General features: G+C 42.1%; 1 protein-coding gene and 2 long non-coding RNA genes across 9 annotated transcripts; 1 reads left to right on the forward strand and 2 right to left on the reverse strand.

The window, feature by feature from the left end:
• Positions 1–37,208: 37,208 nt before the first annotated feature.
• On the reverse strand, positions 37,209–94,718 carry LHX9 (LIM homeobox 9). 7 transcript variants are annotated; one of them, XR_014454427.1, is made up of 7 exons: positions 94,480–94,659; positions 88,369–88,641; positions 79,341–79,543; positions 69,630–69,991; positions 47,042–47,238; positions 38,479–38,607; positions 37,209–38,268 (listed from the first exon to the last, which is right to left on the reverse strand). XR_014454427.1 is itself a non-coding variant. In XM_083156877.1 (6 exons), the coding sequence occupies exons 2-6, from the start codon at positions 88,543–88,545 to the stop codon at positions 38,212–38,214; spliced, it is 993 nt and encodes a 330-aa protein (XP_083013003.1). In that variant the 5' UTR covers positions 88,546–88,641; positions 94,480–94,639; the 3' UTR covers positions 37,209–38,211. The 7 variants fall into 7 exon arrangements, 6 of the variants coding, with proteins under 6 accessions (XP_083013003.1, XP_083013002.1, XP_083013001.1 ...); XM_083156877.1 differs by lacking the exon at positions 38,479–38,607 and having other exon boundaries at positions 69,630–69,988; positions 94,480–94,639; XM_083156876.1 differs by lacking the exon at positions 38,479–38,607 and having other exon boundaries at positions 94,480–94,639.
• Positions 94,719–125,940: 31,222 nt separating this feature from the next.
• LOC146026314 (uncharacterized) lies at positions 125,941–134,442 on the reverse strand. The gene is made up of 3 exons (XR_014454428.1): positions 134,174–134,442; positions 127,895–127,996; positions 125,941–125,956 (listed from the first exon to the last, which is right to left on the reverse strand). It is a non-coding gene; the product is annotated as an uncharacterized LOC146026314 (long non-coding RNA).
• Positions 134,443–141,100: 6,658 nt separating this feature from the next.
• LOC146027057 (uncharacterized) lies at positions 141,101–143,196 on the forward strand. The gene is made up of 2 exons (XR_014454646.1): positions 141,101–142,047; positions 142,133–143,196. It is a non-coding gene; the product is annotated as an uncharacterized LOC146027057 (long non-coding RNA).
• The last annotated feature ends 983 nt before the right edge of the window (positions 143,197–144,179 follow it).

Genomic DNA, 144,179 nt, shown 5'->3' on the forward strand with positions numbered 1-144,179 from the left:
CAAGATACGGAGATAAAAAGGAAAAATAAATTTTGCTGAACTTTGCTGGCCACGAGGATTCGAACCTGTAGATTGCATAGGTAATGATTTTGCTGATAAGCGGGAATGCTACTGAGTGAGCCATTTAGCTCCATACATGTAATACACCAAATTTGCGTGCATTAGTCTATCTAAGAAATGACTTTAGACACACTTCTTTATATGTTCTTCCTTTGTGTCTCCGTAGTATATCAAGATGCCATTCCTCAACTCTTTTTGTTAATATCGGTAATATATCTGAAAAATAAATTAATTGTTTTTCGTTATTTATTTTTATTTTATTTTTATTTGTATTTGTATTTTTATTTTATATATCCGTCATTGTTATATTTGTATATATTTGTTTATAATGCATATATTTGTTATGGACATTACATTATACTGCACAAAGAAGTGCAAAGGTATTGAGATTAATGTTTTATAACGTTATATAAACATTTTGGAAAATTACACACAGATAAGTAACAAGTGCTTCTGCTAAAACATAACCCGCTAAGGGTTTATCAACAACCTGGACATCTCCTGGAAGCACTAATTAGTACTCAAATACGATTGGATGACAGCCTTTTAAATAGCATGGCTCACAAACCTTGTTCACTTTCCTTCTGCTCATTGATATAGCGGAGAAACGCGTCAAGGAACCAGACAAGCCTGCACTCCTTTTGCCACCATAATACAGCTGATCCAGAGCAACCGCAAAAAACCTGCCTTAAACCTCCAAGCCGGTCTATGCTTTATTGCTCCACAGGAACCGCCCCAGTGCTTTGACATCTACAGCAACAGCCGGCATCCGACTGGTAATTCAAGCTACTGCAGCCTGGGTGAGTTTTGTACTGTGTTTAACACCCGTAAATACCGGCTATCACTTCATCGGTGGCTAACTTTAAAGGAATTGATCTTTGTCGATTGCTCTAAGGCAGCTACTAATATATATTACTCCCACTCTCCATATGAGGAGAAATTATATGAACTATTCAATTAAAGGACAAGCAGCTGTTCAATACAGTTTCTAAAAACCTTCAATAGGAGTGTGTGCAATAATATTGTTTATTTATTGTATACTTATTTATATGAGTTTATACCATTTGTACAATTTTATATTGTGTGCTATCTTTTAGTAATAAATCTATTTTGATTATATCCAATTGTGTGGCGCTCTCTTGATATATGCAAGTAATCGCATATATCTTATCTCTATATACGTTCCTGGTTGGACTGTAATGTCCTGCAGTTTATTTAGGCCATCCATGGTGTCCCTAACATACAATGGTAGTGATAGTAAGTAGGGATGAAGATATTGGTCCACAAATATGCATTCTTTTTCTGTGAGGCAGCCTATTCCAGAGACAATAGGCCTGCCTGGAGGGGTGATCTAATTTTTGTGAACTTTGGGAAGAAGGTATAGTGTAGGTGCTATTGGTTTATCAACTTTCAGAAAGTCCAGGTCTTTTTTTGTGATTACTCCATTTGCAAAGGCTTCATTAATTATATTGGTGTATTGAATTTGGTAATTTGAGGTTGGGTTGAACCTAAGTGATTTATAGCATGTGTGGTCCCTAGGTTTATCCATATAGCTGTTTTTTATATAGCTTTTCTGCATAGACTCTCGGGTGTATGAACCAGCGTTAAATGCAGAAATGCTGGTTAACTGGGGGGATTACAATTTTCCCTAATATATTACTAGCGCATCTAGTAATGCTGCTGCTTCGGTGCCTTCTCTTTCACAATTTAAAATTAATACCTATCACACCAAGTATTTAGGGATAAATATACCTAGCAGATTATCTCAATTATATAAATGTAATTTTGATTCCATTATTGCAGGGATTGTGGAACGGGATGGGGAGAGCAGCGGTCCTGCAGTCCATTATATTCCTGAAGCTTTCATATTGCATGCAGATGATACCTATTAGGATATCTAAACTTGATGCCAAGAGGGTGACGACAGCTTTTTTTTTAATTTTATGGGCAGACAAGAAGCCATGAATTTCTAGAGCCAAATTGTACTTTAGGAAGGCGGAAGGGGGATTGGGAGTGCCGCATTTGGCTGCTTTTACTCAGGCGGTGTTCATGACGTATACAGTTGACTGGATGGAAGGTACGGATAGTTATATCCATAAGGTTTTAGATTCTGAGCTGTTCCCCACTTTGTCCAGAGTGGCACTACTACATGTCCCTAAATCTTCTTTGCCGCCACTGGCCATGCAAAATATACTATTCGCTGACACATATCTGGTGTTGTTGGCAGTTAATAAAAGACTGGGTCGTAGATATAGTGTGTCACGTTATGCCAAATTTTGGGACAATCCAAATTTTTACCTACCTCACATGGAAGACGAAAGGAATTGCAGCCATATGGGATGTGTTTGACCCAGGGGGGAAACTGTTGTTTTTTCCAAATACTCCATTGACAATAGAGATTTTTTTTATGTACCTCCAGATAAGGCACATATGCTATGATAAAAGAGAATTCTCAGGATCAATTGCATACTATTTGTATTCTTAGATCCTCGGGCCCTTATAGACTTAGATACATATATCCCAGTTTGCTTCCTAGTGACCCTGAGAGTATGGGGACAGGGTAACGACGTTATGGCAGATGGATATTCCGACGATAACGTCCCAGGACACCCTAACTAAAAATTTGGAAAGCACTATGAAAATACTTAATTCCGCAATGTTACAACAGGTACATTTAAAGACGCTCCACAGAGCTTACATATTGCAAGCACAGCGTAAACATTTTGTATCGGGGGAAATGGGACTGTGCCTGAAATGCAAAAGCACACACGTTTTTTCATAGCATGTGGGATTGTGGAAAGATAAGGAAATTTTGGGCAAGGTCACGGGATGTGTTAATAGTATATGCGGATTGCATTTGGTAAAGGATCCAATGGCTATGTTGATGGCTAATTTCTCTAACTGGAATCTAGAGGGCAGAAAGAGGGTGCTGACTCCCTTTTTTTTTTTTTTCAAAATAGATTTTTATTAAGTCTTGCAAAGAGAGGAGCAATTTACAGGAGGGTAACAATTGTGCATTGAACAGAAATACTTTGAGCAATGAAGAACAATATGAAGACAGATCATTTAAAATCAATACATAATCTGTAATATGATTCGCCATATCTTATTCCAGTTGACAAGACACATTTAACATGGTGGGGGGGGGGGGTTAGGAATAGAAGGAGGGAAAAGGTGGGGAAAGGGATGGGGGTGGGGGGCCTCAACATATTATACAATACAATAGGAAATATGAGAAGGGGATCGAGATCACTCATCAGTGGTATGCGGTGGAGAGGAGAGAGCTGCCAAGTCTAAGGGCTCACTATATAATACAGTTTGGCCCTGTTTTTCTCTGTATTCGCTCCACTTAAACCATTTCATATGGATTGAAGTAGCAGAGGGTGAGTATTTAACGTTGGCTGTCTCAAGCAAGAAATGTTTGTTTATTTTGTTTGCTATGTGTCTAATTGATGGGATGACAGGTGATTTCCAGTGTTGGCCTATAGCAGCTTTGGTGGCTATCAGGATGTGACCAAGTATATATTGATCTCCCACCACGAGATGTGTGTTATGGTGTAGCAATGCAACGATCGGGCTGGGCAGGATGTGGATTCCCAAAACCTCAGCTATGAGGAGAAACACTTCAGACCAAAGCGTGCGTATTATCGGACATTCCCAAAAAATATGGTGAATGGTGCCGATGCCTCCACAATTCCTCCAACATAAGTTGGATACAGAGGGCCAAATGCCATGTAGCCGCTGAGGTGTGAAGTATGCCCTCTGGCACAGCTTGTAGAACATTTCCGAGTGTTGTAAACATTTGGACATTTTAAACCCGGAGTAGGAGATAGAGTCCCATTCCTCTTCAGTTAAAGTAATAGAGAGGTCTGATTCCCATTTAATATGTGCTGGTAGCTTCCCTTTCTTTGATTTAGTAGTTTGATATTCGTACCATCTGGAGATTCCTCCTTTATGTGACGGGGAAGTCAGTCTAGAGAATAGAATTCTAGGGAAGGCTGGAACCCCAGATGAAGATTGAAATGCATTAGATAACCAGTGGCGTATTTGAAGGAATTTGTAGAAATCTTGCTTAGGGACATTATGCTGCGCCTGAAGAGTGGAGAATTGTAAGAGGATACCTTCGGGGAATAACTGTTTCAGGGAGGGCAGGCCAGCTGTAGCCCAGCTGTCTAACTGTAAATTAGGGATCAAACTGGCTATGGCTTTAAGCGTTAAGTCCGGGCCTGGTAGGGATATCTCCTCATCGTCTTTGATAGCTCTGTGCCATGCAGAAATTGTGGTTCTAATAGCTGCTCCCGGCCCTGACCAAGTTGGGGATGCATGTGAGGGTATCCAGAAGAGATCTGCAAGATGAAATTTAGGTAGAAAGGAGCGTTCCATAATTACCCACGGTTTAGGTGAATGGGGTGCGAACCAATCCCTGGCCTGACTAAGTATAGAAGCCATTTGATAGGCCTCAATATCTGGGTAGGCCACACCCCCAGAGCGTTTGGGTAAGGTAAGGATTTTCCTTGAAATACGGGGTCTAGTTCCCTTCCAGATGTATTTAGAAAATAAGGTGTTAAATTTAGATATAATAACTTTGGGGGGGTTCCTAGGGATAGCTCGGAAAACATACATGAGCTTGGGCAATAAGACCATTTTAGAGGCCGTGATCCGGCCCATCCAGGAGATCTCATGGAGAGACCATTCTGTAATGAGCTTTTCAAAGGCGTTAAGTAGTGGTATAAAGTTACACTCAAATACATCGCTGTCCCTGGTCACATGCACCCCCAGGTATTTAATAGACCTCGTCTGCCATGCGTATCGGTATCTGTCTTTCAGTAGCGCAACAGTCTCCGGAGGAACGTTTAGGGGGAGGGCTTCAGTCTTGGTTGTGTTTAATTTATAGAAGGAGATATTAGAGTATTCTGTTAAAGCCAAATGTAGTGCATCGAGAGATTTTTCTGGGTGTAGTAGGCATAGGAGTATGTCGTCGGCAAATAGGCATATTTTGTGTGATTTCCCTCCAATAGCAGGGCCGAAAATCTCACCAGCTGATCTAATCCTTTCGGCTAAAGGTTCTATGGCCAACGCAAAGATAAGTGGTGACAAGGGGCAGCCCTGTCTAGTGCCGTTAGTAATCTTAAAGCTAGAGGAGAGGCAGCCATTTACAAACACCTTCGCGGATGGGTACGAGTATAAAGCAAAAATAGAATCTAGGAACCTGCCTCTAAAACCAAACTTTAACATTACGGATCTGAGGTATCCCCAGTGTAGCCTGTCAAAAGCCTTTTCGGCGTCTAAAGAGAGCAACAATAGGGGTTCTTGACTCAGATCGCAGCTTTCTAGAACATTAAACACTCTACGCGTATTATCCGGGGCCTGTCTGCCCGGGACAAATCCCACCTGGTCAGCCACCACCAGAAAAGGTAGCAGAGGGGATAACCTGTTAGCAATCATTTTCGCATAAAGTTTTAGATCCGTGTTCAGTAAAGCTATGGGGCGAAAATTCTGTACTGATGTGGGAGGTTTGCCTGGTTTTGGAATCGCCACTATCCTGGCTTCCAGCATTTCTTTCGGGAAACTTTTGGAATCTGAAGCTCCGTTAAAAACTCCTAGCAATATAGGGGCCAATTCTGTCTTGAAGCATTTATAAAAATTAGAAGGGTAGCCATCGGGACCAGGGGCTTTATCGCGTGGCAAAGCATCAATGGCCGCCTCTACTTCGGACAAGGACCAGGGGGAGCACAGGGACAGACAGGTCTCGGAGTCAACTTCTGGGAGATCAATGTTGCTCAAAAAAGCCTCGATGTCAGCTGTAGCAGGCTGAGGGGTATTGGGGTCCAAGTTTAGGTTATAGAGCTGGGAATAGTATTCCGCGAAGGTGTTTGCTATGTGGAAGGGGTCTACAACCCTATTTCCCCGGGAGTTATGTATAAGATTAATTCTCGCCTTAGCTTTGTGTCCTCTCAATTTCCTAGCTAAAAGTCTGCCCGCTTTGTTCCCAAAGGAGTAAAAATGCTGATTAAGTCTAGCTATATTCCGCTGAACTTCCTGAAGGGAGAAGGTATTCACCTTATCTCTCGCCAGTAGGAGACTCTTGTATATAGATTTGTTAAGGGGGTCCGCCTTATGGACAGATTCTAGTCTGGACAGCTCAGTTTCGGCAGATACAAGCTCCCTAGCGCGGGCCTTCTTTAGTCTAGCTGCTGTTTGTATCGCGGAGCCACGGACAACTGCCTTGAGAGAGCACCAATGATTAAACACACTAGTGTCCTCTGGTTTGTTAGTAGAGGTGTACAGGGAGAGGGAATCTTGAATAGCCTGACGAGATTCCAAATGGGACAGTGCATGGTTGCCCAGTCTCCAGGGGCCCGGAGTAACTCTATAAGAGCCCTGGTCCCATGTAATTAATAAGGGGGAGTGGTCGGACCAAGTCATAGGCAGTAAATCGACTTTACGCAGGGAAGCTAGCGTCCATTTGTCAGTTAATGCCAAATCAATCCGTGAGTATGACTGATGTGGGTGGGAAAAAAAAGTATAGTCCCTAACCGCAGGATGCTTGGCTCGCCAAGCATCGTGCAGGTCATATTCGCCCAGGATCTGACGTAACCCGGTAGGATGGTCTACTGGATGGGGGCCTACATGCCCACCAGGGCGGGATCTATCGACAGTAGGGTCGAGGACTGTATTGAAGTCTCCGAGCAGGAAAAGGGCTCCCTTTGCGTGTTTTTGAACTAATGCGCATAATTTTCTACAGAAGGGAATTTGCCTTGTGTTAGGGGCATAGCAGGAGACCAGGGTGACATCTGTGTTTTCGAGCGTGCCCACTAGTATAATGTATCTCCCCTCTGGGTCACAGTGTTGGGAGGTGACTGAGAAGGAGCAGTTAGCAGAAACCAATATAGCCACTCCTGCCTTTTTAAGGGGGCCATTAGCAGTGTAGCACTGGGGATATCTATTATCGAAAAACTTGGGAGGGGCTGATCTTTTGAAGTGTGTTTCTTGGACGGCTACTATTTGGGCTTTCAGTTTGTGGAAGGAGGCCAAAGCCACTTTACGTTTCTGGGGGGAATTCAATCCTTTCACATTCAATGAGAGAATATTAACCATTATTCAGGGACATAAAGTGCTGATTTTTTCCTTGGGTCAGTATATCAATCACATTGGGCATATATATGTTGAGTCGAGGGGTACCAAGAGGGAAGGAAAAACAGGACAATGAAAGGCCTAGGTAGAGGAGGGGGAACAAAAGGACAGCGACTCTAAGAGTCGTAGTAAGGCGCCAAAATAGATACGCCTCACCCATATCTACAGGGGGGTAGTGGCTACCACCCCGCGGTCTCCTAGGTAACAAAAGAATAATTACATTGATCACAGAATAAATGAAACCAATATGGTATCTAAACATAACACCATTTCAAATACTAAAGCAGAACAAATTAGAGATATACTCAGCATTACATCTCATGGGGCTCTCACCCAGATATAAGAAGGGTAAAACTAGATAAGTACCTCTGCTGGTTTCTGTTGACTCTGTCTTAGAAGCTAAGACTCCCGGGTATATCCCAGAGCGCCCCCTAGAGCAGTTGTCACTTGGCGCGTTAATTAGGGGAGCCCATATTTGAGTACCAGTGGTCCTTCTGCAGGGCACATCAGGTCCTACCCATTAGTGACATCGCACCGAGGCACCCATGAGCAGGGAGCCCGCGAGTCAGACACCCAAGCAGTGGAAATCAAAATATAACTTCCTAAATACACAACTCTTATCTAAACATAACTTAACTGTATTTTAGGGCTACTCCTTACTTATCAAGTACCATACCCATACAAAAAAGATAAAACAGATATAACCATGTAGTGTATATGGGAGATAGAACGCATACTGTATAGCATGGATGACAGTCCAGAGAGTTTGGGGGAGGTATGAGTCTCCGTGTTGTTGTGTCGCTACTCCGCCTCCGACCAGTCCCGCTGAAGTCGTCGGTCAGGAGGAGCGTCCGGGTTGGAACCCGATAAGTTCCATTTGTGCAGAAGTTTCATACCTTCATCAACCGAAGAAATGGAGATAGTCGACCCCTCACGCATGATCAGAAGGCGAGTCGGGAAACCCCAGCGGTAGAGTATATTTGCCTTCCTGAGAGCTGTGGTAATAGGTTGCAGAGATCGCCGTTTGGCGAGAGTCGCCTGAGACAGGTCCCCGAACAGCTGGTATGATTCCAGTGCCTCCGCTGTGTCAGAAGTGGGTCTAGCGGCCTTCAGTAGCGCTTCTTTAATGTGGAAGAAGTGTACCCTCATTAGGACATCCCTGGGAGCCCCATCAGGTGCGTTCCTCGACTTCGGGATTCTATGTATCCGGTCCAGGAGCAGATCAGCGGGTGAGGCCGAGGGTAAAAGTTTTTTAAAGATGGTTATCACAAAGTCATGAAGGCTACTGTTAGAGATGTTGTCAGGGATGCCCCTCATTTTAAGGTTATTTCTGCGTGACCGATCCTCCATGTCCGCCAGTTTGTCCCTCATGGCTGCAACCTCACCCTCAAGTGCGGCATGTGACTCAACCAACATATTATGAGAGCCAACCACTTCTCCCATTTTAGATTCTAGGTCATCTGTGCGCTCCCCCAGTTCATCTATGGAGCGCTGACACGACTGGAGCGAAGTACGGATTTCTGCCGTGACTTCATCTTTAACTTGTGTCAGCAACATTTTTAGCGTGCCTACTGTCAGCGCCTCATCGTCCGCTACTTCCATGCGAGTTGAGGGTCCCGCCTGGGAGGGCGTAGCTGGGGTGATCCCGCTTGGCGTTTGGGGAGGGGTCGAATTTGAGGTTGGAGGCTGCGTGCTTATAGTGGCAGAGGGTTTAGGTGATGGTTTGAAGAAAGGCACCTGCGACACAATTTTGGGTACTTTGCTTCTCCGTGAAGGCATAGCGGCAAATGTGAAATGTTGTAAATGACACTGGGATATGGTATGCTATAGGCGTGAGGGGTCTAACTGAAATATTATACAAACACTGTCATTTACTGTGGCGTCGTTTCATCCCGACTCATGTGATCAGTATAAGCTCTCAGACCGCAGGGTGTGGAGGAGCCTGTTAGTGCATAGGATGTTTGGGCATTGTGGTTAGGCAAGTGGGAGTTTCACCACAGCAGGGTTGGTACATACAGGGGCTGGCCTCACACAGCCCCTAGAGTTTCCCCAGAGGGGGGAGAAAGGCACCCACTTCAATATATGGTGCTCCCAAAATGGCTGCTGTCCCTGTGGGGAGCTCACAGCCAGCAGTGTCCCTCACCTGTCACACCCCTTATCCTGGGGGTGGAGAGGTGCTGTTTTGTGTGGGGCAGTCACCCCCTGCCAGACAGGCAGGTCGGGCTGCAGTTCCCCTTCTTATAGCTGCTGCGCTGTACCTTATCTCCGTCGCGGAGCTCGGCCGGCGGGGGGGCTCTCAAATTTAGTCCCCGGCTCCAGTGGGGTGTAGGCCGCAGCGCGTACGGAGGCCCTGCAGGCTCTCCCCGGATAGCGCGGCGGGCGGTGACGTCAGCGGGAGTCCTCCGCTCAGAGGGGGCACTCAGCAGCACTCAGCAGCAGCTTGGTGGGGCAGCTCCAGCCCGCCGGGTGATCGCGGCGGACGAGCGCCCAAATCGAGGCCCCGGCTTTAGTTCGGCGGGTAGGCCGCAACCCGCAGGCGCACTCAAAAGTGCACCCCGGCTCCGCAGCACTTACCCTCCGGCAGCAGGCACGGTGAGCACACTTTAGGGGGCTGATATGGGGTGCAGAGGTGGGGGAATATGCTGCTTTAAGAGACCCTCTGTAGGAGCTCTCTCAAAGCACGTCTTGTCCGCTGACTCCCTTTTTAACGACGATGGTTACAGTGGCCAAGAAGGTACAGTAGTGTTGCATTCTTGGACGTCACAATCAGCGCCTTTATTGTCCTCTGTTAAGGCGGAATTGACAAAACTGCTTTATTTTGATAGATGTGCAACGCTGCCAGATATTGAAAATGGAGTTAAATGTTTTCATAAGAAATGGGGTATATATATATTGATTCATTAGATCAAACCACAAAATCGAATATCTACGAGATGTTCGAAGACACTACATGGTACTTAATTTGGACATTATTGTGACGTATCCTAGAAAGTTTCCTGCAGGGAGGGAGAGAGAGAGGGAATAGCAGAGAAGTATAGGGGAGAGAGGGATTCCATGTATTATGTATGAAGGATAAATGTCGAGTTGGGGTTTTCAACTCTATGCTTTTTCCCTTGTACTTCTATTTCTGTTTTTGTTTTCTTTTGTTTCTTTATTGTTCATTGATATTGTGCTATTTTATATAATATGAAATAAAATGTAAAATTAGCGATCTATGGAATGCGCTTTAATGCTACTTCTGTAAGAAAGTTGTACTGTCTAATGTGTTAAACTACCATGATGGCTTAATAAAATTGTTTAAAAAAAAAAAAAAAGCCGCCAGCTCAGGGCAAGCGTTGTCCTATCCCCCACTGCGGGGACAACGCTAGCCCTGCTTCTGGCTTGGATCTGGAGATCTCACAGTTTTAGCGAGATCTCGCGCATGCCCAGACAGCTGGCCGGGGGAGAAAAGAGCATCTCGCATGCGCGGGATACTGGGAGAGCAGATAAGGAGAGCCGTTCACGCTGGGCATAGCGGCTCTCCTTATCGGCTGGGATGGGGTTAATACATCTGACAAATAACTGGTGCCTGCTTCTCCACGTTATGATGAAGAAGCGGGGCCCGTTATTTACAAAACGTTATTTGGATATTGATACCATCTGCCTCTAAGTGTCCAAAAATATATATATATAGAAAAAAAATTGTCGTAGAAACATACACTTTTTTGACATGCAGTATTTTAAAGTTTTGCTGTGTGTTCGTCTTTAAAATTCCAGCGTAGGGAAAGCCATGACGGGGTGTCACACTCGCGTTACCGGCCGCTGAGACTCTCTGTGAAATACAGTGGGGCAGAAGGCAGGCATATGCATTTGACACGTCACTGTGCGGTGGGGACGTGCCAGCTGGGGACAGGTGCACCTGATTTCATTTGCCACCTCTTGTATTTAACTTGTGTATGTACACCATTTGAGCTGTATGCATTTGTTCTTGAAAAAAGTCTAACCGACTGAAACGACGAACTGTACAAGACCCACAGACTGGTGTGATTTATTTCTAAAGACCTGCGAGTGCCACCATCCCAGAGCACGCATTTACATTAGGTATCTTGTACACCTTGGAAGGCAGCGGGGCAAGTACCAGACTGCAATGTTGTGGAGTGCCGGCCCGGCCTGGTTCAGCTGTATGTGTATATATGTGTATATTTGTGAGATTATTGGGTGATAGTAAATGAGCGTACCCCACTCACTGAAAACTATGGGGTATGTCAAACATATAAAGGTATCTTTCTCATCTGAAATGAAGAAGGCAGACGTACCCTTGCAGTGATGTGGGTGTTGAAAAACCTTGTGCCTTGGTGCAAAGGAACCTCCAGTGCCTTTGGCTTTGGATTTGGGTCCCAGTGATAACAGTGCAGTCTGCACTATCTATTCTTATTCACCATCAATCCTCATCTACAGCAATGGGGGGGTTAGAATTGCAATACATTATCCAGAGATTCCACTTAAAATTGACCTTAATATGTGAAATAACAACAACAAAAACACCTGGTATATTGCTGGAGGGGGGGGGGGGGGGGGCAGGTGAGGTGCGGGACTTACATCTATTAGGTGGTGAAGTCTGCACTATTATCCCAGGGATTCAAAGCCAAAGATACATTTATAGGGCTTTCCACATCCACATCAAAGAGTAATGATACATCGGCCTTCATTCCAGATGACAAAGATATCTTTTATGTTTAACATACCCTACAGTTTTCAGTGAGTGGGGTATACCCATCTAATATAACCAAATAATCTCATAATCTCTTTTTTTAGAGTTGAACCGACCCTGCTTCAGGAGGGATACGCCAGAAAGACAGCATGGTATGGGCGAATCACACAAGTCATCCAGTAAAGTTTCACAATATAGTACTTATAGCTGTTACACAGAGGCTTGTGTCACTTCAGAGCCACAGTTCTCTCCTTGTGCCAGCTCTAATACTAAACTAAACTATTCAAAACAATATAATATCTTTTTTTTTCACAATTTTCATATTTAAACTAACATTCGTGGTTAAAAAAAGGTGATTATTTTATTGTTCTGCAAAATATCATTCTGTATATTGGGCCTAATTCAGATCTGATCGCAGAACTAAATGGGCAAAACCATGTGCACTTCAGGTACGGCAAATGTAACAGAGAGAATTATATTTGGGTGAGCTATTTTGTTTCTGTGCAGGGTAAACTGGCTGCTTTATTTTTACAATGCAATTTAGATTTCACTTTGAACACATTTCACCCAAATCTAAAGTCTAAAGCCTATTGTGCTGAGCTGGTCTGAGTTATTCCCTTTCTGCTTCACAGAGTGGACCAAAATATAAGAAGGATACATAATAGTTTTTAATGAATTTATGCTGACTAAATAAAAAAATAATAAACTGCCCATGTGATGAGATTAACCCCTTCCCGCCGCAGCCTGTTTTTGCCTTCCTGACAGAGCCCTTTTTTTCAAATCTGACAGGTATCACTTAAGTGGGGATAACTTTTTTTTGCTTTTACTTATCCCAGTGATTTTGAGATTGTTTTCTCGTGACACATTGTACTTCAAGTTAGTGGTAAATTTGGGTCGATACAGTCTGTGTTTTTTTGTGAAAAATACCAAAATGTCGTAAAAAAATGGAAAATTTTGCAATTTTCAAAATGTTAAATTTTCTGCTTGTGAGACAAATAATCATACCACTCAAAATAGTTATTAACTAACATAGACCATATGTCTACTTTATGTTGCCATCATTATTTCAACCTCCTTTTAATTTTTTTGGACACTAGGAGGCTTAAAATATGAATAGCAAATTCTCAAATTTTCAAGAAAATTTCAAACACTGATTTTTTTAGGGACCAGTTCAGTTCTGATGTGACTTTGAGGGACTTGTATGTGAGACACCCCCATAAATGATGCCATTTCAAAAACTGCACCCCTCACAGTATTCAAAACAGCATTTTGGAAGTTTGTTAACCCTTTAGGTGTTTCACAGGAATTAAAACAAAGTGTAGGTGAAATTTCATTTTTTTTGCAGATTTTCAATTTTAATACATTTTTCTAAGGAACACAATAGATTTTACTAGAGAAATGTGACTAAAACTTGGTTCCCCCAATTCTTTTGTTTTCATAAATATCCTATATGTGGCCCTTGTGTGCACGTTGACCAAACCACAGGCTTCATAATAGAAGGAGCACCTACTTGATTTTGGAGCCTCCTTTTTATGAGATTATTTTTTAGGCACCATGTAGGTTTCTAGGCACCATAAGATGCTAAAAGTTAGGAACCCCCCCACAAGTGACCCCATTTTGCAAACTACACCCCTCAGGGAATTCATCTAGGGGTATAATGTACATTTCAAACCCCCAGGGGTCTCACAAATTGTGGTACAACTGGGCAGTGAAAATGAAAAATTAAATTTTTTACACAAAAATGCAGTTCTGGCTCAAAATTTTTCATTTTCACAAGGAATGAAGGAGACAAAGCACCCTAAAATCTGTGCCCCAATTTCTCCCGAGTACGGCAATGCCTCACATGTGACCAAAAAATACCATTTGGGTGCATGGCAGGACTCAGAAGGGAAGGAGTGATTTTTGGATTTTGCAGCTCAGATTCTGGTGGAATTTTGGTGGGTGCTATGTCGCATTAGCAAGACCCCCAAAGCACCAATACAGTGGAAGCCCCCCACAAGTGACCCCATTTTGCAAACTACACCCCTCAGGGAATTCATCTAGGGGTATAGTGTACATTTCAAACCCCCAGGGGTTTCACCAATTTTGATACAACTGGGCTGTGCAAATGAAAAATTACATTTTTTTACACAAAAATGCAGTTCTGGCTCAAAATTTTTCATTTTCATAAGGTATGAAGGAGAAAAAGCACCCCAAAATCTGTGCCCCAATTTCTCCCGAGTACGGCAATGCCTCACATGTGACCAAAAAAATACCATTTGGGTGCATGGCAGGACTCAGAAGGGAAGGAGTGATTTTTGGATTTTGCAGCTCAGATTCTGGTGGAATTTTGGTGGGTGCTATGTCGCATTAGCAAGACCCCCGAAGCACCAATACAGTGGAACCCCCCCACAAGTGACCCCATTTTGCAAACTACACCCCTCTGGGAATTCATCTAGGGGTATAGTGTACATTTCAAACCCCCAGGGGTTTCACCAATTTTGATACAACTGGGCTGTGCAAATGAAAAATTACATTTTTTTACACAAAAATGCAGTTCTGGCTCAAAATTTTTCATTTTCACAAGGAATGAAGGAGACAAAGCACCCCAAAATCTGTGCCCCAATTTCTCCCGAGTACGGCAATGCCTCACATGTGACCAAAAAATACCAGTTGGGTGCATGGCAGGACTCAGAAGGGAAGGAGTGATTTTTGGATTTTGCGGCTCAGATTCTGGTGGAATGAATGGTGGGTGCTATGTGGCATTAGCAAGACCCCCGAAGCACGGTTAAATGATGAACCTAATAATCCATAGATGTGTGGTATATTTTAAAACACTCCTTTATACATACAGTAGGCCGGGTTTGTCGGGGCAAGTGTCACACTGGAAAATAGTTTGCTTTCTTATTCCCTTTTTATAGCAAACTTTGCACCTTTTTTGTGTCCTGCCCTTTTTTCCAGTGGAGGGGATTTCATCAGGAAAATGCTGCCCTGGTACAATACGGGGGCCAGTACTAGAAGTACTGGGGCCCTCTGCCTGCTGGTTCCCAAATATTAGGCTCTTTATGACTTCCTCTTGAAAGTGCATAAATGTCCCCCTCTGGCTGGTAGAACGGAATAGCACGTAAGCGTTATACAGTGCCATCTGGATGATATACACGGCCAGCTTCTTGTACCAGATTTTTGTTTTCCGCAGGGCACTGTACGGCTTCAGTACCTGATCTGAAAGATCCACTCCGCCCATGTACTTATTGTAATCCAGGATACAATTAGGTTTTGAGGTGTGGGTACTGGTACCTCGTACAGGGACGGAGGTGGTACTGTCTCCGTGAATTGTTGTCAGTATAAGGACATCCCTCTTGTCCTTATATTTGACCAACAACATATTTTCGGTGGATTGTGCCCTGCTTTCACCCCTTCTCATTACTTGAGCAATGTGCGTTTTTGGGAGGCCTCTTTGGTTCTTGTGCACAGTACCGCAAGCTGCTGTACCTCTTGAACCAAGGGCCTTAAACAGGGGGATGCTAGTGTAAAAGTTATTCACATAGAGGTGATAACCTTTATCCAGGAAGGGGTGCACTAAATCCCAGACAATTTTTCCACTAACACCTACGAGGGAGGGGGGGCATTCTGGCGGTTCAATTCTTGAATCCTTCCCTTCATATACCCTAAACCTGTGAGTGTACCCTGAGGTGCTTTCACACAGCTTATACATTTTTATGCCATACCGTGCCCTCTTATTGGGAAGGTACTGGCGGAATTTAACCCTTCCTTTAAAATGTATAAGGGACTCGTCTATGCAAATGAATTTATCTGGGATGTACATCTCTTCAAATTTGGCACTGAAATGATCAATGACCGGCCTGACTTTGAATAGCCGGTCAAAGGTGGGATCATCTCTGGGTGGGCACTGTGCATTATCGTTGTAATGCAAAAATTTAAGGATTAACTCAAAACGAGTCCCGGTCATGGCCATACGGTAAAGTGGGGTGCTGTACAGAACATCTGTACTCCAATATTGCCTAATTTCTGGCTTTTTTACTATGCCCATATGAAACACCAGACCCCAAAACGTCATCATCTCTACTGCATCTACAGGGGTCCACCTAGCAAATGATGACGTGGGGTTTTGAGCAATAAACTGCTGGGCATATAAATTAGTTTGGTCCACCATTAAATTTATAAAATCATCAGAGAAAAATAATTTGAAAAAGTCAATTTCTCTGAGACCTGTGGAATCAAATTGGATTCCTGGGATGGCCAAAAATTCAGGAACCTGGGGCTCAAAATTGTCTGGTGGTGGGGTCCATACGAGATCAATTATTGGGGGGGGGGTCTCAGCTGCTCTACGGGGGCGTCTTTGAGGGGGTCCCTCATCACTAGAGGAGGAAGAGGAGCTTAAGATGAATCCTTCAAATTCCCCGCTTGCCTCACTGGCTGTGTCAGAGTCAGAGGCAAGCATGGCATATGCCTCCTCCGCTGAATACATTCTTCTGGATGACTGGGATGACATTTGGGATGACATTTGGGATGCCATTTTTATTTTTGTGTTACTGGTAGTGAAATGTTTCAACACGTGTATAGTGTAGGGGGGGTACAAACTTGATTTCAACCCGGGGGGTATGTAGTGTGTAGTGTGTATGTAGTGCAGAAAAAAAAATACTTTATACAAAAAAAAAAAAATTGAAGGGGTTAAAAAAAAAAAAATTGAAGGGGTTAAAAAAAAAAAAATTGAAGGGGTTAAAAAAAAAAAAAAAGGTCCTGCGCCAAAAATTGAGCACAGATGTTGGTCAGTAACGTCCGTCACTGAACAGCGCTCAAAGGCAACAGGAATTTGATCAAAAAAAAAAAATAGATCAACCCTGTGCCGAAAAAGCTGATCAGTTATGTACGTCACTGATCAGCGCACAGTGGCCACAGGACACCCACAAAATCACAGTGTGTGTAAAAAAAAAATTTAAAAAAGACCCCACAGCACCCACAAAAAAAAAAAAGGTGATCAGTGATGCGACACTGATTACCAGTGAGGGGCAGCAGGTGCACAACCTTTGGTGCAACTGACAGTGCAACTGGCAGCAACTGACAGGTATATATAAAAAAAAAAACCTCTGCACCCCCAAAAAGTTGCTGATCACCTCAGATATAGTGATCAGCACAAAAGGCGGGGGCAGCAGACACAAAATATAGCACTCTCTATCACTCTCTGTCACTATCTCTCTCTATCTCTCTATCTCTCACTATCTATCACTCTATGACACTGCAGCAGCAGCACTGACAGTTATATATATGAAAAAACCCTGCACCCCCAAAAAGGGGGGGTAGCAGACACAAAATATAGCACTCTCTATCACTCTCTGTCACTATCTCTCTCTATCTCTCTATCTCTCACTATCTATCACTATCTATCACTCTATGACACTGCAGCAGCAGCACTGACAGTTATATATATATATAAAAAAAAAAACCTGCACCCCCAAAAAGGGGGGGTAGCAGACACAAAATATAGCACTCTCTATCACTCTCTGTCACTATCTCTCTCTATCTCTCTATCTCTCACTATCTATCACTCTATGACACTGCAGCAGCAGCACTGACAGTTATATATATAAAAAAAAAACCTGCACCCCCAAAAAGGGGGGGTAGCAGACACAAAATATAGCACTCTCTGTCACTATCTCTCTCTATCTCTCTCTATCTCTCTCTATCTCTCTATCTATAACTCTATCACACTGCAGCAGCAGCAGGAAGTCACAAGAAGTCAGATCCAGGAAGCATCCAGCACGCTACAAGCAGTGATCAGGTGATCAGGTAAGTATTTGCAAGGATCAGGTCAGTATATCACGGCAGATAGGCACGGTGACCGCACTGCACGCAATTCCAGACCGGAATGGCGTCTGCAGTGCAGTCACCGTTAGTTGGTCCGTCGGTCCGACAAACCAATCACGGCCTTTGGGGGCGGGTGGGGTGAGGTGGGGTGACACCAGTGTCACCCTTACACCCCGTGGTGATTGGTGCTGTACTTTACAGCACCAATCACCACCGATCCCTGTGTCACCGGCGAACGTTATTCGCCGGTACACAGAAAACGCTGTAATTGGCTGTTCACATTTGAACAGCCAATCACAGCGATCGCCGACGGGGGGGAGGCATCGCCACCCCCCCTGGGCATGCAGGGACATGTCTGCTGTCAGGGACAGCAGACTTGTTTAAACTGTCACCGCGTCTATAGACGCGGTGACAGTTTAAAGCCATGACGTACATTTATGCCATGCGTCGGGAAGTACATCCCGGCCATGACGTAAATGTACGTCAAATGTCGGGAAGGGGTTAAAATAGTGTATGAAAAAATGACTGTTCATTTTGGCATTCATTTGAGTATGAGAGGGGGCTTGACTTTTAAGGAGACTTAAATCCCACTGATAAGAGATCAACAGTCCAAGTCTGTGCATAGTTGTTCCTCAGGGTGAATGAAGAAAGAAATTCTAAATAGTGTGATACTGTAATATGAATTGTGACTAAAAGAATATGAAATGTTCTCACCTTGATCACACCTTTTTGAATACTTTATGATGAATCCCCAATGATCTTCAATTCCAAGGGTTTATTATTTCTACAAAATGCTTTAAAAATTGTCAAACAGACATTGCTGAAAGTTATAGAAAGCAATTGCACTCACACTGCCAGCAGGGATTACAGAATTGGTATAACATATATTAGTAAAGCCATTCACTTTCCCAGATAAAACCATATCCTCCAATATCTGAAGGGCAGAAACTAGTACACATTCAGAAAGGAGGCGTGACCAAGGGTAAATGGGCATGGTCAAGGGGGTAAATTTTGTGTGACCACGCCCCTTTCCGAATGTGTACTGGCCACTTTTCCCCCATCCATATATATATGGGGCCTTCCATTCTGAATTGACTATACCACCAGTGTCATCGTTCCAATTGCAACTCATAATGTCTCACCAGAGTTTTATTTTCATTGTTTATGTGTAAACATTACACCCTAAGAGGTGTTTTTTATGACAATTTTTACTGAGGTTGTAATAAATACCATTTTTATCAAAATTGTTGTGATATATTAGCGCCCTCTGAAACCCCACTTTCTTTCTTCATATATATATATATATATATATATATATATATATATATATATATATATATATATATATAAAAAGAGAAAGAAGGAGCGCACAATAGAGCCACAAGTTTGAAGATTTTACTGAAAAAATCTGTGTAAAAGCTCATACAATACAGTATAAATAGCCAGCATGAGAAATATAATCACCGACAGTTAAATGCACGCTGTAGGTACGGGATCTGGGGACTCCAGGTAATCCGTCCAAGATGTATAGCGGCAATGGCGTTCTCTGAATGAAGAGATGCGTGTGGCACGGGATCTGGGGATTCCAGCAACTTCCGACCAAAGTATACACGGTGACAGCATACACGGCACACCAAGCTGAAGGCACGGAACCTGGGGACTCCAGTCTCTCCGACCAAGATGGATCAGCGACGGCGGCAGCGGCAGCGTTCTCAGCACGGCAGCAGCAGACAGGTAAGAATCAGCACAGGAGCTCTGATACGTCAGGAGGACACGCCCCAACGCGTTTCGTCGTGGGACTTCGTCAGGAGGCGTGTCTAGGGTAAGTATGGTCTCACTTATAAAGCCCATTCATTAGGGTTAATCAAAAAACAGCCTATGCTAATTAAATGCTTGAGACGGCTTACTTATACTTTGTGAATACAGAGATTAGAGGATATTTTTAACAGTATCCAACCAGCGGAAAAAACCTCACTGGCTGGAGTTACAGAATAATAATCACTAACATAAATTTATGCTAACTTTAATACACAAAAACATAGTGAATAAATAAATCAGTAATAAAAATATACAAATAACTTTGTATACATTTTTAAATATTCTAAAAATAGACATTTATAAAAACTTCATATGTATTATAAATCCCCTGTGTGATAGGAGACAAGATGAATGAATAAGGGAGAGAAAAGAAACAAATATTAGCATATAAAAAAATGACATGACATCACATCAATAATTAATTACTTTTAAAAAGCATATATTTATGGGGTATATCGAGAGAATTACAGATCTAATAGAAGTGGAGTGGATACTGCTCTACACCATGACACAGAAAGGGCAAAGCCACTATAGGCACAGTGCAGGAGCGAAGCTCAGCAGCAACACTGTACCAGTGGCCATGACCAAACGGCGACACTGAGCTTTTACACAGATTTTTTCAGTAAAATCTTCAAACTTGTGGCTCTATTGTGCGCTCCTTCTTTCTCTTTTTACATTTCTACTGTTTCTGAGGCCTGACTAGCCCCATTTGAAGTGAGCTGCACTACGATATTAACGGTTGGACAGACTTGCAGCTGTTTATTATTTCAGCGTGATTTTGCGCAGATCTTGCATGTTTTTATATATATATATATATATATATATATATATATACATGTAACGCCTAGAATCGGGGTCTCCCCCTTCGTCTGGACAAGTTAATGGTGTAACCAGAGCCAGACAAATGATGATTAATCCCAAACAAAAGTATCGACCTAAGCAAATGACCTTTGTCAGTACTTTTGATCATGCATCTAAGCAGTTGAGATCTACCATCAAGGACAACTGGCATTTGGTAGCCATGGATCTAGTCTTCAAAGGTAATTTAAACATGGCTCCAATGATGGCATACCACCATAGTCCGAACCTAAAGGAGATGCTTATGTGACCTCTTGCCCAGCCGATGTCACCTAAGGAACCCTGGCGTAAATCAAATAAGATGGGTTGCTACAAATGCTCCAACTATGAGACCTGCAGTTACATATTCCTTTCTCTGAGAACATGGCCCTCATGCCGTGTACCTGAAGACACCACTTTTCAGCCTGCTTAAATTACCAGAAAATGGCCACAGTAGCCTGTTTCCCAGTGATCTCTAACAATGCTCTGCTGGACCGAAGGAGAGGTGAGTAGAATGAAATGGGTGCAGGGTATACAGTGTGTGGGGCCCAGTCAAAATTTTACCTAGGGCATAAAATTGGCTAGGGCCATCTCTGGGCATACTGCCACTTCCGCATTGCACTAGTATAAGGATGTTTCTTGCTCTTAGCAGAGCCGGATAAAGGGGCAGGCTCTGGGGGTACTTATCCGACAATCAGTTGAGCCAACTGACAGGGGTTTTCTTGCTTCCGCAGAGGAGTACGCAGGGAAGCTTTGAATTACATGCCACAGAGCTGCAAATAGGTGGCACTGAAACGCACAGCTCCACAGCACTCAGGCAGCTCCTCTCTCTATTCGCCACATTGAGGTTTGAGAAGGAGCTTAGGGGGCAAATTTAGGATTTCGCTGAGGGGGTTTCTGATTACACACACACATTTTTGTACGTTTATATACAGCATGCATAATGTACTGTACATACACAGCATATTTCATAGCATACACCCAAAGCATAAACACACACATGGCATAAAAATTGGTTTTACACACTGCGCTCAGCCTATGTGTTACCCTAAACTAGACACAGGTGCTGCTTGTCCCTTAAGGGTATCCCGATCCCTTTTTGGCTTTAGTAAACATTTGGAGTGGGAAAGCGCTATCCTGTTTGTGTTTGAGAGAAAGCTGATGGTGTTGGCGTGTAAAAGAATTTTGAGAATTGCAGAATGGATAGGTAGAATAAAAATGGTATATATTGAATTAAATAAACCATTTTTATTCTACCTATCCATTCTGCATTTTTTAAAATTCTTTTACATGCCAACACTATCAGCTTTCTCTCAAACACAAACAGGATAGCGCTTTCCCACGCCAAACGTTTACACACATGGAATGTATACTTACAGACACACACATACCCACATCATGTATACACTGACACACACATAGCATACACACCCTCCCTTTTTCTATCAACATCACTAGAGCAAGTGCCTCACCCTGCCAAAATAATAGCAAAAGCCTGAGGCATATAACACCCACCTTCTTGGCTTCTGAAGAATGTCCCTGCATCACCCAGCCACATGGAGCAGCCACAACCTTGAAGGACTCAGCTACACACTGCCTCTGCAGGTAGCTCCCTCTGCTGTCAGCCAGCACAGCATTTTAGAAGGAAGCTGCCGGGAGCCCCACAGCCCGCCGGAGGCTGCATTTAAAAATAAACAAAAATCAGTAATCTGCACTACTGTATCCCATGGTAGGCAGAGGGGTTTCTAGGTACTCAGAAATCCCCACTGCGTGCGCAAGTGGAGCTGCTGCTGGGCTGGCTGGCTGAGTCTGACTATACAGGTGTGTATCCCTTGATGTGGGTGCCAGGGGCATGGGCAGGGGTATGTGTGGGCACCTTTAATATATTACTGTATGCTGTCCCATTGAGCATTTGTCTTGATAGGTAGCTGCTGCTATACGTCCCAACTGTCCCGCTTATCGGGGGAATGTCCCATTTTTTGTGAGGTACCCGTCTCCCGCCCGGGGTCAGCAGTGTCCCGCGGCGGGGGGGAGGGGGGGGGGGGCTGGGGTGGTTACAGATTTCATGGACTGCCGCACAGCAGCCCACAGAGAGGCATCCCGTAAGGAGGGAGTACCTCCTAATGTGACCACCTTGGAAGTCACTGCCAGTCACAGTGAAGCCAGTTCAGTCTCACAGACTGCATCTGGCTTCACTACAGTGGCAAATTTTACCTGGGGCTGCACCTGATTGGTAAAAACCGCCACTGACTATTTGTGCTTTTGTATGGTATGTGTGCGTGTATGCCCTGTGTGTATGTATGGTATGTGTGTATGCCCTGTGTGTATGTATGGTATGTGTGTATGTATGGTATGTGTGTATGCCCTGTGTGTGTGTATGTATGGTATGTGTATGCCCTGTGTGTATGTATGGTATGTGTGTATGCCCTGTGTGTATGTATGGTATGTGTGCGTGCATGTCCTGTGTGTATGTATGGTATGTGTGCATGCATTTCCTGTGTGTGTGTGTGTGTGTGTATGTATGGTATGTGTGCGTACATGTCCTGTGTGTATGTATGATACTTGTGTATGCATAACCTGTGTGTATGTGTGCATGCATGACCTGTGTGTGTGTATGTATGTGTGTGTGCATGCATGACCTGTGTGTATGTGTGCATGCATAACATGTGTGTATGTATGTATGGTATGTGTGCATGCATGACCTGTGTGTATGTATGGTATGTGTGCATGCATGACCTTTGTGTATATTGAATTTGTACGTGCATGCCCTGTGTTTATGTATGGTACAGAATTTTATTTTCTTAGCTTTAATTGAATTCATGCTGGCCACAGGATCTGGAATTACTCCAAAACGGTGCCTAATCCAGAGGCCACAGAAGCATCATAAGAATCACTATGTTACACACTCAGATTTGGATTATTTCTTATACGATCTGGAGAAAACTGTTTATGATCATATTACAATACACTGAAACATTGAAAAAACTACAATGTCATGATTTCTGTGCTGAGCATAGTAGCTACAGCTCAGTTTACGCCCAGTGCCCTCCTGAAATGACCCCTCAGGGTGGTAGGGGCATGTACACTGTGACCAGGATAGCGGCACTGAGAGGTGGTTTGATAGATGACTACACCAAGTCCAAATGTCCAAATATATATATATATATATATATATATATATATATATATATATATATGTATATAAAGTGTTAGGTTTAAAATAACTCAGGGCTACCCTGTCTAAAGGAACCCGGACCTTCCAGACTCTTAATCCAGCTGTGGCTCTGAGCAAGACTCAATTTAGTTCACAGAAAGCTATCTATTTCAGTGCATGAAAAGCACATGATGATGAAACAAAAACACACATATGTTTTGTATGTTCATGGAACATCCAAAATGCTGTTGTAATACCCCCACACATATTTTTTATTTATTTAGGAGAACCCAAGGGGTTTAGTGCATCCCCATCTGCCCCTATTGTAGCTACAACTTATAGAGCTCTATGGAGTTGAACTTTAGCTGACACTGTCAACTTTGGCAGGTGTTATTTTGATGAAAACACCTTGTCTGAGTGAAACTACTTTGTCCAGCAACAGCTGAACTTGGTAAAAAGCCCATCAGTCGATTGGACCCCTTCGTTGCAGGGTAAAAGTCCCTGTGGGTGTGGGGTTGCCCGGGGCCGGGGATTCAGTAAGGATTTTGCTGCCCCTGGGTGATATGAGGGGAGAGAGGGACCCAAAGGGGATGAAAGTGGCTGAAAGGAAGCTGAAGAGAGTCCTGTGGGCAAGAGCAAGAGAACGCTTAGAGGGACTGAAGGCTGCTCACCAGAGAGAAGCCCCTTGGGTCAACTTAGGAGCCGAGGATGCAGGACCAACAGGGACCCAGAAAAGCTGCCCACGTTTGTGCCTGTCCACCATAGCCATTCAAAGTGAAGTAACTGGACTGTGCAGAGGAGAAAGCAAAGCCAGGAATTAATTGAGACTCAGACCAAATGGAGTGGACCCTTCCTTGCGGTGTACCAGGAGAGGCGGACGAGCAATAAGAAGGAGAGTCCCGGAAGGGAAAGGACCCAGTTGACGATCTGGTACTGTGCCCTGGATAACCAAAAGGACATCGTGGACCATAGGGAGGATCCGGAGAGTTGCATCCCCGGTGCAGTGCTTTGCATCCCGGGTGGAGCTGAAGTTGGGAATCAGATGAGGTGGCAGAAGTGCTTCAACTAGTGGTGAGAGATCTACAACCCTTCCGGTGCCAAAATTCGGTACTTGTTTCCTAGCACGGCGCCGACTAAGCAAATAGCTTAGTGGGCTATTCTGCGTAGGACAATCGCATAATACATGTAAAGTAATCCACGGACCCTTGCGGGGCTCGCTGCGCTCGTCCTCAGAGTGATTTCTGACAGGATCTGCCAGAGGGCTGGAAAGACAGGGAGCGGGAACAGGAAAATCGTATCGCATGCTACTACTATACGTGATGCGATGCGATTTCAGTACATTTGCGTACGTAATAAATCTGGGCACCCTGCTAGGAAACAAGTACCCGAAATTCTGCTATTAATCCCCACCAAGTGCCAAATAGGGGGTGGGCTCCCCTAAATGCAGTGCCTTGCTCCATTAACCATTCCATTGCCAGAGCTCTGCTAGTGGGCCCCTTCTTTTATTTTAATAGGGAATAGGTCCCCTTTACGCTGAGGTCCGGACATTAGTTAAAATAGGGGGTGGTCTCCCCTTGATATTGCGCCCCTTAATAGAAGTTAACAGCAGGGATAGGTTCCCTTGTGTTCCCTCTCTTCTCCATTGGTAACATTATTTTCCTCTGTGACCAAGGAATGTATGCTTATGCAATGTTTATGGGATAGTTTCAAAGCGATAGTTCTATGCTGAAGGAAATGTACTATGGAAATGTATGATATTCCAAATGTATAGTGGGTAAACTCAAGCAGCTGTTGGCAGGGGCGGATTGGCCCACCGGGAAACCAGGCCATTTCCCGGGTGGGCCGGCCAAATCAAAAAAGGACCGGCAGCGCTCGCCCCTGGGCTGGCCGGGCAGCGGCCACAGCACTTTGCCCAAATCCAAAATGGCCGTGGGAGGGCTGCTGCACATGCACGCACAGCACCTCCCAGCTCCCGTTCCCCCACCGCCCGGCCAGCAGAAAAAAAAGAAGCAGCAGGAGAGCCAAACCCCCCCTCCCCCCTCGGGTGCGCATCTCTGCCGCCGCCGCACCCCAGGATTCCCTAGAATATCAGCATTTGTTCAAGGCACCACTACTCAAAAAGTTTCTTAGGGATAGATAAAAAATAAAATAAATTGTGCTTAACTGTCACCCTCAGGTACAGTTATGTGGTAGGGAACATAGCTGTGGTTCTAATTGTCCATACCTTTTATGACTGGCAGCCACCAGCACTGGTTTGGCCTATTACTTTGACCATAAATAATTTGTTTTGGTCTTGCCCACTCGAGGCATCCTTGCAAACATCCCGACCCCCCCCCCCCCCCCCCCAGGGTGCCCAGACACACAGTTTGGGAACCACTGCTATAGGGACTGTGAGCAGGGGTGTGGTTAACACTACATCTGATTGTGCACTTATGCCTGCAAACCCAAAAGGGAATTAGGATTATGCTAGAGGGCCAGGGGGGTAGGTTTAGGCAGAGGGGTATGGGGGATAGACTCTGTGATGAAACGAGATGGACCTGGACATAAATACCCCGTTTTCACTGCTAGGCAAATTCCCAGGTCAAGCATGTCGACCCGGTAATTTGCCTTTCAACATGGGTCTTTTTTTCAGTGTGAACGCGTCAACCAAGGTCTAAATTCCTGGGGCTCCAAATCTGCTTTTTACCTGGGTTGGAGACCCAGGTATGTCGACCTGGATTGACCCGTTCAGACTGAAAAAAAACCTGTGTTGATAGGCAAATTACCGAGTAGAGCTGCTTCACCTGGGAATTTGCCTGGCAGTGAGAACAGGTTGTCCAACGCTGCAGTCCCCAGCATATAAATGCTGGATAAAAGCTGTGATGTTCACACTGGCAGTGTGAACACAGTATTACATTCACCTCTGTTTTAATCCTTGTCCTAATCTAGGTTTATACACAAGAGAACCTGTGTATTATGTGTATCTTTATATACTGTTATCATGTATATTTAGCAATATTGATGGGGGTTATAAATCCGCACAGTTTATCAATCAATATAACTATCCCTTCCCTCAATCATTATATTTAATATTTACTTCCAATTCTTAAATTATAATGAGGGAGGTGCACCCAGGAATATGTATTTACCTTGAGAAGGCAAAGAAAAGAATAAAGTATTCCTACAAGGGGCACTCTAGGTTAGCATCTTATATTTTGATTAATTTTATTTATACATGAATAAAGTGTTCCTTGAAAGAGAAAAACTAATCTAAAACATAACTTTTATTGATTTACATTTTAAAAGTGATATGTGGGAACAATAAAGTGCAATACACTTAAAATGTAAATGAGTCTGCTGTGTGTGTCTTATTATTTAGGATATATGTATCTACAGTTCTATTCTATTGATTAGAAAATAAAAAAAACTCTGGCTAGTCAATATTATAAGCTTAATGCTATAGGGCAGGCGTTCCCAATCTTTTTCGAATCACGGCACCCTTGAGTATCAGAATTTTTCCACGGCACCCCTTGGCCCGAAAAAAATATATACAATTAAGTAGATTTTGTTTATATGTGCTTCTTAGGTTCAGTTATGTGTTAAAGGGCAGGATTTGCATATGATTTAACACATATTTTATGATTGGCAGCCACCAGCGCTGGTTTTGTCCATAAATAATTTGAAGTGGTCCTGGTCCACTAACTCGTGGCACGCCTGCAAGTGTCCCGAGGCACACCAGGGAGCCACGGCACACAGAATGGGAACCACTGCTATAGGAACATGTATTCGTGTCAATAAGGGCAGCTAAATTCATTAGTAAATTTTGTACCATTACTTCCATGCTCTTAGGCCCATACACACTGCGTGATTTTGAGTTGAAAGCCACTCAAACTTGGGGCCTTATTCTGATCTGAGCTCAGTACAAATTTGTTCTTAAAATGGGCAAAACCATGTGCACTACAGGTGGGGCAGATGTAACATGTATAGAGAGAGTTAGGTTTGTGTGAGTTATTTTGTTTCTGTGCAGGGTAAATACTGGCTGCATTATTTTTACACTGCAATTTAGATTTCAGTTTCAGCACACCCCACCCAAATTTAATTATCTTTGCACAGGTTACATCTGCTCCACCTGCAGTGCACATGGTTTTGCCCATTTTAAGAACAAATTTGTACTGAGCTCAGATCAGAATAAGGCCCTTGGTGTACGGCCCGCCGATGAGCAGTGAGAGGTGATGCACGCTCCCGCATCTTCGCTGGGAAAGCAGCTCATCTGCTTATTTTACAAGCAGATGAACAGCTTTGTGGATGGCTTTGCATAGTGCTGCGCTATGCAAAGCCGTCCCCCCCATACCCCCCCCCCCCCCCACCACATTGACAGCGCTGGACAGGAGGAAGTGGATCAGCGTGTATGCACTGTGCGGCTTTCCCCCAAGTGATGACAGTGGTCATCGGTGTCCATACATGCTGGGCATAATCGCCCAGTGTGAATGGACTACTTCTGACTCCACACTGTAGGTAACATTGGGGCAGATGTATTAAGCCTGGAGAAGAGATAAACTGGAGTTAAAGTGGAGATAACATGGAAGAGATAATGCACCAGCCAATCAGCTGTGTTTGAAATATGACAGTTGGGATCTGATTGGCTGGTGCGTTATCTCCTTCCACTTTATCTCCAGTTTATCTCTTCTCCAGGCTTAATACATCTGCCCCAATGTATCTTACTGAGTAAGTGGTGCCCTGAATCTGTAACAGTGTATTGGATTTGTCAGTGTATCCACTCAAGTAATCCAACAGTCTGTTTAATACTTTCTATTTAATACAGTCAAAAACATTAAGACGCCATTTAAGGCTAACAGAATCATATCAAGTGGTTAGAAATATTAATCCATAATACCACTGTTAGTTATGGCTGTCAATCAAAATGAAAAACAAGTGGAAAGAAGAGATTGAGGAACCAATATTTATTCAGTATGGATCAATGACTTCATGGTTTATTAATAACACTTCATAGTGCCATCCTGACCATGCAAACACATATCTTCATGTAGTTATCCAGTAGTTAATGTAGTTATTTGGTGATAACTGCCGTATAGTACAGACCATAGGAAGCAGTGCGCCAAATAGTGGTCATACGTATTTTAATAAGTTGCATCAGACATCTGGAAAGGTGTATATGCTAGTCTGAAGTAAAAGTAACTGCGTCGGGAACTGGTGTGGGCATATGTATAATCAGCGCTACTAGTGTCGGCAACTGGTGTAGACATATGTACAGGCAGCGTAACTAGTGTCGGCAACTGGTGTGAGCATATGTATAATCAGCACTACTAGTGTCTGCAACTGGTGTGGGCATGTGTACAAGCAGCGCTACTAGTGTCGGCAACTGGTGTGGGCATATGTGCAAGCAGCGCTACTATTGTCGGCAACTGGTGTGGACATATGTACAGGCAGCGTTACTAGTGTCGGCAACTGGTGTGGGCATATGTACAGGCAGTGCTACTAGCGTCGGCAACTGGTGTGGGCATATGTATAATCAGCGCTACTAGTGTCGGCAACTGGTGTGGACATATGTACAGGCAGCGTTACTAGTGTCGGCAACTGGTGTGGGCATATGTATAATCAGCGCTACTAGTGTTGGCAACTGGTGTGGACATATGTACAGGCAGCGTTACTAGTGTCGGCAACTGGTGGGGGCATATGTATAGGCAGCACTACTGCTGTTGCGACTGGTGTCGGTGTGGGCGTTACGTATAAGCAGCGGTACTACTGTCAGAAACTAGTGTGGGTGGTATGTATAGGCGATGCTACTATTTTCGGCAACTTGTGTGGGTGTTACATATAAGCAGCGCTACTATTGTTGGCAACTGGTTTGGGCATTATGTATAAGTTGTAATACTACTACTGTCGGCAACTGATGTGGACGTTATGTATAGTATAATTTGCGCTGCTACTGTCGGTAACTCTGGACATTATGTAGTCATATGCAGGTGTACTCGGGGCATTGCGTGGAGCATAATGTGTGTCGTAATATCATATGGGCATTATGGTGTGCAGCATATTGTGTAAGGGGCATTACGCTGTGTGGCATAATACATAATGGGCATTACTGTGTGTGGTATAATGTGTTATGAGCATTACAATGTTATTAGTACTTTTACTAACGCCTCTTCCCCATGAAGTATCACTCCTACATTTTGCAGTGCGCCTTCGGCGCACACTCTCCTATTTTTATGTGTGTTGGTGGGTCACGCACCAATTTACTTTCCGGCACAGGGTACCAAAATGGCTAGTTATGCCACTGGTTCTGGCATAACTAGCCAGTGGGAGCATCCTGTGGGGGTCCTGATATTATACAGGGGAGCAGCCTGTAGTGTCCCATTATTGTGTTTTTTTTTATTAATACATATACGAAAAACCTTTTATTAATACATATATGAAAAACGTCCATTTAACTATGCGCTGCTACTTATGGGCCGGTGCTCTGGCCTTGCCCCCCAGGCTAAAAGTTGCCAGCCAGCCCCTGCTTGTGGCTCTTCAGTCTGCTGGTTCAGATTTTTGCAGTTTGTTATTATTATTTTTTTTTCCCTCATAGATGCCTACATGGACTGAAGAGGCCGGAGAGGTGGTGATTATAATTTTTTTCACAGAGGACTGAACCTTTAGTTTCAAGATAGGAGAGTATGTATGTATGTATGTATGTATGTATGTATGTACAGTATGTATGGAGGGTACTTGTGTACTAGCACGGCGCCCATCGCATCGCAGACCATAAGGCATGTGATGGTATGTGATGCGGTTATACAATTTTAAATTGTATACCATCGAATTGTATGGCATTGTATGCCATTCTATCGCATATACAATGGTATGCGATTTAAAATTGTATAACCACCCTAATGGGGGCTTACAATGTTAAATGCATACCACGCCACGCCACCCCCACTATGAACGTGAACCCGAAGCGTGGCGAGCGAGGGGCGGCGGTACGCGTCCTACGACCTTTTCATACCCCCACTATCCACGTCGGCGTGGAGTTGATTTATGTAGTGTGGCGAGCGCAGCGCTGCGCTCGCCACAAAATCAACTCCACGCCAACGTGGATAGTGGGGGTATGAAAAGGTCGTAGGACGCATACTGCCGCCCCTCGCGGGCTTACTGCGCTCGCCCTGCTTCGGGTTCACGTTCATAGTGGGGGTGGCGTAGGGGTGCATTTAACATTGTAAGCCCCCATTAGGGTGCTTATACAATTAAACATCGTATAGGGGGCTTATACAATTTTAAATCGCATCGCAGTGCATCGGTTGTATGCCATGCGATGCAATTATATGTTGTGCGACCAAATATCGTGGGCGCCGTGCTAGTACACAAGTACCGTATGGAGTGTATAATAAAATTATACTTTATTATTTTTGTGGGTCAGTTCTTTGGGTATTGGTTCTGTAGAGGGATTACAAGCCCAGCGAGCCCATTAATACCTCACATGCTGGGACTTCTGGTTCTCAAAGTCCCAGCATGCAGGGAAGGCTTGCTGGGGATTGTAGTTCTACTACAAAACCCAATACCTTATTTTCACATTTTATTTTAAACTTTAACTGTAAACAACCCAACACCCTCTACCCAGGGCCGCCGGAGACAGCCCAGGTACCTGGCCAGGTCTGAACAGCCACAGTGGAATTTGAATAAAAAGTTTACCTCATCTGAGGCAGCACACTGCTGGCTGTTGGAGCCCAGTGCTGGTTTCCAAATATGGGAGACCCCTACTCTTTTTGTCCCCCAAATTTTTAGGAACCAGGACCAGGCCAAGAGCCTGCTGCTTTGTTTTAGAAATACAGGGGACCCCTATGCAATGTTTTCTCTGGTATTCCTGCACCAGGCTCAAACAACCCGGGGCTGGTTATACACATGCCCACGCCGGGTTTTTTAAATTATTTTAAATTACACAGAGAAGCCTGCACATATCTTACTGATCTGTGCAGGCTTCATCAAAATACAGATGGAAAATATGTTGTATTTTCCATTCATATTTTCTGCTGAATTCCCTGCCGAATTCAGTAGTAGAAATGATAGTAAATGAGCCAACCACCATAGAACTCATGGGCGAGTTCTATCGAAGGTGTACTCATTTGTACACCCGAATTTGGCTGAAGTTGGGCCAAATTCGGCTGATAGTGGCCATATTTAAGATCGAATGGGTATGAAAGGGTGCATTCGTATCCATTCGATCTTAGTAAATGTCCCCTATAAAGGTGCCCATACACTAGTAAGATTTATCTTCAGATCTGGCTGGTTGGAACAAAAACATGGTTATGGATGAGTGACAGTTTGTCAGTTTTCCAGCATTTCCAAGCAAATGGTCAACTCATCCATAACCATGTTTTTGTTCCAACCAGACAGATCTGCAGATAAATCTGCGTGTGTATGGCCACCTTTAGTTTACATAATAAATATTTGGTCACTGGATTCCAGTGGCCAGATTAGGCGCTAATGTTTGGGCGCTAATATATCTAGTGTTATAATTAATGTGATTAATTTGTTTTAGATGTCAGTATGAGCTGCAGTTTTTCTATATGCCCAAGTGACTGAGCATATAAAAATGTATTGGATCTGGAGCCAGAAAACCTGGATCCAGAATCCACACAAGAAAGAGCCAACTATCCCAAAAGGGTTGGAAATACTGCGCTAGTATATTGTTAATCCTTTATAAATAGATACACCATGGATGAATACACATGAACAGTAACAAGAAGGAGTCTGTTTCAAAAAAGTATCAAATTATTTATTTTTACATATAAAGAATATAACTTATTTTACTAGGCGGCCACCTATAAAAAAATATTATAATTACACATACTAAATAACAATAAAATTAATTATAATGCGCATATATTTTAAAACAGTTAAATAATAGAATTCTCATGTGGATGGACGTTGATATTAAGACTATGTTTTGTCCAGCTTCCAAATTCAGCCACAGAGTTTTTCAAACAGTTATATGATATGTATGAAAACTTGCCATGTAAAGATATTTTTCATAAATTAAATGAATTAGCCGGGCTATACTACGGGTATAGGTGGCCGCCTAGTAAAATAAGATATATTCTTTATCTATAAAAATAAATTATTTGATACTTTTTTTAAACAGTCTCCATCTTGTTACTGTTCATGTGTATTCATCCATGGTGTATCTATTTATAAAGGATTAACAATATACTAGCGCAGTATTTCCAACCCTTTTGGGAAGTTTACATAATAGCTCTATGAACCACAGAGCAAAAAGGGCATTGGTAATTAAGACCCTTATTCAGATCTGATAGCAGTACAAATTTGTTCTCAAAATAGGCAAAACCATGTGTACTGCAGGTGGGGCAGATGTAACATGTGCAGACAGAGTTACATTTGGGTATGGTGTGTTGAAACTGAAATCTCAATTGCAGTGTAAAAATTATTCAGCCAGTATTTACTCTGCACAGAAACAAAATAACTCACACAAATCTAACTCTCTCTGCACATGTTACTTCTGCCCCACCTGCAGTGCACATGGTTTTGCCCATTTTGTGAACAAATTAGTACTGCAACCAGATCTGAATAAAGGCCTAGGTCTCGGCATGAACATGATGTAGTATACCTAACCCGGTACAACAAAATGTTCCTGACAGGTACTTCTGTAAAAACTGCTCATACTATTGAGGCTTTGGCTAAGTTGTTTGGCAATGCCACTGATTAAGTATAAGATGTACTAAAGAGTATCCATATAACATTGAAATATTATGTTAAAATAATATGACAGCGACAATTAGTTATCGATTACCTTACTGCTGCTCCGGGAGGATCAGTTTACTGTATCTATATAACAGACAATTTTAGTGACCCTATAGAAGTGCACAAATAGAAACTATGTGAGCTGAAGGAGAAGTTTAGCAAAAACATAATGAGCTTGAATGTTACATGCATGGGATTTAAGATGACTCAACTCTGCACGCTGAATTAAAAGTATAGGAGGATGGTTGTTGAGTATGTTAGACATGTTAAGCGGTGGTCATTTTAATTGTAAATGTAAGCTACTGTAGGAATATGGCTTGTTAAGAAATTGATAATAATGAAATGTCTCCAGCTTACCTGACTTCTCGAAATGACGGACTTCATCCATGAATTGTTGATTTGATGCAGTGTTCCCTCCCATTGCATATTTAAGACAGAGATTGATCCCATTCCTTTCAATAAGTAACCTAGAGTGCTTGATGAGTGCATTACATATCCTCTTACCCCTCATGAATAGTTCCTATAACAGATGGTTTCTTTTTAAATTAATTACAGGACATAGTTTGTTGATATGATTGTCAACCAAGATAGTGACGCTAATGGATCCTAAATCCAACTGCTTGGAGCTCATTAGGGCTCCGAAGCCATGACATATGGGTCACTATGGGGGCTAATCAATGTTGGGACATTTAGGTTATTTAGAATGGAGTAATTTAAACAAGAAGAGGGGAATGTTTGTACAAATATTTGCATATTTGCCGAAACAGAAATGAAAACTGAGCTCTCACAACAAAGATTTGTATGAGCCTATTGTTTGAAGATGCAAAAGATCACTTCTGTACTTTGGACGATGAATAAGATATTTGTAATATTTTCCAAGTACTGTATTAACAGGAAAAGTCTACAACTCAGTAGTTATTTGCATATATTATATTGCCTAATAATTTTATTATTTTATAATTTTATTTTATAATTGTATTTATTTTATTATTAGGCAGTATTGCTGTGTGTCTGATCAGTTGGTATTGGGAGCCGATTGCATGTGCTTTTAAGCACATGCAGTCAGTCGTTTGATGGTTCATACAACCAGCGTTTTTTGAATGGCAGTTTTCAGGCAGTTTAGGTGCAAACAATCGATTTTGAGATGACCGGTCGTATGCAGCAGCTGGATTGTGCGATGGATTGTGAGTATATTTTGTGTCCAAAAAACACCAATTCATGAGTCTGGCACTGCCAGGGAGTTGAAAGGAAAGTTGGACACAATCAGGTATTTCTGATGTATGGACACCTTAAGATCTCACCCTTCTCAGCAATGTGCCCAGTCCTTTAAGGGGTGAGCTGATAAAATTTGGGAGCACCCACTCCTAAAGAATACCAGCCCTATGCCTAATAAAATATTGCCCTATTCCTCAATAAATATTTAATGCCCTCATAGAAGATAATAGATGTGTCCCAAATATGCAATGTATATTATTTAATCGGTACTCTTTACCTAGAAGGGCGCCAGCGATTGAAATCGCGGTCGTCGGGGGTAAAAATCGCGGTCATCGCGGTCATCGCGGGCATCGCGGGTAAATCGGGATGGGCGCGATGCCCGCGATGACCGCGATGACCGCGATTTTCCCATAGGGAACAATGTTAAAAAGGCTGATTGACCGCGATTTGACTGTTAAATGCCTCAATGGACCCGATTTGGCCCTAGGAATCAATGTTAAATGGGCCACAGAGGCCAAATAAGCACAATTAACCCTTAAATGTCCCCCCCAATTTTTAACGCCACCCCACGATCCACGCGGACCCGAAGAGTGGCGAGCGCAGCGAGCCCGCGAGGGGCGGCGGTACGCGTCCTCCGACCTTTTCATGCCCTACTATCCACTAGGGCGTGGAGTGAGAATATAATAGTGTGGCGAGCGCAGCGAGCCACCGAGCCCGAAGCGTGGCGAGCGCAGCGAGCCCCGCGAGGGGACGTGGATACCTTCACAGGTAGACGCGTCCCCTCGCGGGCTTCACAGGTGTCGGCGTCGCCACGGACACCTGTGAAGCCCGCGAGGGGACGCGTATAACTGTGAAGGTATCCGCGTCCCCTCGCGGGGCTCACTGCGCTCGCCACGCTTCGGGCTCGGTGGCTCGCTGCGCTCGCCACACTATTATATTCTCACTCCAAGCCCTAGTGGATAGTAGGGCATGAAAAGGTCGGAGGACGCGTACCGCCGCCCCTCGCGGGCTCGCTGCGCTCGCCACGCTTCGGGTTCGCGTGGATCGTGGGGTGGCGTTAAAAATTGGGGGGGGACATTTAAGGGTTAATGGGCTCTGTGGCCCATTTAACATTGATTTCTATGGCCAAATCGGGTCCATTGAGCCATTTAACAGTAAAATCGGGTCCATCGCGCCTTTTAACATTGATTCCTATGGGAAATCGGGAGCATCGCGTCGCGGGCATCGCGGGTACATTTATGGCCGGCCGCGACGCGACCGACACGATTTCCATGTTTAACATGGGTTTCAATGGGAAATCGCGGGCATCGCGTCGGTCGAGTCGCGGCCATACATAAATGTACCCGCGATGCCCGCGACGGGCGCCCTTCTAGGTAAAGAGTACCATTTAATCTATGGAAATATTAAATATGTATTCAGAAATGGCACAAGCCTTTTTACTTTTGTAAAAAAAAAAAGCATGCATTGAAGTGGGAGCTATGTGGTCATTTTGGTTGATTCATTCCCTGCGCGTTCACATGGGGGAGTAATGTTTTTAATCTGCGCATGTGCATAATGAAGTATGCACATGTGCAGGTTCCCTGGGCGAACAGACTCAGTGACTTGCATAGTCGCCAATACGTTAGCAAGGACCGATGCGGGCCGGGGGGTGGGGCGGCGGAATCGGGTGTCACCCATGAAAACACCCAGCATTTCATGGGCGTCCCCATGAAAACGCTGGGTGTTCCCATGGAATGGCGGGTAGGAGAAGGTGTCCCAGAGGCAGGTGGCTGACGTCAGCCGTCCGCCCTGTCTTCGACTGGAAGTCGGCAAATCTAAGTCTCCACTGACTTATATTTGCATGGCCTGAAGAAATCATTTGATGGTCAACATCCATCGAATGATTTATCCACCATTGGGAAATGCGAGGGGATGTGTAATTGTGACACATCCCCTCGCATGGTTGCGGGGGACACTGCAGTGGGGGGGGGGGGGGTGAGGCAGTCCCTCTGGGACTCAGTAAGCAGCGAGCTTCACAGCTTACCAAGTCAACCAGAATCAGGGCCTTTGTGCATGCTGACACTTAGTATTACTACTGCAAGGCCAAAAACAGTCACAAGCAAGGCAGTCCTAACAGCATACTAGGCCATGGCAAAACAAAGCACTGGGGCCCCTCACCACCAAAACCAATTGAAAGAAATCATAATATGCTCCTCCAGCAGTTCATCTCTCTACATGCTATTATTCAGCGAATGGCTGTCAGCACTTTGATTGCACTTTGATTGGGGGATAGCTCCAGTCATTCACCAATAGCATACTGAAAGCCATTCACTGTCTAGCTGCAGGCTGGGGAGCAGGTAGAGAATTCTTCCTGACCGCACTGATTGTGTGAACACTACTGACCCTAGCTCAAAGGCCCTTGGAATTCTGCAGTCCTGGGCACATTCAGTGGGCAGCAGGGGACAGGCATACGTGCAGGCGGGCATCATTAGTTGGCTCACAAAGCATCGACAAACCGCTGCTTTGAAAGTCAACCAGAATGAGAGTCATTGTATGCGGTTTAAATTTATACTCTCAAACTGCGGGATAGTGAAACTGTATCTTAAAATTGGTGCTTTGCAAACCGCAAAAAAGTGAGTGAAAGAAGACAAATCATGGCTAAATATAACAACATTATCTCAAATATCAAGGTGAAGTATAATTACATCTTGTTACTTGCTTAAACGGTACTAAGGTGTTTTCATAAATTGTAATACTTAATGATTAAACACTGTATCTGCATTGAATAATTAATGGAAAAACTTTATTTTTCAGCAAACATCAAAGAAATGTATTCACACAAATAGAGAACAAGTGTATTCAAATTTCATGCAGACTTTGTTTTTCTGTTTTATAGAGCCGTCCCATGTAGTTTGCTTTTATTATTAACTTAAAATCCTATTTAGTCTTTTAATAGCAGAATGATCAAAAATAAAAAATAAAAACTGTTGTTGTCTACTTTATATATGCTAACATATTCATCTGAAAATTTGGAATATTTGTTAAATAATCACATAAACATATACATTCCTTGGAATTACTTAATACATCTTATTTTGTGAAAATAAACTAATTTACAATGATGGTTATTTTTTTTAATAAATGATTTTCAGATTGTAAAGTATCAACTACATCATAGCTATTTTGCATATTCAAATGAATGTGCCTTTATTGATTTATTTATTGTTTCTTACAACAGAATATAACACACTAATGATAAATATTGCTACATGGGACTGGCCCTTAAAAGGAAAATATTAGAAAAAAAATTAACAGATATCGTGGATAAATCACATTTTTTCAGAATACATATTTGCAAGCATGTTATAAAGAATTTTCTTTTACATTTATATCAACAAATTTTTTTGTGCTTTTATTCAGGCAAATCATTAATAAAGTTTGCATTCAAAACTGTATAGGATTCATTAATGCCAGGTTGCTCAATTGTGTATATACATATTTTATGGTGTTCTAAATGAGTCTATGAATCTTGAAAATGAAACTGATAAATTGAAAAGTGTTATGCCTGTCTGAGTAGGGCACAACATTATAATCGTTATCAGCCAACTATACATTTGAGGAAAAAAAAAAGAAAAGAGCAATTCTCAACATTCAAAAAATGACAGAGTTTTCGTTTTTGTTTATATATATATGTATTGTTTTTTTTTATTATTTTTGGCTAATTTTGTCTTTGTCTTCACTGCAGTAGGTTTTCCGATCAAACTTTTCCCCTTCTTTAAATACTTTAGGGAATTTTCAAACGCCGGGTTGTATGGCTGTTAAACCCCGAACATTGTTCTCCCTGAAAAAAATCATAGCAAAAATGTATTAAACTACAGAGCAACCTGGCACTAACGGGGTAAGCAATTTTATTTAATTATTATTTGAATATGTCTTAGACTCCTATTAAAAATGGAACTAAACCCAAAATTTTAAAAATTACCTATTTTTTTTTAATCAAAATATCTGTTAATATATGTAAGTGAAATATGGGTAAAATATACTGACTTACATCAGTATTTGCTGACTGGCAGCTGCCATGAGTATTTCTCTCAAAGTTGTAAGCATCTTACTGTGCTTAATGAAATGAAGAAAATAACAATAGAGCTTTTTACTTGAACATTTCTTGGTGCCATATGTGCTATAAGTAAACATGGAAAAGAAGAATTAAAGGCTACATTAGCATACACAGTGCAGTTTGTTTGAACATACTTTCAGAGAAACATGGCAGCATACAGTAAACAACTTCAGAATTATTTTATAACTAAACATTGCAGTTCTGTAATTTTAATAAGACAATCTCCACTTTGGGTTTAGTTCATCTGAAAGGTATATCAGAATGACTGGGTATAAAAAAGAAAATATATGTATTCTGATTAAGCGTTAAATTATCAAGTCATTGGCTAAAGTAACAATTTTCAAGCATCTTCTGTAGCCTCCAAAAAAGGTCACTAATAAAGTATCTTTCATTCTCAATAATTTCTAATTTTGTGCATAACTACTTTCATTGTGAGATCATTTAAAACACATGTATCCCATAGCTGCAATCCTCTAACATTAACTTCTTAAAATCATCAGCTTTTCTTTTTATCTCTCAAAAAGTTTAGGTTATCACAAAACCTTATGCAACACATTTTTCTTAAATTAATTTGAAGCACATTTTTGTTACATGAGACTTATATTTCCATACCTTTATTGGTGTCCAGTTTTGACTATGTCAAATGGTTATTAGGGTTAGAGTATATTCTGTGTGATAGATCTGAAATGCCTGCCAAAAAGGACACTTTTTTGCCAGTAACATCAGTAATTTTCCCACGAGGTGTGCAAAAAGAATTAGTGATGTTAGTCTATCTTATTTTACCCAGAACATCATGGTGACACATTGCAAAGAATTTAACCTCATTCTTAATGTAAATCTAAAAACACCAGGTTGTGTATTGTGAAAGCAAATATTGTGTAAATATAAATTGATAGGTGTTCTAATTACATTTTAGCTGTTTTAAAAATGTTCTGAATTCAAAGAGCAAAGTGCAATAGGAAATATACATTAAAGTCCACTGAATGCAAATAGTTTATTCACATAATTTTAATCAGATTTCACAAAGGTTTGGTCCATAAATATTCAAAGGGAAAAGTTCTATACAATGCATTTTTTTATAAACAAAAAAATAAAATAAAACATGGACATTTGTTCTCTACCACATACTATACTGAAATACGAAGATGTATATATAAGGTCATTCAATTTCTATCCAACTGACCAGCTGAATGTAAACTCTCTCTCTCAAAACTAATTATTGAAAAGACTGACTTTATATTTTTTTTTAACTCAGAAATAAGAAATAACCATACAAAACTATTGAATTGTCAAAAGGGAATTCAAACAGTTTAACAAACAACACAAATTCATCCTGATTTTCACAAAGTACTTGAAAGTACAGTAAGGCACTTATAAAACTGAGATTCAACCCCAATAAAGAAGTTTAATTCATCTTTATAAAGGCAGGATATATAGACTGGGTTAAAAATGGTGTCTGGAAAAAAAACACAAATATGTATATACAGAATTATGCTAATATATTGATGATATATTATATAGAGATTGCCATCTTTCATTTGTAAATTTTTTTGATGCACAAAGATCAGTAAGCCACTGATGCAGTCAGATGAAGGTAGTCTATGTAAGTTACATTATGTAAAATATTGATTTCATTATGTTTACTATTGTACAGACTAGGTGTAAATGGACAATCATTACATTTTGAATACTGGATGTGGCCAATCATATTTAGTGCTTGAAAGTTACATTTCAATAACAGTGTATAATAACATAACATAATTTATCAAATAATGATTTAAGGGTTACTATAGCTCTTCATAAGTATGGATTTATCAATATATTTTTTCCACTGGAGAAAAGATACTTTCACTTTCAAACACTATTACTGCAAGAACCCTGAGCAATATGAATCAATTTTCAGAGAAGCCTTCTAATGCAAATTAATCTATATTTAGCCATAATAATTGGAGAGTTTAAAGAAAAGAGAAAGACTTTGAGTTTCAAATTTTGAAAAATGCAAGTTGTAAGGAATCACTTATGAAATTCAATATGGGAGTAACAGAAAAGTGTAGTTTCTTCATTAAATTGAAATACAGATGTAAATTAAGGAAAAAGAATAACAGAAAAATGTAGTTAATGTCACTACTAATTAAAAAGAATAAATACCAAAGAATTTTGACTTCTAAGATTTTGGAATTCTATGATTTTGAATATATTTACCATAATTTGATTGTTCCCGAATGTGAGAAAAAAGCACTATGCACAGCAATCATATTACAAATTTAAAATGGCCACCTCACATTATTAAGTATTCACAATATGGTGTTCATCCTCTTGTCCAACATTGACTTCTAGTAATGATTCAAAAAGGTTTGCGTTTCATAATGATAAATTGTTTACAGCATTATTATTATAGTGCAGCACGTTATTTGATAGGATTTTTTTGTTAACCCCTAAACATAAAACACTAATTTAATGTGCAAAAGCGTTATTCTGTCCAGCAAAACATGGATTAAGAGAATGGTACACAATCATTAATTGAATAAAAAAATAACATTCATGGATGTCAAAGGCATGTGCCTTAAATTCAGTATGTTAGATAATGGCAATGGATTATTTAGATCCATGGATTTAATCTCCTTGCTTTATGTGTACAATTATACTATATTTTTTATTGCATCCTGGATGAAATAGAATTTTTAAATAGCACCATTTTTAGAGAAAATGGGGATGTCATGTGGAAGATCATCAGATTATCCTTTATAGAGATGTGATTACTAATCTTGGAGAAAAAAAAAGCAATGAGCTAGTGAATACCAGTTTTTTGCATTACTTCAGTATCTTCAAGACTTTTGCAATAAGGTATTTAAATTTTAATTTAAAACAAATAATAAAATGTTTTTTTTTTTTTTTTATTGAAATGTGATTTGACAATACTTCATAGTTTTTGATTTAAAAAATCCCAAGCTTCAGAAATTCAATCAATTTTCACTTCAAATATTTATTGACATGGTGCTTTCAATGTGTAATTGTAATTAATTCACAAGATACAATAAAAATAACAGGATATTGTTTTTTTTATCTTACCCACATCTAATATGGAAACATTAATAAATGACCATTTGCACATTACATATTTTATACAAAAGTAACAAAAATATTATATATTAGAAATACTTAATGTTTGTCTGGTACAATCTGATTATTAATAAATTCAAAGAAAATCAATGAAAAAAGCTTACTTTTCACAAAACAGCTTTCTCATAAATCATATTTTGCTTATTTCCATCTAACCTGCAAAAATAGATACTAAAACATGATTTAAGTGTAATTTTCTGGATATGTACAATCAAGATTGTTTCTTACAATTAAATATGTCTTTTTTTAATAAAATATCAACTTTTCTAGTTGTTTTTAAATATTTGGAAATGTTTTCTCCAAAATATGATAAATTAATTAATATCCACAGGTAGCACTTATAGAGTAAAAAGTAATAATTACATTACTTTTGATGAGCAGCAATGTAAATAAAGTAAAATAAAGTATGGATTACATCAGAAAATATATATATGATTATAATTCCACTGCCAAGTTAAGTACTTTGACATTTGGAATGACTGAATTAGCCATTTCCAAAACTCAATAAATTAGTTTGCTTGGACACAATTTAATTTGCAGACAACAGAGACTGCAGTGCACCATAAGAGCTTTAATAATAATAAAAAAGTATGAAAACCTATAGTGTTTGGATGTCTTGTCTGGTAATTATTAGTATTTACTTGTAAGGCCACTAGACAAAAAATGCAAGTTGATAAAGTACTTAATATTAAACTGTGAACATTCACAAATATACATAAAAATTATTCCCCACCTGGACAAAGAGTTTTTTTTTCACCAATAACAATAATACATTTTTTTTATTTACCAAATTGTAAAAGAAATGTAGAATCTGGGGGAATATTTTCCATATTTTTTCTTTGCATCATTTTTATAAATTATCTCCAATATGTTTAGTTTGTTTGTCCCTATAGATGTCTGCAATTTTGGAAAATGTGTTGCTTCCTGTCACATCTGTAAACAGAGGTTCTGAAATCCAATTGAGACTGCACAAAAAAAAGATATTCCCTTGCAATCAAGGCTTTATTCAAATATTGTATAGCTCTTGCAAGTTACTGGATCTCCTATAATATATTGTTGAATGTTGCAAGTACATTTTTCATATACCAACATTTTCATTTTAAATTTGGTAGTATTTTTTAACAGGTGAACCTTTTTTTGTTGAAATCAGCAAATTTAGTTACAGTAGAAGTTAACCATGCTTGCAATCTTTCCATCCATCCAACACAGAACTAGATCTACAAAGAAAGATTAAATGGCAAATCCCAAAATGGAATTCTGTATTAAAATGATTGCACAGGTAATTGGGATATTGATGCTTAGCACTATACTATTCTTGATATTTTGGTATAAACTTTAATGCAGGATTGTGTATGAATCTATGTTGTGTTAATTTACCCAATCTGGTTGTAGCATCATATGCAACTTATACTAGTGTAATGTTATGAACTTTACTTTATTTATAGCCACATGTACAGTACTTGTAAACTTCCATCCGTGGACATACTGTAAATGTAAACCACATTTGTTGGTTGGATCTACTGAAATGATAGTCTGACATCTTAGAGAGCTGCTTACCATTACTCTTAGTCCAAGGAGTTGCCATTTAACATTTATCTACTGACCTAGTCTTGTGGAGATTTCCTGTTTTTTTTGTTTTTTGATTTTCATTGCAAGCAAGTTTTCTCTAAATTTGGGGCATCTAGAAGTCCATCCAGTACTTGTTTCCTAGCACAGCCACAATCGCGTCCATCGTGTACCTTAAAGTTAAGGTACACGATGGACGCGATGGACCCGATTTCCTTTGAAATCAGGTCCATTTTGCCGGCAAAGGCAAAATCGGGGGCATCGCGTCGGTCGCGTGCATTAACATGGCCCCCGACACGACCAACGCGATGGACGCGATTTGGCCATAGGCTTCAATGTTAAAATATTTTTAACATTGAAATCGGGAGCATCGCGTCGGTCTTGTGCCATTATAATGGCACAAGATGAGATGGACTTGATTAAGTCCATTTTACATAGGAAACAATGTTAAATTTGCCAATATGACCCATTTCACATTGTATATGGCCCCGTCATGGTTAAAAAGTTAGGCAACCCCATTGTGAGCGGCACCCCATGATTGATGCCAACCCGAAGCGTGGCGAGAGGCGGCGGTGCGCGTCCTCCGACCTTTTCATACCCCTACTATCCACGTCGGCGTGGAGTTGAGAATATAAAGTGTGGCGAGCGCAGCGAGCCACCAAGTCCGAAGCGTGGCGAGCACAGCGAGCCCCGCAAGGGGACGCGTATACCTGTGAAGTTATACGCATCCGCTCGCCACGCTTCGGGCTCGGTGGCTCGCTGCGCTCGCCACACTTTATATTCTCAACTCCACGCCGACGTGGATAGTAGGGGTATGAAAAGGTCGGAGGACGCGCACCGCCGCCCCACGCGGGCTCGCTGCGCTCGCCACGCTTCGGGTTGGCGTCAATCATGGGGTGCCGTTGAGGGGGTAAAATTGGGGGTCTGGGGAATACTTTATATTGAATCCAATGTAAAATAGGGTCCCAGGGGCCCTATTCACATTTGATTCAATGTAAAAATTGGGTCGATCACGCCGGTCGCATCGCATGCGATTTGGTCGCATGCGATGCGACCGACGCGATTTTTCCGAAACTATCACCCCGATACAAATCGGTGTGGCCATGCTAGGAAAGAAGTACCGTCCATCCATTGCTAAATCTAATCTTGTATTTGAAAACTTATTGTTTAAAAAAAACATTTGAACCATCTTTTTATTTTTGTGTAACCAGTAAAGTCTTTGGACCCCATCACTTCAGCTGTGGTCATTTTGTAAACTTAAGAAACAGCACTTTTATAATGGTGTAGACAGAATGTATTTATTCTGCTCTGGCACCATATAACTGCTCCTGGCTCAATTAATGCAGTAATGAACAATTTACATTTTTTAGTGCTTCATTTTATATTGTCCTTATGAAAAATCAAACAAGAAAATTGATATCAGATAACAGATTTTTTTTTACTTGTATAAATTTATTGGTATGAAAATCTAGAAATTTCAAATGCACAAATGTTGACAATTTGCCAACTTTTAGCCAATTAATTTTCTTGGCTAAATTTCAAAATGCTGTATAAACAATCAAAGTTGGCAGTGATAATTCATAAGATTGTTTTTTCTTTTAATCTACTAATACCTACAATCTGGGTGGTTTAGGTATAGAATCTCCCAACACTTCTTCCAAGAAGCCAACATTCACAAAGGGAATTGCAAATTTTTGTTTAGCAACTTTATGACATCTTTGAGTCCCTCAGCATTTTGAACATTCAGAACATTTACTTTTTCAATTCACTGAAAACCTTGTAAATGTCATCTTGAAGATATTGCTGTGTCAAATGGAAATACTGTCATTTAATTCCATGCTTTTTCTGACTTTTTCATTATTATTTTTATTTTTTTGAGGTGATGGAAATAAGTAGAATATAATTTCTTAGAGGCACTTATAAGCATGTGTACATTTAAATCTTACCTCAGATTTATTGATTGTGACTGAAAAATAAAATGATTAACAATTTGTGTTTTCTTAGCTTCTCTGATTCTGTTCTTTGCCTGTTGGTAACCAACAGGCAGAACAGCAGCAAGAGAAAATGGCTACTCTGCATTTAAAAAATGTGGATGGGCACATTGGTACAGGCTGAAAAGAAGAAGAAACAGAGGACAGGCATGTATTTCCATTGAAGACAATATATTAAAATGACATAAGATAGTGTTAGGAACTTTTGAATCAGTGAAACCCCAAGAAATGTTTTAAGTGCTGTAATTTATTTGGAATTAGTCAGACTGTTCCAAAATAACTGTTTTAAATAAAATGACAGTGACAGTGATAATTGGGCAGTCATAGTGATAAAGCCAAAATTAACCTGTCAATGAAGATCACAGTGAAGAAAAAGAAATTGGTGCAGTGGATAAGAGGACGGTCTCAGTTAACCTCTATAGAGGAACACTACATAACTGCACCAGGTTCCAGCACTGAATTAAGACTGATATATTTCATGAATGAATCATTGACAATATAGTGCACAATGAAATATAAAAGATTGCCCACGTCCTGCACATTTCTTTCCTTTGCCCTACAGAACATCCATCCATGTGCCACTGTGATGATTACTGTATACATTGTTCAGGCGACAAAGATAGCACACAACAAATGCTTTTATGTTGTGATAAATTCACTGAGTTGCTGTTGAATGCATCCTTTTTCTTTTAAAACGTTCTGTACGTTCATTTCAAAAAGAGGGTAAAAAAATGCACAGTATTGTAACGGAAAAAAAGAAGAGACAGCAGAAGAAGAGTCTTAGTATGTGTTAAAAAAGATTGGTGAGGGTCGTTTGAGTAGGGCTTCCAGACTCATGGGTGTCCATGTTTGGGGTTACGGAACCCCCGACATTGAGGGAGGGGCTGGTGAGGTCTGATAATGTTGAAGCGGCACCGGTTGGTGTTAATGAAGCACTGTCCGCAGATGCTGGAGCGCTGAGAGAGGGACCTTCAACCTTATCGCCTCCCCCATTCTCCTGACGTAAAAGATTCCTTCTGAATTTCGCCCGTGCATTTTGAAACCAAACCTGCAAACCAATCCCAGGGCATTCCTTTTACCGATTATTTATGTTTTACCCAGATTATTAACTGGGTGTGCTTTTTTATTTAATTAAAAGACTTTTATGTTACACAAAATAATAACTACAAGGTTCAACCCTTCTACAATAAAAATCACATTCAAGAGACTTGACACATGAGCATTTATTTTCTAATGCTTTGAAAAACACTGGTTTGCCTTTTGTGCCCTATTTAAAAGATAAGATAAGTTGCTGTGACTGTAATTATTTTGGTTGCTATCCAATCTAAGGAAAATGGCTACAGAGGAATGAGGTTGATTTCATTGCATTAGTTCCACAACCTCCATTCAGCAAGTGGAGTAATGTTACATTGAGCGATAACTCAGCTCTTCAAATGAGTAACAGGATTCAAATTTAAAGTTGCCTCTAACATAAGGCAAACATCCCATTATAAGGCCATTCAATGGAAAGTAATGAATGAGTATATCTAATGTTTATATAATACAGTGGCTAAGGAAAAGATTCGAAATATACTGCTATTGTATGACACTGTTTTCATTTAGTTACAAGACACATTAATAATGCTCCCTAAGTCTAAATATAATTCTCTTTTTGCTTGCACTTTATTACTATGCATATTCATATATAAGGAGTTTTTCTAACTAAAACGGTCATCAAGCTAGCATCAGTCCTGACACATTCAATAAAAGAAGGGGAAATTATTTATATCAGGGTATTATACTATATGTTTTTTATATTAAAAAGAGAAACAGATGCTCACCTGGAGGACCCTTTTGGTTAATCCTGTTTTTTGAGCCAATTGCTTCAAATCCTTTGCATCTGGATTATGGTTTATGGCAAAATACGACTTCATGGTGCGGAGCTGGTGATGCTTGAAGGAGGTACGCATACGTTTTGTTTTCTGAGACTGAGGATATGACTGGTCTCTGTCCAAATCTGTATCATTCTCATTGCAACCTGCAAAGAAAGTCAGGGAACTGATGAAAATTTTTGTTTTTCTCCCCTCCCTTTCAGGTGCTAAAACAGTCTTTCAACCACAGTCATCAAGGCACACTACCAGATTTTAAGGCTAGCCATACTTCATCATAGTTGATATATAAACCCATTTCACACCACGTTGGTTATTGCCAGTCGATCCAGTTGAAGTGCAGTGTTAAAACAACGGGTGCCGGATTTCGGCCCGACAGTCCAGGACCCCCACGAGGGAGAATAGAACCTGTGGGGAGTGCAGTGAGCCACCAAGCCTGCAGAATGGTGAGCGCAGCTAAACCGCAAGGGGCTTCTTTACGCTCAGCCCCCTGTCGGAGTACAGGTGGTCGGGATTCCGATGTCTGTATACTGACCATCAGAATCCTGACTATCAGGCTGTCAATCCACACCCAAAAGCACCAAATCAACCTAGCACTCATAAAACTGGAATTTCAACTTGAGTTCAAAGAAGTGTCAAACACAGAACGCTGTTTTTATAATGGGTGACCCGGGTTCAGTGTGAAAAGAACCCGGGGTCATAAACCTGGGTCGGACTCAGGTTGCAACCGGAAAGCGGTATTAATTATGACCTCAGTTATTTTGCTTTAACCATGTGAGCTAAAGCGTGGATATCACAAAAACCTGGATTGTTTGTGTGCTTTGAGGACAAAGTTCAGGAAACTCTGGACTAAAATATATAGTATACCCAACTTTAAGATGAATACTGCAGAAGAACATAAGTTTAAATAAATCTAAATGGCAAATGGTAAACTATTTATTGCACTCATACAAAATTATTTTGCTTTTAAAGTAAATGTCTAACCAAATTCAGACTTACTTGTTTGACATAACTATTATTATAGCTCTTTTTACATAGGGTTCATTCTATTTTACATGGATTTATTTATATATTGCTCTTTCTCCAACAGGACTCAATTCAAGTTAGACCATGGCCAATTGGAGATTGCAATAGGTGCCTACCTGCAAGTTGCAATCTGTGCCTACCTGCATCTACTAGGAGGATAACCACCTCCACTAGCCATCTCAGGACAATAAGAGGAAGCAGAATATATCAAAACAAGCTGAAAATTCAGTGGGTACCCAACATTGTAGTAATGAGCACAGAGTTAACAAGCATGAAAGGGTTAACTTTCCCCCTGCCACACTGCCAAGGCTGCACAGCACATGGATCTCCTCACACAGTTTGGCACACAGCCACTGCATCTAACTGACAAGGCATGTGCAGGGACAGGGAGCGCAAGGGGACAAACAGCCTTCTGTCTGAAGCTGCTGCCACTTAAAGGAGATGGTTGCAGAACGCACATCTCCAACACCTCCCTTCACTCAAGACTGTCTCCAGTTAAATATATAATAACATGACATTTGAATATAATCACAGATGTATTTATTTAATTATTAACAGTTTCTTATATAGCGCACACATATTCCGCAGCGCTTTACAGAGAATATTTGAACATTCACATCAGCCCCTGCCCCAGTGGAGCTTACAATCTATATTCCCTACCACATGTACATGCACACACAGACAGTCAAGGGTTAATTTGTTGTGAGACAATTAAACTACCAGTATATTTTTGGATTGTGGGAGGAAACCGGAGTACCAAGAGGAAATCCACGCAAGTACGGGGAGAATATACAAACTCCGTACAGTTAGGGCCATAGTGGGAATCAAACCCATGACATTAGTGCTGAGAGGTAGTAATGCTAACCATTACACCATCTGTACTGCCCCATACCTGTAACTGAAAAACATAGGTTAGGAGAAGCAAACAGTGAAAACAAATCAACATTAAACACATTCAAGTCCACGGTCTTTAAGAAAGTATGTCGACAGTCTGTTTATCAACATTTCGGCAATGTTTTCTTCACTTGTAATCCACTGTTGTCTCCCAGGATCTATCACGAACTGGCTTGCCCGACTCACTTCATGTGCGATGTCGGGACGAGTCTCAATACTTGCGTAGATCAAACTATAAACTAGAAGTCTTGCATTTCCTCTATCTCCCCCTGGATATCTAGTGACATGTCTTCGGCCATTTCTGTACTTTTGTCAATGGGAGGTTTCACTGGTTTTGTATAAACTTCTTCCATCAATTCTCCATTTTGGAATGTAGAGTCCAAGTCGGACTGGTATAGCAGTAGATTATGTGGAGTGGCAATCTCAAATCTCAGGGTGCTGTATCTTTCGACTGGTGAATACATTTCTCCCAAATCGATTTCTGAACTTTGGGTACATCCCTTGGCAACATGGCAAGCTTTGTAATGGGCAATTGTCCCATCTGAATTAAACTTCCTGCAGAAGACCCACTTGTTCTTAATCATTTTACGGTGACTTGGCCTATAGTCCATGTACAAGTTCACTCAGTGCTGACAGCTCTGTATCTATTGCTGACTTCCACTCCAGTCCAATCACTGCTTGACTTTTCTTTTTGGATGTTTTGAGGTTCACACTAAGTTATATTTATTTATTTTATTATTTATTAGCAGTTTCTTATATAGCGCACACAGATTCCGCAGCACTTTACAGAGAATATTTGAACATTCACATCAGTCCCTGCACCAGTGGAGCTTACAATCTATATTCCCTAACACATGTACATGCACACACAGACATACTAGGGTTAATTTTTTGGGAGCCAATTAACCTACCAGTATATTTTTTGGATTGTGGGAGGAAACCGGAGTACCCGGTGGAAACCCACGCAAGTACGGGGAGAATATACAAACTCTGCACAGTTTGGGCCATGGTGGGTATTAAACCCAAGACCTCAGTGCTGTGATGCAGTAATGCTAACCATTACACCATCCGTACTGCCCCATATTTGCATACTCCTCACTATATCTCCTTAGATACAGCTCTGTATTTATTGCTGACTTCCACTCCAGTCCAATCACTGCTTGATTTTTCTTTTTGGATGTTTTGTGGTTCACAGTAAGTTATATTTGCATACTCCTCGCTATATCTCCTTTCCTCATGGAAACCCTGTTTGCCGATTTGCTTTCCACTCTGACATTCTCTGTTTCAGACACGATTTCTGTTGCCTGTGCATCCACCAATACATTATCTTCTTGCTCCACTGCTTTTGTTAGTGGCGCTATTTCTTGGAACACCACATCTCTGGACACAGAAGATGCTTGTTTTCTGTATCCTATAGTCTGTATCCTTTACTTTCTTTGCAATAGCCGAGCACTATGCATTGTATGGATTTTGGATCTAGTTTCCTTCTTTTGTCTTTCTGTATATGGCCAAAAGCTTTACTTCTGAAGACACGAAGATGACTGACAATGGGCTTTTTCCTGGACCAGGCTTTTTACCTTTAACAGCTACTGTAGATGCTCGATTCTTCAGGTAAACTGCAATAGATACTGCTTCTGCCCCAAATCTTTTCTCCAGGCCAGCATCACTTAACAATATTCGTGCTCCTTCAACAGTTGTGCAGTTTGCTCTCTCACTCACGCCATTCTGTTCCGTGTGTAGGTAATTATTAGTTGCTTTGTGCCACATTTTTTAAGGAATTTGGCTAATACTTTGCTGTCGTACTCTCCACCTTTGTCAGATTTTAGGATCTTTAACTTCAGACCCATCTGAGTATACACTAAGGTATTGTATTCTACAATTTTTCTGACTACTTCACTTTTTTCTTTAATGAAGTACACATGTGTCATTCTTGTGGCATCATCGATAAGAGTCATAAAGTATCTGTAGCCACTAATCGTTTCCTCTTCCATTGGACCACACATGTCGGTGTGCACTAGAGCTAATGGTGTCTCTGCTCTAATGACTGTCTTGGGAAATTGGTTGCGAGTTTGCTTGCCTTTTATGCAGCTTTCACACACAGGTCCTTCAGCGTTGCTCACGGTGATGCCTGTCACCTTTCCTTCATCAGATTTTGGATGTTGTCATATCCCAGATGACCTAAATGTTTGTGCCACAGCTCCATTGATTTGTCTTCATCAGAGGCCGTCATAGCTGAACACTTCTCTGTGTCCAGGTCATACAGTTGGTTGCATTGGGTTGCTGGAGCAATTACAGTCCCTCTTTTATTATGCACCATCTTCAAATTGGACTCTATAACCTTTTTCCTTCAATACGCTGACAGTGATGAGGTTACTTCCCAAATCTGTCACAAACAACACCTCTTGGATGTCTGAAACAACTTTTTCTGCTCTAATTCTTAAAAGTATTGTGATTGTCCCAACTTGTGATGCAGTAAAGACATTGAACTCATGGTGTTAATGAATTGAACCATTGTTGATTGCAGCTAAAATGCCTAGTAGTACCACTAGACACTACCCTAAAATTCTTTCTGAGGAAACACAAACCTGCCATAACCCACTAATCCTAGTAAACTACACAAGGATAAATCTGTCACCGTTGTGACTATACAAAATAGCATGGAAACATCTTGAGCATTAAAACTAACTAACAAATTAACTTATGCTACTAATCCATAGGCTATTTATTTTTGTACTGATGGCTGGGTACAAATTGTACTAAATTATCTGCCTTAGTGAATGTTGAAATGACTTTTTATTATTTCTTATCAGGTTGTCTTGCTGTATGTTTTTTATGATTGTGGCCACAAATTAACTTTATAGCTTATTATTAAAATTGTTTTTATTACGCTAATAAATTTTATTGTTATAATAGTATTCCCATCTTGCGCAGTTTTGTTTTTTCTACTGTTTTTTTTACCTAAATTAGGGCTTTTTGAGCTGCCCTACACAAAACAGCAGCATTATTTGGAATACCCAAGTATATGATTAGATAATTATTGTAAATTTTTAAATTAAGGGTCGCCAGAATTATTTAGCGCTGGACTTTTTGCTTTTTTGTTGTGACTTATCATTCCTGTAGCTTGCAGTAAGCAATTGGGGTTTTCTTGAGCGCTAGGGGCACGTGTGCTGTGTGGTACAGAATGCTGCCCTCTGGTATAGGGATGCCGCCCTAACAAAAGAGCTTACAAAGAAAAGTGAAGAAGTCTGCACAGAAGGCAGACTTGTAGCTGGAGTCTGTGAGGCTTAAAGCCTGTGCTGTTTATATGCTGTGAGGCTTATAGCCTGTGCTAGCTAGCGCTGTGGTGCTACATAGCAATTCCAAGGTGATGATTGACAGCTCCCCTGACGGGTATAGCTGCTGGAATCTCAGGAAGCGCTGTGCTTGTAATGGCGCAATCCTCCCTTACTGTCACAGAGTCACGACGTGGGATTCCCTTTACTCACAGGGTGCGCTGTCAGCTCTCCCCCTGTCACACTGCCAAGGCTGCACAGCGCGTGCATCTCCTCACACAGTTGCCACACAGCCAATGTGCGCAGTGTCTAACTGACAAGGTGCACAGGGACGGGGAGTGCAAGAGGACAAACAGCCTTCGTGCTGAAGTTGCTGCCACTTAAAGGAGATGGTTGCAGAGCGCACCTCTCCAATAGTTATTCTATCCTATTGATGACTGTTTTTGTGATTGGGAGTGACTACCCATTCTTTGTAGCTGCTGCTTGACAAACCAACCCTTGACCAAGTGCCCCAACTGATATCTTGATATTATTCTTTTGTGAAATGACAGGCGCTGATTGGCTAGTACTTATTCTTTCTCTAATATAACTCTTTCTCCAAGCTTTAATAAATATTCAAAATTATTATCACTCTCCTCAGGATTGGTTATACAACAAAAATATTTCCAAGAGGCATACAATACAGCAGAAGATTTCACAGAACCACAGGGTAACATCAAAAGATCTGCAGACATCTCTTGTACTGCCTAATGTCAGTGTTCATTATTCCACCATTAGGCAGGCACTGGGCATAAATAGTGAGTATGGGAGGAAAGTAAGGAGGAAGCCAATACTCTCCAAGAAAAACGTTGCTTCATATTTACTGTACGGAAGGACAATGAATCTCAATTAGAACTTGTTTAGATTGTCTAAGGAACATTGGGGCAGATGTATTAAGTCTGGCGAAGAGATAAAGTGGTAGGAGATAATGCACCAGCCAATCAACTCCCAACTGTCCTTTTCAAACACAGTTAATTGGCTGGCGCTTTATCTACTGTCACTTTCTCTCCACTCTATCTCCTCCAGGCTTAATACATCTGCCCCATTATGTTTTATTTCACCAAAGTCATGCCATCCAAGAAACATAGTGGTTACAATGTCATGGTTTAGGTCTGATTTGCTGCCACAGGACCAGGATGCCTTGCAATCATTGATTAACATATGGATTTTGTATTGGACCAGCATTGTACAGGAAAATGTCATGGTATTCATCCAAAGGTGGTTCTTGTTGTAAAACAATGATGCCAAACACACAAGCCAGTCTACAAAAAAATGGTGGAGGCAGAAGAATGTTGGAAATGTAGTAATAGCTAAGTCAAGACCTTTAATCTAGTAAAATTGTCAGGGGCATGACCTGAAGAGGGCTTACATGGAAAAAAACACACCAAGGGCCTGATTCTGGTTCACTCGCAAAAGCAAATTATCTCTCTAATGGACAAAACCATGTGCACTACGGGGGGGGGGGGGGGGGGCAATGTTTGTACTTCAAACTCATATCAATATTGCAGTGTAAAAATAAAGCAAAAGTACAGAAACAAAATAACACCCAAATCTAACTCTCCCTGCACATGTTACATCTGCTCCGCCCCTCCCCTGCAGTGGACATGGTTTTGTCCATTAGAGGAAGTATTTGCTTTATATGTATGTCGAGTGAACCAGAATCAGGCCCCAACATCCATGATGAAGTAGTATCTTAAGGAGGATTGGACACGTTTCTTTCAAGCTGATGTCTGGAACTAATCAACAATTACCATACATGTTTTATTTAAATCATTGCTGTCCAAGGGTTTCAAACCAGTTACTGATAGCATAGGTTTATACACTCTTTCTAACAAAAACTATATATTTATTTATAAATTAGCGGAAAAAAAAGTATAACCTTTTGTTCCTTATTGGATTTATTGGTTTAACTGTATCTACTTTTATCACTTAGCTTCAGTTCCAAACATTTAGGAGAGGCTGTACTAAAATAAAATAGGGCTTAGGCTGCCGCTGATGCCTGATGTTTCATTGTGTGGAGGGTAACACCAGCCATTGCTGGCATTACCCTATATAAGACTATGGGTTCTTTCTGCATTGTACTGTACAGGGATCCAATCAGATCTCTTCCAGCACCCTTCGCATCCAAGGCTACTCTCTGAGCATGAGAGGCTCCTAGGCTAAAACCCAGAAGTGCAGGAATAGCATAGGACAGCTCTTATCGGGAGAGCTGTCCCTTCAATACTAATCGAATATGTTAGTACATATGTGACAGTGGCGTAGCTACGTTTTGGGCGCCCCCCCGTCGCCGCCCCGCCGAGCACCCCTACCCCGTCGCCCCGCCGAGCACCCCTACCCCGCCGCCCCGCCGCCCATGCAAACCCCCCCTCAATCCCCCGCAGAATTACCAATAGCGATGGTCCCGGCGGCTCCGTTCTTCTGCTGAGGACCACCAGAAAATGGCTGCCCCCATACAGCAGACAGTTTCAGAGAACTGTGTGCTATATGGGGGCGGCCATTTTCTGGTGGTCCTCAGCAGAAGAACGGAGCCGCCGGGACCAGCGCTATAGGTAAGTCTGCGGGGGATTGAGGGGGGGTTTTACTATAGCACCGCAGCCCCCGGCGCCCCCACATGCACATCGCCCCCCCCCCCCCCCCCCCGCGGTGGCGGGGGCTGCGGTGCTATAGTTACGCCGCTGATATGTGATTAGTATAAATGCAGTAAGCAGTGTCGGATTAGGAGGGCCTACCTGGGGAATGCAGTACAATCCTGGCGGTAAATGGATGAATGTACTGCAAAGGCTAGGTTGAATTTAGACAATTCTGAAGAACTCACAAACTTACTAGAAATTCTGTACTCCAAACTTGATGCACATGCATTGCCTACACAGTTAGACCGCTTAATATTTAAATATAAGTATACATGTACTTAGCCTTGGAGGGAGATATAGTGGACAGAAATAAAGTACCAGCTAATAAGCTCCTAACTGCTATATTACAGGCTGGTTGAAAAATGACAGGAGCTGGTTGGTTTATACTTTATCTCTTTCCAAAGCTTAGTGCATAGACTCCATAGCCTGTTAACTATTATTTTCTCCTGGAAGCATTCCTCCACCTACCTCATGTTCAGCATGGAAGACAATCCCCCCCGTAGCTCCTACATTCACAAGCAGATATTTTTTTGTCTACAGGGGTGATTCATTACTGATCGGATGGGCCAAATTCGGGTCTGCACATAGGTATGTGCGTATTTGCGCTTGTACAGACCTCTGTGCGAGGACGGGGAGGGAAGGGAGGGGGCGTGCGGGTGCAGACACCGGCCTGCAGCAGGTGAATGACCAGCATTTTATGGGTGTCCCCATGAAAGGCATTGGACACCCCACTGGGAACACAGGCGGGCCAATGCCTGCTCAGGGCAGGCAGCTGATGTCACATGACATCAACGCCCGCCCCGTCTTAGACTGACTTTTATTTCCGAAGGCTGTAGAAAAACCAAGCGATGGTGGGAGAATCCTCTCCCCTTAGGCTGCATACAAGGGGATGGGTTCGCGCACATCCCCACGCATGGTACTGAGGGCGTTCGGTGGTGGTGGGAGGGGTGGTAATTCACTGCTTAGCAAGCCTTGCTGAATCAGGCCCACAGTCCTCATTAAGGGGGAGATGTATCAAAGCATGAAGATATACTGATACTGTGAAGAGAGATAAAGTACTAACAGACCCTGTGTTTTAACAGGCTATGTTTTAAAAATGACAGGAGCTGATACATTATCTCTCTCTGCTTGATCTCTCTCCAAGTATAATAAATCCCCCCTCCCCAAAGTCATGACATGGTATGTAGCCACATCGCAGAGGAGACAATTTTCCATGAAGAAAGGAAGGTACTTGCTTCACTGTATGCTGAAAGTGCTAGGCTGCCCTTATTCCACTCTGATCACACTACTAATGTGCCTTAGAGAACTGTGCCCTCCAGTGGCAGCTACATGTGGAACCCATTCACCTCTTACTATACCATGCACTATACCATAGACAGGACACTCCGACTTTATGATTGGTCAGTTTGGATGTCATTACTTATTTTGCATATTGAATTGTGCCATTTAAATGATAAAAACTAACATACAAGTGAGGTGAGCTTTGTGGTAGGTAATCAGAGCTACTAAAACTATACATAAAATCTAATTATTAAATTGTTAATGGGGTTTCCTGCAGATATAAATGTGTATTAACACCATTTGCAGTTTTATATTTAAAATATATACATGCGAATCTCCTCAGATGGCATACAGTAAGGAATTATTAGAGTATTAGTTTATGGGTATCAAGATCGTTACTACCATAGGTGCAAGGGGTGCAGCTCCTATGGGGCCCAGAGCTGAAGGGGCCCATCTTTACTGTCTAAATAATATGTTTTACATACATGTATCACCATCAGTTGCTAAATAGGGGGCCCTTACAAACTTTTGCTATGTGACCTAATAATATCTAAGTATGCCCCTTAAATCCATGAAAAAATATTTTTTGCAGTGCCAATTTTATTTGCTCAGGGTGGGTTCACTTCTATCACAGTTGGCAAGTGTCCTATTGACCATATAATACCAAGGCAAGAAATCATTTGAAAAATGTATTGTGGTTACACTGTTACCTTAATACACATCTTTATGTAAGCAGGACAAGTTGATGAGACACAGCTGCTCTCTGTATTAGATATTACTGTAAGACGAGAGCAGCTTTGTGCCATATACCAAGATAACAGGAACAAAACAGCTTAGACGATTAAGTGCACGGCTACAAGTAGATAGCAAAAAAGTAATACATTTAGTAAAAGTTGCAAGATATCCTGTCCAGGCCAACAAATGAAAGATGTGTGATAGTTTTCTAGTGTGAATCTGCTATATTTGTATCTGCTATGTATTTGTTTCAATAGCCCCTGAGAAGACTATTGTGTGTAATTGACATTTTCATACAATTCTGACCTTATTCATTTCTGTGTGCACAAAGATCCAGACATATCCCCTCCCTACTTCTGCTGTCTTGAATAGACCATTTAAAATTAAACTGAGAGAACAATATTAGTAGATAACAAAACGCACCCAATACGCCATTAGAGGGCACTGCATCACTGTGGTCTGAAACTTCCTATTTATTATACTAATCAGAGGACTGAAAACATCTAATTACACTATAACTATAATACTGTACACTGTGTTTACAATAAGTTAGTATCCAGACATATATGTATAGATATATATACTTATTGTTAGTTATAATTTGCAAGATAATGTATGACAATGCTGGAAAGAAGGGAGAATGTTATTAAAAGAACTATGTAAGACACACTTTAATTACAACTCAGCCTGCTCCCTATGAAAACCAATTACTGAATTAATACGGTAATTCACATACTGAATACAGTATGCGAATATTATAATGTTGGATACTTTCCAGAAAAAAAATATGGCACTTGTTTTGTAGTGAATATTATCAAATATGGCATTAATACAAATTTATACATATGGCATTAATCCAAATCTGTCACTGTCACATGTATTATATATAGCTGGCTCATATTTCTAGAGAGAAATCCATTTAGAAAGAATTCTTGACCTAGCAGATCTTGAATACAGTACTGCAGTATTAGTAACATAGAACACTTAAGATTCCCATACAGTAGTGCGATATTGGGCGAATTCATCTGATTTCGACATATCTGGTCGATAAATCGGATGTTAAGTGTCAAATTGCATGTGTTGTACCACCAATCCCATGCACGGTACCATATGCATCAATCGGAGCCCCTAGATCACAAGTACTGCACTATGGCTTTATAGGACCCGCAGCCCTTGCTGTGATCACATGCAATGTATCGTATGCAAAACGACCGCATATTTATTTTATTTATTAACAATTTCTTATATAGCGCAGCATATTCCGTTGCGCTTTACAAAAGGAGACAGTGATACAAAAAACAGGGTATTTACAGACAGTCAAAAGGTAGGAGGGCCCTGCTCGCAAGCTTACAATTCTATATATATCGCATGTGATCCAGCAGCCGGGGAGCTGCCAGGTCACTTGCCGGGGTATTGCATGCAATGCTAGCATGCGAGGGGATGTATTCACTAACACATCTCCTGCATGGGGCCGCTGGCAGGAGAACTCATTTGATGGTCGCCGACCAGCACCAAATGGTTTATCCTGCCTTTGGAAATAAACGTTAGTCTGAACTGACTTGTATTTCCTCCACAAATTACCGAAGACAGAGTAGGCGCTGATGTACTGTGACGTCAGCCACCCGCTCCAAGCAGGCATCGGCCCACCTGCGTTCCCATGGTGAATAGGTCGGATGATAGATTTAGATGAAACTTGTAGAATTGAACTTGTTATACAATCACAGAGTGAAGCAGTCATTGCTGCAATAAGACAAAACTCAGGAATTCATCAATATTTCTATAAACATAAGTCAGCGATAATGGTTCTAACTTTTCCTGCTTCTTTTTCTGTTTGTTTTTTTTAGCAATTGGAACTGGATTATCAAAAAGTATAGTATAGTAAAGTCCTAATATGCTGGATTAACATGCGGTGCTGTACTTTTGGCTCTCAAAGCACCTGATGCTCAGCTGAACGTAAATCGTCCATAAGGGCTCCCACATTTGGGGAACAGAAATCATAGTGTATAATCACTTGTGTGTTGAGTACTACGTAAGCTTGGTTTACTATCATCATTATGGGTGCACTAGCAGCAGCCTATACATGGTATACATAATGAGTCTGTAAACAGGCATATTTAGGCTTCTGTCCTAACCCTACATAGCCTGTAATTCCTTATCTAATCCTTCTTCCAAACTTGCAGGTTGAGTCTAGCAACATCACAAGCTTTCCTCTCACCATGCAGAGGTGCGCAGGAAAAGTTATGTTGTTGCAGCTATTTTATACAGGTCGGGTCTCCTTTATCTGTGTATTCCAAAAATCTGGGTCTCTCTTAACCATGTATTTTTTTGAGGGGGGTTGGGGTTCCCACCACCGCTTTTTTTCATACTTACCCCGATGTCCACAGCCGCCTGCAGGATCTTTTTCAGCAGCATCTTCGGTCCCAGGGTTGCATTGAACGAGTGCGCGGGCACACTGATGTGTCATCGGTGTGTCTGCACAATGCTCCCCTGGGACCGGAGATGCCGATGAAGAGGATCCTGAAGGCGGCCATGGACGCCGGGGGACACCGTGAACATCGTGGGACCATTGGGCCCCACCAAAGGGCCAGATAAGTATGGAAAAAAATATTCCAAAATCCGGAAAAATCCCATATCCAAAATGCTTGGGGTCTTGAGCATTTCGGATAAGGGATACTCAACCTGTATGACAAATATGTGCATTGCCCAGTGTCGCAGCCATGATCCAGGACACATCATGTAGGGAATTCTTTGGAGAGTAATGAACTGGACAGAGATAAAGTACAGGTTGAGTATCCCTTATCCGAAATGCTCGGGATCATAAGCATAAGGGATCATTCCGGATTTCAGATTTTTTTTTTTAACATACTCACCTGGTTCCCTGGCAGTGCTCCAACAGTCCTTTGACATCCACATCATGGCATGGCTTACCACTCGCACATTGCCTAGCACACAGTGACAGTAGCTGCCAGCAGATGTTATCTATCAGCAGTGTCAGTACAGTCAGTGCTTATCGTGATACTGCATAAGACATACATCAGCTGGGAGAGGGCACATCTGCTGGTGACTTCTTTATGTGCCTCCTCACCATACCAGCACCAGTGAGGAGACTGAGGGAGGAGCAGCCAGTGGATCATGAGACCTCTCTCAGCAGCTTGACAACACCATTACCAGCTGCGACTGAGAACAGATGGGGACATCAGTTTGTGGCATGTTTATAAGAACTTGGGCACCAGGTAAAATATGGCATAGGACCCCAAATTGGTCAGGGATGGCTGGCAGCCAGCTCTGATCACATTGTGTTGGCAAATATAATGCTTCAGTCTAAAATAATATCTAATGGAAGACTCTAGTATTTAGGCATTAAGAGCCAGATTTATTAAGCTTGGAGAAGAGATAAACTGGAGATAAAGCGAAGAAAAGGTAAAAGGAGATAAAGCACCAGCCAATCAGCTGTGTTTGAAAAAGACAGTTGGGAGTTGATTGGCTGGTGCTTTATCTCCTTTTACCTTTTCTCCGCTTTATCTCCAGTTTATCTCTTCTCCAAGCTTAATAAATCTGCCCCTAAAACTAGTTTGAAAGTAAATGACCAGCATTTAAAAGATCAGTCATGTTACAGTACATTTATAACTATACAATGTCATTCAAAATAGACAGCACAAATATCACAGCTAGATCAACACTACACAAAGTTTAAATATAAAAGAAAATATTTAAGAACTAATTTGATTGGAAATAAAATCCATATACAATTTATACAAATATTGGTTCATACTGGATTTATCATACTGGATAATTTTCAATATTTGAGAAACAAACTTTATAAGTGAAAACAACAAATGTATTAATACATACTGTATGTACTTTTGCAAATAGTATTAAGCAGAAATTATATTTTTTCTATTAGTCAACAGTACTGGAACTCACAGGTTAAATGCCTCAAGTTTAGGAGAAGGAAAGTGTGACTGTCACAAACTGATGTGAACGGCAATGACTGTAACTGTTGTAGGGCACTGACTGTGACAGGGTTGGAAAGAAATTACTATAATGGTTTTAGGGCACTGACTGTGATGGGGCTGGAGGTCACTGACTGTGTCTGGGTTGGACACAATGACAGGGCTTGAGGTCACTAACTGGTAGGAGGACACTGACTTTGACACGGCTCGAAGTCGCTGACTGTGTCCTGGTTAAAGGTCAATGACTGTGACAGTACTGTAAATCAATGGCTAGAACCAGGTGCATAACTAGATATTTGGAGGCCCCATAGCAAAAGTTTGTAAAGGTGCCCTTGTACTACACAATTCTGGGCCCCATAGAATCTGCACACCCTCCACCTATGGTAGTTATGTCCTTGACTATGACTGTTGGGCAATGGCAGCAATGGGGCTGGAGGGCACTGACTAATGGGTCTCAAGGGCACTAACAATAATGAGGTTGGAGTCCAATAACTGTGCTTGTGTTGGAGAGCATTGCTAATGACATGGCTGGACAGCAGGGACTGTGACAAGACTGGAAGGCGCTGACTATGACATGGTTGAAAGACAATGACTATGACGAGGCTGGAAGGCACTGAATGTGGAATTGCTGCTGAACATTGACAACAATGTGGTTTGGGGGTATTGAATGCAATGGGGCAGAAGGACATTTAGCGACAGTGTTGGAGAGCAGTGACTATGACAAAGGTGGGGAGCACAGATGGGAAACAGGGCTAGAGTGCACAGAATGTAATGGGGGTTGAGGGCACTGTCTGTGACAGGGGGAGAGAGCACAGTGGCAGGGCTGGAAAGCACAGGCTGTGAAATGGCTATAGGGCACCAGCTGTAATGGGGAGGGAGGACACTGACTGGGACAGGGATGGATAGCACTGATTGTGGGCTCTAAAACACTATGACATGAATGGGGCACTCACTGCAACAGGGCTCTAAAACTGTGACAGGGCTGGAGGGCATTTATTGTTACAGGGCTGGGGCACTGTGTAAGGAGGACACTTACTGTGACAGGGCTCTAGGACACTGACTGTGACATGTGTGGATGGCAGTGACTTTGACAAGAGTGCAGGGCACTGTCTGTGATTACGACTGGAGAGCAATGACTATAACAAGGCTGGAGAGCACTGTTTGTTAAAGAAATGCAAGAACTAACTGTGACAGAGATAGAAGGGACTAACTGTGACAGAGATAGAAAAGACTGAATGCGACAGAGATAGAAGTCACTGACTGTGACAGAGATAGAAGGGAATGACTGCGACAGAGATAGAAGGCACTAACTGTGACAGAGATAGAAGGGAATGACTGCGACAGAGATAGAAGGCACTAACTGTGACAGAGATAGAAGGGACTGACTGCGACAGAGATAGAAGTCACTGACTGTGACAGAGATAAAAGGGACTGACTGTGACCATGCTGAAAACAGGTTGGAGGTCACTGATTGGGAAAATATTTCAGGATATGGATTATGATTAGGTTGGTTGATCCTAACTTTATTTTGGTTCAATCATATTGACTGAGACTATAGTAGGTTATGGGCAATGGTTGTATGGACGGACACGTATATGTATATAGGAAATAAATAAGTCACTAACCTAAGTACTGTAGAAGCAAACGTATTGTACCATATAATTGTAATACTATGGATAGCAGAGACAATGGACAGTGGACAATGGAGAGTATACAGAATTATTTGTGCCTGCCATTTATAAACTATAATTATGTCTCTTGTGATAATATATCATATATAGAACTTTTGACTAATTGCTAATAGAAGCCGTGCGTCTTCCTTCCTAGTGTGGTTATATATGGCTGTCATAGCCCTGCTGCACCACACATGTCCAGTTTCTCATGGTGCACACACCAGCACATACAGAAAAATACATTTCTTTTCATTAATGTCCAGCTAATGTAAATAACCTAACATCCATTGTACATTGGCATTCAATAGGTTGGATGTGACCAGAGATGTCTATTGAAAGCTACCTTTAACCACACTGCTTCATCTCTTGTAACCAACAATCTTTTTTGTAACAAAGCTTCACAACCTTCTACACAGAGCTTCACTGGAGAGTTTGCCTCATGTTTATCCCTGCCTGAAAATGCTGCAATATTGCACTAAATATGTAGCAATTTCCCAGTATGTCAGCAAACCTGCTAGTAAATCTTGGCCATGAGTGGCTGCGTGTTTGTAGCAGAAGGAATGTTCTACTGTCAAGGGGCTGGTGCAGAGTGATTACTTTGTTAGACACCATAACATATATTAAGCAAAACCACAGTGCGTATGGCCAGAATTCATACACACACATGCAGATTTGCATGATCCTGCCACTTATGGCTGTCTGAAACTGAGCAGAATGGGGCAAGTTGTGGGTATCCTAATGTAGGCCAATTACAGTAAAGACATATCTGTACAACTGCAAATGCATGACCAGGAAACAGTTGCATATACTAAATGCAGGAGGCTAGGTGCAGCCAGCCTTTGGGCTAGCGGCACAACTATACTGGGCCCCAAAGCTCCAGAGGCCACGGAGAGGCCCACAGATAAATATATCTCTAATATCTGCCTGTGCTGCTACAGTAATCAGCCGGACGCAGGCAGGTATGGGGTCCAGTTAGGGGATCCACTGTGGCTTTAAAGACCTGCACCAACAGTTTCCAGCACATTAACGTTTATGTTTAATGCAAAGAACATGATGACATCACATCAGGCAACACCTCACTACTGATTTCTAAAGGCAGAACAGAGGAGCTACAGTGGGAAGAGCAGCAGCTAGAAGACATAAAAACAGATAAGTCAAGTGTCTGAGGGCTGGAGCTGGAGAGACAGAAGGGGTCTGAGGTTTGGAGAAACACTTGTGGAATAAGTGTATACTGTGGAGGCTGGAAACCTAGAAGGGAGCTGTATAGACATTATGGCGGCAGTATCAATATTTTGGGGGCTAGAGAGATACTGTGGAGTTGAAGCTGGATAAACACGGCTGGGTGCCACCCCCAAACACCGGCCGCACCTTGTGTACAGCCAGCACTGGCTCTCATCACAGGGAGTCCTTTCACATGCATAATACAATCCTTGTGCATGCCTGGTGCCTTGATAATAGCTTGGGCTGCAAATTGGCAGCCTAGCGAATGGGTGTGAATCAGGCCCATTATCAGGAATAGTGAACTGGCCAGAAGAGCAACCACACAGCACTTGATTTGTATTCTGGTTTTCTCACAAAAGCCACAAACATGCTTGTAGCCTGACTGGGTTGCAAACTCTACTGGAGCAAATACATTCCACAATAATTATTTATTTATGTGACACCACGGGGCATTTCACATGGGATGTTGCTATGGGCAACATATATATATATATATATATATATAATATATATATATATATATATATATACACTGAAAGAAAGGGCACTCAGGGACTCTCAGTCTGGTGAAAAGTGGACTGGTTTAATCAGTCATAAAGCGCCAACGTTTCGGGGTCTCCCCCTTAGTCAGGACAGGTAAATGGTATAACAGCAAGTGATACAGTGACAGTGAAATATAAGGGCTCAGGTACTTATATTTCACTGTCACTGTATCACTTGCTGTTATATCATTTACCTGTCCTGACGAAGGGGGAGACCCCGAAACGTTGGCGCTTTATGACTGATGACTTTTCACCAGACTGAGAGTCCCTGAGTGCCCTTTCTTTCAGTGCATATCTACAAGGGGCTGCAAGGTCCCCATTGCTGGTTCCGGGGCACATTATCTGTATTGGCTACGTTTAAGTCAAGTTGTGCCGATTCGGACTGTTGGTTTTATATATATATATATATATATATATATATATATATATATATATATATATATATTACACACACAAACATGTATGCATATATTTATATAAGGTGGTGGGGGGCACCAATATTTATCTTGCCTCCGGGCAACTGGGACGAACTTACGCCACTGGGTGACAGTGTAGGGTAATTAGCGATAAATGACAGGTGGTTTTGCAGTCCCAGGCGGCAGGCAAGGTGTTAATAGGATATCAGTGAGCCCAGGGTTTTACTGCATAATTAAGTGCTGGTTGTTGGCCAAGGGATTCCAGTGTCATTTCTAATTAATAGCAAATAATTAGCACAGGAGGTGTCCTATCCATCTACATCACGCATCACAGGATGACAATTCTCCAGAAACAAAGTCGGATAGTGTCAGAGTTGGACAAAGTATCCAATGGTTGCAAAGATGCAGACAAATAATGTACTTTGCTAAATGAGTTCCATATCATTGTTATTTTATTATGCTTATCTTATTTTATTGCATTTCATAGACGAGTCTCAGGGCACTTGCAGGAATGTCCTGAGCTTATGGCCCAGGAGTCCTGGACTAGGACCAACTTAAATTATTTATGGTTAATGTAATAGGCAAAACCAGTGCTTATGGCTTCCCATAAACAAATATGGGTACTTATGTAGTATCTGGGCTGCCGATTTTCTGATTGTATGCCTTACCTTAAGGAATACAATCAGATGCGATTTGACGCGATTTTCGGCAAAATCGCATCGAATCGCATGCGATTCGATGCGATTTTGTATAGGATTCAATGTTAACAAGGTCCTGTTCATTTCCCCACTATCCAAGTGGGCATAGAGTTGATTTTATAAAGCGTGGCGAGTGCAGCGAGCCACCGAGCCACCGAGCCCGAAGCGTGGCGAGCGCAGCGCGCCCCGCGCGGGGACGTGGAAAACATTTTACCTAATCCGCGGCCGCTCGCCACGCTTCGGGCTCGGTGGCTCGCTGCACTCGCCACGCTTTATAAAATCAACTCTATGCCCACTTGGATAGTGGGGAAACGAACAGGACTATGTTAACATTGAATCCTATGGAAAATCGCATCAGATTGCATGCGATATCGGATGCGATTCGATGCGATTTTTCCAACCCGATTTTAAAATCGGGCGCCCACATACTACATAAGTACCCAAATATGTTATGCAAATCCTGTCCCTTACCACATACTGAACCTAAGGATGACATATATAAACATGATTAACTTTACATTATTCTTATTTCCAGAATAAGAAAAAAGTTGGGAACTGCTGTCATAGACATTAAGTGATTTAACAATGGAAACAAATAATAACCTTAACAAATAGAGAGAGCTGTACATGCCTTATCTGGTTGATATGTCAAAAGTCAATAGGTCGACCACTATTGGTCACAGGCAATAGGACGAAATGTGAAAAAGGTCAACATGCAATAGGCCAACATTGATAAAGGGTTGACGCAAAAGGTTGACATGGTAATGGTTGACGCATGAAAAGTTTAACATGAGTTTTCCATGGATTTCTTTTTGTAAGCGACTTGCTCTTACCTCTCCATCCATGTCGGCATAAAGGGAGAATATACTGATGTACGGAGCCATAAGCACAGTGAGCAAAGCAAGCCATGCGAGAGGACGCTTTACACTAATTGGGGTGTCGGCATATGCTGACATAGCCACCAAAACTGTGAAAAATTGTCTCAAACTTTTCCTGTGTCAACCAGTTGCTTGTGTCGGCCCATTGCATGTCAAGTCAACCTTTTTCATGTGTCCACATTTTGTCTGTTGACCAATAGTGGTTGACCTAGTCCTAATAATCCACACTACACAGACTAGGTCAATTGTAATTCTCGTGCCTCTATCAAAGTGTCTATTTCATATCTCTATTTCTGCATTACACATATAGAAAAAAAAACTAGTTTGCAACTAACAAATTAATTTAACATTATATACACAGCACAGGAGCTGGAACATGCTGTAGGATCTACAGTATTAGTGCAGACTCATCTTTATTAAGTCAAACACCTAGTCAGGCTCAACAACCCTGGCGCTAATAGCAAAGCCAATGGTGAGCCACAAATAAGAACATTAACATCGTTCAACATTCAATATAGACCATTTTTGAATTAAATAAAATTTACAATTACAATTACAATACTTTTAATTACAATAATTTAAATATTTAAACCAGACTGTATGCAAAAAGTTAATAAAAAAATGAACATAAACAAAAATCACTGAGATAATTTCTTATTAGTATTATTATTATTATTATTATTATTATTATCCTTAATTTATATGGTGCCAAAAGGGTTCTGCAGCGCCCAGTTACAGAGTACACATAATCAAACTGGAAAACGGTAACTTACAATTGAAGACAATACAGGACAAATGCAGGGTAGATGATAATAGGAACATCAGCCGATTGGTGCAACATAAGTATCAAGGTGGCAGCAAACAGCGTGCTTTGGTGCAGTAGAAGACTGCTGAAGTAAGAAGCACATGAGGTAAGAGGTCCCTGCTCCTTTTTATTTCTAACTCCTAATTATACATGACTAGGAATCCCAGTAAAGCTAGCCAGCAATATTTTGGCGGCAAAGTATAATTCAAGCAAGTTTGATCAACATACACTGCACTTTACACTTAACGTTAGTGCTGCATTAAATTTCAATGTCAACTCTGCTTAGAAACAATGGCTTAAAAAAAAAGAAGCAGTTTTTCAATTAATATAGGCCCTGATTCAGGTTGGACCGAAAACAGCCGAATTCGCAGTAGGGTCCGATATTGTGGGTCTGCGCATGCGTATCAGTGGAAATACACATGTGCAGACCCACAGTGCAAATGCCTTCTTAGAGTAATACACTCGCCGAGACATTCGCAGACAGCGGTGCGGACAGGGAGCGTGCAGGGAGCTGGAGCATGGGGACGCCGAGTGTTTCCTGGGCGTTGCCACAAAACCGGTGGGTGCACCTGGCATCCCCATTTTGAACACAGGCGTGCCAGACTGACTTCTATTTGCAAATGGGTGGCACAATCATTCAATGGTCGCCGACCACAGAAAGATTTTTCACCCATACACTCGCATGCGAATGGGTGGTTGAGTGTACACAACCATTGCATTTTTTACCCTACATAAGAACATCAAAAGGATTTTCGGAGTATGGGCAGGTCCATGTGATGTCATGACACCACACGGTAATGCTCCACTGGCAAGTTTTGGATGACCAAGGTATATTTATGGGGCCCCTTGGGACCTGCTGGGCTCTAGGCCTGCACCTGGTTGCCTTGTGGAAAATCAGCCTCTGCTATCATGGATAGATACTGGCTGGAGCTGAGACAGGACGACCCTGATGAAAAGGCCAATTAGGCCTTGAAACATCACCAGTAAACAACGCTAATTTGCTCCTTGTGAAGTCCATTGGAGTGTCATCTGTCCCATTGGTTATGTGAGCTTAGATCCATTATGTTTTATTTTAAGGCACTACATAATTACTCAACTTGTTCCAAGAGATTCCTTCAATGGGCAGTATTCAATGAGGCCAATTCGCCATGTTTCACTGCGAATTTGTGCTATTTTCGCGTTGGAAGGTGATTTTTTGTGTCAGAAAGTAAATCAGCCTATTCTACGTGCACTTTTCGCCGTCTGCGAACAGTGAATGACGGACAATTCGCCGTCTTATAGTCTCTGCAATTCGCTGTGTTTTTTTTTTAATGTGATTCACCGTGAGTGTATTCAATGAGAAGATGGCAAATTGCTTTCTAAAGGTGCCCATACATGGTACAATTATTGTATGCAATTTGGACTAGATTGTATCGCATCGCATATGTTTTGCAATGCAATGCTATGCAATCTAGTCCAAATTGCATACAATAACTGTACCGTGTATGGGCACCTTAAGTGATTTTCGCCGTGTGTCACCGTGTAGCAATCGCCATCTTTTCATAGTGAAGTGGAATGTGAACTTTTAAAACAAAGTTTAAAAAAAAAATGAAGTAAAAAAATCAGGAATTTTATTATCTGATGGGGCATGCTATTTTTATTCATGTGCTTACAGCACATGAATTTATATTTAATTTAAAAATATATATATATATTTTTGCACATAACAGCCAGCAGGGGGCTGGGAGCCGAGAGCCGCTCATTACATATTCAAATATTCACTGCTCCCGATCATTACATATGCACGATCGGGAGCAGTGCTAGCGGCTCCTACCCGGTCCCCTGCTAGCTCTCCCGAGGGGGCAGCTTGTGCTGCCTGGGTTCCGGGGAGCCCTCCTACCCCCCACATACATTCTGGGGCAGGCAGGGAGACTTCCATCTCCCTGCCTGCCGCCGCAGGGGTTAAGATTCGCCTCAAGGGCAGCGAGCCCCTGCGGCATTGAATACTGTATCAGCGAGGGCTGGCAGTGAAGGTTCCAGCCCTCCGGAACACTGCGACTGTGGAGCGAATCCTAAACAGCATTCGCTGCACATCGCGATTATAGTCATTGAATACTGCCCAATGTGTATATTGCTGCTCCTTTATATAATGCCCACATGAATCACCGAGTTCATATATATGCGTACAAGTGTAAATTTGGCTTTGATGTGAACCAGTGTCTCCCCAGCCACTGACCTCACCACACATCACTGGTCTAATATATTTTTACAGAACTGTACATAATGTTTTAAGAGAAACAGACTTTCACAGATATATTTAAATAGTTTAAAATCAACTTTTAAATTGTTAAAAAAAACAGCGGTGACAATTAAATGCAGGAAGTTTGCTTATATTTGCAGGGTACCTTCCAATATAGAATCACCATAACACTTGATAAAATGCTGATGTTTTTCTTGTTAATACAAAAAGGGCATACATAGAATTAAAGTCTTCTCACCTGAAGTATAGTTGATGATATCGACACCCAGGGCTGGACTCTTCCTCTTCCGCGGCCTTCCCTTCTGCACTGTACCTGTCCCATTGGTGAAGTAGGGAAGTGTAGACAGCCCTCCACCTTTGGCTGAAAGCTCAGTGTAGTTAAGCTGAGGGTGAAAATCTCCCTGGACCAAGATCTCAAAGTGAGCACGGCAGTACACTAGGTTCTCCTTCATTCCAAAATGGTCTCCTGTACTCAGGGTCTTGTTACATGTGGTGCACGTGAAGCAGCTTAGGTGGTAAACCGACTCTCTTGCTCTCATGACCATTTCTGAAGCTGATATGCCAAGGTGGCAACGAGCACACCTCTGCACCGAAAACCTTCTGGAGACAAGCAGAACATTCATTTACTGAGGGGAGTTTACATTAAATTCATCAATTTGGCCCACAATACAGTTGAGATTAACAACAGGACATTCGGTGTGGTCACCCAGGAGCCCCACACACTGCTGACCAGTGGTGGTTCCAGAGGTGGGGCAGCACAGTTTGAAAATTCAAATAGGAAAGAAACTCCAACTGCTATTGAGTCAGTTTGGAACGGCAGTTGGTGTGTCTCCTCTACTTTTTTGAACTGCTGCAGCCACCCGTCTGGAGCATCCCCTGCTGCTGACCTTACACCAGCACAGGGGCACAGAGGTATATGTGCAGTGGGGTTTTATTGTGGCATAATGATAACTGGAGGCACTACAGGGTGTATTTATATTTAATACATTTGTGGTGCTTGAAGTAGTTACACATTCTACTTTTTTAATAACATTGCCACAAGATAGTTTTATTGGGGCCTCCACAGACTTTAATATGGCCCTTCCACAATATAAACCATGCAGAAATACAACACATTCTAACTACTTATTCCTACCTCATTATTATAGCATAATAATATCTAGATATGATAACACAGGAAAAAGGGGCTCTACAGTTTATATAATATAAGATCAGTATCAAGTGTCTTTAGCATGTTTTGTACATATTTATATCACATTATACTTGACAGTTACTCTACTATTGTTTAGTTGGGGGTATCGATGTATATTATATACCAAAATATACTCTTTTACAAATTCTATTTGAACACAGGTGAAAACTGTCAATGATTTCAAAGAACAACTTATACATTGAAAGATATGTATCTAAAAACAATGTATTCCCATTTTTGTATTAAATGTCCAATAATCCAGTGTTAAAATACACATATAACCTATAGCAAAACATATGATATATAGGTAACAACTGCTTAATAACAGTATTGTACGCTAAATAGACATGTGTTACCGTGTTTCCCCAATAGTAAGAAGCCCTACCCTTATTTCTGGACAACGGTCCAAAATAAGCCCTACCCCAAAAATAAGTCCTAGGCAAGTGACTGAGCAGCGGTGGCGGGAAGGCTGAGTGGCTGAAAAACGCTAAAGGAAAGGAAAGTGGCAGTTGTCCTTAAAGCATAGGTTCCCAAACGCGGTCCTCAAGGCACCCCAACGGTCCAGGTATTAAGTATATCCATGCTTGGCCACAGGTGACTTGATTAGTAACTCAGTCAGTCTGATTTAACCATCTGTGCTGAGCCATGGATATACCTAAAACCTGGACGGTTGGGGTGCCTTGAGGACCTCTGCCTTAAAGTATAAGGTGATTGAGGGGCATGATGGGGATAAAAGCATGACTGATGGGCATGATGTGGATAAGCAGGACTGAGTGGCTAAAATAAGCCCTATTCCGAAAATAAGCCCTATGGTGTTTTTTGTACTTAAAAAATAAATAAGACAGTGTCTTATTATTGGGGAAACACGGTATGTAATTAGTTTTCATGTCTTTATGTATAGTACAGTGGTTCCCAAACATTTATGAATCATAGGGGGGTATTAAATGCTGCAGCGAGCGGCCGGCGAGGGGGTTAAACAGCGAGGATTGCAGAAAACCAGCGATCCTCGCTGTTTAACCCCCGTGCCGGCCGCTCGCTCTATTCAACGTTCTGGGGAAATCCTCGCGTCACAGGACGGCGAGAATTCCCCAAAACAGCAAGACCCGCGGCTACTGCAGAAAACTAACTGTTTTTAGCCGCGAGTCTCACTGCTTCTGGAGCTGCATACGCCAATTCCCCCTCGCTCAAAAAACGGAGCGAGGGGGAATTGGCGTATGTGGAGGGTGTGTTGAATACTGTCAGGGTGAGTGGTGACAGCGAGCAGGAAGCCCTGCCCGCTGTCACCACTCGCAAACAGCATTGAATACCTGCCATAGAGTATCAGATTTTTTTGATGGCACCCCTTTGCCATCACAAATCTTTTAGAAAAAAAATTATATTAACTAGAGATTAAGTAAATTTATCTGTCATCCTTAGGTTCAGTTACGTGGTGGGTGACAGGATTTGCTACTGTTTGTACACACATTTTATGATTGGCAGCCACCAGCACTGGTTGTTTCTATTACATTGACCATAAATATTTCGAATTGGTCCTAAACCACTCAACCAAAGCACGCCTGCAAGTGTCCCAAAGCACCCCAGGGTGCCACTGCACACAGTTTAGGAACCACTGGTATAGTATGTAATAATTAAATTAAAGCAACAAACATTGCCCAGGTCATGTTTTGTGTTTAATATCTGTATTCAGTATAATTTAGTATAATAATTATTTTGCGCTATTATTTTTAATAAGGCCCTATAGAAAACCATACACAGGTGGAGACCTGGAAAATGTGGAATGTTGGGAATACTTGAGGACTGAGTTCGGGAACCACTGGTCTAGAAAGGGAGTGTGACCAGCCACCGCAGAGTGCATGGTCGGGGCCACTTGATACATCTACAGTATAGAAAATACTGATAGCACATGCAATGTACTGTACCAGAATAATAACACCAATTCACTGCGGAAAATATACTATAGTACTGTGCAGTTTAAGGTAACATATTTATAATGTATAATTCGATGACACAATCTGGAACCAGATCCTTAAAGGAGGGAGCCCACCAGAAAGTTTACCTTGTTCCGCTAGGGTTCCAGTCCAGCCCTGGTCAAGAGTCGGATTCAGTACTGAATCCCGGCGGTCGGGATCCCGGCGTTTAGAATCCCGACGCCGGAATCCCGACACCCACGGAGGGAGAATGTGTCGGGATTTCGGCGGTCGGGATTCTGAATGCCGGGATCCCGACCGCCGGGATTTTAACTGCATCCCCAAGAGTCATATTCCATGATCAGCAGATAGTACCCCAAACTAGCTACTGCTATGGTAAGCACTAGCGAGATTGTGGTGCAATGCCTGGGGGGGGGGGGGGTTTCACATTAAAGAAGGGGTGCCACTAGAGTTTTCGCCAGCTATGTGTGTGTATATATATATATACAGTGGTCGAAGTGGGGCGGTATACGGGGGTATGGCATACCCCCACTTTAATCTGAAGATAAAAAAAAAAAGTTTTTTTTCCCCCTCAGGATGCTCTCTGATCACTCAGCAGCACATATTGTGCTTTTGTAATACCCCTGTACAACGGGGCAGTCTGGCAGGGGACGTTGATGGACAGGGGGGTGTCCGAAGGTGCACACTATATTCACTCTTTACTTTTCCATACCCCCACTTCAAAATTTCCATACCCCCACTTCAAAATTTCCACTTCAACCACTGTATATATATATATATATATATATATATATATATATATATATAGCTGGGTATAGCAAGCGGCACTCGCAGGACTTGTCAAGTGTAACAGATGACACAGACACAGGGTCTGGTAGCAACGTTTCGATCTTTACTGATCGTTGTCAAGCGGAGCGGAGCTTGACAACGATCAGTAAAGATCGAAACGTTGCTACCAGACCCTGTGTCTGTGTCATCTGTTACACTTGACAAGTCCTGCGAGTGCCGCTTGCTATACCCAGCTATATTCAGCATCAACCTCGGTTGTGACTTAAGAAGGCACCCAGGCCATTCACCCTCATCCTCCCCTTGAGTGACGATCATCACCTGGACTATATATATATATATATCTTTATAATGGGTTGTGTCAGATTCAATAGATCCTTATGGCCGCTTACGTGTGTGCGCTTATATTTCATGCATTATATTCATTATATGATATTGCCATATGTGTGTGCTAATATCTCTTGTATTATACTTGTTATGCGCTATTTTTTACACATATGCTATTATTGTCACTGTATCATTTAGTCAGCTCCATTTCCCCCGGAGATGGCTGAGGGAGCGTCCTGATGACGTCATCTGCCTGCACGACCGGGGTCTGGGCATGGAGAGCACGGGAGCCAGCACGGGTGTTCCCATCTATAAGTAACTGGCTTTTACATGTATTTTCTGTCTTTGATAAAGGTTAATAAAATAACCGAAGCATTAGGTAGACATTACTGCAGTTGTCAGTCTGCATTTCTTTATATCACAAATCCGTTGGAGTGCCACCACAGTGTATTCTTGGATACCTCCCAGCATATGATTTTTCTGGAAGGCACCACGGTTGCTGATTTCTTTGTGGAGTGCATGACCACACATTGTTGCTATATATATATATATATATATATATATATATATATATATATATATATATAGAAGGACGTGAGGAGGCACTCCAAAAGTTTCCAATAATGGATGTAGGGATGAAGGTAAGCAGTCCGGTGCCCTCCTGGCTATACCTTGGCTGGATGCCAAATACGTAGAGGGGGGATGGTGGCACTCGGAAATGAAGAACAGACCACACGGGTGTACCAACGTTTCTGTGCCAAACAGGCACTTTTATCAAGGTGCAGGAACGTTCCTGCACCTTGATAAAAGTGCCTGTTTGGCACAGAAACGTTGGTACACCCGTATGGTCTGTTCTTCATTTCCGAGTGCCACCATCCCCCCTCTATATATATATATATATATATATATATATATATATATATATATATATATATATATGCTATCAAATGCTATCCCATATGCATTAGGGTGTGCTTCAAAATCATATAGGGCAATTTAGCAAGGCCATGACAAAGCACAAATGTGCTCTGTGCCTGAAAGTGTAATCCTTATTGAACATCCTTTGTATGGGCATTACAACAGCAGCAATCCTGGCTGTGGGGTGCTGTTCTGGGTGTCACTACAGCAGCAATCCTGGCTGCGGGTGTGTCAGTCTTTGTGTCACTACAGCAGCAATCCTGGCTGCATGGTGCTGTTCTTAGTGCATGTGTCATTACAGCAGCAATCGTGGCTGCATGATGCTGTCCTTAGTCCAGGTATCCCTACAGCAGCAATCCTGGCTGCCTGGTGCTGTCCTTAGTCCAGGTGTTCCTACAGCAGCAATCCTGGATGCCTGGTGCTGTCCTTAGTCCAGGTGTTCCTACAGCAGCAATCCTGGATGCCTGGTGCTGTCCTTAGTCTAGTTGTTCCTACAGCAGCAATCCTGGCTGCCTGGTGCTGTCCTTAGTCCATGTGTTCCTACAGCAAAAATCCTGGCTGCATGGTGCTGTCCTTAGTCCAGGTGTACCTACAGCAGCAATCTTGGCTGCATGGTGCTGTCCTTAGTCCCGGTGTTCCTACAGCAGCAATCCTGGCTGCATGGTACTGTCCTTAGTCCCGGTGTTCCTACAGCAGCAATCCTGGCTGCATGGTGCTGTCCTTAGTCTAGTTGTTCCTACAGCAGCAATCCTGGCTGCATGGTGCTGTCCTTAGTCCAGGTGTTCCTACAGCCAGAATCCTGGCTGCATGGTGCTGTCCTTAGGCCAGGTTAAGGTGATAAATGGCTACAAATCTAGGAACACTGTTATTCCGAATTTAATGTAAATAACAAGGCTGCTGCTTGACATCAGTATATATCATCCAAGCACAGTTTGGATGACTGCTTCACAGAATGGCTGTGCAGACATAGAGGTTACATACATTGTGGCAGTAACTGACTTTATTCTTAGGGGGTTTTGTACCTTTATGAGATTCCATCAGGACCCTTTGAGTGCCAACATCTCTCCAGTTTATCTCTCTTCAAGGATTAGTACATCCCCCCCTAAAATCATATATTTTGTAATTTAGTGGTTTCCCTTACCCCACTTCCCAGCTCCTCCAGGCAGTTCATGTACTGCATTTGAGGAATGGTGATCTAGTGGAAGATCATGTAAATATAATGTAAATATAGCTGAAATCTGACAGCCCCTCGAAGTAAAACTTGGTCAGCATTGCTTTAGGCTATAAAATCTGACGAGGCATAAAGAAACTATTAATAAGCTCCTTACTCCGCAGATAGATAGAATATTTATATACTTTTATTACATCACTTCTTCATAAGAAAAAACACCAAAAAATATCTCCAAGGCAGTTGGTAGATGTTCACTTACCAAGAAAATGTGTGTTAAGACACATACAAAGTAGACCATAGGATCCTAGGCCTATATAATTAACAATATCAGCCGTGGGTCCCAATATTGTGCAAACGCACTGAACGATATCGGTATACATACCTCCCAACATGACCCTCCCCAGGAGGGATGATTACCATCATCTGTGTTCAAAAAACTTTTTTGTCAATTAACCTGTTCAACACAGGTGATAGCAATCATGCATTAAGAGGGAAGTCCAGGAATAGAGCATTCTGTCTCTCCTGGAATGGGTCATGTTGGGAGGTATGGGCATACGATATACTGTAGTTAAATGATGTCACTGGAACCCAGGGCTGGATTTTAATGGGGGCAAAAGGGGTCAGTGCCCCTGGGCCCCCCTCTAGCTAGGGGCCCCCTGTGGTTTGCATGTATTTAAAAAAAATATATTGTTATTATTTTTTTTTTAAGCTAAAGGTTTTGTGCATGGGAGGGGGGTAGTGCTGCAGCTTCCCCTATCTGCCAATGTGACAATGATTAATGGTGCTGAGCATTGGGAGCCAAGTGTGCAGTGCATTACTAGGAGGTGACTAAGTCCCATGACACTTTGCACCAGAGGGCAGAGGCTGAGACGTTTGTGCTGAGCTCTGATTCGTGGAGCTCATTACATGCTTCTCAGGCCCATGGAGGACAGCAGCAGCAGCCTAGTCATGGGAGGGTTTTTAATCAGAGGCAGCACTGGGACTGTGAGGTCTCCTACAGAGTAAGATGCAGAGGGATAAACACAGGCTTTTCATGTGGTATGTATGTATTTATGTTTGTATGTATGTGTATATATATATATATATATATATATCCCCTGAAGTTACCCATTGACCAAGGTTATACTGCCTTTACTCTGTGTTTTGACAGTGTAATATTCCCCCATGCAGTTTGCGGCCAGTAATGACAAGTGCAAGGGGGCCCCCTTGTCTAAAGTGCCCTGGGCCCCCCGAAGGCTTAATCTGGCACTGCTGGAACCCATGAAACCATATAGCCAAATTGACCTGCATGTCCAGCAGATATCAATCATCATTAATGATGTGTGGGAGCGTGCATCGTTAACAATGTTTAGTGTTCAAACTAGACCATATTGTCAAAGATACTGCTCAGAAGCCCCTTTCTGAGTAATGTCTTTCACAATATACTCTAGTGCTGGGGTGGCTAAATCCAGTCCTAGAGAACTACCAACAGTTCATTTTTTCCAGACTACCTGTGGATCTGTAGAATGTGTCAATAAAGAATGAATGCAGCACATGTTATAGTTAGTAATGGCTTACACTTGTGCATAAGTTTGGCTCTCTGGAAAAAGTAGACTGTTGGTGGATCCTGAGGACCGGTTTGGCCACCCCTGCTCTAGTGTGCATAAGGCCTTAGTCTGTGCAGATGTGTGCCTGCATAACCAAATACTTGGTTACTAGGCATCTTGCAAAATGATGAAGCCATCACTGGAAAGAGCCAGCCAAACTTATTGTCAGCAATACCAATTTTACCACTGACAGCAATCCTTAAATGTACTGTATGGGGCAAGGTAAAAAAAAAGCTTTGTTGCCAATAAAAAACTTATCTAATTGATCAATCAAACAATATATTGGTGCTTCTATCAAGCAATATGGCTAATTAGGTAGATGATCTCCTCTTATATTGGGTGAGTTATAGGCCCTGCTCTGGGAAAGGGTACAAATAATTTTTTCCAAACAGAGACGCGTCAGTGTAAGTGCCTCTGTGGTTGTCAGCTTGCCAGTACTGCAGTTTCATCAATTTGCATCCCAGGGCTTGGTAGATCTGACAGCATTGCATCCCCACAGAAACCTATGGCGATAGGCCACGAAGAATTATGAGCATCTAGGACCGGAGCTCACCCGCCGCCCACCTGTGCCTCTGAGTCTGCCTTTGACCTGCCAGCAGCATGTGGCTCTGGGTCCCTTGATTTGTCCTAGTGTTCCCTGGGATTGCATTTATACATTCCCCTGTACCCCTTGTGGGCCAATCTGATCCTAAGCAAATATTAACCCAATTGAAGGGTCACACTCCCTCCCCAAAGAACACACCTCTTTTCACAAGGCCACACCTCCTTTCAACAGGCTTGAGCACCCACCAGCAAAAACATAAATCGGCACCTATGCCTATGGGGGCTGCTGCACGGTTAGAAATGGAGGGACTGAGACAGGTGCAAGCAGTATAACTATATATTTGTGGGCCCCATAGCAAAAGTTTTCAGAGGGGAGAAGAGACAGCCAATCCCCCTTGAACCGATCGGGAGCTTCCCGGCGGCAGGATCACATATGATATATCGTATACCGACCCTTTGCATAAATATATCATTTGCACTCCCATTCCCCATTGCCCGGAGGCTGTCTGAGACAGAGGTCGGACCTGCAGCATGTCCAATCTCTGACTCTGATCTCATGCACACGGGACTGATATATTATTGCGGATCAGATGTCAAACACATGCGATTTGGCCACTTTTCACCCAATTTCTTGACCGATCTGTCGGAATCGGGTGAAAAGTGGCCAAATTTTAATTAGTTTATGCTTCTCCGAGCTCTGATAAATCACAGACAAATAAATAAGGTTAGTATGGGAATGGTAGGGTGGAACAGACCTTTCCAGAAAACCGACTAGAATAATGTAATGTCTAGACCAGCGGTTCCCATACTTTTTTGAATCACTGCGCCACTAAATATCAGCATTTATATGTACAGCACCCCTATGGCAAACGTTTCTCATTGATAAAATCAGAAAAAATATTACAGCGTCATCGTGTTTATATCTCATCAGAGTCATGTTTGTAATAATGGGTGGGATTCACTTCTATTTGTCCACAATGTGCCCATTATATTGACCATATAATTTGAATTGGTCATGGACCAACAATCCAGGGCACCCCTGTAAGTCCCCTAAGGCACACAGGGCCAGATTTATTAAGCTTGGAGAAGAGATAAACTGGAGATAAAGAGGAGAAAAGGTAAAAGGAGATAAAGCACCAGCCAATCAACTCCCAACTGTCTTTTTCAAACACAGCTGATCGGCTGGTGCTTTATCTCCTTTTACCTTTTCTCCGCGTTATCTCTAGTTTATCTCTTCTCCAAGCTTAATAAATCTGCCCCACAGTATGGTAACTTCTGGTCTAGACTATATGGGCAAAACAGTTATATTAGTGGATTCTTATTTACTGTTTATATTGCTTGCATTGAGTACATTCTGGAAATCTGGCATTGGCATATTGTACAAGACATACCTGCAATAGGGTGACAGAATGGACTATATTACAGCCCTGGTTACCATACCTATATTATGTTAGTTATTATCTGATTTGGGATTCAGATGGCTTACACAGTGCTGTACCTGTAATAATCCTCTTTACAGTATATGCTTCCATCTTTTGCAAAACAAGTCAGTTCTGATTCCAAGGCCAGTTTACATTCACAGCATTTCAGACAGCGGAGATGCCACTGCTTGTCCACAGCCAAGAGGTAATATCTGTCAGAGATCTTCCCTCCACATCCGGCACACAGAGCTGGCTTCTCCGGGCTGAGTGGTGGCATTCTCTGTGGTCAAAATGACAGCAATAGAAGCAGTTACTATGCAGACATTGTGTCATGGAAGAGAGCAGCTCTCACATTCATGTCAGTCTCACAAGGTAGTAGTTATGTACAAATTACAGATTACAAATCCACAGTTATGCTACATTTTTATACACAGGATGGGTTATTTACAATACTGACAATATTCACAGAAACATCCTTATTTACAAAGCACTCAGGGTTATATTTAGTAAGATGAGAGTAGTAAAGGTGGGATGTTGCCCATATAGCAACCAATCAAATTCTATCTATTATATGCTAGAAGGTGCTTAATAATTAAGTAGATTCTAATTGGTTGCTATGGGCAACATGGTATCTTCAAAAGAACTCCTATCTTAGTAAATTTACCCAAAAGTGTCTGAAGTTCATCACAAATTCCTCTTTGGTTCTGCAATATGCACACTGTGCAGGTGTGCCTAGTTCACAGAACAGATTGCAGTGTTTGTAGAGAACCATATGCTGGGATCAGCCAATAGGGGGCTTTTGCTTGAACGAGGCAATATCCAATATCGTAGAACCCTCACAGGCTCCCAGGAATACACCAGCCTCCCGGGTCCCAATAATTTCCCCAGTAATATTGGCAGTAGAGGGTCATTACTATGCAATCTGGTGCTATTCATATAATTGTAGTCCTGCCCTCAGAGATTTAATGGATCGCCACCCCCCTCTCACAATGATTTCTCTTCACACACGCAAATGGATGTTTAGCATAAACCTTGCATGGGATGTGGGTGCAAAATCATTGGATGATTGCCGAGCATTGAATGAATTCTACAGCACTCTCAGATCTAAGACACCTCTCTATCGGTGCATAAACTGGGCACCACAAGCTTTGCACATTTATACGCATGAATGTACACCAGGGAACGGCTTTGTAGTGGCATAATGTGTCAAGTTGCAGACTAGCGCCCACCAAAAAATGTATCTGTGGCTAGCTCATAAAGATTACGCACTATAAAATGAATATATTCACCCATATGCAGAGCTATAAGCATCTTGAGAAGCAATAAACTCTTTATTTGTACTGTTTGCATCATGGTTACCACAAGTCATCATTATTATTGTGCACATATTGCTTTCCTATACTAGTTACAAAAGATGTACCTACAAAGAGATGTATTTGTTGCTTACATCCAGTTTTGCATAGCTAACACTAGTGTGATGACATCATTACTGAACTTCTGATTATGGGCGGGATGTATTAATATACATCGCTGACCCTCGCCGCCCAGATTCTACCGCATATGTACTAACATATGCGGCATATGTACTAACATATGCCGCATATGTACTAACATATGCGGCATTTGTACTAACATATGCCACATATGTACTAACATATGCGGCTAGCATCGGGGTGCAGTGACGGAGACCCCCGCGATACCTGTAATGTGGTGTGCGGGGGTCTCTGTCACATCCCAGCGGCTGTCAGTGTCCCCGGCGTCTCCTCCTCCCCCTGCAGCCAGATGTCCTCCTGGCTGTGACACCTGCTGGGGGAGGAGGAGATCGATGGAGGACGGGAAGGGGGGCCGCCCTGGCGGTGATAGAAGCCCGTAGGCTTCTATAGGGTATCGATACCCAGAGGTGGCGATACCCTGCCCGGCGGAGAGGGGGTGAACGGGTATTGGTACATAGGAAAATGCGGTAAAACCCCCGTTTTACCGCATTTTCCCTTTAGTACATCCCACCCTATGTGAGAACACCCTGTCACATCATGGTTCCACCTCTTAAGTCGTAAGTTTATATGCAACTGTGAGCGCATGGCACTGCATTTCACTGCATTGCCCACAATAGACATGCATGCAACTCTTCATCAGTCTCTTTAGGGGATTAGCTGTCACACCAATGTTCCACCATAAAGGAGACTAATAACTACTGTATGTTGACTTTACACCCAATAAGATGATAGTTATAATACCTGCATTATGCATATTATCATTGTGGCATTACTCAGAATGATAATTATCAGTTAGATGTGCTCACATTACACACATAATATTAGCTCTCACAGACAGGTACTAATTGCCGTACTCCAGTTGCACACAGAATAGTGGTAACGTGGGGGTGCATGGTCTCTGCAGATTACAATGGGTCTAGCCATCCATATGGAATCTACTCAAAATTCCCCTCCAAAAATGGCATTGTAGGAGACAGATGCTAGAGGTCCTACTGGACAGATGGACAGATGCTGGAGGCCCTACTGGCTAGCATATATCGCTACCCAGGAGTTATATATATTTATGGAGTTATATATTTATATATTAATATATTAATAACGTGTCAGTGGCCCCCCTACAGCAGACTACCCATTGGATACAATCGCCCGCACTTTTTCAATGAATCCTAAACCTACCAGCAACAGTGGCCCCAACTAAGCAGACCAGGCCTTGGGAAAATCAAGGTGACTCGGTTCCTGCCTTTCTCCACTCGACGGACATCCATTCCACATTCAGTGAGTTATCAGCAATTGGACCCCAATGAGTGCTGAGACTGTGTCATTTTGGAAATTTAAATTCCTAACACCAATCCGAAATATCAGGGCCGCAAATAGAAACGGGACTTCACCACTGGTTTCTAAGTGCATCCCTATATAGAAAGTCTGCATCCCCACCCATTCCTTAGAACTCTATTGCCATCAATTATTCCCAATTGTAAAGCGCAATGGAATATGCTGTGCTATATAAGACATTGTAAATAAATAAATAATGATATTACTGAAATGAAATTGTATTATATATGTTCTAATAAATGTGTGATATTTAAATTGTCATCCCTTGAGTGTATTATTGACTCTTCCTTAAAACAAGCGCTGTTCAGTCCCTTAAAGGGGCTAAGGTTTTTCCTACACTTACTGTGCTTAGTGAAAAAGAGTCCTAGAAAATGGCTTCATATTTCATGGGACAATTCAGATTTGGAGGGACTACCCTGCTGTCCGAATTATCAGAAATTTGTCCTGAGTGATCAGAACCCAGTCCCAATACACTTGGTAGGTATGTCCTATGTTAGAATGTTCTTTCAATGCCATATACACTTAAACTAATGTTTTATAGGGGAGAGAAGAGAGGGATGGGGCAGCCAAGCATTTTGGAAATGTGGTCATGCCCATTGTGATGTAATCCCCCCACCCCGCAAATGAAATGCATTCACACTTAATTTTGGAAGTGTCTTATTTTAAAATGTTATGATGTTGTGAGGTATAGTATAACACCAAATAAGGGTACTTAACATGCTAATAAAACACCCAGAATGCATGAGGATACTTCATCTATTTACAAATACCCTGTCTGGCGGCATCAGATTATAGTATTCCAATCATGTGACCTATTGTTAATGGATCACATTAGGCCCCTAATCTCGGAGTTCGGCAGAGCTTCCTGAAATCTGCCATCCAGAGCATTCCAGGAGACTAGGCCGGTATGTGATGCAAATATGTCATGTAAAACTTTTATACTTGGGGAGAAATCTATGTGCACAGAAGAACTAAGAGCAAAAATAAAACTCAGAAAATGAGTTTGTTGCTACAGTACTAACAAATCACTCTAAGGGCCAGATGTATCAAGCTTCTAAAAGTGATAAAATGGAGAGTGATAAACAACTAACCAATCAGCTCCTACCTGTCATATTTCAAACCCAGGCTGTAACATGGCAGTTAGGGGCCAATTGGCTGTTTATCACTAACTGTGCAGAGTTTGTATATTCTCTCTATGCTTGCGTGGGTTTCCTCCGGGTATTCCAGTTTCCTCCCACAATCAAAAATTTACTTGTAGGTTATTTGGCTCCCAACAAATTAACCCTAGAATGTCTGTGTGTGCGTGTACATGTGGTAGGGAATATAGGGGCAGATGTATTAAGCCTTAACAAGAGATAAATGCAAGGGTGATAAGGAGAGATAAACGTCCAGCCAATCACCTGCTAACTGCCATAGTACAGGCTGTGTTTAAAAAAAAGTCAGTAAGGTGCTGATTGGCTGGACGTTTATCTCTCCTTATCACCCTTGGATTTATCTCTTGTTAAGTTTCCAAACACAGGCTGTGTTTGGAAACTGTCAGTTTCCAAACACAGCCTGTGTCATGGTAGTTAGTAGCTGATTGGCTGACCATTTAACACTCTCCATTTTATCCCTTTTCAAGCTTAGTACATCTGGCCCAAAAAGTGAGAGTGGTTAGCATGCATACATAAGCCACAGGATGAAGGTAGTTCCTATACTAATGGTACCATAATGGTACCATATAACAATAAATGAAAGGGTATATTATGATGAAAACTAGTACAGAGGAAAGAGGTGATCATTGTCATTGTAGGTAAAATCATTTGTATTCCTAGCATCAGTGTCTGCTATAGTATGATTGTAGTTACCATTCTTACACAAAGAACAGCATAAAGGTAGTTATACTGTACCACAGTAGCATAGTAATAAATATGCTGATGGGCAAAATTATCTTCAGATCAAAGGTGTAAAACAAGCTCACTAAAAGCCACAATTGTGTATATATGCAAAGCTGTAACTACCTCCAGATATGTGCAGGTGGGCACCAGTAGCATATACTGTATGCCCTGTTTAGGCCAAACACTTATACCAATATTTATAATAACCATCATTTGGTTTGTGACATGCACATTCCATATTAGGCATCAATACATTACAAAATCTGTCTTATTACAGTGACTGCACCTTGTTTACAACTAAAATAAACAGTAGGTACTACTAGTGGTGCAGAATAGCATTTTGGGAAATATATATATATATATATATATATATATATATATATATATATATGCATGTATTCAGATTGCCATGATTCTGGAATTTCATGCCAGCCTTGGAAAGATGGGAGTTAGGAAGCAGAGTTCTGATATAGGCCGGATACAGTGAGGGTGTTCCTGACAGCACAGACACACCAGGACATTCAGTAGGTGCATGTACTCCCGAGAAAGTAATATTATTTACGAATGGTCAAGGAGGTGGAAATGATGGTGGCTGATGATGGTCTACAACAGTAGCAAACTGATTGTGATTGGCTGTTGGTAGATGCACTGCGGACACTGTTTATTTGTTTTATTTGTTAGATGAATCTTATGTTTCTGTGCCTGTGTTTAAGCAACTGTTTTATTTTTTTTGCATATCAAGTAAGGACTGGTTTCAGATTGTACTATAGTTTGCAAATACCGGTTGAGTATCCCTTACCCAAAAAGCTCAGGACCAGAAGAATTATAGATAACTGATTATTCCGTATTTCGTATTTTTTTTATATTTCAATGCGGTATCTTGAAGTATCTTGCATTTATATTATTTAAACACATCAAACACATGAAATACACACAAATATATTTTTATTTGTACATGAAATAAGGTTTCAAAACATGAAACAAAGTTTGTGTCCTATCTAAGGCACTGAATTTGAATGCCAAGCAATCATTTTCTTGCACATATTTAGTGCCAGTTACATACCATGTCCTCAGTAGTGCCAGTTACAGATGTCCGAGTAGTGCTTTTAGCAAAAAAAAGACATCCTGGAAACTACGGCTAAGGGATATTTTGGATAAGGGATATTTTGCATAAGGGATATTTGGATAAGGGATACTCAACCAGTATTGCTGTTTAATAATAGATGAGTATTTTGCAAACAAAACAAATTATTCTGAACAGGTGGTGCAAATATATGTGACGTGAGTCTGGAGTAAAGCGTGAGCAAATGTTACTGATACCATATATCTTGCAATATTTGCAGCTTTGCATATACATGCCTTTTTTTTGGTAAATGTATACTGTGCTGTGTTTGAGGCGCCATTGGGACAAAATTGAGATCGACCGCAAAGTGTTGAGTTTATATAAAGTACTTTACAGTACAAGAGTAGAGTTACAGTACATTACTCTAGGTATTTGTGGTTTTTAATTGTATCTATGTTGTAGGCTATGGGCAGTGAGTCTTGGATGATTGATTGATTGATTGATTGGTTGATTGAGTTACCTATTTATTTTAACTTAAACAATTTCACCTTAGGTTATTCACTTTTCCTTGTTTGGCAACTCCTGTTTGTATCCTAATATCTCCCGGTTCAATTAAACAGGTAGCAGACAGTTTAAAATAAACATATCAATTACTGCACAGATATAAATGAAAGGACATGTGCATTTAGAGTAGTGATACCACTAATAGCTAGGTTTCAGACAATGTAGGACAATGACATCATACAAATTTAACTGACACTGTATTATAAGAAAATATGAGAGTATAAAAATTCAGGGTCGCATCATTTAGGGGCCGCAGAAAGACGGTTACTTACTTATATGAGTAAGTATTCCCTAAGCTCAGTAAGTATTCCCTTATCCAAGCAAGTCTATGTTTGCATCCAACAACCAATAAGGTAAGGGAAAAAGACAAATGCAAACACTACTATTTCCCTCATTTGAATGGTTGTTGGATTGGAATATATGCTAATCTGGATGAATATTTACTCTATTTTAATAAATACTATTAAATGTAAGGTTAGTCCTTTCCCAGCTTAATTGTAAACTACATCTATATCTTTAATAAATGCATATTTAATATAGATTTACTCATTCATGCAAGAGCCCTATATCCAACACCATTCATAAATGCTATAGGAGAGCACCCATAAACATCTAACATAAGTAATATCTAAAGCAGATCGAGGCCAATAGCAGAAAGGGCAAAGGACCACAAACAAAGTAAGACAGGGCAAATCCACCCCCAAAAAATAAGATGTAAGCAAAAAACAACAAACATAACTGGTGAAACGGTAAATGTATCTACTATGCAAAATAGTTATATTACTTTGTATTTTTTTGCTTATATGACACCATTTTTTTCTGATCATATATGTATTAATTTGTGTGAAGCCATTTAAGTACTTGTTATAGGAAATAAAAAAAGAAGGTAATACATTTAGACATTATATAGTCTACAAACATATAGTTCTTACAAAAAATAATACTTTAATAAAAATAACACTTTCATATATATGTGAATATATTTATTTAGTAATCAGTGCTATATTGTAAGTAAAATACATTTTTAAGCATCACATATTTTTCTTTATTAAAGTATGCTGTCATAGTAAAATATATAGTTATCATTTATAAAACAACAATGACAGTAGGTAGTGTGTGTTTTTATTTAATAGCATGAGTCTCATCTGCCTCCTTTTCCAAAGAAAGGCATCAACACATACATAATGATGTTACTAATTCATGTACCTTTTTGTTTGTGCATTATTATCCACTTCCAAAATATGAAAAGTGATATGGATGTTATTTGCCTACGATTATCATTTTTCGACAATCTGAATTGCTCATATTTTCCTCAAAAATCTTCATTGTTCAAAAATTGCAAATGATTTATTTTGATTTGATTCAGACATTTCTTTAAAACCGCAGAGATTCTCAACATTCGGGGGTATTAATACATGAGTGTCTGTCTGTATATCTCCCCTGAGAGCTTATTAAAGAAGGGAAATATCCCTTATCCACTAATGAGGCTTGATCTCTGTCTAATCTCTTTTCATACTGACCCCAATTAACATTGTCTTGCTTTCTCTAGACACTTTTATATTATCTGCACATTTCTAAAGCAAATATTATGTTTTTTACTTAGCATGGATGTTATTTTTTATATTACCATGAATAATAATAATAATAATAATAATAATAATAATAATAATAATTATTATTATTATTATTATTATTATTATTATTATTATTATTATTATTATTATTCATAATAATATACAATGTATATTATTAATATTATTCATAATAATAATGTAACTAAATTGTCATCAGGCTTATGACAAGGCAATAGTTTTTACAATTAACATTTCCTTGATTTGTTCTTTACATATTATCTGACGCTAAACTATATATAATAGAGTATAAATAGTGCTCTCTTAATCTTAATTCATGAGTTATATAAGTACTTAATGCTGTCACTGACAAACATATCATTTAGCAGAAGATACATTTCTAAATGATTGCTCTGGATGTGTTTTGCAACACAATGACCATGTTCTAACTTTATAATAGTCAATACTCTTGCAGATCGTATTTCTTGTTCATTTATAACAATGCATAACAGTGTCTTTGAAGTAATACAAAATAAATATAAAAGTTATAATAAAATAGTATTATTATTATTATTAATAATAATAAAATAAAATAATATTCATAATAAAATAAAAATAATGTTAAACACGACATGTTAAATAACATAGTTTTCTCCTTTTCTATTACAAAGCTAAACAATCTGCACTCACTTTGTTCGCCTGGAAAGCATGGCATCTATACATTGCACGGATACATATGAAATAGTTAAGATACTTATTAAATATATACAGTATAATTATATTTTCTTTAGAACTATTCATTCGCTGTAATTAATATATTAGACTCAGTATGACAAGTTTATTTGTAATGGAAAATTAATTTATTAAAAACCCTGATGCGGGTATTGAATTCAACTTTTTTTAATTACCTTTAAAGCAGAAAACCCTATGTTACATACATACGTATATATAATTCTCAGTACATATGACTGCAGACATGATGTATGTTGGGAATACTAACGGTTAATGCATTTATACTGCTACAGCATCAATACATTATAACTGAGTAGTGTTTCAACACCAGCACCTATACCTGCTATAACAATGCAGCTGGCTACTCTATATTCGTATAGAAGAGAGAGAGAGAGAGAGAGAGAGAGAGAGAGAGAGAGAGAGAGAGAGAGAGAGAGAGAGAGAGAGAGAGAGAGAACAGTATTCCAACTTACAGTTTCTCTGCCATTGACCTGGATACTTTTGGCTAAGCGGTTATCTGCTGACTTAGACCTTCTCTCCATCTCTTCCATGATGCCTTGGATGTGGCCCCCAGTTATCCCGTGGAAGAGCATGGCTGCTGGTCGGAAAGAATAGGCACTTTCTTCTGCTCTGCACCCCACAATTTCCATATACAGAGCCCCAGCGCTTCTTCCAGCATCCAAACCCAGGGTGAAGTAAGCAGAAGTAGGCAGTGAGAGGCCTCCCGGCTGCTAGTCGTGTTCCTCCTGGAGATAAGACAACACAGCGCTATGAGCCATAGAGCATGGGATGTGGTGGGAGAAGCTGGGGCAGCGAGGAAGCTCCCTCCTGTAACTGCTGCTCACAGAACTTGCTCAGCACATTAGTGAGGAGAGCCGACCAAATTGTGAAAGAACACAAACCAACCCATTGCTGATCATTGGGGAGGAGGGGCCCGAATTTTGTTAGGCAAAACAAAAGGATGTCATGCACTAGTGGAGCCCACAGTGATGGACAAGTGGTGACAAGTGGGGGCTGGGGGCTTCCATAGACCCCCTCTCATTTATAGTTATGTACTTCAGCCTAAAGAAAGATAATGAGGTGCAAGGTGAGATCATCAGGTGCAGTTCTGGAAAACAAACCGCTGCGATGGGTCATTCCAGCTAGAGATTCTTTTAGGACAAATGCAGATATAGGAATAGTAGCATTTAACCTCCGATAGAACGCAAACAGATAGATCCGATAGAACGCAAACAGATAGATCCGATAGAACGCAAACAGTGATACATGTTCTTCTCTCGCACAGTGCACACTTTTATTGGTTGCAACTTTTTTGCAGAATTGTGCAGGTCCCGAAAGACCCATTTAGCAGTCAGTAAGTCTTGTCCCCAATAGCCAAATGTATATTATATTTTTATTATTATTATTATTATTATTATTATTATTATTATTATTATTATTATTATTATTATTATTATTATTATTATGCTTTATTTATATGGGATAAGCAGTGGCCAATTACAGATTACTTAAACAAATAAACAAAACAGTACCTCATAGTTGAATACAATTGAGGTCAAGTACAAGGTACATAAACATAGTTGCATCAGTAGAGGACACTGGAATAAGTATCAGTGTGGTAGAAAACCTTTCAATATGGTACCATTAGGTGGTTTAAGTAAGAGAAGGAAAATCACATGAGGGAAGAGGGCCCTGCTCGTGAGAGCTTACATTCTAGATGATGACTTATTCTGTAACTGAGCCCAAGATAACTTTTTAGTTTGCAATAAAAATAATTCAGAGAGAGCTAGTACAAATGCATTACATGATTTGAAATATGATAGATAATAGATGAGAGAGAGAGAGAGAGAGAGAGAGAGAGAGAGAGAGAGAGAGAGAGAGAGAGAGACTATAGTACATAGAGTATGAAAGAAGGATTGATTGCTTGAGAGATAGATAGATAGATAGATAGATAGATAGATAGATGATAGATAGATAGATAGATAGATAGATAGATAGATGATATATTGCCTTCTTTTCTAATCCTCCTCCCACTAATGTTTAGGGTTTGTACAGCTGTTGCTTATTTCCTAACACCTCAGTTCTCTTCCTGAATATTGATCTCTATTTCACTTGTTGAAGTAATCAAGAGCCAAAATGGGTAGAAGAGTGTCCCATCTATGGCTCCAAACAAGCATCGCCGGAGACCTGCCCTCTTATTATGCCATGTACCCACCAGCAGGAGTTTCATTTGGGAGGATAGATTTCAAAGTGCAAACACACAAACTGTACATATAAACACACATACATACATACATACATACACACACACACACATACACATAGGTACTGTACAAATAATTTCACACTGATATACATACATGCAAACATACGTACACACAGACACACGCACAGTCAAAGGCATACATACATACATACATACACACATACATACATACATACATACATACATACATACATACATACAGAGAGGGACACATATACACACACATGATACAAAGAGAGACAGCCCGTATACACATGCACATAGAGAAGGACACACACACCCAGCACTATATCGGGAGTAAGCAGATAATCTGACACTGCTGTGTGCTGGGTGTCAGACCCGGGGGTGCGTTGCAGGGAGCTGTGAGAGCAGTGAGAGAAGCCAAGTGCTCGTACATCATGATCTGGCCAATACTCTGCTTGGACTGAGAGGACGCACTTAGAGAACACACCAGGGAGTATTTGTGTAGATGTGATGAGCGACGATTGAATATGTCACAATGTACATTAAAGATTTATACCTGTGTACCTGCAATAAAAGGACGCCTGTGATCCCACATGGTTTATACTACATGATACTGTAGTCACTGAGATAACGGAATAATCCAATATTCCCTCAACCCAAAGAAACCAGACAATCGCTAGCAGAAACTTTGCAGTACTGTGACTGTACATTGCTCATTTCTGAGTGTGGTCACTGAGCTTTGCATATAACTAACCACATATACAATGTGTATTCTTCCTAGCAGGACATACTGTACATGTTCTTCATGAAAGGGTTTGGGCTGAGGCTCTCACAATTTATTTAATTTCCCTGACATGGAGGATGGAGCCTCTGATAATCGTTATGGGTTATATGCAACTACTAATACAAACTCTACACAGAGACACATTATTATTATTATTATTATTATTATTATTATAATTATTATTATTATTATTATTATTACTACTATTACTAGTACTACTACCACTAGAACTGCTACTAATACTACTACTGCTGCATACAGACTAAGATACTGTAGTCTGAATGTGGTGTACTCGTAAATCATCATAAAGTACTATTTAATGATTTATATTAAGCAACAGCTTCAAAAGCAAAATATTTATAATATAGATAATAAAATAAAACAGTATAACAAAAATGCAAAAATAGATAGATACACTAGTCAATTTTGAGAGAGAGAGAGAGAGAGAGAGAGAGAGAGAGAGCGAGAGAGCGAGAGAGAGCGAGCGATGTAGTAAGATGGGTACTATATGTAGATATGACTTCGCTTTAATTCCCTACAAATGCCCGTGATTCGTATAATAAATCATCACGTTGATCTCTTGCCAGCATATGACATGCAGCCAGGTCACTGCTCCCATGATAATCCCCCGCTCTCGCACATATGCACCAATATGCAATAGATGCCCTCTCCAGGGGGAACAGACATATATCATATTTTCCTATTTGATATAATTTTCCATTACTTGTTCCAAGTCCGATATTTGTGTTTCAGTGTAATGGCGCAGAATGAAATGATGTTATTAGCTAAATGATATGTGCCTGTCCTCTGGAGAGAAGGAATCCCACTCTCTCCCCTATGCTGGTACCATAACGGTAAGTGACAGCAGTCAGTCACAGATCCTGCAGGTGTACAGAGGTGATGAGCCCTTATTCTGCTAGCAGCATCACAGTAATACTGTAGCGAGCCCTTAACTTTACTGGGAGTCATTTACCTGCATAAACCCAGTGATTCCGGAGTGATGGAGCAAATAAATGTATTTACAGAGATAACACAGTAAGTGTCAGTCTCAGTGTATGGAGCCAGGATAGCCCGCATTTATCATAACATGAATGCGGGACAGAGATAATTCGTTATATATTGTATGTATCCTTTGTCTACTATCCGATCCTCATGTATTCGGTATTATACAAAGTGGGTCTTATTTACCCTCTAATTCTATGTTTCTAAATAGCATTAACTGGTCACTATTCACACAAGTCCAGAAATAACACAATCTGACAGTACTTTATCAAGTTCACCTCTATATATGCAGGTCCTAAATTACAGTGGGAGTGCCGGATCTATTTGGACATATATATATATATATATATATATATATATATATATATATATATATATATATATATATACTGTACACACACACACACACACATTACTATCATATGTGTTCTAAATGGAAAACCTAATCTTTAGAAGGGCCCGCTCGAATAGGTGAAATATAACAGTATTATAGTTGTGTGTGTAAATGTATGACAAGAGTAATAATTATAGTAATTGTTTATATATAGAAGAATATTGTCAGTCTTTTTGTAGCACCCTTCATTGAACTGATTCCGTCTCTGCTGCTGTCCAAATGGTATCACTTGGCCATAAATACCTTGTTAGCTGTGGCCAGAGGCGAGAGACTGAAGCTTACTGTACCGTGAAGGGTTGTGTATTAAGGGATATGTATAGTGTAATGGGATTGAAGACAGGGCTGACCAGTGATATTGTGTAACTCCAGCTGGACAAGATGAGCTTGGGGGTGAGGTGAGTTAGTAGACAGGAGGGTGATCCCAGGGTGCTCCTTGGCAGAGCTAAGATGGGTCCCTTGAAGCCTATTAGTGAGAAGCAGAGCGCACAGCAGCCCCCCAACAAGCGTGGAGGAGAGGAGATAATGAGGCGGCTCCCGGTGCACTGGCACAGAAGATGCTCACTCTGAGACCTCGACAAATACATGGAATAGAAATAAGGGATATGCAGTACACACAGATACACAGACACTACACACACACACACACACACACACACACACACACACACATATATCTATATATCTACTGTATATCTACTGTATATCTATATCTATCTATCTATATAACAATATGAAATATATGTGTCAATGAGTACATGATGTATATAGATTGATGTATATATAGATTATAGGTGTGTGTGTGTGTGTGTGTGTGTGTGTGTGTGTGTGTGTGTGTTGTTTGGTAAAAGTTGAATAACTGCTACTGCGTACTGAATATTGTAAAGACATAACTGTTATCCTTGGGTGTATCTGGAGCAGGTAGCCAGAGGTGTGAGCACACATAGGTTGTGTACATTATGTGTCCGAATATACAGTATATGTGTACACCATAGTATATCAGGCAGTAGGGTATTAATGTGAAGTTAATGGCATCATAGTAATACAATGAAGGACTTTGGCGGGCAGATTGCATAGGATTATCCCGTCTCAGAACATTATACCGGGCCGCACCTACACAAGTCATACACTGTCATTTCACACAGGTCACACATTGTCATTTCACACAGGTCATACAAGCAGGAGTATACACTGTCACATACTGTACACAGATGCAGGGAGACATGATGCAAACAAATATCTTATATCTCTGGGCTTTCTCCGTTCATATAATGCGGGGTTCTGGATAACTGCAGAATTATTTCCCTTGGTATAATAATAATTCTAATAATACTATTATACTAGAATACATTTTATTTTGAAGGATCTATCTGTCTGTCTATCTATCTATCTATCTATCTATCTATCTATCTATCTATATCTATCTATAAATCTATCTATAGATATATGTGTGGGTGAGTGTGTGTGTATATATATAATATATATATATATATATATATATATATATATATATACATAAATATAGATGTGTGTCTGTGTGTGTGTGTATGTATATAAACATATATGCGTGTGTACATATATATATATATATATATATATATAATGTGTGTGTGTCTGTGTGTATATAAACATATATGCGTGTGTATATGTGTACACACATATATGTGTGTGTGTGTGTGTGTGTGTGTGTGTGTGTGTGTGTGTGTGTGTGTTTGTGTGCAATCCTTTTCGTCGATTTTGAAAAGTGTAAAGTAGATTATTTCCAATAAAAGGTAAGAGAATAATAAGAGGAAAGGCCTGCTGACACCTATATAAACGAAATGTTGTTGTTAATAAGAGATGAGGGAATTGTTAATGTGTTCCTCTTACAGTATGTAGTGCACGTGTTCCAGGTATTTATGTAAACCGCTGTTATTATAAAATGCCTATTAATACAGTGTGGAGAAATGTTCGGCATATTTTTCGTTTTAGCAAATACAAACCCATTTGCTTTACCCAAGTGATGTCTTAAAATGCAAGCTGCCTGTGTCTTGTCCTGTAGAAGGCATGCATATGTGTATAAATGCGATGTCTGACAGTGTTATTTATGCATAACAGTAAAATGTAAAATAAGCACATTGACCCCCGCAGCCCGTGTTTGTGGCAGTGGGTGATGGGAGCTGTGGAGCATACTGTACCTGCTGTAGTACTGAGTGAGGTTCCCCAGCCCGAATAGAAGAGAGTGTATGCAGGAACAGGGTGCGGTGGTAGTGATAAGCTCCCTTACCCTGCTGCTGCTGCTGCTGCTGCTGCTGCTGCTGCTCTCCTGCTGCTCAGGGTCCAGCTGATGCCTCCAGTGTCAGTGGGATAAGCAGCTCTCAGAACTGGGGAGATGTTGGGTTCTGGCAGGAGCTGTGGGCTGGTCCTTTTCACTGCAGACAGTCCCTTAGCTAATTAAAACAAACAAGATAGCTTGCTTTGGAGACCGTCTCTCTCTCTCTCTCTCTCTTTTTTTTTTTTTTTTTTTTTTTATGGTGATCAATATTCCTATTCTAATTCCCCTAAACAGTGCTACCTATTATTTGTCTGTATTTGTACCTTTTGCACCAATGTCTCCACTCACTATTCTCTGTCACCTGCAAATCTGTCAAAACTCTTCTAAATAGCTATTAATTACCCTACATTATACAGGCTGCACCGTGATCGATAACGGTAAATGCAGATAAATCATATACAGTAATCACCACTTGTCATTAGACCAGAAGAATATTTTATTTGATGTGAAGGACAAGTGGATGCTGGGCAAGCAGCCTGGCCTCCCCAGCATTATATGTGGATGGATAAATACAGTAACTGCCATGTACTAATGTGTTATACCTGCAAACAGAGGCACCCGTGCATAGGTGCACATGTAAGAGCTGGCACACACAGCCTAGTGGTGCCAGGGTGGGTGGCTTGCAGACCCTACTTTGGTTACACCCACGCTGGGCAAATCGACTATTTGGCAATCTTTGCGCAGGATGATAACGATGTGACATTAATTAGTAAATATAGACGACGATATTTTAAATTATTATTTATTTTGATTAAGACAATATGGTTGATTAACAATATATGTTAGGTGATGGAAGGTGTATAAACGCCTTGTCACAGCACGTTATTGGTACAGTATAAGGCTATCTGAAGCAGAGGAGTCTATTAGTACAGGGATAATTACTATAAATGCGACTGATGGGTAAAGATCCTCCATTCAGGGCCCACATGTCGCATACAAAACGCAGAAGGGGCAATGCATCCAAGTTCAGGTGAGTGTCGCTATTTGTAGGGGTCCATCACTCAGTGAAGAAGCGTTTTCAATGGACCTCTGAAGGACTGTCCCTACTAACCAAGTGGGGTGCCGGACGGGTTCCCGACAGCCACACACCAAGTGACTGTGCCCTGCATGAGTATTGTAATGGTACCAGATATATACAGTGGCATTTGGAGATTCTCTCTATGCTTCACTGATCTGGAATAGTTACAGTATGTGCATTCACTGTATTCCTACAGGAGTTCTTCAAAGTCAGGCGTCACTTTCTGAGAGCTCTTCCTTTAATTACTCCAAATATTGCTATCTAGCCTTAAGTGTACAATAGCACCTTCAGTTACTGTAGTTGTAAAATCATTAACTCCAGGTTTACAGGTACTGAAATGGGACAGTGCATTGACCAGAAATAGCTGCAGCTTCCAAATAGTATAGGGAAGATGAGATGTTGCTATAGGCAACTACTCAGATTATATCTGAGTAGAATAGAATTCTCATTTTAGTTCATTTACCCCAATTAATTTTATTCCATAAAGCGCTATGTGCACCTTCCGTCATACTATGGACACATTTTATATTCATACATAAAACTATGTTTCACAATATTGTTATCTTATACACAAGCGTACACACACACACACACACACACACACACGACCCTCAAGAAATAGATAGACAGATAGATAGATAGAAAGAAAGAAAGAAAGACAAACCCAGAGACAGACACTGTACGATGCTCAGTGGAACATTAGACATTGTACACTACCCCAAGCACCACACATGAACTGTTCAGGCTTGTGGTTATTTATCATGCATATTTCTGTACATACATTGATGGAACATGTGACACACAGCACCTTTTGAAATTTGCCACTTGCAGTGAACTCTAATCATTTCATGCACAGCAGAAGATGCTCATTTGCTGATGGGAAACTGCATGATACCCTATGCACACGGATAACCTGCATAAACCATAGCAACCAAGTCAATCCTGTCACTTTTATACTGCAGTTACTGTACAATGATAGTAAACATGTGACTGCTTGCTACTGGTTACTAAACCTATTCCTGTGCATCCGTTTTCATAAATATTTTCAACATTGTCATGTGCAATCATAGAATATCCCACAGAAATACCATTTTCTGTGACAGACAACAAACAGATTATATAATATTTCTGTGAATGGAGAACCATAACTACTGTAAGGCTCAAATTGGGAATCAGTTATTACCTTAGGTGTGACCAGCTCTTACACTTCACTTGATTGTTATATAAATGTGTCCTTCTCTTGGCATCTCCTGCTCCATCTATATGTTTTAATTAATTGAAGCAAGTTGAAGATTTTTAGGACAATTGTTACACAGTACACAGTGGGTGTGTTGCTTTATAGTAGTCATGCCTAACAAACTACTTCTTATTCCAATTCACATCACAAATGCCAAGTCTCACGCAGGATTTGCACACGGGTACAACCCGGGAGCGACCTGGCATTTGCATGGTGAATTCACCTCAGCTATCCGGCAATAATCCAGGTCGCTGATGTCACACGGGGTGGGGTGGAGTGGATTGGTGCGTCTTTGAGGTGGGAAAGGTGGCAGCCCTTGGTGCTGACATTGTCTCCTCCCTATAATGTAAGTGGGCCCTGAGTTGCTTTCACACTGCCCAGCAACATGGGTCTGATCCGGGTAAAACCCTTCTTGTAACCCCTGTCAGAATGCCGGGTTGTTGGTCGGACCCAGGATAATTGTGTGTTGTGAAAGGGGTATTATAGAACTTCTTTCTCCAGTCTTTGGAAAAGATGTCCTAAGCAGTGGCTCCACTAGGGGGGTGCGGGCTGCACCTAAGTGTCACCTTTCAAGGGGTGACACCAAAGTACCAGATCTTGCTTAGTGACAGCATCCGGCTCCTGTCAGTGTGTAGGAGCCTACACTTGCAGCCACAGCACTCCCCGGGGGACAAGCCACACCCCTTTTCAGGATGCACAATTTCTAAGTGCTACAGCGGTGTCATAGGAGCAAGTGATGCCCCTGGTACTAAGCCTTTTAGAGTGATAAAATGCAAGGGCCCGGCAACTCGTCAGACTATCACTAACATTATTTTACCCCATGAATTATCTCACTTGGGCCTTATTCAGATCTGAGCTCAGTACAAATTTGTTTGGAAAATGGGCAAAACCATGTGCACTGCAGGTGGGGCAGATGTAACATGTATAGAGAGAGTTAGATTTGTGTGAGTTATTTTGTTTCTGTGCAGGTTAAATACTGGATGCATTATTTTTACACTGCAATTTAGATTTCAGTTTCAGCACACCCCACCCAAATTTAACTCTCTTTATACATGTTACATCTGCCCCACCTGCAGCGCACATGGTTTTGCCCATTTTCCAAACAAATTTGTACTGAGCTCAGATCTGAACAAGGCCCATTGTGTGTATACATACACTAGTGGAATTTATTCTGCACACTCAATAAAAAAAAATGTTTTATTTGATATTTATGCTGATAATTCATATCTCTGCTATATCAAATCAATACTTTTTTTCGGTTGAAAGTTTTGTGTACTAGCAACACATAACGTTGCTTGATTTAAAGCAGCCAATTACGGGATGCAGTACTATAATAGCACATTTGTAAGGCTCCTGACAATAGGGAGAAGATAGCATACATAAAACAGGGACCTACAAGGTTAAGTAATGCAGACATCACAGCAAATAAAGTGTTTAGCCAACATCTGTCGCCACCTAAAAAGTAGAGATGTGTGGGCTCCAATTTACTCGGTTCTTATAGCCAAATTAGTGCGAGTTTGGTTTTATTCAAATTGTTCTTATTGCCTATCCAAAACATGTGACAGCCGATAGCCAATAAAATCCTGCTTTGTGATCCGAGTAAAACCGGGTAAATCCAAATTGTCGCATCTCTACTTAAAAGGTTTTGTCAGGTACTCAACGCTATTAATTGAACATTAATAAGCTTCAGGTTCTTCAAAAATGTTGATACATATAAACAGTTGTACAGAATCTGTTGCAGTATCAGTTAGAATAGCTCATGGCGTATTGTGGGATGTGTGCTTTCTGCAATTGTCAACGTTAATTAAACACAATCATTTAAGTCATTAGTGAAGTCTTTGAAAATTCATGTGAAAACTGACAAGTTTTTATTGCCTAAAATGATGCTATTTAAACCCTCCATGTGAGAATATTTTTATTGGGAGGGGTACACCAGTGGTTCTGCACTATGGCCCTTATTCAGATCTGATCGCAGTACAAATTTGTTCTCAAAATGGGCAAAACCATGTGCTCTGCAGGTGGGGCAGATGTAACATGTGCAGAGAGAGTTAAATTTGGGTGGGGTGTGTTAAAACTGAAATCTAATTTGCAGTGTAGAAATAATGCAGCCAGTATTTACCCTGAACAGAAACAAAATAACTCACACAAATCTACCTCTCTTTGCACAAATTACATCTGCCCTACCTGCAGTGAACATGGTTTTGCCCATTTTGAGAACAAATTTGTACTGCAATCAGATCTGAAAAGGGGCCTATTCCCAAATATTTTTACCTTAAAATAAAGATTTTCCCTACTTTTTCACCAGTCTGTGCACCAAAAAATGAATTTGTAATTTAATTATTAATTAAATTTGTATTGTGAGTTTGCAGCGAGAACGACTTACAGGACTCCACTTGCACGTAAATGAATTGACCCCCCCCCCCCCCCCCCCCGTGTTTGAACTTTATTTTTGTATATACCGACCACATAACTACAGCAATATTAATTTTATCAGTTGAAGAGGGTTGTTCAACCCAGCAGTTCAAGGAGGTTCTGCCACACCCGTCGTACAGCCCCGACCTGGCACCCTGACTTTCACCTCTTCCCAAAGATAAAGGAGCACCTTAAGGGTCAACAGTTCTACTTTGATGACGAAGGTGAAAGCTGCCGTTTGGTCCTAGTGTTGACATCAACCACCAGCTTTCTTCTCTGATGGGTTTGCCTGACTCGTCAAGTGTTGGCGCACATATGTGGAAAGGGATGGGGACTACTTTGAAAAGTGAATAGTGTATTACATAGAGGATAAACTGAGTTATCATGTACAAAAAAAATAGTTGAAATGTGTTCAAAAATAAAAAAACTTATAGCCATGGAGGCATTACATTTCAATCCAGCCTCGTAGTATATTAACAGTCTAAACTACAGTATCCTGACTTTGAAATAATCCCAACAGGCCGTTGAACTGATAATTCTTGACATACATTTAAGTAATTTAATAGAAATACCAGTTACCAGGGTGCCAAAATAGCGAATTAACGTAACCGAATGTCAGCTCCAGTGGTTGGGCATGCCCAAATGGAGCAACACTTCAATTTCTCCATCATACGCCCTCTAGTGGCTGTCAGAAAACAACACTTGAATTTCTCCCACAGAAATGAAGAGCAGTGTTAGCCAGTTATTATATAGGATTTTGTTAAAGGCAAATGTGAATTCCTAGGTCACAAAAAGATATAATAAATATTAAACGGGCTTTATTACATTTGTTTAATCAATCCTTGATGGGCAAAGCAAACAATTTAATCAAGGAGATCCATTCATGATTTGATTTAATACAAAGATATGTTTGTGAATGGATACAAAGGAATAAAAATAAAGGATGATTTGATTGGGAGAACCATATACATATACAAGGCCTGATTCTGAGATGGGAATGATGCAAAATTGGCAAGTTACTGTGTACTGCACCTGGACCAAAAAAATGCAAGGGGTGCAAATATTATACCGATTTTTTGCATGCAGGGTAAATGCTGTCTGCTTTTGCATTAATCGGCAAATGTTGGATAGCTTATACAGCACTTTACATTTGAATTTAGACACACCCCTCTCAAATCAAAATTGCTCTGCACATTGTAAATCTGCCAACCAAGCAGTGTAACATGGGTTTGCCATACTATAATTCCATCTAGTGGTATATTTACAAAACTAAAGAAGTAAACATTTAGCAGTATATATATATATATATATATATCTCAACCTAACTAAACAAAGAGTTTTGGATCCATGCTGTATGCACCTAATTCACCATAGTCACTATACGATAAAGTCAACTGACCTTCAGCAAAAATCTTATCCCCTGAAAGAAATCCATCAGTGGATATTCCATCTATTGTCCATTTGGACATTCCATCATCGCGGATTGCTTTAAACATACTGCATTGGAGATATACTATGGATAGCGATTGGTTGAATCGTTTTTTTCTTTACCCCTGATGAAGTCATGATAATGAGGAAACGCGTTGAGCCTTCTGCTTTGACTGAATGATGTGTGTTATCAAATCGCCTAAAAGGATGCTATACTGATACACTATGAAGATGTACATGTGAACTCTGTATACATATATATATATATGTAGAAAGAAATTGGAGAAAAAGCGCAGATATGAGCAAAGTGTAAAACAAATTTTACTAAAAGTGCAGGCTCACATACATCATAGATAACAGCAAACAGCTTGCCACAGTGATATCCAACACGGTGCACCAACGACTTGAATAGCCGGGACCAGCCTTTTCGCCGCTGCCAGGGCCTCCGTGGTCAGGAACTCCAAAAGCACAGCGTTGTCAGTTTAGGGCCTGTGACCACATGCTCTAATAAATACAAATACAGGGACTCAACACTCTCCATAAGAAAATGGAAACTTGAAGAAGTCACATAAGACGAAACGCGTTGGGTGATATTTCCTCCATCCATTTTCTAAGATAAGCACTTTCTTTTAATAACAATCCTGTCTTTTTAAAATGTGTGTCCAATCTCTATAGAAAAGATTAAAATTTTTTTTTTTTTAGACTTAAAGCTGTTCTTAAAGCTACAAATATTTAATCTCTTTCTTTTTTAAAAACTGTAAGTTTTTTATTTGTTTACTAAATTTGTCATCTAATAAATTGTTATTTTTATACAAATTTCTCTTTCACCCATATATATATATATATATATATATATATATATATATATATATGGTACTTGTTTCCTAGCACGGCGGAAAAAATCGTGTCAGTCGCGTCGGGTGCATACTAAAACGCACACGACGCGACCGACGCGATGTACCCGATTTCTCCATAGAGATTTCTCCATAGAGAAATCGGGTCCATCGTGTCCATAGGCTTCAATGTTTAATTTTTTTAACATTGAAACTGAGTCCATTTAACATAGTAAAAAATGGTAAAAGGGCCAATAAGGGCCATTTCTCATTGGCTATGGCCCCGTCATGTGTGTAAAAAATAATGGCCCCCCCATTGTGGCCACCACCCCCACGATTAACGCGAACCCGAAGCGTGGCGGTGCGCGTCCTCCGACCTTTTCATTCCCCTACTATCCTACTACCTTCACAGATCCCTGCGTCCCCTCGCGGGCTTCACAGGTATCAGCGTCCCCTCGCCTCGCTGCGCTCGCCACACTAATCTATTCTCAACTCCACGCCGACGTGGATAGTAGGGGAATGAAAAGGTCGGAGGACGCGCACCGCCGCCTCTCGCGGGCTCGCTGCGCTTGCCACGCTTCGGGTTCGCGTTAATCGTGGGGGTGGCGGCCACAATGGGGGGCCATTATTTTTTACACACATGACGGGGCCATAGCCAATGAGAAATGGCCCTTATTCGGCCTTTTCACATTTTTTACTATGTTAAATGGACTCAGTTTCAATGTTAAAATAATTTAACATTGAAGCCTATGGACAAATCGGGTCCATCGCATAGGCTTCAATGTTAAATATTTTAACATTGAAGCCTATGGGGAAATTGTGGGCATCGTGTCGCATCGTGTGCCTTAAAGTTAAGGCACACGATGCCCGCGATTGTGGCCTGATAATACACAAGTACCATATATATATATATATATATCCAGTGGCCCTACAATAATTAGTCGCCGACATCTTTATACACTACCTTTTATATCTTTTAAGTAATATACCATTACTTTTATTTGAAGATTGGCAGACACCCTACATAAAAAAGGGAATATTATTGTTCTTTTTATACGCTTTTGAAGCACAAGTGGCGCCGTTCATCCAAAATATACATATAAATATATATATATATGCAGGTTCCAAAAACTGGGGTATAAGGTAATCTTTTCCTGCAAGGCTACACCCTGGTTCCAGTTGATAGATCTACAATATCTAGATAGAAATGTAATAGGTCTACCCTAAAAGGTCAAAAATGCCAACAAGTACAAAAAGTCGACAGGGTGAAAAGGTCACCATGAAAAAAATTGACAAGCAATAAGTTGACAGGGTCAAAAGGTCAACATAAAAAAGGTAGTCACATGACAAGGTCGAGAGTTTTTCCCCAAATTTTTTTTAAACTAGCTTGTTCTTACTTCGCTGCCTATGTCCAGGCCCGGCGACAGGGAGGGTCAAAGGGTACAGCTGTGACGGGCCCCGAGTATCAGAGGGGCCCCAAGTTCAGCCCCCGCTTGGCCGCCGGGCCACTCATCCTCTGACTGTTAGCGTGACCGTGGTGCCGCTGAGACAATTGAGCCTGCAGTACATGGGGGCTGCCTGGGGACATTCGCCGGGACACGCAGCTCTTGGCTGCCGCGCAAACAGCCTGTGGACGGACCGCCGAGACACGCAGCTTCCAGCCGCCGGCGCTTACACACACTGACATGAGCCGGTGCTGTCAGTGTATCTAAGCAGCGGCCAAAAGCTGCATGTCCCTGCGGACCGTCCACAGGCTGTTTGCGCGGCAGCCAAGAGCTGCGTGTCCCGGATGTCCCCAGACCATTGTGGGTGCTCATTATAAACATCAGCATCTAAGGTGAGAAATCTTTATATGTGGGGTGCACTTTGGGTCTCTACTGCTGCTTCTCGGGGCCGTGTCTAGTGTTAGCTCAGGTCTGGATAGCAGTCTCTTGTCAATGCTTTGATTTAACATACTGCACTTGAATTGGTCTCTAAGGACGTATGGCTTCAAACTGGCCATAAATATCTGAATTTGGTCACACACGTGTGTGTGTGTATATATATATATATATATATATATATATATATATATATACACACACACATACACTCCACAAAGGCCGCACATGGATAAGAAAAAAGGAAATCATGCAGTTGAAGTTCAAATGTTTTCGATGTATTTTACCACATCGTCATCAGGATAATACACGGGTGAAAATCACATACCTTTATCATGCCAGCACCAGTGAGAACACCGCCCCCGCATCATCCGTACAGAGTGGATGTGCCCGCTGATGACGTCATCCTACCCTGTCGGTTACTATGGAAACGCGTGTAACACCAAGCACCTTAACTCACGCCACTTGAAAGGTGATGCAACCCTGGTTAGCATCATCATCATGCGGCGGTTGCCATGGTGCGTAACATCAATTGTCTAATGGGCATTAAGGTGTGTGGTATAATATGTAGTAGGCATCACGATTTGTGGCATAATGTGTATTAGTTGTCAATTCAGAAGTGAGACTATCTGCGCTGGGGGCAGCAATTATATGGGACTCCTTGCCACCAATATGCCCACCATTCCTCCCTGCTCCACACAACTACTAGTGCTTGAGGGCCCCCAGAAATATCAGTGTATGGGGCCCCAAGATTTTTGTTGCCGGCCCTGCCTACGTCAGCATAGAAGGAGAATATGATAGTGTGCCAAGCATAGCGAGGCACTGAGTCTGAAGCATGGCGAGCGAAGCAACCTATGCGAGGGTACACATTACACTAATTGAGGGTCCATGTCAACAGTTGTCGACAATGACACCAAATTTGTGAAAAACTCATATCGATGTTTTCATATGTATACTTTTTTCATGTTGACCTTTTGTCCATGTCAATCTTTTAAACCTGTTGACCATTTCTATGTCTACCTTTCTCATGTCGACCTGTTGACCCTGTCAACCTTTCAATCTTTCGACATATTACATTTCAACCTTTTTGGGGTTGAGCTATTGACTGTCTATCTAGAACCCCTTGCAGCGAGGCCACACCCTCTTTTTGGAACATGTGCATTATAGGTGCACTATTTTTAAAATCTCTAGGGGGGTGTACAGTTTTACTGTTTGCACTGGGAGCCAAATTGCCTAGAAACAGCCCTGTTTTCTTTACCAAGATGTCATGGGGGGGGGGGGGGGGGGGGGGCAGAAACAGTGCAAAGGGCATTCTGTGTGGTGCATGTTGTGTAATTAGTATTATGGTGTGCTTGATAAAGCGTAAGGAGCATTACGATAAGGAGCATGTGCAAGGAGCATTACGATAAGGAGCATGTGCAAGGACCATTACGATAAGGAGCATGTGCAAGGAGCATTACAATTAGGAGCATGTGTAAGGAGCATTACAATTAGGAGCATGTGTAAGGAGCATTACAATTAGGAGCATGTGTAAGGAGCATTACAATTAGGAGCATGTGTAAGGAGCATTACGATAAGGAGCATGTGTAAGGAGCATTACAATTAGGAGCATGTGTAAGGAGCATTACAATTAGGAGCATGTGTAAGGAGCATTACAATTAGGAGCATGTGTAAGGAGCATTACAATTAGGAGCATGCGTAAGGAGCATTACGATAAGGAGCATGTGTAAGGAGCATTACAATTAGGAGCATGTGTAAGGAGCATTACAATTAGGAGCATGAGTAAGGAGCATTACGATAAGGAGCATGTGTAAGGAGCATTACGATAAGGAGCATGTGTAAGGAGCATTACGATAAGGAGCGTGTGTACAGTGGTGTAACATTAGCCCCGCAGCGGCAGGGAGGCGCTGAGTAAAGTGTGGGCGCCGGGGGTCTGCGGGGCTATTGTTCCACTGTTGCCTGCCTTACCCTAGTTGCCGCTGCCTCTAACCTGGACACGCAGATCTACTTCTCTGCGGTGAGCGGTCCCTGCGCTCCTCCGGGCTCAGTTCCTGCTATAATGAAAAATCTACCAGACAAAAATGTTCGTCCCTTATAGCAGACCAATTTTTTTGGGATGCTAGAGGAGGCAGTGGCCTCCTCTAGCATCCCAAAAAACGGTCTGCTGCGGATATTTTGTCTGGGAGATTTTTCATTATACTGTGTTTCCCTAATAATAACACTATAGGGCTTATTTTCGGGGTAGGGCTTATTTTAATTAGCATTGACCCATCATGCCCCCATTGCTGCTTTTATCCCCATCATGCCCCCATTGCTAAGTTTAAACGGTACCCATCATGCTCCCATTGATGCTTTTATATGCATCATGTCCCCATTGCTGCTTTTATACGGTGCCCATCATGCCCCCATTGCTGCCTTTATCCCCATCATGACACCATTGCTGCTTTTATACGGCACCCATCATGCCCCCATTGCTGCCTGTATCCCCATCATGCCACCATTGCTGCTTTTACCATATATCCCGGTACATGCCCCTCACGTTTCCTGTTCGTTAGGCTTTCCGCCACTGCTGCTGACACTCCGCTCCCGTCAGTCTGTATAGCACAGCGTGGAAGGCGCGGTGACATCATGTGCTATGCGCAATGCATCCCTGGGACTGGGAGGCTTCAGCAGTACTGTTCTACCATGCTCCTGCAGCATCCATCATGCAGGGTAGGTGAGGGGGATAGCAGGGGTCGATCTGGGTGGCATTGTACCAATATTTTAGTGCATGGACCCATAAAAATGGGTATTTCGATAGGGCTTATTTTCGGGGTAGGGCTTATTTTGGACAGATGTCCAGAACTTAGGGTAGGGCTTATTATCGGGGAAACTCGGTAGCAGGAGCTGAGCCAGGAGGAGCGCGGGGACCGGTCACTGCAGACAAGTAGCAGTGGCAGCAAGTGGCAACAGGGGTAAGGAGGGGGGGGGGGTGTTAACTTTTTTTTTGGGGGGGGGGGGGGCAAAAATTTGCATTAGTATGCAGTGTTGAATTGCATCAAGGCGACAACCCTGATTTGGTGTGCGCACATTAAATGCCTATGGTGGGGGTGGGGGGGGGGCATTTTTGTACTGTTCATGCTGGGAGCTAATCTTTCTAGAAATTGCCCTGCTTCAGAGGTTGCTCATGAAGACAGATATATATTTGTGAAGTTGCAGTAGTAGAAATACATATATTAGAATGTAAGCTCTCACGGGCAGGGCCCTCTCTCCTCATGTGCCTTTCTTAGAATATATAAACGTCTGCCACCCTGATAATTGCTTCAGTGTCCTGTCCCCTGGTGCAACTATCCATATTAACCATGTACTTGTCCTAAACTGTCTTGTAATGGAATTTGTTATGTGTGTTTGCTCATAACTATGCTCTGTAAAGTGCTGCGGAATTTGTATGCGCTATATAAGAAACTGTTAATAAATAAATAGGAAGTTGGTGTGAGTTTGGTGAATGTTACACCCGCACACAGGTAGTGGTTATTGCGCCAATACTTTTATCAAATCATTTGTGCTATTTAAGCACATTTAAGAGCAAGAATGCTGAAATAAAGGCTCATTAACTCATAAAACTGCATTACTGTAAATAATAACACAACATTTAAAACCCTGCCATTTGAAATAACTATGTTATTTATGATGAAAACACTGTTCAAAGAAGCAGCTCTATACCAGAAAAAAAGAGCTGGAACTATATGTTCCAAATGTGATAATAAACAATGCTTTCAAACAATGTTTTTATTTTTGCTGACATGCGTTTCTAACATGCATCAAAAATCCACCAAATGTTGCACAAAGTGCCTATGCAGTCAGACGTCCAAAACTAAAAAATGGACGGTGGTTCCAATCAATGTGCAAACGGAACAATTGCTGCAGTTATGTCTCCGCATTCATCTCGTTCATAAATAACCACAATTTTTTTGAAAATAAATTGTTTGCCTGCTTTATAAAAACAACAGCTTGTTTGGTTTGCGATGTCTAAATTACAGCAAGCTGAATAAGGTTTTCTCTGTAGAATAATGGTACCTGTGAGACCAGCACTTATTTACAGCCTCATTTATAAAAAGAACAGAATCTGGCATTAAAGTGATATAAATGAATATATTAACTAGCATATTATATATACTACACAATATATTTAATAAGCTGTGCGGGATATGACATCCACTGTATTAATGGGCACTGTTTTAGAGTTTTATCTTCAGGAATATTTACTGCGCTGAAAGAGCAAATGGATTTCTGCTGGTTTAAAGTGAATTATAAATTAAGGGAAAACAAGGATCTGTTTGTGAGAGAGAGGGAGAAAAATGTGAACAGTTATCAAAGTCAAGATAATTAGAATGATTACATTGCAGATAATTCATGTGGAACATTATATAGATAACCTTGTGTGTCCAAATGTAATGGATCATTGCAATTTGTACTAGAATTTCATTATTTAACTGTACTTATACAGTTCTTTACTGTACTATACACACATACTGTACAAATAGATTGTGCCGCTGTTTATGTAAACTTACAAATGTAATCTCCCACACAACCACTCATAGGACCTTATTCTGGTTGACATGCAGCGCGGCGAAGTTCGCAGCACTGCGTGTCTTTTTAAGCCTGCCCACCACTCGTATTGCCGCCCGCCCCCCTTCACAGTGCGTATTCGCCCAAACGGCTATTAATGGATGTTTTGCGTAAACATTCATTAAGAGCCTATGGGGCGACACCAACATCATTCGATGGCCGCCGACCATCGAATGATGTGGTGCATACGCGCAAAACTAAGGCACTCTCAAAGATATGTGTAATATTGGAGACATATTAAAGAGGCATAGTTGTTTCGTTTCTCCATGTCCCTACTTACCCATGAAGGTAACTGACTTGTTTTTCCAAACACAGGTGGACACAATTTTGCTCCCATTTTTTGCTAATTTTTTTTAAAGAATATGTAAAGCATCATATAAGCTATACAGATAAAAAAAAGATTATACGTACACATCCAGCAACAATATAAAATACAACACATAGTTGTCAACCTACTGTATGGATCACCAGAATAAACTGACATTGTACTGTAAATAAGACGGAATTGTAACACACATTAAAGAAATTAAGAACTAGGAAAAGAAGAAAAGGGAAAAGAGGACAAGAAAGAGGGTGAAGGAAAAAGGAGAAGAGAAAAAAAAGAAGGAGGAGGACTTCCAAGCACAATGAGCCAGACCTAAGAGAAAACCGGAGCTATCGGCTAAGAAGAACACCAAAACCAGTTTCCAAGACAAGGGGCAATTCCAACAGGTTAAACGTTAGGCTTAGACTAGAAAAGTGTGTGGACACGAACACTAGGGGCTGAGAGAAGGCAACTAGTGGCAAAATAAAAGAAAGCATTAGAATGAATGTTGGGAGGGGTTCTAATCTCAATTCTCTGATGGGGAAGCTGCAGAATAAACAAACCACAGATCCCATATATTCTCTAATTCAGTGGTTCTCAAACTCGGTCCTCAGGACCCTGCACAGTTCACATTCTCCCAGTTGGTGTAGTAGGTGTAGGGGTTTGGTAAGCATGACTGGTTGCAGGTATCATTGTCAGTAGTGGTGTGCACTGGATCATTTTTTTCTGGTTTTGGTTCTAATGCATCATCCAGATTTAATTTTGGATTCAGTTTTGGATTTTGACCATGAACGATCTTGGTTTTGTATTCTTCCAAATATTGGAAGATATAGCCTGCTGATTCTCCACAGCCAATCCAGATGCTGCTCCAATACCAGCTGCCCACAGCAATCAATCAGCTTCCACTTTATGCTATAAAGGGGGCTTCTATCAGAAACATGTTGCCAGTATTATGTCACTTCTGTTGAAGTCACTACCCATTAATGCACTCCCAGATACTGGATATCCCTTTAGTTCCACTGCAGTATCTTTGTTTTAGTTTTGTTTACTGTTATCTTCTGTCTGGTAGCTTGTCCAGATCCACTCTAGTAAATCTAGCTGTATTCTGCAATAGTCCAGCTACAGCTGTATAGTACTGTAGGACACATTGCATTGAGGAAGAGCAGATGGTTTGAAATGTGTTGGCCAAGTGGAGTTGCTTACTGAGGACAGCTATTGTTTGGAGAATATCCAACAAGTACCTATTATTCACAGATAAACTTTTGAATTGGAGATCTGAACTCTAATCACTACTCCAGGCTTTTAACATCTCCTGTGTTAAGCCCAACTCAGTAATCTTTTAATCAACTTTATTTTTAAAGTAGGATCTTACATAACAAGTCCATCAACTATCATACTATAAAAATAATCTCCGACATAACATGCCGACAGGTCAACATGTTGACATGTGTTTCTATGGTTCTTTCGGTGTCTTCAGAAACAGTGCCTCGCTTTGCTTGCCACACAATACTACATTCCCCTCCAGGTCCACTGCGATGGTATGAAATAGTCTGTTTTTGTACAAAAAAATGCTTGAAAACTCATGTCAACATATTGACCTGTCAGCATGTTAAATGTTGGTATTTTGACCATTTCTGTATAATGAATGTTGGTATAGTGACTATGTCGGTATTTTGACTGTCGGTCAATGGATGTCGGTATAATAAACGTTGGTCAAACGTCCGTCGGTAAATTGACTGCATCAGTCCTGATATATGGCAAGCTTTAGTGCAATAGAAAATGTGAGGACATTTCCTGAGGCTCCTAATGAATCAAGGCAATTAAAGCTCGGGATCTCTGTAATTTTGGCCACAATTCTGCTAAGAAACTCAATATTACTCCATTTTAAATTTGTAGAGTTTCTTATAATTATTTAGATGATCTATTTCTTTTTTATGTGTCACACTACAAGTTTCAGCAAAGTATTACATCTTATGCTTAACCCTTTGAGTACCAATGTTGCTGTAAGAGATGTGCAAAATCTCAGCTAAAAATGCTTGAAGTCGAGGAATATGAATCTCTTTACTTATTACTGGCAAGTGATATGAAGTCAATTAATTGAAGTTTTGTTAAACATTGCGCCAAAAAAAGTTGCTGTAAGCGATACTGGCATTTCTAGCGGATATTTTGCACAACTCTCACAGCATCGTTGTGCAGTACAGCCATCCCGTTACTCTATAATTGTGTATGTATGCACACTTATTTATTTATTTATTTACAGTTTCTTATATAGCACAGCAGATCCCATTGCACTTTACAATAGTAGACAGTGATAAAACAAACTTGGTAACAACAGACAGGTTGTTAGGTAGGAGGACCGTGCTGCAAGCTTACAATCTATAGAAATATAGGAGGGAAACACAAGGACAGGCACCAGTAATAGCATAGCAGTCCCACCAAGTACACTTAAAGTTGTAGACCCCCTCTACCTGGACTGTCATTCCACGCACCTGATCTTTGGTGTTTTTAATGAGCATATGTAATTGCATTTGCTGTTTACATATTAGAACTATGATTGGTAAGATATGGATACATATATATATATATATATCAGTATTAGGAATTTTCAGGATCCTCCTGATGTAATCACCATGACGTGGTGCATGGGCCCACATTTTTTGCCCAAATTATGCCAAAACCTCTGTTGTATGCCGCCGTCCGGGCTGCAATGCACCCGGACGGACTGTGGATGCGGCTCAGAGTGACGTGGAGGGGGAGGTTGCCGGGCAACGTCCCAAGCCTTACTCTAAGACTGAGCGTCGGGACGTTGCCAGGCAACGTCCCTGAGCTTCCGCCCGGATGCACGTCTGTCAGGCGGCGCGAAAATCAAATAAATAGCCAGCGTCTGCTGGGCACAGACGCCGGTTATAGCTTTAGCTTTTTTAAGCACACTGCTTATGTTACCCGGTCCCCGTGGTCCTTTTGGTCCCCGGTCCTTTGCTGGAGAATTCTGCTCCAGTCATCTGGTGTTCTCAGTCTGTTCCTGGAAGTTCCAGCGGTGTCCATCCCAGTTACCAGCAGGGTCCATCCTCAGCTTGTGAGCCTGCATCCGACCCACAGTCTCCATCTTCCGTGGGTCACGTAAGTGCTCCAGTGGAGCCCTGGTTATTCTTTCTCCTGGTCCGCTGGCCCTCCGTGGGCTGGTTGTTATTGTCCTCCCTATCCGTTTGATCACCTTTGTTCTTTCCAGGATATATTCTCTGTCCCTTGTATTTCAGTTGATTTCTATTCAGGCAGGGGATTCTTCCTTCCTCCGGATTCCTGCTTTGGGGAGTCACTGTCCCTGTGGTGTGTCTTGCTGGGGACTCCCCTCTACCAGCTGGTGTTTGCGACTAGGTCGCTCTCCCCATCTTGGCCCGGTGCCGGCAGTTAGGGTCCGTTTCCCAGTTAGGTCCAGTAGTCTGCTTGTCCTCTTGGGTTACCCCGTGGCGATCGCTTTGCCCTTGTCTCTACCTAAGACCTAGCTGCATCGGGGTCAGAGCGGGCCTAACTCGCTCCTTCGGACACGGCGGCCACAGGCTCTGCAGGGGTTTGCCATCTGCCTCGGGGACTCAACAGAGTGAGTGTAGGATCCGCTGTGGCCGTCCTAACCGGCGGTCCCGGCTACGGGCTCACGCCTGACCTCCTGACCTCCAGTAACCAGCCTTTATCCCCAGCACCCAGGCAAGGGCATCATAACATTATAACCGGCCAAAAAGAGACAGATTACATTGAGTCTTATAATTTTTTGTGTGATTTATTTGGTGATCTTGTATCATGAGTACTACTCCCCAGACCTTTTCTGATCAGCTTCAGGGGCTTACTCAGATGGTGCGGGAATTGTCTTTAAAAGTAGCTTCTCAAGAGCAAAGGATGCGGCCCCCAGAGCAAGGGGGTTCAGACCCCAAAATGAATCTGCCAGATCGATTCTCTGGGGATCGCAAAACCTTTTTTAATTTTCGAGAGAGCTGCAAGCTGTATTTTCGGCTCAAACCGCGCTCTTTCACGTACGAGGCCCAGCGTATTGGTTTAGTTATATCTTTGCTCCAGGGTGACCCCCAGACCTGGGCCTTCGGACTGCCTTCTGACAGCCCAGCTTTGACCTCGCTGGACAATTTCTTTAGTTCTTTTGGATTGTTGTATGATGACCCCGACCGTGAAGCCTCAGCAGAGACTCATCTTAGGGCCCTTAAGCAAGGGAAAGACCCAGCTGAGGCTAATTGTACAGAGTTCCGCCGATGGGCAAATGATTGAGGTCTGGCTGACGAAATTAAGGATTGCCTTAATCAATACCCGGCACCTAAAACTCTGGATAAATTAATGGAATTAGCCATTAAAATTTACCGTCGCCTCCGTGAGCAGAGGTCTGAACGGGGCTCTCTCACTCGGGTGGTTCTCTGTGTCCCGGTGACCCCTGAGGAAAGCGAGAAACCTATGCAACTTGGGGCAGCTCGCATTTCCCCGGAAGAAAGGGCTCGCCGACTGAGCTCAGGTCTTTGTTTATACTGTGGCTGTAAGAGTCACATTCTGAGAAACTGTCCCAATAGGCCAGTAAAAGGCCGGGCCAAGTGAACGAAGAGAGGGTTCACTTTGGCCTTCAGCTGTTCTCCTCTCTAGACTCGTTACTAGTACCGGGGTGTATATCCTTTCGGGGATGTAATTTTTCGGGGTCTGTTTTTATCGACAGTGGCGCGGCAGGTAACTTCCTAGACTCTGCCATCACCCAGACTTTGGGGATTCCTAACTCCAGCTTCCTGTTCCCATTACCCTATGGGGTTTAAATGGTGGGATGCTCTCCAATGGGGCCAGTCTCATTTCAGACTCCTCCCGTGCGGTTGACCATTGGTCTTTTTCACCAGGAGAAAATTACCTTCCTGATAACCTCCTGTCCTTCGGTGCCCATCGTGCTGGGTTTCCCCTGGTTGAAGAAGCACAATCCCATCATTGATTGGCACCTAGGGGAGATTGCCCATTGGAGTCCCAATTGTCAGCAACAGTGCCTTCATATTTCACTCCCGGTAAATTCCTCCTCTTTAGCAGGGGTTCCCGTTCCTTACCAAGATTTTTTAGACGTTTTTTCTAAGAAAAAGGACGACAGTTTGCCTCCACACCGGCCATACGACTGTGCCATCCAGTTAGTCCCTAACGCTCCATTGCCCAAGTGCAGGCTTTATGCCTTGTCCGTCCTGAGACTAAGGCTATGGATGAGTACATACAAGAGAGTATTTCTAAAGGTTTTATTCGGCCCTCTAAATCTCCTCTCGGTGCCGGTTTCTTTTTTGTGGCAAAAAAAGATGGTTCTTTGAGGCCTTGCATAGATTTCCGTGCCCTCAACAAAATTACGGTGAAGAACACCTATCCCCTTCCTTTGATTACGGTTCTGTTTGACCAACTACGATCCGCTACCATTTTCTCCAAAATAGATCTGAGGGGGGCTTATAACCTCATAAGAATCAAGGAAGGGGACGAATGGAAGACGGCGTTCAGTACTCAGACGGGGCACTATGAGTACCTGGTAATGCCGTTCGGCCTTTCCAATGCCCCAACCATCTTTCAGGATTTTATCAATGACGTCCTTCGGGAATTCTTGGGCAAGTGTGTAGTTGTCTATTTAGACGATATTTAATTTTTTTCCCGAGACTTGGAGTCGCATAGAGCACAAGTGCGCCAGGTGCTGCAGAAACTGCGGGAAAACCAGTTATTCGCAAAGTTAGAAAAATTTGAATTTGAGGTGACCCAAATATCTTTTTTAGGGTATATAATTTCTTCCCGGGGGTTCCAAATGGATCCCAAGAAATTACAAGCCATTGTGGATTGGGTCCGGCCCACTAACTTAAAGGCAGTCCAGTGGTTTCTTGGGTTTTCCAATTATTATAGACGTTTTATTCATGCCTTTTCGTCCATTGTGGCACCCTTGGTGGCTCTGACCAAAAAATGGATGGATCCATCAGTATGGAGTCCTCAGGTAGATCAGGCCTTTAAAACTTTGAAGCAGGCCTTCATTTCGGCTCCGGTTCTTAAGCACCCCAATCCCGATCTGCCATTTGTGGTAGAGGTCGACGCCTCTGAAGTAGGGGCTGGAGAGGTCCTCTCTCAGAGAGATCCTGAATCATTTCAATTCCACCCCTGTGCCTACATGTCCCGAAAATTTTCTCAGGCAGAGTCCAATTATGATGTGGGCAACAGGGAATAACTCGCCATCAAGTTGGCCTTTGACGAGTGGCGACAGTGGCTAGAAGGAGCTGCCCATCAGATTCTTGTCTTGACTGACCATAAGAACCTGCAATACATTGAGTCAGCCAAAAGACTGAACGCTCGCCAAGCCCGGTGGGCTCTCTTCTTTATGCGGTTTAATTTCATTATTTCGTATAAACCTGGATCAAAAAACATCAGAGCAGACGCTCTTTCCAGATGTTTCCTTCCTCAACAGGAGAATAGAATCAAGTTGGGGCCCATTGTTCCTACATCCTGTATTCATGCTGGAGTGAGTCAGACCTTGGAGGGTCTTCTCCGTCAAGCTCAGGAACAAGCTCCAGCCCAAACACCGGAGAACAGGTTGTTCGTTCCTCCATCATTAAGACGCAGAGTTTTGGCAGAATGCCATGACTCTAAGATTGCTGGTCATCCAAGAGTATATAAGACACTTGCTCTTCTGTCTCGTGTGGTCTGGTGGCCAGGGACTTTTGTGTTGTCTTGTCCGGATTGTGCCCGACATAAGGTTCCACGTTCTCGACCATTAGGAAAATTGTTGCCCCTGTCCGTTCCCAGCAGACCTTGGTCCCATTTGGCCATGGATTTTATTGTTGGTCATCCGATCTCGTCCCATTGTCAGGTCATCTGGGTCATCATCGATAGATTTTCCAAGATGGCACACTTTGTGGCCTTAAGACAGTTACCCTCGGCTAAGGAACTGGACACTTTATTTCTTCAGCACATTTTTCGGTTGCATGGGATGCCCAGTGATATCGTGTCCGACCGTGGTCCACAGTTTGTGGCACAGTTCTGGAGACTGTTCTGTGCAGCTTTAAAAGTAAAGACCCGTCTCACTTCTGCGTTTCATCCACAGGCCAATGGGCAAACGGAACGTCTCAATCAGTCTCTCAAACAGTACTTGAGGGTCTTTGTTTCCAAACTGCAAGATGATTGGGTCAGTTTCATGCCGTTAGCTGAATTTGCGTATAATAACGCACATCATTCGGCCTCTAAAACCTCACCCTTCTTTACGGTCTATGGATTGCATCCACGGGCTAACTTTTTGGGACCTGATGCCCCCGGTTCTTCTTCATCAGCTGCCTCTCGACTCAGAGTCATATGGAAAAAGGTCCATTTGGCCCTTAAAGAAGCTTCTTTCAGAGAGAAGGTGTTTTCTGACAAAATCCAGACGTCCTTGCCGTTTTAAAGTTGGTGACTGGGTGTGGCTATCCACCCGTAATATAAAGCTTCACCAACCATCGGCGAGGTTGGGGCCTCGGTTCATTGGTCCTTTCCAGAATGTCAGGAGGGTTAATCCGGTAGCGTTCCGTCTTTCCCTACCTAAGTTCCTTTAGAATTTCAAGTACCTTCCATGCTTCGCTTTTCAAGCCAGTGGTTTTTTCACAAAAATTTCCTCGCAGACTGAGGAATGGCTCCGCCCCGATGATGGTGCAGGGGCAACAGGAGTTCTGTGTGGAGAAAATCCTTGATTCCAGACTCATGAGAGGTTCTCTGCAGTTTCTTGTACACTGGAGGGGGTTCGGTCCCGAGGAGAGGTCTTGGGTTTCCGATAGAGACTTGCATTCGCCCAACCTAAAAAAGTTTTTTTTCCGACAATTTCCCAATAAACCCGGTGGAAAAGGGTTGTTAACCCTTCCTCAACGGGGGGGGGGGGGGGGTACTGTTGTACGCCGCCGTCCGGGCTGCAATGCACCCGGACGGACGGCGGATGCGGCTCAGAGTGTCGTGGCTCTGAGACGGAGCGTCGGGACGTTGCCGGGCAACGTCCCCGAGCTTCCGCCCGGCGGACGCGAACTTGCGCGCCTGACGTCAGTCAGGCGGCGCGAAAATCAAATAAATAGCCGGCGTCTGCTGGGCACAGACGCCGGTTATAGCTTTAGCTTTTTTAAGCACACTGCTTATGTTACCCGGTCCCCGTGGTCCTTTTGGTCCCCGGTCCTTTGCTGGAGAATTCTGCTCCAGTCATCTGGTGTTCTCAGTCTGTTCCTGGAAGTTCCAGCGGTGTCCATCCCAGTTACCAGCAGGGTCCATCCTCAGCTTGTGAGCCTGCATCCGACCCACAGTCTCCATCTTCCGTGGGTCACGTAAGTGCTCCAGTGGAGCCCTGGTTATTCTTCCTCCTAGTCCGCTGGCCCTCCGTGGCTTCGCTCCTCCGTGGGCTGGTTGTTATTGTCCTCCCTATCCGTTTGATCACCTTTGTTCTTTCCATGATATATACTCTGTCCCTTGTATTTCAGTTGATTTCTATTCAGGCAGGGGATTCTTCCTTCCTCCGGATTCCTGCTTTGGGGAGTCACTGTCCCTGTGGTGTGTCTTGCTGGGGACTCCCCTCTACCAGCTGGTGTCTGCGACTAGGTCGCTCTCCCCGTCTTGGCCCGGTGCCTGCAGTTAGGGTCCGTTTCCCAGTTAGGTCCAGTAGTCTGCTTGTCCTCTTGGGTTACCCCATGGCGATCACTTTTTCCCTTGTCTCTACCTAAGACCTAGCTGCATCGGGGTCGGAGCGGGCCTAACTCGCTCCTTCGGAAGCGACGGCCACAGGCGAAGCCTAGCTCTGCAGGGGTTTGCCATCTGCCTCGGGGACTCAACAGAGTGAGGGTAGGATCCGCTGTGGCCGTCCTAACCGGCGGTCCCGGCTACGGGCTCACGCCTGACCTCCAGTAACCAGCCTTTATCCCCAGCGCCCAGGCAATGGCATCAAAACATTCTCAAATTACTTCAAGCTAAATTGGAAAGTTTAGTATAATTATTTATATGCACCTGCATTTTATTTTTTCTTTGTGGCACTACAAGTCTCAGCAAGGTAACCCCTCTCATGTTTAAAATTAGGATGTGCTATGAAGTCAAATCCTTAATTGCTAAGATATGTTGGTAGTTTACGACGTGACTGGCATAGATTAGTTTAGAGATTACCAATTGTTTTTCCCACCTGTGAAAGGTCTTCTATTCAAAATCAAGAGTTATGCATATGAAGTAATGAAGCTCTATAGATTCCTCTGTGCATAGACGGCTATGGCATGTCCTTTTATACCGCTTTGGTCAAGCCTCAGAAAATAAGTGATGTATCCCAGTGACCAGCCCCTTTGCTGAAATTTGTGAATGATAATCTTTATCAAATGATTAATTACACTGGTGACATAGAAAACTATTTCTTTCTAAAATAAATTGAAAATGATGGATCTGATTGACAGGCTGACGGTGGGAGTGTGAGGTAAAGGGCAGCATTCCAGGAAATGTGGGAGTTGCCCCTGATTTCTGGTCATGCCAGGGTCTTCTGACAGATTTTCTGGCCCCAGCAGAGCAGTCATACCCCTTTTTGAGTAATACCCCTTTTACACTGCCGCAAAAACCCGGGTCAGCGGTGGTGTAAATGGGTCACGCTATGTCCCTTTACACGGGACTTCTACACGGGTCCTGACCTGGGTAGAACACGGCTAGGACCTGGGTAGAGGGCTGTATAAACGGGTATGCTGGGTCATCCAACCTGGCTCCCGTTTACATGAATGGGGGACGTGCAACCTGCGGACCGCAGTGTCCGCAGGTTGGATTGGGGGGGGGGGGGGGCACAGACAGCCTGCTCTGCTGTCTGCTATACTCTGCAGACAGCAGCAGCGGAGGAGGTGAATGGATGCCTGTGGGCGGCACCCATTCACCTTGTGGACGATGGCTGCGTGGGTGCACGGGGACTGGCAGCAGCCCAGCAGCTTACCTTGGTGCTGGGCTTCCCCCAGCACGGCGCACATCGGTCCCGGCAGAGATGACCGCGGTCCCAGTGCTTGAAAATTATGTAATCTACACTTTACACGGGTAGGCGCCGCAGTGTAAATGGAGTAAATACCGGATCCGATCCGGCTTGGATCCTTGTTCCAAATGCCGGGTCGGATCTGGGATTTTTGGTGTAAAAGGGGTATAACTGATGCTGGTAATATTGCGACCAAAAGGTTGCAATGTTGATAAGATGCTGCTTCTTCAGACACTGCACTCTGCAATGCTGTCAGAAAGTGGCTGTTTTCTATAGGTGCTTCCTGTGGCAGTTGTGTAATGGTTGCACAGCCACTTCCCCATAGCTCTGGAATACTGTACAACTATGAAATAGGCCTATCATTTATATTTATGATTCCCTTCATTTCATGCGCCATAATACAAAATATTATTAATATTTTTAGGTGTTCATTTTGATGTTATAATGATGTTTGCGGTCACTGTTCATTGCTATTTTCTGCACAACTGTATATACCGTGAATTGATTGGTACAATGTTAATGCTTGATTAATTTATTTTAATTTACGGTTATTCAAAGGTTCTTCTGTTTTTGTGCTTTATGTTCTTTCCCTATATTCTTATACAGTACCAGTCAAAAGTTTGTACACCCCTTCTAATTTAATGTTTTTTATTTATTTTAATTATTTTCTACTTTGTAGATTAATACTGAAGACATCAAAATTATGAAAGAACACATCAAATTATGTTGTAAACAAAATAGTGTTAAACAAATGAAAATAGGTTTTATATTTTAGATTTCTCAAAGTAGCCCCCTTTTGCTTTCATAACAGCTTTGCACGCTCTTCGCATTCTATCCATCAGCTTCATGAGGTAGTCTCCTGGAAAGTCTTGAAGGTGTTCCCAGAGGTGCTAAGCACTTGTTTGCTGCTTTTCCTTCACTCTGCAGTCAATCTCATCCCAAACCATCTCAATTGGGTTTAGGTGTGGAGGCCAGGCCATCTGACGTAGCACTTCATCACTTTCCTTCGTGTCCAGTATTCTTTACAAAGCCTGGAGCTGTGTTTGGGGCCATTGTCTTATTGAAAAACAAATTATGGTCCCAGTAAGCGCAAACCAGATGGGATGGCATTGCGCTGCAGAACGCTATGTTAGCCATGCTGGTTAAGTGTATCTTACATTTGTAATAAATCACCAACAGTGTCACCAGCATAGTACTCCCACCCCATCACACTTCCACCTCCATGCTTCACAGTGGGAACTACACATGCAGAGACCATCCGCTCACCATCTCTGCATCTCACAAAGACATGGCAGTTGGAACCAAAAATCTCAAATTTGGGCTCATCAGACCAAAGTACAGATTTCCACTGGTCTTATGCCCTTTCCTTGTGTTTCTTGGCCCAAACAATTCTCTTATTATTATCCATCCATAGTACTGGCTTCTTTGCAGCAACTGGACCATGAAGGCCTTATTCACTCAGTCTCCTCTGAACAGTTGATGTTGAGATTTGTCTGCTGCTTGAACTCTGTGAAGACTTTGGGGGAAATTTACTAAGAATACAAATACAATTTTTCGTATTCGTAATACAAATGAATACGATTGCATACGGCTGTTTTAGCCGTATGCAAATTCATATTCTGGAGGGAAATTTACAAAGCAGTCAAATATGACTGCTTTGTAATCCCCGATGGCATATTCATTCGTATTAGCGGCCATATATATGGCCGCTAATACGAATTCGTATAGGCAGCCTGCACGGATCAGTCACATCCGTGCAGGCTGCAGTGTGTAAAAAAAAAAAGGCAAATAAATAAAAACTATGTGGGGTCCCCCCCACGGGCATAATTAGCACCAGGCTGAAAGAGCCAGGGCTGGTTTAAAAAAAAAAAAAAAAGAAAACTGTCCAAATAGGGGTTGCCTGTATTTTTTAAAACCAGCCCCAGGGCCGGGGCTGGTTCCCAAAATACGGGGGACAAAATGAATAGAGGTCCCCCATATTTTAAGAACCAGGCCCAACCAGCAAGCAGGGTAATGCCACAGCCGGGGGGAGACTTTTTATACAAGTCCCCCGGCCAAAGCATTAACCCTACCGACCAGTCAGCCTGGCCAGGGGTCCTGGGGGAGGGGGGAGTGGGGACCCCCCCCCCCGATAAAAGGGTCCCCACCTCCAGGACTTACCTGGCCAGGCTGAAGCCTGGTGCTGTCCCCGGTACCCCTGGGCTGTGGGTACCGGGCTGATAAAGTGTAAAAAAAATAGAATGATAAACCATTGGGTTTTGTTGTGGAACTATGAGTCTCAGCAAGCCTGGAACGCATACTGGGACTTGGAGAACCACAAGTCCCAGCATGCGGCCCATTAAAGGGCTTGCTGGGACTCTTAGTTCCACAACAAATCCAATAGTTAAATAAAAGTACACTGACACATAATAAAAATAAAACTTTAACACACACAGAGCCCATACATACTGATAATTACCTATCTTGAGCCCGTAGGTAGCCCTCGGTCCATCCGTCCTGGGGTCTGGTGTCCATGCTCCAGTGTCCATGGTGGTTTTTGCAACTGCACTTAAGAATACATTGAAATACATTTTCTGTATTGACTGACCTTCATGTCTTAAGAATTAAAGTAATGATGGAATGTGGTTTCTCTTTACTGAATTTAGCGGTTTGTGCCATAATATGGATTACAACAGTAATCAAATTGGGCTGTTCATTGTGTAATAACTCTACCTCTGCTCAACACAACTGATAGTCTCAAACCCATTAAGAAGGCAAGTAATTCCACACTTGCCTTCTTAATGTGTTTATATAGGTGAGCTATATTTGGGTGGGGTGTGTACTTCAAACTGATATCTATATTACAGTGAAAAATAATAAATGTGCAGTAAAAGGGGGTAGCTGCGTGATAGAGCAGCTCGGGCTCTACCCTCTGTCAGAGCGGCCGGGCCCAGAACAGTTGTCCCCATAGCACCCCCCTTATGGCAGCTCTGTTGGCACTCAAAAGGGTTAAATACCCCAGATTCTTCCTATCTCATTTAAAAGAAAGGCCTTCACAACTGTTCTGATTTGGTCAATGAGGCTACCAAACTGCATCTAGAGGCACAGTGAAAACAAGAATACTTTAATTTATTTTGTTTCAGTTGATATAAAATCATATGCCCACTTCAGTGGACAACATGCAAATTAAAGGTCTACACTGCATTTAAGCTTACCCTGGTATATAGGCCTAACAAATATCCTATAATAGCCAGATTTATATGGTAGTATTGATAGCATTATGTGTATCATTATATGTTATCTCATTCAAATTGTAAATTATTTACGGTACTTGTGTAGTTTCACGGCGGCAGCCTATGCTACGTTTGAAGCTACGTTATGAGCGTAGCCCAATGGCTGCCTTACTTGTGGTTTCACGGGGGGCAGCCTAAGCTACATTGTCAGCGTAGCCCAACGGCTGCCTAGCGTAGTGTCTCTGCGGCAGCCCAGCATAGTCACCGTACTGTCCCAGGGAGCTGCAGCTCTGTCCCCAGCAAGCCTCTCACACAGCACCTGCGCCCGCATGATCCCCTGTCCGCTGGCGGACGCCGGCAGGGAGGGGATCATGCGGGCGCCGGCGGAGAGGCGCGCCATCTGTCTGAGACGCAGGAGCGTCTCAGATGCTTGTGCGTTCCAAAGGAAAAACAGAAAAAAGCTGCGCTCACATTTAATGAGTGAATCAAATTCTTAAAATTTAAATGATTTAATTATCAACCATAAATAGTATAAGATATCATGCATATGGCAAGCACATATACATATCGCAACAATATAGCATATAAATTACAAAAAATATTGTACACTGCAAACAAAAAATATGAATACAAATATTGTTTAAAAATAATAGGGATGACCAAATCTCATGTGTATGGGGCAATCCCCTTATGGGGTGGAGGAGCAAAAAATCCCTACTGTCCACACTGTGTAATAGTCCCACAAATGGATGGAGTCAAGGAACGGCAATTTGTAATCCTGTAGGCACACTGAGGGAGTGGCTGATGTTTGGTAGTCTACCTTCAACCTCGTGGCCGTGAATGTCCAGGTAAGATGAATTGAGCCGGAGACTTCCGATGTTTTCAGGGGGCGCAGTGGTCAGATGATTGAGCAGGTGGGTCCTCCAAACAATACCCAGGCAGGGTCATCCAGCAGTAACAACGCTTGTGCATCTCAGTAAGTATTGCAGCAGGGAACGGCAACCCGGTAGCACGTGCGTCTCCTGCACAAAGGGGGGGGGGCAGTGTGCAAGTGCGTCTCATGCACAATAAAGGACACATTCACCAGTGCTCCATGTTACATACTGGCAAATGCCTCCATTTGAAACCCCCACTAACCACGTCAGCCCAAAGCGTGGCAAACCCTGCGAGGGGACGCGGTACGCGTCCTCCCGACTTGTTCATACCCCCACTAACCACGGCGGCATGGAGGAGATTATAATAAAGTGTGGAGAGCGCAGCAAGCCAACAAGCCCAAAGCGTGGCAAGCGCAGCGAGCCCCGCGAGGGGTCGCGGATTACTTGACTTGTATTCCGTGTCCCCTCGCGGGACTCGCCACACTTTATAAAATCGACTCCACACCGACGTGGATAGTGGGGGTATGAACAACGTACCGCATCTGCTCGCCACGCTTCGGGTTGGCGTGGATAGTGGAGGTGTTTTAGGAACACATTCACATCTGTCATGTCAGGCAGGTTAAAATGGTCAGTGGTTCCAACACAATGTAATAAGCGCTGACTGACTACGCTAACTGCGTAAGCTCCAGCTAGCCCGCGAACGGGTGGGAACACGAAGCTGATACTGACAGGAACGCCTGACTGACTATGCTAACTACTTAAGCGGCCATGGGAACACGCTCTATTGACTACACTAACTACTTAAACGAGCCACGGGAAGGGAACACTACGCTGATTCTGACAGGGACGCTGACTACGCTGGCCTTGCGAACACAACGCTGATTTTGACAGGGACGCTACGCTAACTACGTAACTGCTGCCATAAAACTACACATGTACCTTATTTACTTATTAGTAGCAGCTGAGGTAGTAGTGGCTGACACTATTAGTATTTTGTTTATTGTCTTCAGACATTAAGAGCATCTAGCAACAGGATGAGGCACAGATTGGTATAACACGTCCATAGGAGGAGTGATCAGGTTATGGCAACACAAACACAAAAACAGGAGATGGTACATTTAGGCTACTGTATCGAATTCTGGATTCAATTCCAAAAGACATTTGGATTTTAAAGCAGCCATAGCTCAAGTATTGATCAATGTTGGTTCTACGAAGCAATGTTGAAAAAGGAAGACCTAGTGAGACAACAACTCCATTGAAGCACCGGCTATGTCAAAGACACCCACTGAAATCAGGTCTAGTGAGGGAAATTACTGGTCAAAGCTGATGGATGTAACACATGATAACCAGGTGCCACAATGCAATTTGCACAAGTAAAACAAAGTACAGTACTTTTGCATGCAGTATTTTGAGCATTTGCGACCAGATTGACTCACCAACTTTTACATCAAGCGTAATATCAATCAAATTCAGCTCATGACAATATGAAGCATACCAGTCATTTTTTATTTTACTTTATCGCAAAAGAAAAAAAAAAAGACATTTAAAATACTGTTCCATGATAAAAGGGCAATGTTCTATGTTACAGATGAACATTGTCCAGTCAAATGGACAGGTGCATACATTCTTTATTCCTATAGTTTAAAAAAAAACTAAAAAAAAAAACTTTCCATGAAAGGGTAAATTATATAATTTCACAATAAGCATTGTAAATCTCTGTTCAAAGTGTTTTACCCTTGCCTATCAAAACATGAAAACCTGTCGACTGCCACTTAAGTGAAATATTGTACACAAAATATAATTCAATAGTACAGCAGATAAACTTAACAAATGTATTTTCCATTGCGATAGTAATAAAGTTGAAAGGCTGCTAGCGAGACTCTTGCTGGGGGATAGATCGGCTTCTGTTATTTCCTCTTTACGTCATGACTGACATTTCCAGATAAATACAAAGGTGAAGACATCCTCAATGTCCTTAAACTACTTTTTGAAGATCTTTAACCTGCTGAATTCAGAGTATGAAGTTACTGAAGGACTTAAGGGGGTATTCAATCCCGGGTCACGACTGTCGGGACGCCCCAACAGTCGTGACCCTGGCCTGTTCTCGGCCCGCTAATCTGTTATTTGGCAGGCGGGATTCACCCCCCTATGAAAGGGGGGTGTGTCCGCAGAAACGGCCGTGGATCGTCCAGATATGGTCGTGATCTCGACAATCCACGGCCGTTCTTGGCAAAACGGGCCCGACTACTTTTAAAGTCAGGTCCGTTCTGACGAGATGCCTCTTCAATGCTGTTGGGAAAGATAGTATTAAATATGCTCCCCACGCTATCTCCCCCGTCAGAAATAGCAGCGGGGGATTGAATATCCTCCTTAGTAGAGAATTATAATAAGTACCACGAAAACGTTAACCTGCCCTATGGCAGGTGCAGACTCTCACCTCGGCTTGTGACGCAATACCCTTTTTCCCCCTTTGGCTTGTACTTATATACTCAGTGTACCTAATCCTGCATGGACTATTGTCATGCTAGCAGCAAACAGGGGTCACCAACCTGCGTGCTGATTGCAGTTAAGCCCAAACTTCCTTGTCAGGGCACCTCCCAAATGGAATGCCATCCAAAATAATTGACATGTTCCAGTAAACTTCTTCATTAATTTTAATCTGTAGACTGGCGGATTATCTGCATAAAGTTTTGTCCTCGTATATCTAGCCTCAATACACCAAGCAGAGCAAAATGCCAGGGTCCCATGCAACTCTGATATTGTTGGGCATCTTTTTTTCTAAATAACTATCTTGATCACAGTGCGACATGACTAGGATGACCCAAGAGACTTTACTGATTCCTTTGACAACATTTGTATATCTGTGCCACTAAGTCCGTATATGAAACACAAGGGAACTTGACATGGAAAAAAGCTGCGTCCACTGCAACATAGCACTTTGTACACAATTTGAGAGACTCAGTGGCACAAAGATATAGAAGTATTGCATAAAAAAAAAATCAGCACAGTCTACTAGTGTGTCCTAGTCTTGTCACATTGGGACTAAAACATTTTTGGCAAAAAGAGCCAAGAGAAGACGCCAGAGTTTCACGGGACCTGGCGCCAAGAGGGACAGTTTGGCGCAACTCAAGCAATGATGTATAAAGACACATCTGTATGACTAAACAATTTCAAACATTACAATAGAATTACCTCTATATATAAATAAATAAATTAAATTTGTAAGGAAAGGATTAAAAATGCGGAAAAATTAATAATTCAGGGCTAACCATAACGTTCAGAGCACAGAGTAACATTGTAGGCACACAGTAATGAACAAGAACATTTGCTTTCCATTTGATGTTTATTACAATTAACATTGAATTCATTACTTAGGAATATTAACTAGAGAGACGGCGTCGTTAGCAGAAATAAATACAAATGCTTTGTGGTACTATCTTCTAAAATCCCTATGATTAATGAAAAAATAGCTGAAAGATTGAACTCAGCTGTCATGTATAAAAAAAGGAATTAAATTGCTTCTTTTTAGCAGAATCCTTAACATTTTCCTGGCCATAAGGACACTGCAAAGAGAAAATTGATTCATTTTAATTAATCTGCAAAGGAGAACCATTTGTATATACTGTGTATACATATATCTATACATAAGAACACACACCTGAAATCAGATTTTACATTTCATTATAAAAGCATTTGTATGCAAATGAGTACAAACCTGTATACAAAGTGCTGCGATGCAACGTCCACAGCTGTTTGTCACAGCACATAATTTGTGACTTTGTATGTGTTTTAAAACAAATTCCTGTGCAGATAAAGTCACAGCCTAGCATCTCTGGTACATGAAGTGGCTTCGCAGATTCTCCGATACAATTAAGGGTCTTAATTCTAGTTGGCTCGGTAAACTATGAAGATTGCAGCTTACCAAGTGTGAGAAAGACCGCCTCACTGGAAACCCGCTACACCAACACTGTTTCCCTTCGCAACCATGCGAGGGGATGTGTAACAAAGATGGTCGCCGAGGGGCTGGACCACCCTCAATAGTGATACAGGCTGGACTGTGCCCCCTCCCTGCCAAGACATGCCCCCCTTTCTGTGTGCCCCCAGAATCCCTGCTCCCTGCCGGTCTAAAATGTACATTAGTAATGAATAACTGAATTGTTGGTAAGAAATCAAATCCCAAAAATGCTCCATAGCTTTCAGGCCAACAAGTGGATTTCGCATGGGTCTCATTGAAGTCCGGATTTAGAATACAACCCATAAAAGTTGACTGTGACTATCTATAAACTATGTTTAAGCCATGTTTTACTTTCTGTATTTCAAAAATAGCAGTCCAGGTAAAAATAGTTCCTAGTAGGAGCCCCAGGGTTCCATCTAATGCAAAGGGCTAGTTTGGAAACAATATTCTCACTCTATAGTGGGCTCTGCTAAATACACATATTTACATTTTTTGCCCAGATTTAGGGACAGACAATCAAGTTTCCCACAATTAAGCATTTTTGTCTACTGGAAGTCAACAATCATTGGTGGAACACTGGGTTTTCAAAGAATGCAGCTTGGAAAACAGCATAATCTACTTATAATTGGACAGTTAACTGCAAAAAACAAAGTCTCCTTAATAGAAGCTTCATCTGCTAAGAGAGTAGTTCTGGGTAAGTATGCTACTAACAGAATACAGAGAAAAAAAATCATATTTAGTATTTCCACTAGCATGTGGTGAGGGCAGGACGCTAAGGTGTGAGCACAGGATTGCGGCACACAGGTTCTAAAAGGTGGTTTGATTGGCTGGGGGCGTGGCCCATTGGCATCACTCTAGTGCAGGGGTTCCCAATCTTTTTCAAGTCACGGCACCCTTGAGTATCAGAATTTTTCCACGGCACCCCTAGGCCCCCAAAAATATATGTAATATGAAGTAGATTGTGTTTATATGTGCCTATTATGTTCAGTTATGTGTTAAAGGGCAGGAATTGCTTCTGTTTGTACACATTTTATGATTGGCAGCCACCAGCACTGGTTTTGTCCATAAATAATTGATCATAAATAATTTGAATTGGTCCTGCACCACCAACTCGTGGCACCCCTGCAAGTGTCCCGAGGCACCCCAGGGAGCCACGGCACACAGTTTGGGAACCACTGCTCTAGTGGGTTTGCTCAGTACTTACAGAGGTGCTGGACTTCCTCCAAGCTCTCCCCTCGATGTGAACAGATGCCGTGCATGGCGGTGATTGGTCTGCATTTTGGGATGGCAGCAGACAGACTATTTTAGCAGGGTACCACGATTAACGCAGGGCACATTCAGCCACTTTAAAATAAGGCATGGCGCTTGCTAAAGCCTAGCATGAACACTAATATTAGACTGGATACATAAAAACTCAAACGGGTCAAGCTTTTTAGGGCATTCAGTCCTGAACTGTGAAATGACATTGACAAGAAAAACACTTCCTAATTTCACGTGTAGGAGTTCATAATCAGGATGTATACAATGTAATCCTAACAGTACTTACATGTCTGCATGCACTGCCACAACATTTGCCTCTTCTCAAATGAGCTGTTCTGGTAAATACAAAATATCCAGTCTGGGGATCTGTGTAACCGTCATGTCCTGCCTTTAAAGTAGATACAAAATCATTAATACAACTTTTGATTTTATTATAGCCGCATATCTCAGAAAAGGGAATCCAAACAAATATAACATAAGAAAACACCTTTAAACTGCATTACTACCTAATGATATTACTATAATCCAGGGCTGGGCAACACCGGCCCTCCAGATGTTGATGAACTACATATCCCAGCATGCCTTGCATCAGTTTCAGCATGGCCACATAGTAAAACTAATGCAAAGCATCCTGGGATGTGTAGTTCACTAACATCTGGAGGGCCGGTGTTGCCCAGCCCTGCTATAATCCTTACTTCCGCAGAGTTACTCTGTACAACTAGTTTCCTATTGGTCATTCTTCTCACAACAGTCATTTTGCAAGTGTCAAAATTAACTGTTCTCCTGGCTAGGTGGTAATGCAGCTGGTGGACATGTCACCTACAATCAGTGGGCAACAGTTTTGATGGCAAACTACTACGCAGCCATTTAAAGACATTACCAGGTAAATATAATTCTCATGATGGATTTCTGAAATGCTATCCCAAAACGGTGGCTCAAACAACATAAAGAAAACATGTTACAATCTATCCAATGCTCATGACAATGGGACTGGATAGATCATAGTAATCATTCTAGCACCCACCAATTTTGAAAACCCATGCAGTTCCTGTTCCCTCCCTGGGGTGTCGCTGTCTGCTGTGGTGTTTCTAGCACAGGTCTGGTTTGCATATCAGTGCTGATATACAGACCACACTGTGCTAAATGCACTACAGCAGACAGCGACACCCCAGTCAGGGAAGAGGAACTGCATTGATTTTCAAAGATGGCGGGTGCTAGCATGAACACTAGATACTAGCTGCAGCCTTTCTGAAATAAGCCCTATACCACTACACATGGCAGCGGTTAAGTACAGCTATGTTTCAACAAGGATCATTAGATAAATTTGCCATTACCAAATTAATCAAAGATGACTGCGGTGATAAACCTGACCAAATCCAACCATCACTATAGCAGCCTCAATTTTGTAATGCATGTTACTGTCCTTCTGTAAGTTTCCAAAAGGATGTCATAGTGTGAGGGAAGACTGACTATGTGACTGTTTAATGTCAGCATTTCAGTGTTGAAAGCTTAACATACATCAGTGGAATTTAGATGTAATCAATTCATTACAATTACAACTATTTCTCTGCAAGGAGAATTATACTTTCCACATGCCACATTAATTAGGGTGTGCATGGTCAACTTAAACTCCATTCGAGTTGGAGAACTGACACTCAATGGATATTATGAGATTGCTCATGACAAGAAACATAGAAAACGTGAACAAAAATCTAATTACTATTCATTTTCTTGGATTCACAGAAAATTTCTATGATAGCTTGTATAAGGTCTGGGATGGTAAATACTATATAATGCATGCTAATAGAATAGTAATAGGCAAAGTCTGGCATAAAATCCCAAATTTATGGCCATTTTCTTTAATTACCTTTCTATTATACTGCATAAAAAATAATAATAATCAAATGAACGTAAGTATTGATGATGCATTGGAAAATTAGATACAATTTTCAATATTTATTTTCCGTAATAATTCTGATATAGACCAGCTTAATTATAAATCAATGTCTAAGTAAAACATTATTGAGAAAAATGGAATATTCGTTTCTTATTTATTTTAGATGTGAATTAACATTTATTATAGAACAAAATAGTAAATCTGTTGGAATAGCGAGCTCTATTATAAACAGTAGCATAAACAGAAGTATAAAAATATACCGTTAAATCTTGATGTTGCTTTAGATATCTATTACGTTTTTAAGGTGTATAGTTTAAAAGATGTGTACACACTATACGATATAGTAGTATAGTATACGATATGCCCTTGCACTGCCTATGTTCCTGGACAAACGAGATACTGCATACATACTGAACGATAACAGTAACAATATTTATCAGTGGACAGATCCAGAAGCATGCTGGATGTCAGGTTAACGTTTTCATTTATTAACCTTTTTATGTGTAGAACTTTTGTCAATGCAATTAAATTATGGAGTTACAGCCAGCAGCAGAATTCCCAACCAATGGGAAGGTGGCAATTTGCATACAATCCTGAATGTCAGGAAGAGAGAACCAATGGAGTTCCTTTTTGCCATAACAATGAACTTACAGTATGCTGGGTACACACCTACTGATTTATCTGTCCAATCTACATTATCTGGTGGGAACAAAAATCTGGCAATGAATGGGAGCATACGAGACTCAACTATCTGCCCCCACATGCTGGAAAACAAACAACAGTAATTCAGATAAACTGGTTAAAGTAATTTGATTTATAAAATTAAAAGGATCATTTTTATAAATTTTTCAGTGTTTGGGATCAATTGATCGATTTTCTTTTTTTTCCACACATTTCCAGATTTTTGTTCCCACCAGGCAGATTGGACAGATAAATATTTGTGTGTGTACCAGGCTTAAATCCCCAAAACAACATTTCCACTGTATTTCATCCCTGTTAAAAAAATAAATAAAGAACCAGCTAACAACATGTCAGTGATTCTCTTGTTAAGACAGGTGAGAGTGGTGATGAAGACAACGCTGGAGATCACTCTGTCATGCTGATTTAATTAGTATAACAGACTGGAAGCTTTAAAAGGAGAGTGGTGCTTGAAATCATTGTTGTTCCTCTGTTAACCATGGTTAGCTGCAAGGAAACAAGTGCGGCCATCATTGCTTTGTACAAAAAGGGCTTCACAGGCAAGGAAATTGCAGCTATTACGATTGCACCTCAATTAACTATTTATTGGATCATAAGAACTTCAAGTAGAGAGGTTCAATAGTTGTGAAGAAGGCTTCTGGGGGCCCAAGAATGTCCAGCAAGTGCCAGGAATGCCTCCTAAACTTGATTCAGCTGTGGGATCACAGCACCAGCAGTGCATAGCTAGCTCAGGAATGGCAGGTGTGAGTGCATCTGCAATGACAGTAAGGTGAACCCTTTTTGACTATTGCCTGGTGTCAAGAAGGGCAGCTTCTTCTCTGCAGGAAAAAGCCACTTCTCTCCAGGAAAAACATCAGGGACAGACTGCTATTTTGCAAAAAGGTACAGGGATCGGACTGTTGAGCACTGGGGTAAAGTCCTTTTCTCTGATGAATCCCCTATCAGATTGTTTGATGCATCTAAAAAAAAAGGCTTGTCGGGAGAAGGAAAGGTGAGCACTGCCATCAGTTCTGTGTCATGCCCAACAGTAAAGCATCCAGAGACCATTCATGTGTGGTGTTGCAAAACAAGTATACAACAAGTATACAAAAGAGAGATAAAAGGATAGAACAAACAATAAGAAGCTGTTTAGATAACAGATGCAAATTATTTAAAAATGTAGAACAATAAGGGTGATCAGCCCTGTAATTAAGAACAATACATGTACATGTTTACCTCAATAAAATAGGGAAGTGGGGAGCAGCACTCCTTGGTGGTGGTTGTGTGGGTATACATACGCACCACACATGTAATTATGGATCAAAGAATAATTTCTATTAATTATTGTAGAACCCACAGATTGATGTAAGTGTAATTGTCATGAGAAAATGTCAAAATCTATTATAGTTCCAGTTTGATCCCCACCTGGAGGTGGATATTAAGGGCCCCTTACACTTGTGAGATTTTGTCAGATTTTTTTTTTTTTTGCAAATATTTTTTCTTTATTGAAGCATGAAATAAAGTACATCCGGAATATAATTGCATTCCCATTGTGTGAATCACAAAATGTAGCATAATAGATTTATGCACAAAAAGAAATAAACAATTTGCAGCATACACTTTGCAGCAGTGTCTTTCATTACAAACAATCAATACAACATATAAAAGGGACAATAGAAGATTCATCTGGACCCGCGCCTACTAGCCCGGTCCCAACTAGTGGTGCGTATCATGCGCAGCAAGTGATATTGGGGTATCCCGAATACACACTCGTGTTTCATACCACAAAGTATTCCTGAAACACTTCCAAATCTGCTCCTTCAGAGACTCTGACAGGGTTTCTATGTAGCTTTCCCACGTATCAAAAAATTTCTCTGTAAATTTTTCTTTTTGTAACGAAGCCTCGAGCCACTCCATTCCAAAACTATAAAACAATTTATCCATAAACAGTGAGAGTGGAGGGGCTGTTGGCTGTATCCATAATTGAAGGATGCATTTTTTTGCAGCCGTGGATACAATTATTAGTAACTTTCTGACCCCTAATGCTATGCGAGTCCGTTCCGGCGTTATACCAAATATTGCCCACTCAGATGTCAGGGGTAGGCAATTTACTAGGTGTTGAGTGACAAATCTCCAAACTTGGATCCAAAACCTTCTTATTATTGGGCAGTCCCACAAGCAATGAAATATGTCCGCCCTTTGGGAGCCACATCTAGGGCAGGAGGGACTCGCTAGCATTCCCATTATATATCGACGATGTGGTGATAAGTATGTTTAATGAAGTACATTTAAAAATAGTTCTGTATAGGACGTGGCTGATACTAGCTTAACCGACATATCAAATGTTCTCAATATTTTTTTGAGGGTAAGGGATGGGAATTGTTCTCTCCATTGTGCTAATCCTGTTTGTTGGGTCTCGTAATTTATGGGGACATGTAGGAAGAGGTAATGCACTGAAATGGCCTTGAAAGAGGGATTCGGGGTTGCTAATAAGTTATCAAGTGGGTTACTATAATCTCTCGGAGAGAGTATCCTGGAGAGACTAGCTACATAGTGTTGGGCTTGTAGGTAAGCCATGGGGAATGGTTCTAGCATTGGGAACTTCTCCACGGCCTGTGCAAACTGTAATGGTTTTTTGGTCTCGCAGTCCATTAGTTGCCTAACAGTTTTCAGTCCTTGTCTATTCCATAGTGGAAAGGGGTGACCTGCAAGCCCATTTTGAAATGAAGGGTTACTCACGAAGGGGAGAAATGAAGATGTATGTGAGTTTATTGTTTGTTTGTGGCGTAGTATGTGCCACACTTTTCGTGTGGACATTAAGAGTGGATTGTCCCGAATTGTTACAGGAATCTCCTCGTCTAGTAGGTGTAAAAAAGAGACTATATTGAGCCTAGTCAGGAAAGCACCCTCTAGAGTAGTGTTAGAGTAAATGCTGTCCCCATGTATCCAATCACGGAGGTAGCGCAGGTGGGAAGCATAACTATATTCGGTTATATTGGGCAAGTTAACACCGCAGATTTTGTCAGATTTGACCCAATTCAGATGGATTGGGCCAATTTATCTGACAAAATCTGATGTGCCTGTCTGACAAAATCTGATATGCCTGATGCTGTAGGACCCAATGCACGTTCCCGTGTGCATTGGGTCTAAACCAAGAGATTGATCCTCCTGCACATAGGATAAATCTCAAGTCAATCAGGTCCAGCTTGTCCCTCAGACAAGTTGGACAAGTGTAAGGGGGCCTTTAGCCTATAGATTGGTCGGTCCATCTGTGGATGTCCGTTAATTAGCAAGAAGTCCTCGCACATGATAATGGTCCACAGAAAAGGTATGCGAAACTCCTCCTGAAAGTTGGTGCTGTTCTGCTAATGTGTGGTGGTGAATAATGCTCAACACGTTTCGGTGTGGCAAACCCACACCTTCTTCAGGAACTGGATAGTAAATGAGACTCCTTGGATTCCTATATATACCTCTCTAAATTGATTGGTGGGAAAAAGATGAATGCAATAAAATCAATTCAAAATAACATAAAAATGCACACAAAAAAAAAATCAGCACATGCATCGGAGAAAATAAACATATCAATGTAATTAATGTTATTAAGTTCATCATAAAAACCTGTAAAATAGGCAGCATAGATATAAATTTTGCGTTAGAGGCTCCGGTCATGTGACTTTCCATACAGTAACGCAACACAAAAGTACTGAACAGTGTTAGGATAAACTGATGAATAAACTGGATTAATACCCATCTGGTTTACCTATACTCATGTCTGAACTGCTTATAGTCTATTAAGTAGATTAAAGACCCTATCGTTGTCCGAGGATATAGCACTTTATGTGATGGCTTCTCTGGCAAGTTATGCGGCAGAGGTGGTTGGCGTAAGTGTGAAAGGGAGTTGTATGACAGATTATTGCCCACACCCAAGACAGGGAAATGCCCACAATTTGTAGTACGCAGGTTGGAGGCTGGGCTAAATGACACTCTCACCTTTTAGCCCTTCAGAGTTTGCAAGGTTGTTGGGTTTTCACTGCTTCGCTTGTCCTAACTGCTTCAAAAGAAACAGAACAGGAGGATAGGAATGCAGGAGAATCCCACATGCTTCCAGGGCTGCATGGGAATACCCTAAAAATCGTGAGCCTCCTGCAGCTTCCAGGAGGGTCGGCAAGTATGCTGTGCTCTCTGCTGCAAGCAATTAAAATTGCTTCTGGTCAGCAATCAATGCAGATAACCAATGACAGCAAGCCTTATCAGCAGTGGCTCCTACCTAGGTGTAGGAGGGGGCAGAGGTGTAACTGTGGGAGGTAATGGGAGTCATCTGCCGCCAGGCTCCTGCTCCCAAGGGGGCACCTCTCCTCCCCTGAGAGTTTGAAACCGTTAATTGAAAGCCGTCAATATCGCTTCTGTGGCTGGCTCCCCCTCCTAGCAGGACCATAGACACGTCAGACAGGGGGGGCAAGATTTATCTTGCCTCTGGGCAACTAGGACAAACTTACACCACTGGGAGGAGGGATACCATTCGCTACTCTGCTGGGTCTCTGATACCTGGCGAATAGTCTGAAATCTTGTGCACACCAGTTCAGCACACAAAATAGTTTGTTCCACTTTTTCTAGCAATGATGGGGTAAATTTAAAGTGCCAGGTATGGTGCTTGCGCAGTTGCGGCAACAGACTGCATCTGGCTTCACAGATGCCAAGGTGGCGGATTTAACTAGGGGGTTGCAGTCCAGTATTGCTGAATTTTCTACCAAATATCAAAACCATTCGCTCCTGTTAGGGGCAATTTTTCCTGACCACTGTAGTCTATCTACCACGCATTATGCACCCTCCTCACCAACACACATTTACTGGCCTCATCAATATATCCCGTGCCTAAATGTTATTATTTTAGACACCATTTGCGGACACACCGTATACAGATGTGACTAAAACATCAGAGCAGCCATTAATGCTACTACCGGCAATAATAGTAATAGACTATGGTAGTCTCTCTCCAGTCAGTGTGACATTATCGGGACATATGCAACAAGAGAGTCGTGCGGCCCCTCTGCTGGCAGCGGCCTTACTTGGCATGCAGCCTCATGCGCCGCTACTACGTTCAAGACATCGGGATCCACAGCGGCCTGATTCCTGGGCGCAATCCCCGGGCTCGCGTTCGGCTGTACTGGGCGGGCTTCCTCTCCGGCTGCGGCCTCGTCCCCTGGCTCCCCATTGGTCAGGTCCCGTGTTAGTACCATAGAGAGAACGGGACTGGAAGTGGTCGCTAGAAGCCCCCGTTCTGAGGTGACAACAGCGCGGGTCAGGGACAGAAACCTGCCGGCCCGCCTCACACACATTGGGGAAGTGACAGACAGCAACCTGCGTGCAGTCACTAGTGTGCTTCGTTCTGCCGAGCCGGCTCATTGTGGTACACATGGTGCTAGAGAGCAATACAGGCAACTCCATGGTTTTTCTATTGCACAGGTTCTCAGTCCTCAGGAGCCCACACAGGTCACGATTTCAAGGTCACCTGTGGATTTCTAAACCGTGACCCACACAGTGCTCCTGCCAGGTGACCTGTGTGGATCTGGATAATAGGTCAACAGCTTCTTGGTTGACAGTCAAAAAGTCTACACTATATGGATTACATATACAGAGCCGTCTTTTCCATTGGGCTCAATGGGCAGTTGCCCAAGGGCCCCAGGATTTCAAGGGCCCATGACAACACAACTCCTTGGCAAGTGAGTTACCTGCCAGGGAGCACCTATGGTTGCAGCTGTGCGGCGGGGCCAGGGGTGTCAGAGCGAGCGATGTAGACCCTGGGGTGTGGGGGGAGGTCGTCGCTTCATGATGTCTCCCCTCGGGTCTTCTCGTGCACGGGGGGAGCACTCCAGTCTCTCTCCCCCTCCCCGGCTTCTGGCCGCCTGCTGCGAGAGGAGTTGTGCGGGCTCAGCAGCGCTGTGTGTGGGAGCTGCGGGAGATAGGTGGCCCGGGCACACTGCTGCTGTGTGAGCACATGGCCATGTACACGGTGGGGATTCAGCAGACCCCGTACCCAGCGGCGGAGGAGGCCAGGCTCCATACCCCGGGAGCGGACTTCCAGCGTGCACTGACCCAGTCGGCATACCTCCCACCATGGTCCTCTCCAGGAGGGACACATTGCTCTGTTTCTGGACTTCTCTCTTAATTTATGATTACGATCACCTATGGGGAAGCACCTTTCTTATCAATTAACCTGTTTAAAACAGGTGATGGCAATCATACATTAAGAGGGAAGTCCAGGAGCAGAGCATTGTGTCAATCCTGGAGAGGGTCATGTAGGGAGGTATGCAGTTGGGCCTGGTGGTGGCGGCAGGCCAGGCGCCGGAGACCAGAGTCTAAGTGCAGAAAGGAAGATCTGAACCATCGATGAGGACATGGGGGGGGGGTTGGTTATATTGTATGTACTACAAGTCCCAGCATCATACACTGGGTGGGGGCCCCCGTGAATTGTTTTGCACGGGACGGCCCTGGACATACACCAGGTAAACATAGACAAAATGTTGACACAGGCAAAATGTTTATGCGGCAATGGTTGACAAATGAAAAGATCATAATGAGTTTTTCACATTTTTTCCATAACCTTTCGCATTTTTCCATACTTTACTATCCAGGTGGGATACGACTATGAATGGCAAAGTGTGCCAAGTGCAGAGAAGCATTCGACCTGAAGCACGCGAGCCAAGTGAGGGATTATGGTACTCAAATTGGTGGCCCACGTACTCAGGCTTCAACATTGACACACATGAAAAACCCATGGTGACCTTTTCATATGTCGACTTTTTCTGTGTCAACCTTTCCTGTGTCGACCTTGTGTATGTTGACAGTTTGGGGTCAACGTAAATACTAGTCTTAGGGCTATTTCACACACTCCGGCTCCTGCCGGGCGGCAAAAACCCGTACGGCCAGAAAGCCGTGCACACACAGCAGTATAGAATGGAGGGGATGGCCGCAGCCCGGCAGCCGTCCCTTCCAGTGGTGTGATCCGGCTGCGGCCGGGTCGTGGCCGTCCCGTGTGAATGGACACAATAGTGTCCATTAACAACTACTGTGCACGGCACGGCTTTTGGCCGTGCGGGATTTCGCCACCCGGCAGGAGCCGGAGTGTGTGAAGTAGCCCTTAGGGACCAAGTTGAGAACCGCTGTTCTATTGCTTCATTCTATAGCAAATCTGCTTCTGGAAGTACATCTGCCAGTACTTTATTTGATGCTTTAGCTTGTACATCCCGCCACATTTTGTGTACATATTTTTTGAGTATTTACTTCCTTTGTGATCACTGGACCTCCACACTTAAGACTATGGAGTCCCTCTGTGCATGCACAAAGGGATCTGTTTAGGTCACTCTCAGGTAATTGCAAAGAGAAGCCCATTATGCCGGATTCAAGGTTCAAGCTCTGGAGCTTGGAACAGAACATACATGAATGCATTGAAAACTGAAAATAACGTGAACTTGCGTGATTTTACCGCACCCTATGAAATGAGTAGCTGTGTTGCCTTAATTTGGGGTAGTGGGACTGGTATTTCTTAGCTTTTCAAAGCTGCTTGGTGAAAGTTGTCAGCTGGTGTGCCAATGCAGGGGGTGTGGCTAATGTGTGGCCACTCACAACACAGACAAGGGGGTGCTGGCATGGACGCCGGTGGACAGACAAGTGGGTGCGATTAACTACCTCCTGCACATCTGCGGGGAGAGAGAGGATTAGCTGCTTCTGTCCCTAGCACAGCACAGAGCAGCATGTCAGAATAGTTAAAATTAACCCTGCACTCCAACATTGAAAATCGAGGTGCTTGTAATATTTTTTGACCGCCTGTCAGGTTACATTGGGAAAGCCTTTAAAGGTGTTAGTGAGCATACTCCTGTATTGTCGAGGCTGGAACTATTTTCAGACTGCTCTGTTCGTACTCATGGGGTGTGGCTTGATGTGGTTCTCATCCAATCGGATCAGAATAGTTATAAAAAACCCTGCACTCCAACATAGAGCAAAATGGAGGTGCTTGGCATATTTTTTTTTACCTAAAAATATGGGCCCACCAACCAACATCCAGATTACCTCATCTGGTGAATCTCTAACACTAAGGTCTAAGTCTCATGGTGGGGAACTGCAAATTTGTAATTGCCTCTGCCTAATATACAGATAGCGGTGTTTGCATGGATGGAATGGGAAATGGGGGCTGGTCGCAATGTTCCTCTTAGAATAAGATCGCATCGCAGTTTGATTCAATTCTATAGATTGTAAGCTTGCGAGCAGGGCCCTCCTACCTCAATGTCCGTTTTTATCTACCCAGTTTGTTTAATCACTGTTGTATCCAAATGTAAAGCGCAACGGAATATGCTGTGCTATATAAAAAACTCTAAATAAATAATAAATTGCAAATCCAGGCAGAGGGTGGTATGCACTTCGTCCTGCATTTGCATTGCTTAAAGACCGCATATATTAAGCTGGGGTGTGGTACAGGGGTCCGAAAGTAGGGATCCTGACAGTCATTAGCCCGACGTCGGGATCCCGACTGGCCGGACCCAGACAGCATGGTGATGCGCAATTAAGCCCCTTGCGGGCTCGCTGCGCTCACCACGCTGCGGGAACGGTGGCTCGCTATGTGAGCCACCTATTCTATTCTCCATTCATGAGGGAAAATAGCAGGTGGCCGTCGAGAACCCGGCTGTCGGTGTTTTGACAGTTGGGATCCCGACGTCGGGTAAATGACTGTCAGGACCCCATCCGGCACCCATTAAGCTGCTGCTGCAAAAATATATAGTAACTAAGGCTTAGATAAATTCTTTAATTTGTTATAATTTATTTCATTTAGCTGTATTTGTTGAGGAAAACTACGCTTGTTTCCACACAATGGGCGAGATTCAGCAAGCTAAAAATGCTGTAAAAACCCAGTTTTCGAGGTTTTTACCGCATTTTCATATGCAGCAAAGCCCCATTGCTGGGGCTTCGCTGCGGGGGGTTACGCGAGTTCCTATTTGGTGTAACCCCATGGAAGCCTATGGGCTTCCCTTCGCATCCCCCGCCGCCCCCCGCCGATCAACGCCGCACCCCCCTCACCTGTGTCCGGGCAGCCTCCTGCTGTGTTGCCCGTACCAGTGATTTCCTCCTGCCTGCACCACTTCTGAGTGCAGAGAGGAGGAACCGGAGCCCTTACAGCTGTGTAAGGGTTCCGGCAGGGAGGGGGGGGACCCGGTGCACATCGCCGGGCATCGCTTTTGCGTTCATAATCGCATATGTTACTGCATATGCGATTATTAACTATGCGAATGCCGGCGATGTGCACCGGGGATTATTGGTGAATCTCGCCCAATGAGTTAATGCGTGATACTTTTATGTAAAGAAATATTATTTTGTTATTTTTCTACTGTAGATAGAATAAATTGAAGCATAATAGTTTACATACAAATACACAAACTATAAAAATAGGATTAACAATATACAGTACATATGAATAAAAAGGAAAAAAGACATACAGAACAATAGGTGATGAAAGGGTATTCCAAGAGATATGATCAAACAATGTAGGGAGACCCCATAGTAAATTTCCTCTTGAGTTTAATTTGGTGTTAATTTAAAAATGTGCTGAAACACTGGGGGCCAGATGCACTAAGCTTCAAAAGTGATAATATGGAGAGTGATAATCAGCTCCTACCTGGCATGTCACAGACTGTGTTAGAAAAATGTCAGGCAGGAGCTGATTGTTTGGTTGTTTATTATTCTCCATTTTATCACTTTTGAAGCTTAATCCCTAATACCCCTTTCACATTGCACTTTTAAAACGGTATATTGCCGTTTTTTTTCCATTTTAAAACGTTTAAGGCTGCAATGTGAAAGTGCCAGAGTTGATTTACCGGTTAAAGTTAACCGGTATTTCAACACAGTTAAAAAGTCCTACACTTTTTAAAGCCGTTTTTTGGCAGTTTGAACAGCTCTATTTCAATGGCTTGAAACGTGTCCCTGGGGGGTTAAACGGGTTGAATGTTTGAATGGTATTAAATGATTTTTAAAATGGTTTTCACCTGCAATGTGAAAGGTCTCAAGGCTCAGACCCATTTTAAAGTCCCATTTAAGAATATCGTGTCATTACCCATTTCTGCAATGTGAAAGCAGTATGAGTATGTCCTTACAATATTGTAAACAACTGGTGCAATTTTACCTGTTAATTAATTAAATGGATGGATCTTTTGTCCATTAATCCAGTCCGTGACCTACCAATTTTATAGGAATGTATAAGCCGGCGTCCTGACTAGATATACACGCATATCCGCTGAACCGTAAAAAGTTCCGGTACTTATGTATTTGCCAGGCGCCCCAATTAGCATACGTATGTAGGCGTAGTGAAATCGCATCGCATGGTACGTTTTTGACGTGTGATGCAATGCAATTTCACGCCCCCCTGTCAGTCAAAACTCCAGAGGCGCCAAGACCCAAGCTGCATGTGACGTGGAGATCCGGAGCATCGTGTCAGTGTGGAGAGCCGGAGCGTGTCCCTACTGTTTGGTAAGTACTTTTAATGTCTTTGCAGGATCTTGGATCCGGCACCAGGAGGGGGGGGGGGGATCATGTGCAGGGTGGGGGTGAGGTGATGATGTGCAGGGGGGTTGATCCGGCGGTGATGGTGATGATGTGCAGGGAGGGTGAGGCGGCAGGGGGGGAATCATGTGCAGGGTGGGGGTGAGGTGATCATGTGCAGGAGGTGATGATGTGCAGGGTGGGGGTAATGTGTAGGGTGGGGGTGATCATGTGCATGCATGTTCTGTGGTGGGGTGTGATGGATCATGTGCAGGGGTGGGGATTGATCATGTGCAGGGGGGGCGATGATGTGTAGGGTTGGGGTAATCATATGCATGGTGGGTGGGGGGTGATGATGTGCAGGGGGGGTGATCATGTGCAGTTGGGGGTGATAATGTGCATTCATCTTCAGTGGTGGGTAATGTAATGGAAGTGCAGGTTGCTGTGTCATGTTATTGTACTGGCGGAGCAGACTCTGTTGCCATGTTGTTATTGAAGATTGCTGTGTCATGTTATTGTTATTAATGTAATTGCAGTGCAGTTTTCTGTGTCATGTTATTGTTTTTGTACGGGCGTAGCAGATTCTGTTGTCATGTTGTAATTGCAAATTGCTGTGTCATGTTATTGTACTGGTGGAGTAGCTTGTGGTGCAATGTAATTAATATTGTACTAGATTTTCAATATTGTACTAGCATATAATATTTTTTTTTTCTTTTTTTCTTTTGTAGTCGGTGTTAGAAGTGAGGCAATTGGCAAGGGCCACCCCCTTTTACTATATTAGCAAATCTACACCATTCTAATAAATGTATTTTTTGGGGGTTTTATTGGACATTGATCGTCATATTAACCTTTCCAGTGCATAGTATTTTCCATGGAGTATAGCCTTCCATTTTTTAGAAATGTTTTTGTTTCATTATATATTTTCAGAAATGCCAGGATCAATGGGCCACAAATTTTGGGCTCGATTTATCGAAATATGCAAGGAAAACAACTGCCTCTGGAGGACCGATCACAGGGACTATCATAATAAGGGCAAAATGAATCAGGCATACGAGAAATTGGTTAATTACAGTAGAGCCCATGACAGTGCTGCAAACTCTAAGTGGTTTCGGAAGAAAATTGCAAAAATGCGAACAGGGGTGGTGAAGAAGAACATTCAAGTCCGGGAATCTCAACGTTCAGGAGCCGGGACTGATGACCTTTACAAGCTGAAATTGTGGTACTACGAGCGAATGAAATTTATCGTTGAACAAGCACCAAGGTGAAGATCAGAGGGTACTTTTATGGATGAAGACTCTCCGGAAAGTGATTCACTAGAAGATCCGGAGAGTGTGGACATAGTAAGTTTTTGATGTGACATGTTTTGTATGTAAGAAACTGTCAAATTAAATAATATTATTAACTTTTTTTTTCTTTCTTTTCTAGGAAGTTACCCCTGAGCCGGAATCCGAGACTGGTCCTGTCACGGAGATGGAGGCGCCTCCGGAGGAGAATGTTTCCCAAACTCCACCGAGGAAGCAAAGGAGGAAGCAACCCTCCAAGACGACCAGCTCTGTTCCAATTGGCCAAGAGCATTTTTGTAGGCATGCGGAGGAAGCTCTAAAACACCCCCCGGATTAATTTCAAAATTTTTGTAATCACATTGCCTGTGCGATGCGGGCAATGGATCCAGAACAGTTCCACATCTTTAAGCGTTTAGTGCATTGTGGTATGTCATGCGCAGCAGACAAGAATTTGACTGATGAGTGTGACATAACGCAAGGTCCTATACGCCACAGGCCATTGCCCCCACCGCCCAACTACCCATATCACCGCCCTATGCACATTGCGCCGGGTAATCCTCCGGCCCCCTTTACCATCCACCACTGCCACTGAAACAACTACATTGTCTCGTGATGTGTACTCAGCTTTGCTGAGTAAGCAATCCCCTACACCAGAGGATGATGTTTTTTTTTTATTATTATTTTTTCAATTTGGATTTGTTTTTTAATTTAATTGCTTATAAAAATGCTCTTGATCCTCTCCTTGATTTGTTTGTTCACCGATAAATTTCTTTGCTCATTTTACCACATTTTCGGTTTGTAAAGCTCACAGTATGGTACTTCTGAACGTTGTGATGTCCGTACTTGTTGTTCTCCTTCACAAACCACTGTTCAACATTTTTGCTTCTTCTTCCGAACCCAAGTTTGCAGCGCTGTTTCTGAAGCTCTAATTCTTGTATGCCTGATTCCAATTTGACTTGTTGTGATAGTCCCTTCCACAGAGGCAGTTGTTTTCCTTGTATATTTTGATGATCTGTTGTCAGTCGGGATTTCGACAGTCGGAATCCCGACTGCTAAACTGCCCGGCAGCCAGGATCCCAACCTACAGGGGCTACTCTCCCTCTTTGGATTCCATATAGAGGGAGAGAAGAATCTGTTCCCAAAACACCACCAGTATCCATGCCACCCTGAAGCGTGGCGAGCGGCGGCAGAACACATCCTCCCGACCTTTTCATACCCCCACTATCCACGTCAGCGTGGAGTTGATTTTATATAGTGTAGCGAGCCACCGAGCCCAAAGCATGGCGAGCGGGAGCGGAATACATGTAAAGTAATCCTCGTCCCCTCACGGGGCTCACTGCACTCGCCACACTTCGCTGCACTCACCACACTATATAAAATCAACTCCATGCCGACGTGGACAGTGGGGGTATGAAAAGGTCAGGAGGACGCGTTCCACCGCCCCTCGTGGGGCTCGCTGCACTCGCCACGCTTCGGGGTGGCGTGGATACTGGAGGTGTGCAAAAAATAAACATGGGTGCTTCCACAATGAAGCACCCATCATATCTCATTGCATGGGGGGTGGCCATACAATGTAATATTCTCCCTCCACACCGTAGTGGATGGTAGGGCATGAAATAACGCCTATTTGCACATGTCAGCTTAAAAAAGTAAAAACAAACATATGTCGACATTTTTAATGCTGACCTAGCCCATGTCGACATAATGTATGTGTCGAACCAATGACCCTATCAACCTTCATGTCGACTTCTTTTGTCAACCTAGTGACCGCAACCCTTTAATTTCATAGATGGACCTTCATCAATATTCATTTTTAAGCTTGGTATACCAATGGCCTCTTTTGATCGTACTTTTATTTTGCTGTATGTTTAGCAAATAAATGTTTATGCAGATCTCATGTATAACCGCCCAATGTTTTTAAAATAGAACTGCAAGTTTAGCATTTTGCTGTTTGGCTATTAACAGCTGTCAAAAATTAAACAAGACAGATGCCTCACACATCTTTGTTGTGAGTTACATATACAGTTGGTTTCTGTGTTATTATTATGATATTAAGTTACAAAGTGCCACTTTGAAATGAAAAAATAAAGATTGTGTGTTTTTTTTAAACTAACACACCTTTAAATAAATTAGACAGTAAGTACAGATGGTATGGTAACAGTACCATAAACAGGGGCAGTTTAAGTCTT

This window comes from Crinia signifera, chromosome 8 (genome assembly GCF_055691185.1).
Source record: "Crinia signifera chromosome 8, ASM5569118v1, whole genome shotgun sequence".
Taxonomy (NCBI): domain Eukaryota; kingdom Metazoa; phylum Chordata; class Amphibia; order Anura; family Myobatrachidae; genus Crinia; species Crinia signifera.

What these genes read in the sequence shown, in the direction of transcription:
- LHX9 (XM_083156874.1), bottom strand. Translation starts at nt 88,545, where the DNA reads ATGGAAATTGTGGGGTGCAGAGCAGAAGAAAGTGCCTATTCTTTCCGA. An exon ending in TATCATCAACTATACTTCAG is followed by an intron (nt 47,239 to 69,629) that starts GTGAGAAGACTT and finishes CTTTCTTTGCAG; the next exon opens with GTTGCAATGAGAATGATACA. An exon ending in TAACCAAAAGGGTCCTCCAG is followed by an intron (nt 46,270 to 47,041) that starts GTGAGCATCTGT and finishes ATTGGTTTGCAG; the next exon opens with GTTTGGTTTCAAAATGCACG.